Source organism: Gordionus sp. m RMFG-2023, chromosome 2 (genome assembly GCF_954871325.1).
Source record: "Gordionus sp. m RMFG-2023 chromosome 2, tfGorSpeb1-WG-v2, whole genome shotgun sequence".
NCBI classification, from domain to species: domain Eukaryota; kingdom Metazoa; phylum Nematomorpha; class Gordioida; order Chordodea; family Parachordodidae; genus Gordionus; species Gordionus sp. m RMFG-2023.
In genome coordinates, this window is record NC_088776.1 from 5,983,051 (window position 1) to 6,127,229 (window position 144,179).

General features: G+C 28.1%; 7 protein-coding genes across 10 annotated transcripts; 2 read left to right on the plus strand and 5 right to left on the minus strand.

Annotated features, from left to right (window-relative positions):
- The first annotated feature begins 1,010 nt into the window (after positions 1-1,010).
- LOC135923442 (uncharacterized) lies at positions 1,011-31,715 on the plus strand. Its single transcript, XM_065458181.1, has 30 exons — positions 1,011-1,027; positions 1,071-1,224; positions 1,265-1,522; positions 1,755-1,871; positions 2,164-2,473; positions 5,473-5,566; positions 6,190-6,274; positions 7,165-7,214; positions 10,679-10,969; positions 11,818-11,942; positions 12,667-12,817; positions 14,842-14,942; positions 15,088-15,256; positions 15,614-15,723; positions 18,866-19,036; positions 19,303-19,558; positions 20,404-20,512; positions 20,698-20,910; positions 21,142-21,318; positions 21,655-21,803; positions 23,340-23,399; positions 23,539-23,770; positions 24,270-24,400; positions 24,737-25,202; positions 26,088-26,274; positions 27,296-27,425; positions 28,088-28,190; positions 28,345-28,413; positions 28,637-28,806; positions 30,839-31,715. Exons 1-30 carry the CDS (start codon positions 1,025-1,027, stop codon positions 31,487-31,489), a joined length of 5,292 nt encoding a protein of 1,763 aa, XP_065314253.1. The 5' UTR covers positions 1,011-1,024; the 3' UTR covers positions 31,490-31,715.
- A 3,750-nt stretch (positions 31,716-35,465) lies between these two features.
- LOC135924018 (uncharacterized) lies at positions 35,466-36,233 on the minus strand. The gene has a single exon (XM_065459066.1). The coding sequence runs from the start codon at positions 36,231-36,233 to the stop codon at positions 35,466-35,468; it is 768 nt and encodes a 255-aa protein (XP_065315138.1).
- Positions 36,234-43,364: 7,131 nt separating this feature from the next.
- Positions 43,365-72,635, minus strand: LOC135923489 (ubiquitin carboxyl-terminal hydrolase calypso-like). Of its 4 annotated transcripts, XR_010571231.1 has the most exons (17): positions 72,524-72,635; positions 72,453-72,482; positions 72,354-72,411; positions 72,104-72,293; positions 71,943-72,062; positions 71,638-71,699; positions 71,112-71,284; positions 70,674-71,045; positions 69,667-69,739; positions 67,003-67,186; positions 61,311-61,412; positions 59,863-60,015; positions 54,819-54,911; positions 53,976-54,093; positions 45,211-45,242; positions 43,589-43,683; positions 43,473-43,538 (listed from the first exon to the last, which is right to left on the minus strand). XR_010571231.1 is itself a non-coding variant. In XM_065458266.1 (15 exons), exons 1-15 carry the CDS (start codon positions 72,570-72,572, stop codon positions 43,480-43,482), a joined length of 1,836 nt encoding a protein of 611 aa, XP_065314338.1. In that variant the 5' UTR covers positions 72,573-72,635; the 3' UTR covers positions 43,365-43,479. The 4 variants fall into 4 exon arrangements, 2 of the variants coding, with proteins under 2 accessions (XP_065314338.1, XP_065314339.1); XR_010571232.1 differs by lacking the exon at positions 72,453-72,482 and having other exon boundaries at positions 72,524-72,619; XM_065458266.1 differs by lacking the exons at positions 43,589-43,683; positions 45,211-45,242 and having other exon boundaries at positions 43,365-43,538.
- A 14,745-nt stretch (positions 72,636-87,380) lies between these two features.
- Positions 87,381-88,867, minus strand: LOC135924019 (uncharacterized). The gene is made up of 2 exons (XM_065459067.1): positions 87,810-88,867; positions 87,381-87,705 (listed from the first exon to the last, which is right to left on the minus strand). The coding sequence occupies exons 1-2, from the start codon at positions 88,865-88,867 to the stop codon at positions 87,381-87,383; spliced, it is 1,383 nt and encodes a 460-aa protein (XP_065315139.1).
- Positions 88,868-114,101: 25,234 nt separating this feature from the next.
- LOC135925372 (death-associated protein 1-like) lies at positions 114,102-114,892 on the plus strand. The gene is made up of 4 exons (XM_065460652.1): positions 114,102-114,261; positions 114,304-114,391; positions 114,435-114,480; positions 114,524-114,892. The coding sequence occupies exons 1-4, from the start codon at positions 114,207-114,209 to the stop codon at positions 114,656-114,658; spliced, it is 324 nt and encodes a 107-aa protein (XP_065316724.1). The 5' UTR covers positions 114,102-114,206; the 3' UTR covers positions 114,659-114,892.
- On the minus strand, positions 114,874-116,206 carry LOC135925371 (uncharacterized). Its single transcript, XM_065460651.1, has 2 exons — positions 116,113-116,206; positions 114,874-115,964 (listed from the first exon to the last, which is right to left on the minus strand). The coding sequence occupies exon 2, from the start codon at positions 115,953-115,955 to the stop codon at positions 115,092-115,094; it is 864 nt and encodes a 287-aa protein (XP_065316723.1). The 5' UTR covers positions 115,956-115,964; positions 116,113-116,206; the 3' UTR covers positions 114,874-115,091.
- Positions 116,207-124,017: 7,811 nt separating this feature from the next.
- Positions 124,018-125,080, minus strand: LOC135924020 (probable ATP-dependent RNA helicase ddx42). The gene is made up of 3 exons (XM_065459068.1): positions 124,853-125,080; positions 124,470-124,717; positions 124,018-124,414 (listed from the first exon to the last, which is right to left on the minus strand). Exons 1-3 carry the CDS (start codon positions 125,078-125,080, stop codon positions 124,018-124,020), a joined length of 873 nt encoding a protein of 290 aa, XP_065315140.1.
- Positions 125,081-144,179: the final 19,099 nt, after the last annotated feature.

The window sequence follows — 144,179 nt, forward strand, 5'->3', positions numbered from 1 at the left end:
TTGTGGATATTAGTAAGATAGTCCAAGCGTAGCTCTGCTGTTTCATATAGCGATAAAGGGCAATTGCGCTTATTATGACGTATGACGTATGTTACTAGCAAACAGCTCAATTTTTAAAAAAGGTTAACACAATATTTTAAAAAATATTAAGCAAACCTGGAGATTTTATTCATAGATGGCAGAAAGGTTTGAGCAACTATTAACAAAAGCTCGAAGCTTACATAATATTTTTTACCTAAAATATTGGGTTAGCCATTTTTAAAAATCAAGCTTTTTAACAACACTATATGTGAGAAAGCACTCATACATTAAAGTTAGTGAATAAATTACAAAATTTTATAGTGAAGCAGGTGGGGAGGGGAGTATATTTGTCAAATGTTACCTGTTTGATATATCTGCCTCCTATAGACTGTGGATAGAAGACTTAAAATAATTGGAATAAATGAAATGTCCTTAAATTATTTTCTGGTATATTATATTTAACTTTTAAGAATTCCCCCCCCCCTCTCTCTGCGTTGATTTTAGTCGCCTGTGATTGAACAAAATAAAAATAAGTTATTGTAACTATATTTTTAGATTTTGGAAAAGATCAAGCTATTACTGATTAAAATTGTTTTACCATAGTTTGTAACAACACTTGAAGGGTGGGGAAGGGGGGGGGGGAGGCTGGGGCTCGAGCCCCCTAATTTACGAGTCCCAAAAAAAAATCAATAATGATCTTTTTACAATACCATGTTAGATAAAAAAAAAAGAGATCATTTAGAAAAAAATTTTGAGCCCCTGAGAATGTACTGACTAATGAGTATAGATGTCGTAAAAGTTGGCCGTTTGAAAATAAATCCAACAAACAGAATAATTATCGTTAAACAATTTTTAAAGGGCTAGACAGAAACAATCATTTTTACTCTATCATTAATTAAACTTAAAACAATCTAATTTATTTATTCCTTATTCATTTTTTGAGAAATGTTTTTCTGACAAATTATTTTCTAACAAAAGCTAACTAATTTTTAGTTTTGTTGAAATGGTAAAATAAAAAAAAAATATAATTTAAACTTTAATTTTTAAAGGCTAAGTGTGATAGTACAGCTAGAGATTTTGTGTTATCTGTATTTTCAAGTAATATAGCCATTCTATGTACACATGATGTCGAAATACTATCTCAAAAAAATAAATTAACCTTTGTAGAAATGTTACAAAAATTTAGTCAGTTACCATTAGAAGGTTTGCATTAATGATAAATCTATTGTTTATTATGAAATAGCTCAAATAAAAGATCCAAATGGAAATGTTTTAAATATTCAAAATTTTTATATGAAATTCATTGAAATGAAAAATCAATGTATTCAACCACTTATTGCTAAAAAGCTTTTAAATGAAGCTGTTTCAAAATATATTACCAATGTTAATGCAGATGACACAATTTCAATTGAATCTATTATGCAGAAAGACACAAATATTACTGAATTTTCAAATGCCCCATTTATTGAAAAAACCATTTTATCACAGAATAAAATCAATTGTATAATTTTTTTTTTTTCAAATTACTACATATATTAGTTTTATTTTAATGAATAAATCTATTTATTACATTTTTTATAAGATTAGTTATATTTTATTATAATTTTTTAATTCTATAATTTAAGTATTATAATTATGGCAATTACTTTGGTGAATATTGACAAAAACAAACTTATTGAAATATATTTAATATTATCTTTTTCTTTTTATAAATATTTTCCCTTATTTATAAGGTGGCATATATAAAATTATGTATCCATTATGCACCCCTTGGTTTGATGATTACAGAAATACCTTTTTCCATGTGATGCTTTGTAGTGAGCATGAATACCTAAGACATTTTATAGCCTGTAATCAATATAAATTGTATATAAATTTTTTTCACAATAGACTAAAAATTAAATATTTGAAAATATAATAAGTTGAGATAATACTAGTGTTATAGAATTCGTTTTGAATTTTGATATTATGTTTGTACTAAGAAAACATTATAATTAACTTTTTTTGAGCTTCATATTATCTTTTGACTCCATGCTTAAAATTTTGATCTCTTGTTTAATGGTATTTTCTTATATTATTTTTTTTAGCTGCTGCCTACATCACATTATCCATATATCTTTAATATAAAAAACCATATAAAAGGTATATTTGTAGTGAGTTCAAATAGCACAGATCCATTGGCTGATTTGGATAACCTTGTAAAGCAGCAATTAGAACACCAGGGTAACCGCAATCTTCCTCCTTATTCTCCTCCCACTAATACACAATCATCCAATCGACCCAATACAATCGATTACAACAAAATCAATAATCCACCTTTCCCACTCAATAGCAGTGTATCAACATCCTCTATAAGTACAACCATGCATCATGGGAACTATAAATGGTTCTGCCCCAATGTTTTTCACTTTCATGTTATACTGCATGACCCTAGTGAGGCTGATGATTCAAAGTTTGTTTTCAAATTTATTATTTAATTTTATTTTTAGGGGGAATGATGGTATTTTTGAAGAGTTTCTAAAAAAAATTATTATTAGCAATATTATTTCCATTTTATTTTTGTAACTTGTTAGGTAATAAAATTCTTTTTCTTTGTTAGAATTAGCAAATCTTCTCAAAATGGAGACTTGGTATATTCCAAAAAAATGTGCCTCAATTAGATTATACATTAATTATAAAAAAAATTTCAAAAATACTTGGTAGTATTACTGCATTCAAAATTGTATTTATGATATGGAATTGTTTAAATTCCCTATTATATATATTTTTTTAGTTTTTATCGTGTTTTTGTTTGATCACAGGAGAGTGCATTTATTTTTATTTGATATTTAATCTTTTTTTTAATCAATCAATGAAAGATCGTCAGAAAACTTGATAGTACTGAAAAACAGTAAGTGGGTAGATTGTAATAGCTCAGAAATTTTTGAAAAGGTTTTTCACTGGGGCACATTATTATTTTTGTCCAGTTTATCTCGTTAAATAATTTTATGCAATTTTTCTGGCATGGTCCATAATAATATTTTATGAAGGAAATAAAAATAATTAATCTAATTCTAAGCTTTAAAAAAAATTTAGACATAAAAATATTTAGCAATATTTGCAGTCCCGCACAATAATTTTTTTGAGAATGTAAGTCACGTGATTAAAAAAAATTAATTTGATGTACTCAACAATGTTAGCATCGAATTTTATTTTACCTAAATTAAATATGGGATAAGGCTTGATGTGGGCTAAGGCTAATTTACATAAATTAACCATGTTTAAATTTAATTTATCATATAAATTAGTAGTGCTGTAAACATTTTTAAAAAAATCGAACGCGTTCAACGTTCATTGACAAAAATTGAACGCGTTTACGTTCAAATTCAAAAAAAGGAACGCGTTCAAGTTCATGAACGCGTTCATGCGTTCAAAATTTTATGATAAATTTTTTTTTAAATTTAATTTAATATAAATAAATGCCTTATATTTTTCAACACAATATATTAGCCATGATAAAAAAATAATAGTTTTATTTTGATAATATAATTATAAATACAATATAATAGAGCGATAAAAAAATTAATTTATAAAAATTTTTTCTTAAATACTAATATTAAAATGCCTTATTATTATAATTAACTATATATATTATGTAATTATTTTTACTTAGAACAATTAAAATAAATTATTAACTGGTTATATAGTTATACATATTATATAATATAAAATAATTAATGTTACAATCAGATGTCTTTTTAAATTGGAGCTTGAAGATGTTGACAATGATATAATACTTTTTGGACACATTTTACATTTGGTAACTATTGAATTACCTTTTGATTTTAACAGTGAAATATTTTTGATATTTGAGCCATGGTAATTCTAATTCATCTAATATTGAATTTTGATTTTCAGAATCTGATGATGAAATATTTATATCCATGCAAATGCTAATCTATTAAATTAAAATATAAAATATTCAAATTAATAAACTTTAATCTTATCTTCTCTAGCAGTAGCACGTTATGGTACGTTAATTGCAATATGAAAGAGGAAAAAGTAAAAACAGCTGATTAAAAAATATAAGACTTTTTTGTTAAAAAATTGGATTAAATATTAATTTTTCAAATAAATAAAAATATAAGATTTTTTGTTAAAAAATGCGGATTAATACTAATTTTTCAAATAAATAAAAATAAAAAGTGTTTTTAAAATTGAACGAACGTAAAATTGAACGCGTTCATCAAAGAAAAGGAACGCGTTCACGTTCAAAGTTCGTCAAAAAAAAAAGGAACGCCGTTCATCACCTTTTTTCAAAAAAACGAACTTCGTTCACTAACGCGTTCATTTTGAACGCGTTCGTTTACGATACTATAAATTAGTGATATGCATAGGGCCTAATTTTTCAAACCCAACCTTCCAAAATTTTTTTGAAAAAGTTTCTGCCAGTCCGACTCGAACCCGAAACTTTTTTTAAAAAAATAGGCCCGAATCTTTCCGGCCTGGTATCTCTTATATGAATTGATGTGTATTAAATTGTTATTTTTTGTAAAATGTTTATTATTATTATTATATATTTTGAGATTAATTTGAGTAAAAAAGGCTGATTTTGATTTTTTTTACATTTACAAAATAAAAGAATAAGAAAAACTCGTTTATTATTAAAATACAATACATGAATCATAGTCTAACTACTTACAAAAATCCTATTTTATTCCTCGTAATTAACTGTTTAATTCATCCAGTAAATGTTGATTGTTTGAGAAAATTAATCCCTCGAGAACATTTGATGGATTAAATAAGGCGGGTTCATTTATTTATGAGTATGGACTTAAATTATAAACTGTTATATCTTGATCGTCAATTTTTACTTTGAGTCATGATATTTATTAAATATTTTTTTTAAAAAAAAATACATTAATCTATCTATTTAATCTGATAATTATACAACCTTCATTCATTAAAAAAAATTTGATAAATGTTTGAAATTATTCCCAAAATTATTTTGACATAAAATGAATAATAATTTTTTTTTTATCATTAATAAACAAAACCAAAAATTCCAATTTATAATTGAAATTTTTTTTGAACCGATAAAAATTGATTTTAAAAAAATCCTTATTATCTCAAAAATAGCGCTCATCAATAAATAAACGAAATTTTTGCGTGTATATAATTTAGCCGAAGTTATTAAGATACTGCAGGCTGTCACATTTTAAACGAAAACATTTTTTTAAAAAATACTAAAATAATCGGTAATGAACCGAATAGTCCTCAAGGGTTAATAAAATGGAGGATATTTTTTATGGACCTAACCCATATCCCAAATTCTTTATTTAGTTTAAGCTAGTGCAGGCCGTCATATTTTAAAAAAAAATCCTTATTGAACCCAACTGATGGTCCTCGAGGGTTAAAAAAAATGGAGGATTATTTTTATTGACCTAAACCTGTATTATTATTATTTTTTAGAACTCAAACTTTATACGAAAATATGAAAAATATGTACGGAAATCACTCGTGCCATTTGTTGAGAATCAATGATTATAAGAATTCCTTGTTAACGGTAACAAATTTTTTTTTGTTAAATTATATATCTGCTTAAATTTTGATTATCCATTTTCTTTGTTAAAATTCTGGGGAAAAAAACGATACAATATAAAAGGAAAAGTAGGAAGCGTTAAATAATTGAAAGGTATCTATGAAAAGGTTGCGCCAAATCCTATCATTATGATTGGTCCTTTTTTGAATTAGTGTGGAACCGAGGATCTTTCACTTTAATAATGTTTCTTTTTTTAAACCCATTATGAATTATACTGGTTTGAAATAAAAGGCTTTCACAATTTTTTGATCCTATTTTTTTTACTCCACAAGGTCCGTAATAAATAATTTTGTTACAAATTGTCTGACCCGACCTAAATTTTTTTTTCTAAGACGAAAAAATGCGTAAATTTATCTAATTCGAATCTTTAAAAATAAATGCAAACTCCTAGCCTGGTCCATAAGAATATTTTTCCAAAAGTTGTACAGCTCTCTACTTCGGTCGATTATTTTTTTTAAAAAAAGTGCGCTGCTAGTGACTGATCTCTCTCCCCGGCGCTCGGATTTAAATCAAGTCCATAGGTGCCAGTGAGGAAAATAATGACATATTTGTTTTTTTCATGACACGATTATCTATTTTATAAACAGAAAAGGGTCGATAAACGCGAGAATCCAATTTTGAATGGAGGAACAGATATTCAACTCAAATCTTTGGAAGAAGCCTTGCTCGAAGGTTGATTATTTATTCAGGGCTTGCATGTTAGATATTTATAGATAACAGGGTTTACGACTTTCAATGACCATATAGAAAACTTTAAGAGATGAAACATTGAAAGTTTTTATGTTTAATTTTTTTAGAATATTAGAATTTTATTAAGTTGTTTTTTTATGGTTTTTAGTTAACCCTATATATATAAGGTTTAAAGTTGATGCCGATAAATTTCATATTGGCGCACAAAGAGAGCATTTATTTAGTCAACCTAGTAAATAAATGTTTTCGTTCCCTAATAGTCTCATTATCAAATCCATCATCATTCATTCCCGACCTATTTAATTTTTAATGAAATTTTTATATACGTGACCAAACATGATTGCGGATTTAACATTTTTTTATCGTGTTTTTTATATAAAACTATTACAAAAATTTAATTGCATCGGGTTATTTACTCATATAATATTTGTAATCTAATGTTGTGTTATATAGGTATATCTTGCCAGACTAGACAAAAATATTATTTTAAATTTTTCAAGATTGTCTTAATTATCCATTTCATTTTATATAAAAGTGACAAGAATGTATATTTAAAAAGTTACTTCTTATTTATTACTAAAGTAGTATTTCTATTGCCTCTGCTTACAATTTCTATTTTATTTTTAAGAAAAGTTCGCCTTTATAATGGATAGAATATTATGTACGATTATTTTACGTGTAAATATAAAATTTATACCAAAAAAATTCATTAATATAACCATTTTTTTTTGTTTGATTTTGTCTACCTAAACAATAAAGTCATTATTTTTTTTTAAGATAGAAAACATAAAATGTAAATAGAACATTAATCGAACAACATATTATTATAAATATAAAATATTTTATACCTTATATTGAAAAAAAATAAATAGCAACAAGTCACCCACTGCAATTTAGTGATCCATTGTCCTCACAACCTCAGGTTTAAAAACACAATATATATATAGCTCGGTTTAAGGATTTAGAAGGGGAGCGAGCGATAGGGTGCAAGGGACAGGAAGCTGATGGGGAGTCAACTTGAGCCTATACTATGGAGTATTGGGATCAGGGTTTTTTTAGGACAATTGTGATCATATCTTTTTACATTATTTGCATCTAAATACGAACTAAAAGCAACAAAAATATACGCATTTTTAAAAAAGTTAACACATAGATAATATATCGTGTTATAAAAATATTTTTTAACAAAGGGTAAAATTAAAGGGTCATCATATCTAAGACAAAATAAATTTTGCAATTTAGGGGTAGGGGGTATAAATGAATTTTACCAAAAAATATCATGTCATCAAAATATGTAGATAAGCAATTAGTGGTTAGAAATAACTCGTGCCTATTAAAAAAATTTATATAAATGTAAAACAGAGCACAAATTACTAAAAGATGATTGCTTATTATTTGTATCAGGCCAATTAACTATATTTTATCGCAAAACACTTTTTCGCACATTTTTTTATCGCGAAAGAGCATTGCCGCAATCGTATTTCCTCGAATTCATTATTTTAAAGACATTAATGCAAAATAGTGAATATATTGTGATGGCCCTTGTTAATACAAAAACAACATGTTAAATAATAATTTATCATTATAAGTTCATAATAATAAGCGCGAAAATGTTTTAACGGGTATTTTGTTACTTTAAGTAAGAGTTTGTCTAAAATGCAAGCTTTTCCTGATGTGATGAAAAATTAACCTAACAATTTCTCTTCCTGATCTCTCTCAATAGGGGATATTTTGGGCCAAGTTTTCTTTACCCCGTTAAATTTTTTACACTCTACCATCCAACATAAATTTTGCAATGTAATAGATGCGCTTTATCCATTTAGAGGGTAAATTTTAGAAAATATTTCATTATATATTCTAGATTTTATGATTATAATATGGCAGATATTCCTTTAAAAGAATTTATCTCGAGTGTTTATTATATTTATATACCTTAAATTATCTGTGCACACTTTTGTTAAGAAAATTTCGACTCTAGGAGGGTTGGGCCTGTAAAATTTTTTTTAAATATAATAGTTTAATATAGGTATCAATATTATAAAAAAGCTAATAAAGAATATGTGCTATGTTGCAGCTTTTCTCGGGGGGGGGGGCTTATTTTATTTGGTTTTTTTATGTTATTTTTTTATATTAATATTGGATTGGTTTTTTTTCTGATTGGTTAATTTTTTATTTTATTTTTAAATTAATATATCTTTTTTTATTTATGATATTTTTAAATAATTTTTTTTTAAATTTGTTTACAGCGTTTATATATGGGAAGGGGTGGGGTAGGGGGTAGGAGAATTTTGTCTACAAATTATTTAAAGGGGGTAGGCTAGGGGTAAGGTAAATTTGGTAAATGAAACTTTGTATTTTAAATTTTTTTTGGTGATAATACTATAATTAAAGGAAGTTCCTTTAAATAAATAGAAATTCGGCAACTTTAGGAAAATTAGCCAAACTTTTTTCTATAAATAAATGATAATTCTATAATTTTATATTTATTAGGGGTAAAATAGACCCCACCTTTGAAGTTTAAGTGATTTTTTTTAACCTTTGTAGTGAAGGGTCGAAATATAGTATTAAATGACGCAATTAAATATAGTATTAAAGTTTGTACAGGAAATATAGTATTAAATAACGCAATTTTATTCATTAAATTGAAAAATATTATTGAAATTTATACAGTAATTTATATAATGAATAAAAATATCAAACGATTTAACAATCGATATTTTCTAAAATATCTATATTCTAGTAGATATTCAGGAATGCTCTCCCTATCCCCATGTCTTTTATAGTTAGCTTTTAGATCCCCCCACAGCCTTTCGACTTTTTGGGTGTGGATCGATCTGTCATTTGGATCAACAAAATTTGGCGAATGATTGATCCGATAGTGGAAATAATTTGTTCGTTCTAGACGATTATATCTAAGATAAATAGATTAAATATATTACCACTTTAGATTTTTATGAAAAATATATTTACATACCCTATCCACGAGTCGTCCATTATCGCCGAATCTTGCATTACATTATCTTTAACCACAACTCAGTGTGGTATCTTGATCCCAAGATCTGGGGGCCCTGCCGCGTTATCGAAATTGATGAAACTAATGTGTGGAAGCGTAAATATAATCGTGATCTGCATTTGATCTCCGAGGCTATATTGATTATCGGTGGCATGTGTCGGGAGACAGATGAAATATTTCTAAGTGCCACAACAACAAGGGATCAAGATACCACACTGCATGTGGTTAAAGATAATGTCATGCAAGATTCAATGATAATGACTGACTCCTGCTTAGGGTATGTAAATATATTTTTCATATAAATCTAAAGTGGTAATATATTTAAATCTATTTATCTTAGATATAATCGGCTAGAACGAACAAATTATTTCCACTATCGGATCAATCATTCGCGGAATTTTGTTGATCCAAATGACAGATCGATCCACACCTAAAAAGTCGAAAGGCTGTGGCGGGATCTAAAGGCAAACTATAAAAGACATGGGAATTGGGATAACATTCATGAATATCTTCTTGAATATAGATATTTTCGAAAATATGGATTATTAAATCGTTTTGATATTTTATTCAATTTATTAATTATTGTATTTAGATTTAACCCTTCACTACAAATGTTAAAAAGTCACTTAAACTACGAAGGTGAGGTCTATTTTACCTCTAATTAATACAAAATTTTAGATTATTATTTATTTCCAGAAAAAAGTTATGCTAATTTTCCTAAAGTTGCTGAATTTTTATTTATTTATGAGATCTTCCTTTAATTATTGTATTATCACCAAAAAAATTAAAATGCAAAGTTTCATCTACCAAAAATTTACCTTACCCCTAGCCTACCCTCTTTAAAAAATTTGTAGGCTAAATGCTATTAACACCTTTCCCCCCCCCCTTTCCATAAAAAATTAACCAATCAGAAAATAACTATCCAATCAATATAAAAAAAATAACATTAAAAAAATCAAAAAATAAACCCCCCCGAGAGATACAGCAACCGAGTGCTATTTATCATCACTGTAATTTCTCATGTCCAGGTCATAAGAAACAGGTGGGGGTGTTGGATTCCCTAATATTGTAATATATGATTCATCAAATACTATTCGCTTCTATTGGCTTCTCAATTTGGGTGTCGCAATAATGACTCTTCGCTATAAAAAATTTTTTAGCGATTATTGATCGGCGATAAAAGTTTTGCTATCATGTATTCACTCTAAAGAGTTCGCGATGATGGGTTCACTATAATAAAAAATATGCAAAAAATCAATTTTACCATAATGAAAATAAGTGCTAGTAAGAGAACGACTCTGTGATAGGTTCCTAATATTTAATATTTTTTTGCGGAGGATACTATTTAAATCTAAAAAATTTTTCTCCTAAAGGAATCCCTAAAATCTCAACTAAACATATCTTCTACCATGGACTTCAATAATACCGATTTCAATAATCAATCAAATATTGATATTCCTAAATCATCGAACATTGCCAATGTAAATGAATCAATCGGCGTTAAGAATGAAGGAGTGATCGATACAGAACGATTAGAGAACACGGATGCTATGGACAGTAAAAACGATTACAACCAATTGGCCGTGAAGAATCTTTTGACAGAATTCTGTTTGAAGGGATTATTCCCTTGGGCCGAACGGCAGATGAGGCTATGGAATGAACAAGTTAGTCTTTTTTTAAAAATTTTTAAAAAAAAATATCTGGTAGTGGTGGGGTTAGTATGATACATACAATATTGCATACTATGATTTTAATTGTATACAAATGATGTAGCTTACCTATTTTTATTTGTTAAAAAGGCAAATTACAAAAGGGTGACCTTAATGGCAGCACAGGGACGGCAGTTAGCCGTGTCTTTCTATGGGGTAGCTTGGGCCAATTAAACATGGCTTCTACTACCCAAACTTTATTAATTTTTAAAAATATTTAAAACTAATTTTCAATTTAAAAACAAAAATTTAACTTACCACAAATCTGCATAATTTATTTGACACAACAATGTTCCCTATAAAATTGCACGTTTATATATATCACGTGCTTAGGTATGACCCTTTCTGGGAACACCCCTATTGATTATGATTGAAAAATATTTAATTAATAACTTTATAAGTTAGTGAAAATACTAAAAGACTCATAAGTATATGTAACTGTAACTGTATAAGTAGTGATAATATAATGTTATAAAATATTAAGTCCCTCCATTTGAGGAGCCGATTTTAAAAAACCACTGACTCACTATTTTATCCAGTTGGGCACAAAGGTTTCGACATTTATTAACGGAATTTCGGGTCATAGGCAAAAAAATTTTGGCTAAAATTCTAATGGAGTGATTTTGAATGTTCACCATGTGGAGTAGTTTTAAAACGGGGACACTTAAATGAAAATAAAATTGGGTTTTCTGTATCATCTGTCAAGGAGAATGTTTATATTACCCAAATCCGATTGCACATATTATACTATGCATGACATGAATAAATAAATCCTTTAATTTCTCTCATTTTTTTTTATACAGATTCAATCACGAAGGGGCTTACATAAATCATTTATCTCGGCCACCAAAAAGTGGTTTTCCGTGGGCAAAAATCCCGCCACTAATACCAGTTACCCAAGTCAACAAAATGCATCCACATCTGTCTTGTAAGTTCATTCTGACTTGTGTTGGATATTGGATAGAAGGGATCTTATGGACGATATTATTAATCTTTTTAAGAAGTCAAAACTTACTTAATTCTTTTTCGTTTATCTAACGGTGAGAATTGTCTTAATGTATAAAAAAAAATACCAAAAAGTCAATTTTTGACCCTGAAGAAGCCAAATGATTCCGGGGACATAGCCTAAATAGTTGATTAGTAAGGCTGCATTCATAATGAAAGTTATTTAACAACTGGCCGGGTTTCCAAATTTTTTTTATATAGTTCACCTTCCCAGTAATATTTCATAATTACAAATAAAACGATATTATGACTTGTTTTTTTTTAAAAAAGAGTTGATACTTGATTCGGGAGGGGGGGAGATCAGCTTAAAAATCATTTTAATGAAATTTTCAAAAATTTAATTTATAAAAATATACATTTAAAAGGGTTTTACTCAATTTAACATGAGTCATTATATTTTTCATAAGAAGTGTATTGGTAATAATAAGAAAATATTTGTGTTTATTTCTCCCAAAAAACTGGTTCTTAAAAACTATTTCTTTAAATTCTTAACTATATATATATCATTTTATCTTGAGAAATAGCATCCTAAACTTGTTATTGCTTCAAATTTGTAAGGTATAATGTTTGTTAAACTTGAGGTAAAAGTTTTTTTTTAAAAAGGTTTAATGGGTAATAACACTTATATTATAATATCACACATAAAGGTATAATTTTGATTCACTCGAGCTTCAAACGCGGCAGCTAGCTGACCTGTCCTTCTTGTTCCAATGTTTCCAAACTGCTTACAGCCTTTATCACACTGCCAAAAAGGATTTTCAATCTGACCAGGCCTGGATATATTACGCTGGGGCTGTTGTAGGACTATCATTATTTTATAAATATTATTATTTTAGGATGGTGTTGCTAAAATAACCGCCTCCATTTTCGCCGGTTTTTGAAAACGGCTAAATCAAGATTTTTTGCCGCTAGATGTCCGAACTCTGCCATCTATGGACAAAATTTTCAAGTTTGGATATAATTTTAGTTTTGGCCAAAAATCTTGAGTTGACCGTTTTTAGAAAAACCGGATTAACGAACCGCTTACTTTATAATTATTTTATACCGATTTTTAAAAACCGGTAGAGTTTCGTCAAAGTGAATTTAAAAAAATTGCTAAATAAAATATATTTAGTTATTGAAATGGAAGATTCAAAAAAAAATCATTGGTTTATTTTTTCAAGAAACAAATGACTTAAGCGTTTTGTAGGTTCCTCGGTATAAATGTTATTATTTTGTTATACATTTGATTCGGCCATTCATTCATTCTTATTTTGTGCCATTCTGGTTTTTTAGAAATTAATTGGGGTGGGGGGGGGGGGGTAATACTTAGAGGTTTTGGGGGTATCCTCGGCATCTATAACTATGTTGAGGGGAGGTAGAAACTGAGGGCAAGGAAAATATTAGGGGGAATTTGGGTGCTCAACGAAAGACGGTGTTTTGGCATAGCTGTATCTAGGCTTTCTCTTCATTTTGAAGCCGGTAAGATACATGTCCAAAGGCCATAAATTTATATTTAAAACAAAATACAAACCCAGGCTCGGCCTAAAAAAAAAGATTTTTTTCCGCTAATCCCAATCAGGGACCAATAATTTAAAAGCTGAACTTTTAAATTTTATCAATTTAATGATGAGGATGGAAAATATTTAGAAAATTTCCATTTGGAACATTTACAAAATATAGTAGTTGTTGTTAAATAGCACACTTTTTAAAAATGGCTAACCCAATATTTTCGCCAAAATATTATAGCACAAGCCTCGATAGATGTCAAAATCTTTCTGCCATCCATGAGCAAGATCTTCGGGGCTTGATTGAGCCCTTTTATAACCTTGAATTCATATTGGCGCGATAATTTCAATTCATAATAATAATAATCTAAGAAATGATGATTTTACCAAAAACTGTCAGCTGTTAAATCGTGATCGCAATCGCGCCGCCATGAATTCAAGGTTAAACAACACTAGAAAATAAGGGTTGAGGTCATTTGAATGATCAAAATTTAGCGAGAGCTACTGGGCTTAGAAAATCGAAAATAATTTATTTAATACTTTCGAATATTTTACTAAAAAAAATTAAAAATTTGCGAAATTCGTTTGCACGTGATTTTAATCAAAATCACACATCGATATTTATCTTTACATTATTTTTGGGGAGGATAGAAATAAAATGACTCCTCTTTTAGCTTATAGTCCAATCTCAGACTTACTTGTTGGGCTTTAGAAAGGGTAGCTTTCTTCTTTGCCTTGATGCACGTACGGAGTATGTTTTGGGAACATTGGGATTGTTGGGTGTTTTGTTGGCAAGCTTGATATAGGTGTCAGGGTTCGAATTAAATCATGGGTAGATATAAAACCGAGTTAGAGCACCCTTTAATATTGGGGTTGTCTATTTTCTTAGAGATCATATGGCCTTAAGCTCACCAGATGATAAAGAGGAGCAATGTTCAGAAATAGGAAGTAAGTTTGATAGAGTTAAGGAAAACGTCCAAGAACCAATCTTGCCAGGAGGAGGCATATTTTTTCTGGCCGAGAAACAGGATAGCCTTGGGAATAGGCATGAATATGGACACTTATCAAAAATGAGCTGGAATATACCTAATATGAACCTTAACTTCAAAATTTTTTGAACACAATTCCTATAAATCTCATCAATTCCAATCCTCTAAAACCCTAGTAACACACAACAGTTGCTCCAGATCTTCGCAATCATTACTTATAATATTAATAATTTGATCAGTTCCAGCCTAACGAAATGTCACCTTATTCAAAGATAAATTACGCTTAAATAAATGACCATGCTTTTAAAAGTTATAAAAATTATTTATTTTTTGCGCATGCGCATAGGAAATGGCCGGTATATCCTCCTATATGTTGGGCACCATCGCCACTCAATTTCCGTTTCATTATCTTGATTCCGCCATCAATACATACTTATCCGTTTGCAAGTTTAATTTCAAAAAAACAAAAAAAAATCAAAATATTTTTTTTTATAATCTAAGGAATATTTTTTTTTAATGTGCTCTTTGACACCTGTCGAATAATTATTATTCTAAGATTATTCAAAAACACATGCATTCCCTAAAAAAAAAGTCTGCCAATTTTCGCTACCCGCGCTACCCTATTTAGTACGGAAATTTTGAAATCTTTTGGGTTTTACACAGAAGCAGCCATGAATTTTCTCAAGCTCACATCGGAGGAGTCTGATCTTCGGAGCGCGTTATTTCTCGAACAGTCGGCCTTATGCTTTTTGAAGATTAAGGTAGACATATTTTTTTTAGATTATGAATGATAATGTATTATCTAATATGAACATATGTTTTGCATTTAAATTTCTGGACTAAATTTTATGATATATATTTAAAAAATAGGAAATATAATTATTTACAATTTAGTTTGGTTTTTTTTCTTCTTCTAACTTTCTTCAATTTAAGACTGGCGTATATAATTGACTTGTCCAAATTAAAGCCTGTTATTTAATATCTATGTCGAGCGGCGTACTAGCGAATTTGGCAAAGTGCTCAATATCCTTCCAAATTTGATTTTTTTTCTTCTTTCTATACTTTTCTTTTTTTCTTTCTATACTTTTCTTCTTTTCTTGCCTTTTAAATTACTAAAGAATAACCACAATCGTAACCCTATGATACGTAAATACGGGTTTCATTTGATTTTGGCGGGAAATAAATATTTCAAAATTTCGGACGAAAACTCGAACTCCACTTACCAGAAGTATTTTCCTGTTCATTTTACTTTTCTTTAAAAACAAAATAATAATAATATAATGTATTTCCTATTTAGCCTCACATAATAATAAATGATTTAATAACAAGGAAAACTCATGTTGACCCCTTAGATATCCTACCTCCATTTCATTATTTTTGAAACATGTTATTGGTTAACGGTCGTATATCTACAACAATCTATAGTGTATCATAATAAGAGTTCTTCTTTTTTATGGTAGTTTTAATTTTTAAATTTTTTTTTATACAAATAATTTTTATTAAAATCTTGAATTACAATAATATAATATTCATTATTATTATATATATTAGTAATAAGGAGAAAAAAAAACAAAAAGTGAGGAAGGGGAATGTAAAAAGTGTTGTAAAAGAAAAATGAATAAAAGAGATTTATTATTCAGATTAAGTAAAGTTCAAGATTTTAAGTTTGTTGTTTAAACACTATGTAAATGAATAGTATAGAAAAGTATATATAACGGGAATATTTTACTTGTAAAATGATTATTATTATGAATTTGCAAACATAATTTTTAATCTTTTAAATATAATTTATATTAATTTTATTTTTCTTTTATTTTGATTATGTTTTCACTTTATAGTATTTAATAAATTCTCAACTACAACTTTTGTTACCGAAACATTATGTTCTATGGACATATTCAGGCTAATTAACTTTTCTTATTTACAACGGTTCTAATCTCCCAATCTTAAATTCTACTAACTGTGACAATAAAGTATTGAGGTTAAACCAAATCATCTTGTGGGATGAGACTGCCTATGAAGCTAATATAATTTGCCTTGTGTATCGCTATGGCGAGTCTTTGTCTTAAGAAGAAGCCATCGCGAGGTTCACCAGTTAGTTGACGAATGTGAGAGCCAAGTTCCTTGAAAAAAGATAAGGTACATTTCCCAAAAGTTGTAAGGGTTGTGGAAATGATGGGAATGAAAATGTATTCTTGAGATAGAATATTTAGCTATTTTAACTGACTCCTTTTTCTCAAGAATATAAAATGTTTGGTTTGATGGTGCAAGTGGATCAATACACGAGTAATCCCAGACCAAGAATTGACCGCGCTTCCAAGGAATTTTAGAAATCCCATCAGGCCGTTTCCCATCAGATCTGAAAAGACCGGAAGGTTCAAGAATAGAGGGGATTTGAGCAGATCTCAAGGCTCTAAGGATGATTGAATTGCATTGATTATGTCTAACGATACGACCTTTACACGAACGACAGTGAAAACTATGTCTACCATTACCCAAAATGGCAGACCTGCAACCTGAACATGTGTGGGGTTGGGTAATTAGACAATTTAACCGAATGCCGATCGCGTGAGCGAGCTCGTTTTGGTTCAGTTGTAATTGCAAATTAACAGTAGGAATCGCTTCAAAGAACTCATGGCATGAACCATTAAGCAGTGAGGAGAATAAGGGGTGGTCAGATAATTGCATTTTGGAAATGAGTGATTCAATGCAGAATGCAATAATATGCCTATCACCATCCTTCTGCTTATTCGTTTTAGGAATAGGGTGATCAGCAATAATTCGTGCCTTCCATTCGATGATTGTATCATTATAAGAAAAGTCGGGTTTTAATGAAAGAGAATTTACTATATTTTTAGTTAAAAGACAACTGGATATGAAGGCTGTTAAGGCGAAATCAGACGGAGATCTGAAACCAAGACCTCCCATCTTGGTAGGTAAAGAGGCTTGTGTCCATGCAATTTCATCGAATTTAAGGTTTAGAATATTTTCGATGAGGACTTTGATCCCATTTTCATAAACTCCAAGGGGAACGGGGAATTTGAATATGGCTGTTGAACGAAGTGCATAAAGAATACGGGGAATATTGAAAAAAAATTTCACGAGGAAAAAGGCTTTATGGGAGGGAAGTAGGGAGAATAAATCGGCCAACTCAAAAAGAGCTTCTAATGTGGACTGAAGGAAGGAAGATATAGCAGAGTTACCACCAACAGGGGCACCCAAGTGATGAAGTCCATCAAGGGTAGTTAGTTTGAATTTATTTGAATTAGGTTCGATAGAATTGATATTTGCAATTACAACTTAACCAAAACGAGCTCGCTCGCACGATCGGCATTCGGTTAAATTGTCTAATTACCCAACCCCACACATGTTCAGGTTGCAGTTCTGCCGTTTTGGGGAATGGTAGACATAGTCTTCACTGTCGTTCGTGTTAAGGTCGTATCGTTAGACATAATCAATGCAATTCAATCATCCTTAGAGCCTTGAGATCTGCTCAAATCCTCTCTATTCTTGAACCTTCCGGTCTTTTCAGATCTGATAGGAAACGGCCTGATGTGATTTCTCAAATTCCTTGGAAGCGCGGTCAATTCTTGGTCTGGGATTACTCGTGTATTGATCCACTTGCACCATCAAACCAAACATTTAATATAGTTGAGAAAAAGGAGTCACTTAAAATAGCTAAATATTCTGAAATTTCTCAAGAATACATTTTCATTCCCATCATTTCCACAACCCTTAAAACTTTTAGGAAATGTGCCTTCTCTTTTTTCATGGAACTTGGCTCTCACATTCGTTAACTAACTGGTGAACCTCGCGAAGGCTTTTTCTTCTTAAGACAAAGACTCGCCATAGCGATACACAAGACAAATTATATTAGCTTCATAGGCAGTCTCATCCCACAAGATGATTTGTTTTAACCTTTTCTCCTTATTACTAGTATATATAATAATAATAATAATAATGATTATTATATTATTGTAATTCAAGTAAAAAAAATTTTAAAGGAAAGTTTTTTTTTTATAATAGTTCATTCAGACTAGACCTCCAAACGAATATAGAAATTTATTCACTTTCCTATTTCGTTTTTTTTAGCAAATACCAAAATAAATAGGCATGTGGCAAACATTATTGTCTATTAGAAAATGACACAATGCCAACAACATTTCATATAAAAATGTCCATTCATAAATTTTATGTTGTATCTAAACTTGTTTGTTGACACTTTTAGGATTAGCGATTTGACAATTCTTTTAACTCGTTCATTCTTTTTACACGTTTCAAAATTAAACTATGAAGCACGTATGCGCCTCTTGATAAAAAAACAGCTACGTTTCTTACTATTTCTATGTTTTTTATATTTCTTCGCAAAGCCATCAGAACAGGCACCTAATCGCTTTCAAATATCACGGCCTTCGGTGTTACAACCTAGCGCGAAACATTTTCAAGGATACTCAAGGGTGGATCTTCCTGAATGATCACATTACGTTTACTTTAGCCAAGCATTTATGGACTAGACGACCCCTCGCAAGCTTATCCGATGAGTAATTTTTGTTTGATATGTATAATAAAAATTTTTGAAGATAAAGAAATTGGATGGAAAGATTGAAATGCTAAACTTGATAATATAAAATAAGTAAGAGCAAAAGTCCTGTAAAATGAATGTCAATCTTTATACGAGATGAGACCTTACGACTTTTATGGTGGAATAATGCTTACGCTTAATGATTGTGACGATTAAGCGAGAGCTAATAATTTATCTCCAATCGATTTTAACGAATAAATTTTTTTAACAAAATCAATATTTAAGTCCCACGTCCATCAAAAACGACGCCCAGTCGAATTTCGACACCCTGACGAAGAGCGAAAAGTATTTGGCGAGCCTATTCAAACTTAATCGCGTTTATTACGAAAGTAGTTGTCATGACAATAATGGCATAAACTGCGAAACCTTGAGTAACTTTTTCGGTTGCCACAAACCATTTGTGGGTATTGATTCGGACGTCAAATCGCATAGCGTTAGCACTCAAACAAAATATTTTAAGGAGTTGATAGCTCTATACAACGTAATATATATTTTTTTTAAAATGTATTATTACTTGCCTTTTTTTTGCTAATAATAGCGGGATACAACTTAATATACATAATTTTTTGGTATAATTTCTTGTCTTTTATTTCTGTTAGGTATAGCGGGGATTTTTCTCCATAGTGAGCAATATTTTTTTAAAGGAATATATCTCATCACATCTAGTGTTGTTAAAAGGCCCGATTTAGCCAATTTTAAAATTGGAATGCCAAAATAATATTATGTATGCCTCGAGATTTCGCTAATGGATTTCCCAAACCCTCTCTGCCATCTAGAATTCTCCAGGCCTGCTTAATGTTTTTGGCTAAAATCTTGGGTTTGCCGTTTAACAACACTAATATTGCCCTTTGGAGTTTTATCACTGATATTTAATATTTTGAGACCATTTTTTGCAATTTCTTATTTGAATTTTTAAAAGTTTGGAATGAATCGCGACAAAAGGGATATATGAAAAATATATTTTTATTTATTTGTTTAATTTTGTGCGGCAGCGATTTTGTAAATAAAATTTAAAAAAATAAATTGTTTAACAAATCCGATCTTTTTAGTTTCCCCTGGACATGATTAGAAGATGAATACATCTCATGCATGTTAATTGGCATATTATTATATTCCTGTTAGAGGTAAAAGCTTTGTAAAAAGGGGGGAGGGCTTATAAATAAATTGATTTTGTCCAAATTCCTATTGGACATTTTAATATAATTTCTTTAAAAGATTGTTGCAAAGGCTAAAATATCTGAATTTACAAATATCCAAATTATATAAATTTTAAAAATAATCCTAGCTAAGAACAGTGCCTTAATAAAAAAAATTTTGATATTTCAGGAACTCAGAAATACGAACTCTATGTACGATATTGATATACCGGTGCCAATCATCGATTGCCCAAACATTAAAATTTCCTTGCCAGACGTTCTTTACGAAAATTATCCTGGTACTGGTATTACCAGTTTATTTATTTTATTAATCAAAAAATTTAAGATCATAAAACTTTATAACATCTTAGGTTCTATTGTGAGTAGTGATAAATCCTTTTTATCTTTATTTTACATTGCGAGAATATTTTCTTTTATTGCCTCCCACATATTCTTTTATATTAATAAATTTTTTTAAATCAAGAAAACGCCGCCTCCCAAACCTGCCCCACTAACTTAGCCAACAGCTTGGAACGGTTTTGTTACAAATCGGCCAGCGACTCTTTACTCAAAGACATCACTAATAACGACACGAATTTAAATTCCAACACCCCCGTTCCTACTAATCTTAGGCACTTCTCATCCCATTACGATAACTCGACTTGTAACCAGGAGCCATGTATCGTTTTCGCTAACGGTACTTTTCTTTTGTCAAATTTTAACTACCAGCCCACGCATTCATTAGGTTTGCGTCCCGAAATTAGTCATTATTGGAAGACTAATCCTACCCCGCCCTTTTTTGTATTCCTCACTAAATAGACTTATTTCTTATAAACACTTTCCTTATATGTGGCCAAATAGAAAGCTTTTTTATTAATGATCCACCCTTATGAAAGGCTAACCGTTATATATATTTTTTTTAATAAAGAATCCTTTAGAATAGACGTACCTATCCAAAACACCTATAAGCTACCTCTCGTCCTTTCCGGCCTTCAGTTAACGGGCCACTTCAGCGATAACGCTTCCTTCATCATTCAATCTAACAAAATTACGACCCGCACCTTCGAAGATATCGGTGACTCCGAGCTATGCGGAAATGAATCAAGTTATATTCATTGTTTAACCCTCCATTTCATAGTTATCACAAAGTCTTGGCGAAGTATACAAAATACGCTCTATTTTTGTGCATTTTAAAATACTTCCCTCGCGCGCTAACTGTAAATGCATGATGATACTTTTTTTAGAAGAAGCTGGCTATATCGCACAGCCTCGTTATCTAATATTTTTTCGATGATTTTTTTTTTGTTGTTTCGTAATTTATCGGGAGTTTCTCTTTCATGTAAAACACTATTGGCCCGATTTCGACACTGATTTACGTTTATATCTATAATTTATTTTTTTTAAAAAGAATAGATGTTTTATACGTAATTACTTTTTTTAGGCAACACCTCTTCTACTAACATTCCCAAATCTTATAACGAAGATAGGAAAATCGTGGAGCTGAATTCGGTTATACAACGCGAAATTTCCGCCTTAAAAGAAAACATAATCAAGCCCTACCTTCAAAATAAAGATTATGATAATATACAGGTTGTGTAAAACTGTTTTTTTTTTTAAAAAATCAAACAGAGATTTAATGGATAATAACATAAGGGTGGTGGCGGTCTTTCGTGACAAATCGACTTGAAAACGAATTTGTTTTTTGACCAACCATGCCTGAAAATAAATGAAACTTTGGTATTAGGGTTTATATCAATGACGTATAATAATACCTAGACTGACGATGCATTCATTAAAAGTGTACATCGATGAAAAACAGCTGGGATCGCCATCTTGGTTACCCATATTATTAAAAATTTTAAACGATAGGCCAATTTATTGCCGTGTATGACGCAAGCTTTACTAAAGAATTGCCTGATCATCGAGATAATAAAGAAGCAAGATATCAATTTAACAGTAGTTTTTAACATGAAAACAATTACTATAGGGGGTTACCAAAATGGCGGGTCCAGCTGATTTGCATTCAACGACACTTTCAAATGCATTATTATGAATGCATCATCAGTCTAGGTATTATTATATGACATTGGTTTATAGAGAGTCCCAACCTAAATAATTGTTAAAATGTTAAAAGCTCTAACTCAAATGGATCCTAAAATCTATAAATTATATCAAATTCTAAATCGTATTTTTCTGTAAAATGACAAAAAAATGATTTATTTGTGAGCTAGTCCAACTTTAGGAGGACGAAACTCTTCACACATGTTTATAACTAATATATTTAAATAAAAATTAGAATAGAGGAAATTGAAATTTAAAAATTATTTCGTTTTTTTTTATAATTTTGGAATAAAAAAATGAAGAGATGATTATTCCTTCTTATTCTAAGAAATAAAGTTTAAATATTATAAATACTGTTAAATATAGCTTAGATCTGCAGAGCTAGACATTTTGAGCTCGATCTGGCCCTGATTTAAGTATTCTTTTTTCTCTTCCCCGGTTAGACTTAGATTCATAAATAATAAAAAAAAAATTCCTCCTATCTTGGACCAATAATTGATAAAACCGGGATCGCACCCATACCTGGTAAAACTCTGAATATATATTTGAGCTTTAAAGTTTTGCGACGTATATGACCAAAGTACCAAGTTTCGTCAATTTTATTTAAAAATAGGTAGGGCAAATCAGGTCGATTTGACGTGGAATCACTTATTTTAAAGTTATGCAAAGATCTTGGCGCGCTTTTATTTAAATCGTTATTCTATAACGCGAGATACGTATCTCGTGTAAATAAGAGACGATTAGTTTTTTGTTTTATATTTTTCACTGAGATTTAATAATACCTGGACTGGCAATGCATTCATAATTATGCATTTGAAAGCGTCGCTGAATGCAAATCAGCTGGATCCCCCATTTTGGTAACTCATAATATAGTAATTATTCTCATGTTAAAAACTATTATTAAATTGATAACTTGCTGCCTTTTCATCTCGATGATCAGGCAATTCTTTAATAATGATATGGGTGACCAAAATGGCGTCACCAGCTGTTTTCTTTGATGTACACTTTTAACAATTATATGTCATTGATATTTTTACTCATTTCAATAATGATTAAATTTTTCAGCAATGGGTCCAGGTAGAACCTATGGGCGATATATTAGTTCCGGCTCAACAAACCAAATTGGTAAACATTTTATTTGTCAACATTGCTTTTGATTTTATAATACATATTTTTATGTTCGCCTCATGGATTAGTTTTTTTTGGGATGGGGGGGGGGGGGGGTCAGGATGTCAAAATATTATAAAATCGTTTAATTTTTAAGATATCCCTCTATCTCACGCCCGGAAAAATCGGTTATTTCAGGATCGACGGATTTAAATATCGACTCGTGTTCCCCTTCCCGGCATCGGTCGGATCTAAACCGCCTTCTACAAATTTTAACCAAACCGTTTCCCCGCTAAAATCCGAATCCGTTTTTACTCGCAATTCTTACGACGAATCGTCCAATAATCCGGAAAATAGTTCGACCGGTTACACCTCCGCAAAACCGTTCAGTAATATGACTATCAGTTTTAAAAAAGATATAAAGGCTATGTCCTAAATATCAAATGAAAATTCACAAAATTTTCGAAACTTTATTAAATAAATATAAAAATTAAAACATGTCTAAAACATAATTTTAGAAAATTTTTAAAATTTACGAAAAGTATTTAAAACTTTTTCTAATTTTTAAAAAAAAAAAAAGATTTTGGACATAGCCTAAAAATCACAAGATAGAAAAAAAATATATATAACTCATTATTCTGACGAGAGTGAATTGGAAAAAACTTAGAGATTTAAAATTGAGGTTTAAGACATTTTTATTTTAAAATAGTTAATCCAAATTTTATTTAAATTTTCTACTTGATTTTGCCCCCATTTATCTCCTGTTAATTTATGTTAAAGTTCCAAAAAAAAACCACTACAAAATTTACGCGTTCAAAAAAAGACACTGATTATTATTTTTTTTTATAGCGTAATGAGAACTAAGAACATTTTTTATTACGCTTTAAGTTACCGTCAAAAGATGTGTAATGTGTCCCGGCAAACGACTAAACGCTACAAATCATCAGAAGAAAACGCTAACTTATTCCATCGACAAAAGACTGGAATTTTATGTTAGACCGCCTATCCCTTTCCTCAAAGTATTTTTTTTCCTTTTATAAATTGATATTTTTTAAAAAAATAATAATATTCTGACCCATTGCTCTTCCATTCATTTGATAACAGGGTCATAAATTTTGCAAGGATTACTTTTGCCCCATAATCCTGCCTTGATATGCTAGACATGATTAATTAAAACAGTTAGTCTTTAGCTTATTCAAGCTTGACTCACATAAAATTTAGTAATAATTCCGGAGGGGGGGGGGAGAGACTTATGAAAATATAAAAAAAGGCTATATCGTTTCAAGCAAAATGAATAATTTTAGTTTCATCATTGAATATGAGAACATTAATCTTCTTTTATTTTGTACAAAAAGGGGGAATTGAAAGGTCTCCCGTCCATCATCTATGACGGTCAACTGATAGAAGACTGCTATCTGGAAATAGCGTCCGATATTAGGCAGTCAGCTCCGACCAACATTTTGTTTCCAAACAATTTAAACGGGATAAATTTGTCTCCGCCATCTTTACCCATCCATGTTATAGTAGCCAGCGATAACAAATTGGCTCATTCATACGCCGCGACTGTCACGGACTGCAGAAAATTTCCCAGAATTCCTACCATTCTTCACGCGTACACGTCCGATAATACTACGTTCAATCAAGTCAAGGCCAAAAACGATCGTATCGAAGTGGACGGGGGCGACAATTATGATCAGAGCCGTTACATCGTGAGTAAAGATTGCGATAAAATTTACTTCCCGATCTCTTTGTACAATAATCTTATGGCTAGAGCTTCTGGCATAGTTCAAGAAGATGATAATCCTCAAATCTTTGAAGAAGGTAAGGTCATATCTATTTTATAATTTTTTCTATACATTTTATTACTAATAATACATTCATAGATTCTATGAACCATTCATTCTTTACAATAATCAGTAAAATTGGGTATTGGCTATATTTTTCGCTGGCTAAAAGGCAATATTGAGTTTTTTACCCCAAAATTATCGCCTCGGTCTTGGGCTATTTTTAAAAATACAGCTCGACTTTGAAGAAAGCAGAAATAAATTATTATGTACCTCAATGCTTAGCAACTTTTTTTTCGATAACGCGTCTGTAGAAGTAGCTAGCCTATTTTTAACCAATACCCAACTAACTATAATAATCAGTCATAAACTTACGCTATTGACCGATAACTTTTACAGAAGTTTTTCGCGCGATTTTCTTTTAAATTGTGTGCCTGCGCGTTTAATTATCTTCTTATGGTTATCGTGATAGTTAATGGTAAGCCGGCTAGTTTTTTTAAAAATTAATTTCGATTTCAGGCTGGATCATGCATGTTAAAATATATGGGACCGTATTAGGCTTAAATTTTTAAAAATATGATATCATTACATTTTGTCAAAATAAATTGATATATTTTAAAACAAGATGCTAATATTTTTTTTTTACAATAGAAAATATATTAATTTTTTCTATATTTAAATAAATTCGGGCAGGGCCGGCAGTCTAATAATTTTTATTTTGGGTTGGGCTTTTTGGGACAAAAAAAAATTTGTTTGAGATCGGGTTGGACCGGACAAATTTTTTTGGAAAAATTTTGGATTGAGCCAGACCGGGCATATTTTTTTTATAAAAAATTTCGGGCAGGGTTTGGGAAATAATGCTCGATGCGAGATCACTTTTAAAAAAGTTTATATTTTTTTAATTAAAACTTGTTTTTATTAGAGGAAGATCACTGTATTAATAAAGCGAATCAGAATTTTTTAGCGGACCGTAACAAGCTCACCTCTACTACCAATTCTAATCAACACATTTTAAAAGAGGAAGACGAGATACGCTGTGACCTTATTATTTTTAATTATTCTCAGTATGAAGCCAATAACAATGTCATTAACGATGATCATCTCATCAAGTATAACACAGAATATAATATATTTTTTTCTTAGAAATAAGCGGAGGTTCCCATTCAAAAAAAAAATCCCATGTTTTCAATTAAAAACTTCTTACATTTAATAGATAGAGACAAGAGCTTATAGATTAGATTCATAATCTTCAGTAGTGATCAGAGTTGTTAAAAGATACTTTTTAAATGGATCTAGATACCGATACATCGTCTAAAATAATATATAGATACAGATATTTTTATCAAAAATCTATCTAGATACAGATACCACATTTTTATATCTAGATACAGGATCTAGATCCTTTAACAACTCTGGTAGTGATGCAAAATCTCCATATTTGAACCGACTTTTTAAAACGGCTAACTAACAATATTTTAACCGGAAAAATATTGCCTTAAGTCTTGAAATTTTGCTAATAGATTCCCAAACCCTTGTGCCATCTATGAGCAAAGTCTTCAGCCTTACGTAATATTTTTTCTGAATAAAATACTGAGTTAGCCGTTTTAAAAAATCGGCACAAATGGAGCTATTGGAACGTATATAATTTGTTTTTTTAATGGAAAAAAAATTTAGCGTAGCTAATTGAACCTTTGTGGGGTTAAGGTGAAGGTAATATTTAAGAGAGTTTTTAATAAAAATCAGGCCCGCTAGAAAATATAATTAAACTCATAACCCGCCCTTTGAATGTCTGTCCCGGCTACTAGGGTTTAGATTGAAAGATCATTTAGAGAACAGTATTAGGACGATGATATTTTTATTATAATTTTATATACGAATAAAATTGTTAACTTTAAAGATGTGTTTTATTTTGTTGTTGTTCCCCTTATAGTAATCATAAAATAAGATACAAGATTATTTATAGAGCTATATACATATGTGATTACTCTATTTCAAAATAATAAAATAATGCCTACTTGAAACTTTTTTGAACCGAACCTATATATATCAAAAGTGTTTGCACTCTGATAATTTTTTATATAGCAAAGATTGGAATTTAACATTTGATTGATTTTTTTAAAAATAAAACAGTTATAGAGCCTTTTCCATACCAATTCGCGTTAAGTCCTACCCTTCCATAAGCATTAAGACCCAAATTGTCGTGAGCCAATTGGACATCAGAGATGTTAACGTGTTTCTGGATATGCAAAACATGACCAAAGTTTTTCGACTTTATTTTTAATATAAAAAATAAATTAATTTTTTTTATAAATATAAGAATTTATATTTTATTGATATTAAAAACTTTTTTTTACAAAAATTAAAACATGAACATTTATATTATATACTCTATTGAAATTAAAAACAATATATATATTTTAAAAAAAAAACAAATAAGGATATATTAAAAATTTATAGTAATAAAATCATCCTTCGAAATTTAAAATTTTTATAAAAAAAAAGAAAGATGTTTTTATAAGCTTAAAATTACATGATAATATATAATATATCTCTTAATGCAAATATTGTTATGCAAAACAAACTGGAATCTGAAATTAAAGGGAGAGAAAGGCGTATATATTTGTATACTATATTCTATAATTATGTAAATTAGATTAAAATTTTCATACTATGTTTCGGAAAGTTGCCGAAATCTTGAGAATCTTCCCAAAATAACCGTTTCGGCTCCGATAGCGTTTCATATTTTTACCCCCCCCCCCATGTTTCACTTTCGGAATGTTCGGTTCCACCTAAAATTATTTTTCCTTGTGGAGAAGAAAGAAATTAATTTTATCAAAGCTCACATATCTTGGGTCGAGCCCACAGCTCTTTACATTCATTTATTTATTATTAAACATCTGTTTTATGCGGGGTAAAATAAAGGAAACGGACGATAAAATTATGGAGATAAGTGTGCACAAAATTATACTAGTCAGTTCGTCGTACAAATTTTTATCCATCAACAGTAATTCACAAGGCATGAACGGTATTTTATATATTACAAATTTAAATTTCCAATCTCAATATCTCATGACCGACCGACCACCAAACTTAAGACATTTAATATTTGGATAAATATATATTTATTTTCTCTAATTTGATGATACGTATATGTTTATAAAAAACTTTTTGATTTTAAGATTTCAAGATCAAACCATGTGAACATATGAGAATATGCATTAAAGGCAAACATTTAGAAGACAATAAAGGTAAAAGTTCGTTTTTTTTTATAGCTTATGCTGTGTCCAAAATCATTTTAAAAAATTTGAAAAGTTTTAAAACTTTAAAATAATTTAATTATTTATTTTTTTTTAGAAAACGCTCTTTTAAAAAAAAAATTATTTTATGTTTAGGAAAAAAGAATTGTGCAAGATTTAACTTAATTCCAATATATATATATCCTTTTTTTTTCATAAAAATAAATAATCCCAGCTATTTTATTCTCCGACATAACGTCGAATATTATAACCACCCAATCGGGTAAACTCTTATCGAACTGTGATAATATATCCCCAAAATTTACCAGAATGTTAAACAAATGCAACCAATTCCTTAGATTGTCAACCAAAGGGCGTGCCATCTCATTGTATATACACTGGACGGTAAATAGACATTTTAAAAAAAAAATCAAACTATTCCATAATATAATACTACTACTGCATGTTAAGACTTGACAAATTTAAGTTTATAATTTTGAAATTTAGCTCCGTAACTTATCCCACTTTATTTTATTTTTTTAAATATTGTTGTGCATATTATAAATTATGCCACTTCAAAATTAATCAATTGTGGCTCTAACTACAGTGAAGAAACGAGTGTTAAATCAACTTACAATAAAAGGAGGTAAATATAATAAGATTTTAATTTAATACATATTGAAATTAAATGTGAACAAGCAATTAATTATAATCGTTAAAAGGAAATGTGTTGGAAATTTAATTAAACATTAATAAAATTGTGTTTGTAGTAAAATATTTATTAATTTGTTAAATTTTTCTTAAATAATAAATAAAAAAAAATGTTTAATATAGAATCTTTATTAGCTAATACTAATTTTTCCAATTTAAATGAAAACTTTAATCTTCGTCGAAAATTCAAAGACCAAGAAGAATACACAAATATTGGAATAAAGAAAAAATATATATAGTTACTAAAATGTTATCAATGCCCGAAAAACAACAGATAAAAATTAAAGACATCGCAAAATACGACGAAGTGTCTACAGCATCGATCCATAAAGTTAGACGGGACACATTATCAGATATAAATGGAGATCCTTTAAAAGAATACAGTATTCAAAAAAGAGGAAGTAAGAAAAAAGATACTTATGTAATTGAAAGACACATCATAAGCATATTAATGGAAAATAATACTCTTACTATCCAGCAAGGAGCCTGATAAAAAAAATACTCCTGGGGCAATTAATATTCGTCAAATCTATTGTGTAAAGATCTTAAATACCCCAAGAGAAAAATTATATTTCTTAGATGAAACTAAAATAAACTTGCATACCAATCTACGCCTGGGCACCATACAATGTCCGTCCAATAATAAAAATCCCATCCTCTAAAGGTAAAATGTAAGCATACTTTGTACAATTGTAATTGGAGGGGGTAATCCATTATAAAATAATCTAAGGAGCTTATAATGGGTTATTATTCCATGATTTTATGACAGAGCTTATCAGGGTCTTACCACCAGATGCAATTATTGTAATGGATAATGCATCTATCCATAGAAGCTATCTTATCCATGCTTATAAAGATAGGATTGAATACCTACCACCATATTCACCTCAGCTAAATCCCATTGAAAATTTTTTTGGAGTCTTGAAATGAATATCGAGCAATCAATCCCCGCCCTAATTCGAAATTATTGGGAATATTATTCAGCTCTTACACAGATGTATTCCTTATGATTTTACAATCACATGCAAAGCTATTTGGAGTTGGGTTATCGCGGGCAACTGATTAATTAAGTGATCCTTATAGTTAATTTGTAATAATAATTATAATATTAACTCTTAATTTCTAATAAGCTACCATCATCAAATTCGTGGAACAATGGAACATTTTGATAAATTATAATTATATTTTTAATGTGTCTATTATTTTATCGAAGTTATTATAAAAATTTATAGTATTATCATATTTTTATCGAAATAAATGGATACAAAATTACAAAATATATAACATTTTAAGAAATTCTAAAATATTTATATCAAAAAGACTTTTTATAAAAAAATGATTTAGAATTGGATAAAATTTAATCAAAAATCTTACTTGAGTTCTCAAAGAAGATCGAAAAAATTTCCCATTGCTCATCACAAATTATATATTTACAACATAATTTCTTTTTATTATTTAAAAACGATTAATCTTGTTAACTAATTGCTTGTCCATATTTAATTTCAATATGTATTAAATTAAATCTTATTATGTTTACCACCTTTTATTGTAAATTGATTATTAACACTCGTTTCACTGTGTTATAAAGGACCTTACTCCAATTTTGCTCGAAAATGATGTAGGGTCTAAAAAACGGATCTTTAAGTACCTCTATTTTCTTTTACGTTAACATTCCTCCCTCATTAATTCAAAAGAGCCTTGAAATAATTTCTTCAATTTTTTTAAGGGCTTGATGGTAGATGAAAACGGTGCTCGTAATGACGTACACGGCGTACATTCTTTTCAAGATATATTACCCCCTTGCCTTTATAGATTACCTACACTCCCACCTTTCTTCAAGGAAATCGCAAATCATTCCAACGCCAACACTCCCGTGATAGATAAAATTTTCGCTTACTCCCTAAGGTTTCCTACCTTGTCTATATCAAATGATGTCGTCAAAAATTTCCGGCTAGAACTACACCTTTCAAATTTATCTCAGACAGTTTCCCTTTACATCGATATAAGCGTATCAGAGCCTAACCCAAATCTATCCAACGGTTCCTTCCTTTACACCTGGGTAGGCAAGACCCGTCACGAAAATATTCATCTACCTCCATTGGCGATCGTCGATATCCCTTTACGCGCTGCCCTGATAATTAGAGAGTATTCATCAATCTCACAATTTTCTACCTCGTGGAGGAATACCTTAAAAATCGAAAATATTCACCTTGACCTGAAGGCTTTCGACGCCAATAACAAAGGCGGGAGGATTGTAAACATCGGAAAAATTTCCGTTGGAGAAGTGGCTATTGACGCGTCCTCCGGAATGGGAGAAGCTAATAACGTCGAGAGCGAGTACTCTCTGTGCAATTCGTGCTTTGTGCAAATTGAGTAGCAATTTTTGTCGAAATTTGTCTTTGTTTAAAATCCGAGCGAGTTACAAAAGTGAGAGAAAGGAAGAAAAACGCGCATAGAAAATCGTTTATTTATACAAAATTACACCATAATTTATTTGTGTAAGGATAACGCGCCAAAAATTTTAATAAACGAGAAAATTATAATTATTGAACATTTTGCATTCCCATTTATTTATACGTTTAATTTATTGGTCCGAAATAAAATATCATGTGAAATTTTTTTTTTTAAAACTCAATAAAACATTTTTAAAAAGAAAATAGGATTATCTCATGAAACTCTATTTTAATATGAATTTTTAAAGTCTTATTTGTACATTTAAATTTTTAACCTTTACGGAACAAGGTCAAGGGAGGAAGATAATATTTTTTGAGTTAAATCTTTTTTTTCTAATGATATATCCCTTTCACTATCTAAAATATTACCCATCTAGACTGCGGGTGAATTCGACCTTTCTTGCCATTTTTTGGAAAACGATTAATTAATATTTTGCCAAGTGGTTCTCCTTTTGGGGAAGCTTATAAGGGCATTTTAACGTTCCTGCTCCATTTCGGCCAAAAAAAAATATGTTCCATTCCATGTGTTATTCCTAAAATAAATATCTATTTTATTTTTAAAATATACAAATTTTATTCACTGATTTTTATTAAATCAATTAAAATCTAAGCATTTATTTGATATAATCTTTCAAAATTATCATAAAAATTTGAGGGTTAAAAACACCTTTCAACTAGTTTTGTTAAAAAAGCCGGATTTGGGTCGATTTTTAAAACGGCCCCATTAAGATTTTACAGTTTTGCTAAAAAATAACTGTAACTAGTTTTATTTTAAACAGAATTGTTAACGCTCCTTTTTAAATGCAGCTAGCTCCCGCTCTTGCTCCTACCTTCTCCAAAGAGGTTAGCTCCCACTCCCGCTACTACATTTTTAAAAGGAGCTAGCTCCCGCTCCAAGTAATATAGTGCCGCTCCTTTGATTTTCATTTTTTTTAGAAGGTATACAAAACAAAATCATATTTTTATAATATTAAATGATATATCAAAATATTTGTAACTTTTATTAGCTTTTAAAAGTAATAAATTTTCTAAATTAGAATCTTACAAACATCCACGCCTCTCCCCTAAGACCTGTTTTGCAATGGTAAATAGGCACTCCACAGGAGCACTAGGGGGAAGCGGGGTATTGTATTTTATAAAGATATTTTTTTAATTCAGGGAATTTATCAAAAATAGTAATTTTGGTATCAATATTTAAAAAATATTTGTCCAATATATTATCTTCCTGATGATCAATTTCATGGAATCCAAAAAAAATTTCCAAATCAATTTGTATTTAAGAGAAAGATTTTTTACTTTTAAGTGCTTTTTTAGATTGAAGCTGCTCACTTTTGAAAATTATATATTATTTAAACACAAAAGACATTTTGCCCTTAAATTTGTTTGATCATTTGGATCAACATCTTTTAGAAGTTTAAAATATTTTTTGTATGATGGAAATGGAAATTCGATTTATTCATCTATGATCTCTAAATCCATAATATAAAACTATTTTTTAATTATATATCTATAAAATGAATATTAATTAATTTGACTTTCCGAAAAATTTTCAATATAAAAAGGAAATGTTTAATATTTAAAATGATTAGATGAGTAACCAATATAAAACTCGGCTAAACATTTAATAATGGATAAATTTAAATTAAATAAAATTTCATTTTTGTTGAATTTTAATTAATAAATATTGTTAATATTTAAAAAATAATTCAATTTATACATTTAATTTAAAGGAGAGGTGGAGTGGCGCTCCTCCACTCCAGCCCTAAAAGGAGCTATTCCCGCTCCCACTCCCCAATTTTGAAAAAATGTGGTGGCGCTCCAGGAGCGCTGCTCCTTAACAACTCTGATTTTAAAAATTACTAGTTATATTTTTGAAATGTAACTGCCAAAAGTAACTAATTACTTTTAAAAATATGTATGTATAAATCTAAATAATATATTCAAATAATTAATTTTATTTTTAATATGTTATAAATTAAATTTATTAATTTAAAATTTTGTTTAGGCTGCGTCCAAAATCTTAAAAATATAAATAAATAAATTTTGAAGAAAAAAATAACATAAGCTATTTTTAATGTAAAATAAAATGATGTCCAATTTCATTTTTCGGTATTTATAAAAATTTATTTTTTTAAAAAAATAATAATAAAAAATAAATTCGAATAAAAATTTATTTTTGAAATTTTTATAAAAAAATTAGTAAGTACAATTTTTAATGCTGTTAATTTTTATTAATCCAAACGATTTTAACCTTTTATATTAATATATTTTTTAGTATCAGAATATAATTTTATGGAAAGCATAAGAATGCACAGGAACCTCTGGTACAAAAATGACTTAAAATTCAGAGATTTTGTAGAAAATAGGAAAATTTGGGAGGAAATTGGAAAAACATCTAACATTATGATCACTATGTTCAGTCCCTTCAAATATTATATAATAAATAACTAATAATTGAATCATATCAAGCATTTAAAATATTTTTATTTTTTAAAACTTAAATGTGTCCAAAGTGTTTTGTTATTAATTTGCAAAAATTTTAGAATTTTAAGGATTTTTTAAAAACATTTTTGATACAGCCTTAAGTATCTGATTGTGTTCGCAAAGGATATTCAACAAGTAATATAATTTCCTGTCCAAATAGATTTTCGTTTCTTAAATTATTACATTGCTGGGTTTCATAATTTTGTAACCAATTTCAAGTAATAAACCTATTTTTTAATATTATATTTCTTTACAAATTTAGCACAATGTATTCCATATTTTTTGCCCTCAAGTTGCTGGCAATATAACATGTATTATTTTTATATTTTATTAAATTAGATCATAAAACTTAGAAGGAAAGATAAAGACTTAGATTATTTCAGAATTAAATAATTTTTGTATAAAATACTAAATTAGTAATCATTACTTACTAACAAGGAAAGACAAAGACTATGAAAGAAAAACAAAATAGATATCAAATATCATTTCCTTCAACAAGAGATTAATCAAATACCCTTCATTCTATAAGCTAATATGTTTTTAAAAAATGGGGAATTATCTAGAGTACTTTTGTCCTGGTCCTCTTGTCAAGGATTTTTTTGCCTTCTAAAAAAATAGGTAAATTCTATGATCTAAAGTGTTTTTCAAATTATACACTAGGATACATATATAATTAAATAAGAAATAATTTTTTCTAATACCCTTACTCTCATTATCACAATTTTTTTGATAAAAAAGACTCCAAAATTATACAGAAATATTTGCAACAACTGCATAAATATATATTATATTTGCAAATATTTGAGTTAAAAAAACATTAATTCTTAATACAAATCATAACCTCAAGTAGGGCTGGGAACCAATAGTAAAAACCCAATATTAACAAAATATTGTATTGGTATTGGAATTGGGTGTAAAATATTGGTATTGGTTTAAACAATATTTTCTATTTCTTGTATTGGTATTGCTATTGGTATTAGTTTATATTGGTAACTATTGGTTTATATTGGTATTGGTTTAAATTCAAATTACAAATTAAAAAAATAGAAATAGTGATTATAAAACCCTTAATTTCTAATTTTAAATAAACATGGGGAAAAAAATAATGATACCATAAAATCAGGGCTAAGAACCAACTCTTAAAATTTTACTGAATTCAAATTCTTTTTTTAAATTAGGAATTTATTAGACGATGTGAATATAAAAAATTTTGATTTAATCATGTATTTTTTGTATCAACAATAATAAACGTTTTGATTTTGAACCATTTTATTTATCACAAAGAACATAGCAAAATAAGTAAACTAAAAATGTAACATAACTGTCTATTTATACAAAATATAATGCAAAAGAATGATATAATTTTAATATAAGGGAAATAATTTTATGTATTTAAGAAGAATCTTGCATGCGCATTCAACATTTTAGGCACAGGCAAGCTTGTATAGTATGCTCATCTAGTGAACAACGTTGGTCTGTTATAACATACAATCCTTCTGAAAAAGCCCTTTCAGAGCTAGATGAGGTGGCCGGAATTGCTAGATAATCTCTGGCAAATTTTGATAATACTGGATATCTATTTTTATTTAATTTCCACCAATCTAATGGATTTGTATCATTGGAAATTATGGCTTCATCTACGTATTTACTTATTTCTAAGTTGTTATTATTATGAGGTTTCACCTGATAAATTTTGTCATAAAAGGACAATTTTTTGTTATTTTGTGCTTCATTTGTAAGTTCCGCTGAATTGTTATTATTTATTTTATAAATATTGTATTCATTAGTAAGATATCCAATAAGAGTTTCCATATTATTATGCTTTAATAAATGACTTGATAGTTTAAATCTTGGGTCAATCATTGTTGAAATAATAAAGAGGTGTTTATTAAAATTAAGTTTTGAGGCAGCTAAAGAAGCTGTCTTTAAAATAGCATTAGGATTATTATTATAACTCTCCACATGCTCAAAAATACTGGAATATAAAGGACTAATTGTTGAAATTGATGGAGTATTAGCACATGAGGACATTTCTGTAGCAAAATTAAATGGTTCCAGAAATTCTCGGTATATTTCTATATTATTCCATGCTAAGGCACTAATATAATTTTCTTGATTGGTATTTTGTAAATGATTAGTATATGTTGTCCAATAGGGTTTGAGCAATATTGCTCTTTCAAGCATTTGGTATGTTGAATATTAACGTGTTGGTATATCCAAAATTGGGTGAGGAAATTTTAAGTGTGGATTTTTTTCAAGATATATTTTTTCGAGTTTATTAAATTTAGATATAGAAAGTTTAAAAAATTTTTAAAAATTTCTTATTTTTTTTAAGTTGTATTTAAGGGTTCCAATGCAGCCACCAGCCAAATGTATAATATGGCAAAAGCATTTGCACACATTATCAAAATTATCTTTGTTTTAAAATTTTTAGAAATGCTAAATTATTACTTGCATTGTCTAATGTAATGCAAAAAAAATCAATTTCAAATTTTACTTTTAATACAGAATTAAAAATATTAATAGAATTATGTGCTGATTTAAAAGTAAAAAAATCTAATAAATGATTATTTAATTTAAAATCATTATCAATATAATGAATTGTTATTCCCATAAAGGGTATTTTATTTGGAGAGGACCAAATGTCCATTGTTAAGGAAAATTTAGATGTAATGTTAGAAAGTACAGAATTTAAATTGATAAAAGAACTGATAATGTTTCATAATTTATATTTTTAGTGTTTTTCTAGTAACTAATGTTAGTGAAGGGTTACAATATGCTAGTAAATTTTTAAAAGTGATATCCCTATTGAAAAGGCTAAATTATTTTGAATGAAAAAGTTTATAATTAAATTATTTAATTAGCTTTATTATTTATATTATTAAGTAAAAATGATTTTATTGTCTTAATTTTTTTACAGCCAATATTTATTTGCTCACATTTCTTATATAATGTTGGGTGGATATTTTTAAGATGTGTCCATAATCCTGAGGTTCCAAAATTGGGAAGTGATATTTTTTTTTACATTTATTACAAATTGCCTTTTATTATTATCACAAGTAGTATAAAATTCCCAGATTTTTGCTGAATTTCGTCTTTTATTAGATATTGATAATTCTTCTTGTTCATTATCGCTATTATTATTAGTACCAACAGCATCTATATTTATTAACTCTATTTGGTCTTCATTGATTATAATATCCTAAATAAATAGATAAAATTGATAGGTATCATGTAAAAAATTTACTTCCATAATAAACTATAATTATAAATAACAGAAATATTGATATCATAGTAGTATTTGGAAGAAATAACAGATGTAATCAGTTTTTGCAATGAAAGTAAAAAAAATACCACAATATAATTATCCGCGATAAACCCAAATAATTATGTTATTTTTAATATTGGTATTGGTTAAAATTGTATTTAAACAATATATCAAAACCAATATATTTAGGTAATTGGTATTGGTTGTAAAAGCAATACCAATATTTAAATATATTATGGTTTATAATGGTATTGGTATTGTAAACCAATATTATATTGGTATTGGTCCCACCCCTAACCTCAAGCCCATTTTAGAATTAATAGACCATTTTAAAATTTATAAGAATTAGAAACTAACTAATAACTAGTTACTTTTGAAATATAATTGTAACTACTTATGTTTCAAAAGTAACTTTTAACAACACTAGATTTTAGACAAAATAATAATGTAAGCTTGATGATTTTGCTCATAGTTGGCAGAAAGGCTTGGGCTTCTACTTGCCAAATATTGAGGCTTACACAATATTATTTTTGAATTTTTAAAAATGTTATTAATATAAAATAATGATAAATTTATTTGTTATGTGAAGCAAACTAGAATTAAAGAATAAAAAGAATATTTAATGACAGACCGAATAGAGTGTTTACGTTTCGTTATGTAAAGCGCAAAGAATGTATCTTAAATGCTATCATGCAAATTGATAACAATGTATAAACCTTAATAAAAACATAAACTGATTTTTTTTTCGAAAACACCATTTAGGTCGCACTATTATGAATTATAAATATTATTTTTATAAAAATGTGCAATAATTGGTAATTTCGGAAATTTTCCAGTCACCAATCTCGTTCTATAATTTTGCTCGTCATTCCCAGAACGTGTTCCAAACGTTTCATTCATAAAATACTACTATAGTTGATACATTTCAATGTGAAGTAAAATCGAGTTTATAAGGTGTTTTCTTTTCGGACCATTTCACTACCTCATATAATCAATATTCATATAAAATTGCATTTTATTTAATTTGTATATATATATATATTATTTAATCAGTTATAATACAAACGAATGTAAAAATTATTATGATTATATAAAAATAATTTACATAATTTATGTCAAAAAAGATGATATAATTGTTAATATGAAAAAATATAATAAATTCTAATTGACATTTTTGTGAAACAAATGATGTTTGTATTTTTAATATTTATTGAGTCAACACATCTTACAGCTCGACCTGATGCTTGGGCCCAGTCAAGCTTCAGGCAGCTTGTGCAGGTAACTAGCCTCTGGTTCCTATATTAGTTGCATATTATTTAATTTGGCCATTATCATATATTAGATTTATAAAATTTTCTAGAATTATGTTTTAGAAATGTTTTTATATTTAAAACATTATATTTATTTTCATTATAGTTTCAAAAGTTTGAATTTAATTTTTTTGATATTTTGGACAGATATTGTAAATAAAAAAATCAAGAAATAAAATATTAACTAAGCAATCAAAGTATGTATAAACATCATAGTAGTTTTATTAATGATAATATATTAACTACTATAAACATAATTCAATTCCGTTTTTTTAAATTTAATAATTGTGTGGTAAAATATATTCCTAATTCTAAGTTATAGATAATGTTGCTTCCATTTTGTATAAATTTCAGATTTTGAGATCTGGGGTTTTGTCCAATAATGCTCTTTGAAAGGATATACATCATAATATGGATCATATAATAAAATTTTATCTTCTTCATTGATGTTATGTATATTGTTTTGTAAACATAAACTATCTTCCATATTATTTACTATTAGGTTATCAATATCATGAAATTTTTCTTGGTCTGTATAATCAATTTTATTATTAACAGCATTATCCTTTTTTATATTTTCTATTGATTTCTTGTTTTTAATATGTGTGTTTGATAAAAATTCACAATAGTTTTGCAAAATATTTAAGGTATATTGAATGTTTAAATTATTTTTTTCTAAATTTATATCTTTGGTCAACAATTTTTCATTAAAATGTATGTCAAGTTTTCTAATGTTATAAATAAAGGCATAAAAATTAATTGCAGTATTTATAATAAAATCATTTTAAATTATTTGTGTCAATATTAGGTTTGATTCAAAAAGAAAATGCAATTTACTTTGAAGCTATTGATAATGCCAAGGTATAATAAATGGCAGGTACAGAATTTTTCTGATTTTTTTCATCTAAAAGATATCTGATAATTTGTTAAAAATCAAATCATAGTAAATTATTGAATTATACTTATTTATAATATTTTGGGCTAATATACAGGCATCTGTGCATTCATATTTAACAGAAAGTTTTTGCAGTAAATTTTGATCCCACTTTTCAAATGTAGCAGTGTGCTTCAATATATCAGTCTTATTAATTATTGCTGTAAATGTATTGAGTGATTTATTAAAATTGTTTTTTGATAATCCTGATGTTTTTATTGCTAAATTCTAAATATTATGTCATATATTCTCTTTCAACCAATAATATTTACTTTATCCAATGAGGATGATTTAATTGAAGATGCTATATATAGACTGATTATAAAGTTAATAGGTGATTTTGGGGTTAGGCTTTGTGAATCATATACTCTAAGAATCTCTTCTGCTTTTCTAATTATGTAAGGTAATTTAATAGACATTATATATTGATGATAATGATAATCAAGTTTACAAAATATCAAATATACTTGATAATATCTGATGATACGTTAAACTTTTCTCCATAATATTGAAGCATTTCATATTCTTTGGAAATTTGAATATTCATTTTCCCACCGATTTTTAAAAATAGATATGTTAATGTAATATGTTACCTATCATATAATCTGTCAGCTGACAATTTTAGGTCAGATGGCAGATTATATCTAAAAATATTAAAAATCACATTAGCTTATGTTAACAATATGATGTCAACAAACTCATAGATGTTAGTAAAGTTGTCTTAATGACGTGTAATAAATAATTATTCTAAAAAAATAAAAACTGGAAGAAATTAGTGATACATCCACAATTTTTTAATTAATATTCATTATTATATCTTAAAATATATATTGATAAAGATATAATATTATGTGCTTTTTATCGATGTTTCCTCTTTATAATCAAAACAATTTTAAAGATATCAAATAATTAAAATTAATTCCTTTATAAAAATAAAATTTTTAAAAATTAATATTTTGATAATTAAAAAAACTAAACTTAACATATTCTTATGCATAATTTGAAATTATAATTTTGTATTAGCTTCATTTTGAATTATTTAAAACGAATAGAATATTCAATTCGTTTTCAAATGAAAATTCAAACGCCTGCTAAAGTATTTTTAAAAAATATTACTGTATTATTATTATTGATTTATATTTTATAATAATCATTCCTATCTCTTATCGCATATATATTCCAATTTAAGTATTTACATTCAAAGCAGAAAATTATTTGTTATTAATTTTTTCTATGAATTGATATCGATTTCGAATTTTTGACATTATATATTACCATTATATTTCTCAGCAAACGATATGAATCCTTTTAATTGTAAACCTAATGTAAAATATTTACATTGATTTGATTGAGACTGAGAATAGCTAAAAACATTATATTGAAACTTAAGGAAGTAAGGGCAAATGCTGATGATGAATTTCTTAAATTATATGCCATTGTTGAATAAAAAGAAAAGCTATATAAATTTATTTATCTACCTAAGCTCATCGTTCCATTCTTAAGATGTGGTCAATTTAAAAATACTATAAAATAAATTTATTAGCTCCCTTCATTTATAACTAAAATGAATAGAAGGTTCTTGATTAATCAAGCAGTACATACAAATCTACAAATATGCCATGCAGAATTTTTCCGAAACTATTTTAAATCTTGATACAAAAAAATTTAACTATTTGGCAGATTTTATTTTTGTGAAGATGTTAAACTTAAAGTATCTCACGATGCATTATTAGCTGAATGAAAACTGTAGTATAAAAGGTTAAATAAGGTTGTTAATGTTCCGAAAATTTTATAGATGCTTCGCATAAGTTCAAATACATTTAGATCATTTTCCTAAAATATTCTTCTCCTTATAAGTCATGATAATTCCAAAATTAGTTGGGGTCTATAAAACGCGTCCTATCCTCTCATATGGTATGGCTCGGCTTTTGACCACATAAACAACAAATCCTTACAGATTTGAGAAACACAAGTCAGTTGGTTCGTAACTACAAGATCGAGAACTAGTTGCGCCAGTCCTTAACATGAATATATTAAAATTATTATATATTTTAGCAACTTTACTTATTATTAATTGTACTAATGGATATGGAAGAACATTTCTTAAGAATAAAAATCGAGACTTCGCTAATAGATGTCCAAACCTTTATGTAATTGTGCATAATCTTCATGCTGTATCAATTTTCTGGACATAATATTGACTTAATTTAAAAAATAGGTTCAATTGAGCCATTTAATCACACTAGTGAGAAGTAATACCACTTAAATAAAGCGAATGGGTTAGCTCTTTTAATACATAGTTTACATTTTTCCGCATTATTTGTCAACATTTCTTTTTCAAATTTATTTGTAATAAATATTTTAATTCTTAAAAAATTTATATTTTTTACATAGTTTTTTTCGATACATATATTTTAAAGTGATCCATATGCCGATTATATACATCTAATATATTATCATTAATTTATATTGAATTTATGTATTATAAATTGCCAATAGTTTATGATCACTGTCATAATAAATTTCTGATACTTAAGATTTTCTTAAACTCCTAGAATAATTTTTTAATTATTCCTTTCCCCTCGGGAATTCCTGCGTAGGCAACTAATTGTAATTTATATTCTTAAAAGCTTACTTATTTATTGTACACTAGTAAAATGTATTCACACATGTAAATGTGAATTTAATTTTTAAATATTCGTATCTTATATAAAGCCCTGCATGAGTAGTGTTGTTAAAAAGCCCGATGCGGGTTGATTTTCAAAACCGGCCCTATTAAGATTAATTATAACCATAATAACATTATGTAATCCTAAAGATTTTACTCATAACTGGCAGATATGCTTGGACATCTTTTTTCCAAATCTTGATGCTTACATAATATTATTTTAGCTGAAATCTTCATCGGAAAGTTTTGAAATAGACCCAAATCGGGCTTTTTAACAACACTAGGCACGAGCTATAGGCCTGATACTTCTGGGTAGGGATCAGACATTTAAGACTTTTTCTTAGACTCGGGTCAATCCGAGATCCCCACAAACCACCACCCCCCCCCCCCTCCGGAAAATTTAGAAATATTCTCATCAATCATTTTATTTCTGCGAAATGTCAATCAGAACCACATGATATTTTTAATCCTTACATGTTATGCATTTATTTGCATTATTTCCAATTCACAATATTATATAAGCCTAAAAATTTTGCTAATAGATGTCCAACTCCAAACCTTTGTGCTATAAAGAACCAAAATATACAGGCTTGCGTAATTTTCTTTTGGTTAAAATATTAAGTTATTCGTTTTTAAAAATCGGCTCAAATCGAACGGTTTAACAACATTAGTTGTGATTATTCATATTCATTTCTATTCGATATTTTCACATAAGTTATATATAGAAGTTCAAAATATCAAAAATATGATTCGCCAACTTTTGAAACTTTATAGAAAATTTCAATATAAAAATATGTCCAAAATATATTTTTAGAAAATTTCAAAAAATTAAACATATGATTTCTTTAAAATTTCAAAAAAAATTACTGAGATTTTGGTCTAGCCTTAAAGAAAATAAAAATTAAAAAAAAAATATGAGAAATCTTCACCAGCCTCTCTCCCATTCTGTCACTTAAAAGTTAAGCCATTTTTTTTGAGAGAAGAATTAATTTTTCGTATTAAAATTAGAGAAATTTTTTTCGCTTTCTCTCTTTTCTTATCACAATCTAAAACTACCAATGAAAATGAATACAACCAGATTGTTTTTAAATAACAATTTTAAAATCAAAAATCAACATTTTGTTTCGCATAAATATATTTTAATAAATATTCAATATTTATTAAAAAAATTTAAAAAAATGTTACATATAAATAATTATATTAAATAAATTATCAAATTCGTATAAATTAGAGGATAATAATCATAATAATCATTTTTTGGAGCCTTTGCCTTTTCGGGTGACGATTCTTCTGGCATAATATTTGGATGCTAAAAAAATAAAATTTAATCGATAAAACAGGTGGTTAATTCAAATTTACTTATTAAAATGGGCTCGAGGAAGACTCAAACGTGGATAAAAATGAATAACGGATTACATGACAAAAAATGGATCTCGCAAAGAGTGATGCCGGGCATCGCTCTTAGATCCATTGAGGATATTAGATGGGAGAACAGGTTTGATACAACTTAAAAAACAGCCAACAGGGAAGAAGATAAAATGGCGATGAGGATGGGGATTCGAACCCACGTGGAAATTATTTATAATTTTTTTTAAAGTAAAATTCAGGGTTTCGGAGGCTTAAAAAAGGTGGACCATTTCCGGTACTTAATATTTTATTTTTAAAAAAGTGGTTTTTATTCTGTTTCCTTTAAAAAAAGAGGTTCCGAGTATTGGAGCGGCTCTGAAGATCCAAAATTGTGATAAAAAAACAAAAACCCTCTAACCAATGTGAGTAAATCAAGATATTTCAGCCAATCCATGTTATTTACTATTTTAGTAATATAGATAAGTGACCTACCCCGACCCAGGCTAAAAAAAAGGAAGATTTTTAAAATCCGGGATGTTAACAGATAAATTGCAAATCATATCAATTAATTAGTTTAGAAAAATGATTATAACGAAAACGTTTAATGAGTCAATAACTGCTCATATTTTCATTTAAGCTCTTAATAGTTTTTTTTTCTAACTTCTTAATAATAAAGGTTCCTATTATTATATATAATACCTGTCTGGGCCTTAAAAAAACTCGAAAGTTCATGACAAAATTGTCAAAAATTTGACAATAACCCAAAATGTATGACTTTCAAAAGAGATTTTTGATTGGATGAAATATATTTAAGGTTAAACAAGAATGTCGGATTGAAGGTTTGAGGGCAGTGGCGTAGCTACGAGGCTGGTTTTCGGGTTTGGACCCCTCCTAGAGCAAATTTTTTTTAGATTATACGTTCAAAAGACTAAGTGACTTTGTATCAAATGCCATTAATATTAATATTTTTCAGGTTTTGATGTTTGTGGAAGGATATTATATTACTATTGAAATTATTCTGGGTAGTATTATTATAAAGTCATTGAGAATAATCTACTAAATTATAATAACATATTATTCATGCATTAAAAAAAATATTTATTATATATTGTCGAAGATGTGGTTATGATTTTTAAGATAAACCTGGCCGAATGCAGGGTAAAAGGGCCGAAGGCCCGTTAAAGGGGGTCTGGGGGCGAATCCCCCAGGATTTTATATGTATGGACCCCCTCTAAGGAAAATTCCTAGCTACGCCACTGTTTGAGAGATAAGGGTTAGGATTAAAGATATATTAAAAATGGTTTTTAACCAAAATTTAAATCGTAATTTATTAATAATTTAGACTGCATTCATAGTGGAGACGCATGCGATTTTTCGTCAAAACATCTAATTTGACGGCGTCCGACAAGGCTTTCATAGTGATTTTTTTTAACGTTTCGACTTAAAACAGATTAGACATGATTTTATTTTTTAAAATGAACCAATATTCTTTACTTAAATTATATATGATATATGATCTCGAAAGAAAAAAATATAGTTAATTCGAAAAGAAGATAGGAGGGAGCATATTTTACTTTGCTGCCAAAATTACTTAAAGATGACCTGAAGTTTTATAATTACATGCGTATGAAAAAAGTGAGTATATTTTTATATATAGTATTTTCACCTTAAAAAATAGGAAAACGTTTTATTACATATTAGATGTTATTAATGTTAAAATTACAAAAAAGAAAACGAATTTTATCAAGAATCTAATTACACCAGATGAAAAATTGATTATTAATTACCCTGAGGTAAATATTTTTAGTTTTTTTTATAACTTTATCTTATAAATATATATAAATTTATTAAAATTAGTTTATTATATATATATTAAAATAATTTTATAATTAATATTGAGATATAACCCTTATATTTATATTAATAAAAGTTGAAACACTTATTAATTATTATTTATCAGTCACACAGAGTTGGGCAGGTCCTCTTGAAAAGGAATCTAGATACAGATACACAATTTAATTAGAATAGCTTATAATATACAGTTTTTATTATTTTGTAAAGAAGATAACATACACATAAAATAATAATGAATATTTACAATAGTTAATATAACATTTAATAATAAGTTAATTATAATAATTAGGTATTTTAAATTCATTTTTATGCTTATTTCATGATATCTAGCAGCTGGTAATTCATATGTCACCATGTCATATTCTCATTAACTAAGTATCAACTATAAAGCTAATAATAGGAGAAACAACAAAAGCTTTATGGGATATTATGCAACCCATCCATATGAAGGTCCCAACATTGGAGATGTTTGAGGAAGTTGCTAAGGGCTTTGATGAAATGTGGAACTTCCCGTATAGGTTTTAATTTTATTTAAATCAGCAAAAGATAATTATATTTTTGATTTTATTATTTCATACTATATAATTAATTTAATATTTTATTAGGTGCCATTATTGGGAAACATTGTAAAACAAAAAAGCCTCCACATTCTGGAACCCAATTTTTTAATTACAAGCATGGATTCTCATTGATCCTTCAAGCATTTATTGATCACATTGGGAAATTTATGGTTATAGATGTTGGTAGCTATGGGAGCCAAAGTGATGGTGGTGTATTTTCCAACTCACTTTTATCAAAAAGAATTGAAAATGGTAAACTCCCAATTCCACCTCCTAAGCTATTACCCAATTTTAATATAATGGTCACTCATGTTATTTTAGGGGATGGGGCTTATCCTCTAAAAAGATTTTTAATGAAGCCATATAAAAATAATGATGATAACTCTAAAATATTTAACTAACACCTATCTTCGTGCAAAGCGAATAGTTGAATGCAGTTTTGGAATTTTAACATCCAAATGGAGAATTCTATTAAAAGAGGTAGAGGTGAGCCTTCCTGTCTTTGAAGACATTATCAAGGCTTGTTGTGTTTTACACAATATTATTTTGGAAAAAGAAAAATTAAACATCACAAATTATGAATTGGGAGATACAATTTCTAAAATATGGAACCAACAAAGAAAGCATCAAGAATACTTCAAATCAAAACAAAAATATTAGAAATTTATTATCTTATTGTTAATATTTTGCCTTAGCAAAATAATATATTAAACTAATATTTATATATTCAATATTTTGTATTATAAAATTTATATGTATCAAATTCCTGTATACTTTATTAGTATATATTCTATTTTAATAAAAAAATATCATAAGTCATCCAATAACTTGCTTATAAAATCATTATTTGGTACCAATTAACCATGTTTTTGATTATATAAATAAATATTGTCTGCTATTGTATTCAAATTAAATACTTGGTGAATGGGTAATAATAAGATTTATTAGAAATTGATACTCTGATTTTTTAATGTGTCATATATTAAACTGAAATGGTACTTAAAATGATATAATTATATAGCAAACATAAAATTCATAATGGTGCTTAAAATGATATAATTATAAAGCAAATATAAAATTCATAATGGTACTTTAAAATGATATAATTTTAAAGCAGATATAAAATTCATTTAGCAATTATAATAAATTTATTTAAAAATTAAAATATATTATTTTTTTATTTGACTTTATATAAAAAAAGCATTTGTATTCATTTTGACCTTATCCTTGTGGTCTTCTGATAAAGTTGATATTTCATCATCTATAAATTTGGCAAAAGAGGATGTCTCTTTTTTATCCTCCTCAATTTGTATAATTTTCTCAAATATTTTTTCTTCTATTATTCAAAGTTGTTATATTTTCACTGATGTAATATCATATAATGGGGTTGAATTAGATATAATTATATTTGATTGTTGTATCCGAGGTGTTAAACTTTTATTTAAAAATGATAATGTTTGATAATAAGGCCATGTTGATTTATATGGAGGCCCAGCTGAACCACTTGGACTAATTAATTTTTTGTATTCTTTATTGTGATAATCTCTTAAATTATTCCATTTAGCTTCTAAATCGTCACCTAAAAAATATATAATAGATTAAATATCTATCTACATAATTATTTCAAATGTTAGTTTAATTAAAAAATTAAGATTTACCTGATTGACCTAATTGCAATCCTAAATTTTTCCAATATTCCGTTTTTTTATGTGCATCTTTGTAATTTTCATCTGTTTTGTCGTAAATAAATCTTGAATCTTTAATATTATCAATTAAATGATATATATTCATATTCATTTTCAAAAAATTGCAAGTAACGTTAACAAATGTAAAAAACTGATCCGTCTCCACTGAATGCAGCCTGAAATCGGATTCGGCAAATTTTGAAGTCAAAACATTTTGAATTTTTGATCCGGCAAATATTTTAAAGCGTTATAACGTTACTTATAATTTTTTAAAAATGAATATGAATATATATGATTTTATTGATAATATAAAAGATTCAAGATTTATTTACGACAAAACAAATGAAAATTACAAAGATGTACATAAAAAAACAGAATTTTGGAAAAATTAAGGATTGCAATATGGTTAATCAGGTAAATCTTAATTTTTTTTATTTAAACTAACATTTGAAATAATTAAGTAGATAGATATTTAATCTATTATATATTTTTAGGTGACGATTTAAAAGCTAAATGGAATATTAGTCCAAGTGGTTCAGCTGGGCCTCCATATAAATTAACATAGTCTTATAATTAAACATTATCATTTTTAAATAAAAGTTTATCACCTCGGATACAACAATCAAATATAATTATATCTAATTCAACCCCATTATATGATATTACATCAGATGAAAATATAACAACTTTGAATAAAAGAAGAAAAAATTTTTGAGAAAATTCTCCAAATTGAGGATGACAAAAAAGAGGTATCATCTTTTGCCAAATTTATTGATGATGAAATTTCAACTTTATCAGAAGAACATAAGGATAAGGTTAAAATGAATATTATTCAAATGCTTTTTTTATATAAAAGTTAAATAAAAAAAATAATATATTATTATTTTTAAATTTATTATAATTGCCAAATGAATTTTATATTTGCTTAATAAATATATCATTTTAAAGTACCATTATGAATTTTATATTTGCTTTATAATTATATTATTTTAAGTACCATTATGAATTTTATATTTGCTTTATAATTATATCATTTTAAGTACCATTTCAGTTTAATAAATGACACATTAAAAAATCAGAGTATCAATTTCTAATAAATCTTATTATTACCCATTCACTAAGTATTTAATTTAAATATAATAGCAGACAATATTTATTTATATGTATAAATTTATTTTAAGAATTTCAGGCAAAAGCTTTTCTTATACAAACTAATTTTTAAAAAATGACACATTAAAAAATCTGAGTAGCAATTTCTAATAAATCTTATTTTTACCCATTCACCAAGTATTTAATTTGAATACAATAGCAGACAATATTTATTTATATAATCAAAAACATGGTTAATTGGTACCAAATAATGATTTTATAAACAAGTTATTGGATGAATAATGTTATTTTTTTATTAAAATAATATATATACCAATAAAGTATAGAGGAATTTAATACATATAAATTTTATAATACAAAATATTGAATAAATAAATATTAGTTTTAAAAAATATCAATATTATTAAAATAATTAATTATATTTTTGAGATCATATATAATATATAATTTATTTAAAGAATATTGGTTCATTTTAAAAAATAATAATGTCTAATCTGTTTTAAGTCGAAACGTTAAAAAAAATCACTATGAAAGCCTTGTCGGAAGCCGTCAAATTAGATGTTTTGACATGAAATGGGATCCGTCTCCACTATGAATGCAGCCTTATGAAAATCTGACAGGTCACATGATAAAAAATTTATTTCTTGCATATTTGGATCTAATCAAATCTCCAATTTTTTGTTTTATAAAAAACACGCCCTAATTATTTTGTTAATATTACCGTCTGTCTTTTTTAATTTTATTAGTCATATTTATAGTAAAACCTGTCTAATTTGGGCACAGTTGAGACAAACATTTTTGCCCAACTTAAACAGTTGCCCAATTTATCAAGACTTTCTTTTAAACTTTCTACTAGAAGTTTAACCCTGAATTCATAGTGGCGCGATTGCGATTTAGCCGCGATAAATACAAAATACAGTAAATATCATATCCAAATCATAGTTACCCATGGCGCGATTTGAATAGCGAAAGAAAATCTTGCGATTTTTTAAAAACACGAATCATTTTGTATTTATCACGTGATTTCGAAATAATGCTTCGTTTTAATTACAGATTTTAGTGAATTTAGCTCAAAATTTTAGATTTAGCGCTAATTTTAAATTATTTGAAATGAATTCGATGGCTACCTTTTTTGATGATATAAAAGCAATAATCAAGTTAAAATTATGATTTAAGTTTAAATTTTTTTTTATTAAATAGCTAAAATTGCTTTCATAGTTTCAGTTAAAGAATACGAATTCTTATATAATAAGCATAATAATTTATATAAAAATAATATAAAAAGAAAATATGGGGTTTATTAGTTCAGGAGTATAATATGCCTAATAATTGTGCATATATATTATATTTATATACCTTTTTAGATTCCTCTCTTAAAACTCTCTTGAAAAATTTGAGAGATTGTTTTATAAAAGAGAGACACAAGCTTAACAAACTGAAAAGTGGGTCAGAGGCTGGCCATCACATCTCATGGCCATTCTATCAGGATATGCTATTCCTGGTAGATACTGTAACACCAAGGTTACAGAAGTCCTCTTTAGATAAAGAGGAATGTACTCTATGTTAATGAGATATAAAATGAAAGAACGGGGAGATAAATGAATGTAAGATATGTCATTTGAATTGGTAATGCTAATCTCATTGATAAAGACTTTATATTGGATAATGTAATGGTTCCCAAAGGTCCTACACTGAGTCTGGTCTGGTAATCAATAATATCTAAATAAATATATTATTTATATTGAAGAATCTATAACTTCTATTGAATCTCCAATTTCATGTTATAAATATCCTAAAAGAAAGTCTACTGACATTGGTAATTTATATTTATTATTTGTTTTATAGAAAAATTTAAAATATAAATTAAATTTTATCATATTTTGCAAATATTTTATCTTGTATTTATTATATATTTTAACAAAAATAAATTTTCTTTTAATAAAGTCTAAATTCATTATAAATTTATGTAGAAATATAACACTAAAAAGGCTAATAGTATATAATTTTATTTTAAAAAAATCAAATATATATTAATGACAATACATTTTATTAGAAATAATATAAATATATGCAAAATATTTATAATAATAATATAATTATTAAAGAGTAAAGTTGCGTATAAGATCAAGAACTTGATCTGTTAAATCATCTCTCTGTTTTTCTGTACATCTTTCCAATTCTTCTCTCAACATGATATATATGCGAAATAGGTTTTTTATTCTTTAAAATTTCTATGAATAGCATCTTTTCCTCTTTTTCTAATTTTAATAGTCTTCTAAATTGATCGAGATTTAATTGAAGTTATAGATTCTTCAATATAAATAATATATTTATTTATATATTATTAATTACCAGACTAAGTAATAGATTCAATAAAAGGACCTTTGGGAACCATTACATTATCCAATATAAAGTTTTTATCAATGAGATCAGCCAAATAATAAATATATTACCAATTCAAATGGAATATTTTACATCCATTTATCTCTCCCATTATTTCATTTAATATCTCATTATTATCTGTAGGAGTAAATTCCTGTTTATCTAAAGAGAACTTCTGTAACCTTGGTGTTACAGTTTCTACCAGGAATAGCATATCCAGATAGAATGGCCATGATATGCGATGGCCAGTCTCTGACCCACTTTTCAGTTTGTTAAGCTTGTGTCTCTTTTATGAAACAATCTATCATTTTTTTCCAGAAAGTTTTAAATAAATACTAGTAATAGCCTGGCAAAAATGACTAGGAATGAGAATTTTCTTTTTACTTTTATGCTAGATGTTACTTGTTATTTGAAAATAATATCCAATTTTTATTCTTTTTACCCCCCCCCCCTTCAGGCCACGTTTAATCCATTAAAACTAAGTATAAATACTATGGTTTGAGTAAAAATAATTTTAAAACATTTACTTGATAATACCAATATTATTTGTTAAATAATACTGATTACTTATACCTAATATTTAATATTAAAAAAAATTCCCAGGCAAAGTCTAAAGCCATAATAATTTTGAAAAATTCTTCCAAGCCCAATAAGATCATAATAATTTTGATAGTTGAGAACTGAAATAAAATATATAAAAAGTCACAATGCATTTAAAAATACAATCAGAATATGAAAGTTGCAAGGGCCTTGGTTTTTGATCAGGCCTTGCCATGTCTTCAAAAAAATTTCAGGCCAATTTCTAGCCCTTATTTAAAATTAAAAATTTTACAGGAATCTAAGACTATAATAATTATGAAAAATGTTTCTCAAGCTATGTCCAAGTCCATATTAATGGTGAAAAATATTTACCAAGCCCAGGAAAACGTAAGGGGTTTATAAGAATTAAATCTGTCTAATTTCAAAATTATCATCAAATGAAGGGTAAAAATCTGATTTACCTATGACTGGTTAGCTTCTGGTGTTTATATGAAATTCATGAATACATATTAAAGTACCATGCTGAAAATATGCTCATCCTAATTTAAATTTTAAACAAATCAAATGATTTATTACTTAGTTACAAAATATAAAATTAAATTTAAGACATTGTTATTAAATTACAATAGAAAAATATGTCTAAGTTAACAAATAATAGGAAGTTACATATATAAGTAAAAAAAAGGTTATACATTTAATCAAAAATGTTATAATAAGTTATGAATAACACACATTCTAGAATTATAAAGTTATAAGAAAATATACAAAATTTTTCTATCTGAGGTGTTATTTAAAAATTTATATTTATTTTGAGGTTATTCCAAAATTTCCCATTATTTTTATAAAATCTGTTAATGGTATATTTAGGAATTTAAATTTTATTGTTATTTATTTGTATTTGTAATTTATAATCTAAAATTCTAAATTATATATAAATTCAAGAATTAAAATAGTATTTAAATAAATCTCTTATTACTATTGAATTGGTACTTGAACTATTTAAAGTTCTACCTTATTCCTATTGAATTGGTACTTGATGCATTTAAAGTTCTACTTACCCCTAAATATTCAGGAATATGTATAATATTAGGTGTGTATTTCCATATTCGTCTTATCTTTTCTGAAACCCCAATTTAATGGTATAAAATCCTAAATTATACATAAATTCAAGAATTAAAATAGCATTTAAATAAATCTCTTATTACTATTGAATTGGTACTTGATCCATTTAAAGTTCTACCTTATTTCTATTGAATTGATGCATTTAAAGTTCTACTCACCTCTAAATATTCAGGAATATGTATAATAGTAGGTGTGTATTCAGTGATTCAATGCACAGGTAAAATTAAAAATGTCATCTATTAATTAATATATATATATAATTAATTTTAAATTTAATTATGTTCAAGTTGGTGCATGCGTAAAGCATACGCCTTTGAAATGGAAGGTTTATGGTTTGACTCTCGTAGGGAACAAAAAATTAACATTACACTATATAGTCTCCTTAAATTTTAAATACATTAGTGAGATACGGATATTATATATATTAGATAATATATATGCACAATTATTATCAGGCATGTTATACTCCTGAGCTAATAAACCCCATATTTTGTTTTTATATATAGTATATGCTTATTATATAGGCTTTCGTATTCTTTAACTGAAAGAATAAAAACAATTTTATCTATCTACTAAAAAAAAATTAAACTTAAATCATAATTTTAACTTGATTCTTTGGTTTTATATCATGAAAAAAGGTAGCCATTGAATTCATTTCAAATAATTTAAAATTAGCGCTAATTCTAAAATTTTGGGCTAAATTCACCAAATATGAAGTTGCTCGAATTATCAAGGTCACGAAACCAGATTAGAACCAGGTGATTTCAGCCCGTGTTCTCATATAAATACTAATCACGTGAGTTCTGTACCAACTTGCTAAATGATTGAATGATTTATTTTTCTAATTCCCAACTGTAAATAATTTATTTAGCGCGTTTTAAAAAAATAAAATAAAAACTCTGATTTTTGCCCGGAAATGTATTCCAGCATGTGTAAAATGTCCTACCCTCTGATTAACTTACTTTGGCGGTAACGTATAAAAATTACGCGCACTTTTATCAAAACCGCTCTAAATTGTAAAAAATGGGTTTCGATTTCCTTTAAAAAAAATTTTAGAGAGGCTTTCAGAATTTTGGTTCCTGGATTTGTCGCGTTCCCAGTATTCTGACAAATCCTCTATAAAAAAAAATATTTATAATTTTTTACTTCTGTAACTCGTCATATTATTTTCGATTAATTCGCCCAAAATTTTATGTTCAGACAGGGCTTTTAAAAAGGCGTTAATAAATGGAGTGTAATCGTGTGTTCTTCTAGCGTCTTCCACCTTATAATCCATAAAAAATGGGAGGGGAAAGGGGTAAATATTAATCTTTAAAAAAAATTCTATTGTAATCACTTTCTCATTCTTATCTCTTAGTTTCCCAGCCTGGCCCGTGATTTAAATAATTAATATATTGTGTTGGCATTGCGTTTTCTCCGACAATGTGTTAATTTATTATTCTCATCTTTAAATTATTTTAATAAGTTTTTTACAAAAAACTTCCATTTTTGCCGGAAATATGTGGGAAGTGGTAGGATACCTAGAGTTGTTAAAAAGTCCGATTTCGGGTCGATTTTTAAAGATCCCAATACGTAAGCTTGAAGATTTTATTCGTAGGTGGCAGAAAGGTGGACATCTATTTTCCAAATCTCGAGGCTTACACGATATTATTTTGGCTAAAATCTTAGTTGAGTCTTTTTAAAGAATCGACCCAAATAGGACTTTTTAACAACCCAAAGAATACCATGATTTAAGCTAATTCTGTTAATTGCTATGAAATTTTGAGCCGTTTTTTAATTAATATAAAAAACAATTTCAAATATTCAAGGGTTTGAAATTCATGCGAAAAGGTATTCTACCACCATGTTGGATAGGATAGATTTCCAACAAAATCAGGTATAAAAGTATGATTTAAAGTAAAAAAAATATAGCACCCTTCCCGGAGAAAATCTATTGAATACTAAAAAAAACCTATATATAAGCAGGTTATATGCAACCTTATATTATACCTTATATCTAGCCCATTTTTCGTTTTCCTTGCTCAGTTTTTCGTGACATTCATTTATCTCGTCTTGTAAATGGTATAAAAAGGTTATGAAATCCTAAAAAAATAAATCAGAATTAGATTTTTATTATATATGATTACTGTGCTATATATTTATTTGTTATTAGATAATTAATTTGTATTAGAATTGTTTTTTTTTATAATTATTTTTTTTTATAATTATTTTTTTTTAATAATTATTTTATGTTGTAAAAAAAAGAGAAACATTTATATATAGAAGAAAAAAAAGGATTATTATATGATTCATTCGTTTAAAAGAAAAGTTTTTATTAGAACTGATATTTTTAATTTAGTTAAATTATTATTTTTTTTTGTTATTTATTATTATGCATTAATTAAATAGATATATAGGGAGAAAAAAAGAAATAAAATTAATTATTGCGCTTTAATTTTTATTTTTTTTGAAAAAGAAATAAAATATTATCATTTATTTTTAATTTGCTTTTCTTTTTATTTGGTTTTGAACGAAAAAGAAAATATGTAAAGTACAAACTTGTTATTCTAAAAGATTAGATAGGAGAATTTTATTAGTGGTGGCATAAAACAATTATTCGACACTTGCGACCTTCGGACTGTTATCAGCACGACGCTCGTGTTATTATCAAGTTTCGGATTCCAGGGATTAATCAAAGGCCATAAGGGCAGGTTTGCATCAGAGCAAATTCCAGGGATTAATCAAAGGCCATAAGGGTAGGTTTGCATCAGAGCAAATTCCAGGGATTAATCAAAGGCCATAAGGGTAGGTTTGCATCAGAGCAAATTCGAGGAATTTAGTACCCGAAAGGCCAAGTACACGGAAGTGCTGCCCAAATTTGTACGAATATAAACCCGTTAGAAATTCGTTCAAATTTTTATTGAAAAAGCCAGTTACACGGAAGTGCTGCCCAAATTTTTGCGGATACGAATCTATTAGAAGAATTCGCCTGAATTTTTATTGAAGAGGCCAGTTATACGGAAGTGCTGCCCAAATTGCGGATACGAATCTATTAGACGAAATCGCTCAAATTTTTATTGAAAAACCTAGTACACGGAAGTGCTGCCCAAATTTTTGCACATATAAATCAATTGGACGTAATTGTTGCGCATTTTGAGGTATATTATATAACATAAAGGCGTGGACTATACAATCTCGTATTGAAAAGGTTAATTTATATTTTTAAAATTGTCGATGTATATGTACATCATTGGCTTATTTATGTTACTTATTATATCTTACTTGTTGACATTGCAAATATATTTTGAAATGATTTATAATATTTTTATAACGTTGATATGAAGAGTTTAAAATTTGTTAAATAGTGGGAGATACAATACAATATTTTTGGTGCGCTAGTTATACTATTAATATGGGTATGTAGTTTAGTTTGGGGCAGGAGAATGAGAAGAAGTCGCAGCGCAAGAATAAAAGGACAAACATTGACCATTGAAGGACATAATGGAGAGGATGATATGATGGGTAAAGTAACCTGGTTACCTGTTCAGGAGTTAATTAAGGGGTGGGCGGATAGTGATGTAATTAAAAATTTACATAGTTCGGATAAACAAAATTTCGAAGATAATACAAATTAATTATCTAATAAAAATAAAAATATAGCACAAGTCCACCCCTAAAAAAATTATCTTCTTCCTTGACCAAGAATTCCATCATATCCTCCCAACTCTTTCATTCAACGACTCCTGGATTGTTGACTCCTCCACTCCCTCCTCATTGCTTTGTTCATCCTCAGCTCCATCTTGAGCCTCTTTCCGTCCTTCAATTCCACATCCGAGTCTGGCTGGTATCGACATTCCCCCGTTCTTGAGTAGCTTCCACAATTCCAACCGCAGGATAGGGATCTCCCCATCTTCCTGTGTCCGGATCATACTCCCATCATTCGTATCCCCTAATCGGTTCCACTGGCCTATATTCTCCCAGCTCCACGGACACCATCGTTAAAGATGTCCCAGCTCTCCACAGTTAATTAAATATTTATAAATTACCTAAAATCAGAATGCCTTTCGGAAGAAGCTGGATATATGAAGACATACAGATAGAACTAATTTTGAGCCCTAGATAGAGGTTATTCCCAGGGAATGAATTACGAGCGTCCGTGAATACAAGAATAGGAGGAAGAGGATTAGGGACGGAATATCGGCTATGCTAAAACTGTGGGGAGCGGGGACATCTTCAACGATGGTGTCCGTGGAGCGGGGAGAATCATAGGCCAGTAGAACCGATTAGGGGATAAGAACGATGGGAGTATAATCCGGACACAAGAAGATGGGGATTGGAATTGTGGAAGCGACTCAAGAACAAGGGAATGACGACAGCCAGCCAGGGTAGGATGTGCAATTGATGAGGACGGAAAATCACCTGGAGGCTCGAGATGGAGCTGTGGATGAACAAAACAATGAGGAGGGATTGGAGGAGTCAACAATCCAGGAGTCGTTGATTGTGGAGGAGGATGGAGAGGAGTGGAGAAAGAGTTGGGAGGATATAATGGAATTCTTGGTCAAGGAAGAATGGACCTGTGCTATATTTTTATTCGTTATTAGATAATTAATTTGTATTAGAATTTTTTTTTATAATTATTTTTTTTTAATAATTATGTTTTAGTTGTAAAAAAAAGAGAAATATTTATATATAGAAAAAAACGATTATTATATGATTCATTCGTTTAAAAGAAAAGTTTTTATTAGAACTGATATTTTTAATTTAGTTAAATTATTATTTTTTTTTGTTGTTTATTATTATGCATTAATTAAATAGATATACAAATTCAGGAGAAGTATCTTGCGAAGGAAAAGAAACTCTATTATGCGTTTGTTGATTTGGAGAAAGCATTTGATAGGGTGCCGCGTGAGATTACAAGATGGGCCTTGAGAAAATCCGGTGTGGAGGAATGGTTAGTTACCGCAGTGATGGCAATGTATGTTGGAGCACAAACAGCAGTACGGACGGATTATGGTGATAGTGACAGCTTTGAGGTGAAGGTAGGACTTCATCAAGGATCCGTGCTGAGTCCATTATTATTTATCTTAGTAATGGATGTGGTGGCTAGAGAAATGCGTGAAGGACTTCCCTGGGAAATATTATATGCAGATGACCTTGTATTAATGGCAAACAGTGAGGGAGAATTGAGGGATAAAGTTAGTAAATGGAAGATGACTATGGAAGCAAAGGGCCTGAAAATGAATGCATCAAAAACAAAGGTGATGATTGGTGGGGAAAATCTAAAGATAGAAGAATCAAGTAAGTGGCCTTGTGGTGTATGTGGGAAAGGAGTTGCTAGAAATTCTATCCAATGCACCAGATGCCAGAAATGGGTACATAAAAGATGTAGTGGGAAAAAAGGCAGTTTGATGTTAGAAAGAATGACCTTTATTTGTAAAACATGCATGAAAGGGATACATAATAATGATAACCTAAAAAATGGTGGTCTGGATATTGGCAATGGCTTAACCCTAGAAAAAGTGGATAAGTTTTGTTATTTAGGTGATATGCTAAACGCAGATGGTGGTGTAGATTCTGCTGTTGTTGCAAGGATCAGACAAGCTTGGAAGAAGTTCAGAGAGATGTCGTCTATACTTACAAATAAAAAAGTTTCTCTGAAGTTAAAGGGGAAAGTTTACGTAAGCTGTGTGAGGAGTTGTTTAGTTTATGGCGGTGAAACATGGGCAATGAAAGCAATTCACGAAGCCAAATTAGAAAGAACAGAGATGAGGATGGTTAGATGGATGTGTGGGGTATCTCTGAGAGAGAGAAAAACTAGCAAGGAATTGCGAGCAAGATTAGGTATAGAAATGATTGGTATGGTAATGCGACGAAATAGACTAAGATGGTTTGGGCATGTGGAACGTATGACAAGAGATGACTGGGTAAAGAGATGCACAATGATGGAAGTAGGAGGATCAAGACCTAGAGGAAGACCCAAGATGACGTGGACAAATGTGATAGCAGCGGATATGAGAAGCTTGAATCTTACAAGTATTGATGCTCAGGACCGTCAAAAATGGAAAAGAAAAATCAGAGGGAAAACTGGCCTACCCGGGTAAACCTGGAAATCGCCATAAAACGGAGAAGAAGAAGAAGAAGAATATATATATATATATATATAGAGAGAGAGAGAGAGAAAAAAGAAATAAAATAAATTATTGCGTTTTAATATTTTTTTTTGAAAAAGAAATAAAATATTATCATTTTTTTTTAATTTCCTTTTCTTTTTATTTGGTTTAGAACGAAAAAGAAAATATATAAAGTACAAACTTGTTATTCTAAAATAATAGATAGGAGAATTTTATTAATTACTATATAAGTATCCTAAATAAACATAACCTCAATCACAAAAGATAGTTAAATTAATTGTTTTGGCTGTGTCCCACAGTTCGACTCATTTACAGATGACTTAGACTAAACAGCCTAAAAGGTAATATAAATAAATAGAAGAAAAGAAAAGAAATTAAAACGCCAAATAATTAAAACAAACCAAAATAGGGTATCCTAGTTCAAAAGCTATTTGACCTATGCTAAACAGAAATAAGTGTCAAAAATAAGTCGAACCGGGACACACACCTAATCTTTTTTTAATGGATCAGGAACAGTTAAGCCCTTCTTATAGGGACGCAAAACGGAAGTGCCCGTGTTTAGTATCCCTAAAATAAACGCAACTTGCGATGTTTCAAATAAAATTATGCTGTGGCGTGTAATTAAAAAAATTGCACATCAAAGCTGGCCATTACACAAAAAAAATGAAATAAAAATAATAAATTGTTAATACGCTTTTATAGTTTATAATAGCTTTCCTCGTTTCGGTATACATTTAATCAAGCTCATGACTATAAACTTAAGACCGGCATGGTGCGACCTGGCCTAAACGCCCGGCCCGATAACTTGAACGAGTTATATTTGACGGACGGGGCATAAATGATCACGAACCGGGTCAAAACCGATAAAAAATTTCCAAAGGTGATTATAAATATAAAATTAAATGTATATAAACGTACTAAACTTTAAAATCGGGAGTTACGGCATCGTGCGATACAAGCTCGTTAGGCGTCAAACTATGCAAAGATTTAAATTTTTTGACATGGTGCACAAATTTCTTTTTCACCCTATCGGGTAAGGTCACTAACATATCTCCCAATAATTTCGGCTTCTCGATCTTGTTAGATTTGTTATTGTTTGGAATATCAAAAAAAAAATTTTAATAATGTAAAATAAAATAAAATAAAATGGAGTCCTGAGTCGAGCGTGATTTTTGTGGTAGTCAGCAGCCCCAGGAGTCTACATAAAAAATTAATTCATATTTCCTTCCTTACACTTATTCATTGGGCAAGACCAAATCTTGATTGTCTAATTATGATATAGTTCCTCGCATTATGCAAAGAGCTTTCGCAAATATAATATTTAAAATTTGTAAACGCAACTCAAATTAATATCAATTTTTTAAGGAAAATAAAAATAATTAGCTAAAATTCTTCCACGTCAGAAATATAATTTGTATCTTAAAATCATCTAATAAATACTAACCCAGGTTAGGCCTACTTAACAAATACGAAGAGTTATTTGATATTCGATTTGTTTTAACGTTTAATTTAAACAAACCCTTTTTGATCAAAATGGTGGCAAATGTACATTATGGAGAAAAAACAACTAATTATTCATTTTAAATCAAATTATAATCCTTTGTTTGTGGAAAATAAAAATAAAAAAAATAATCAGCTGGAGGCATCCGACTGAGAAAAGACCTTTCAAATAATTTTTAAAAATATATGGCCAAAATTTTAAGAATTCGTGTTAGGTCAAAGCGGTTTGATATAATATGTTAGCGGCAATAAATCATTTTTTGAGCGCGTTTTTTTTTCAAATTTAAAAATCTGATTTTACCGGAGATGTATTCCAACATGTTTTAGAATACCTATCCCATTAATTGTAGACAACATTTCCCTATAGCTCTGAGTCAGCGAATATAAATTATATTAAGTCTAAAAGTTCATAGCAAAATTGTCTAGAAATTCTTAGGTTAGGTATTCAAAACATGATGTAATATATTTTCCGGTAAAAAAAGTGCTTAAAAATATGAATTTTAAAAGTTGAAAAAAAATAACATATTGACGCTAACATATATATAAAGACACCGAATTTCATTTCTAACAAATCAAAATAATTTACAAAAATTAAATGATTGTTCTTCTAAAATTATTCGAATTTCAGTCGTCAAATTATTGTAAAATTTGAAAATTTGGTCAAAATAATTTTTCGAAAAAACCAATTCAAACAAAAATCAAAATCATTTGCGGCCATCTTTATATTGAACCCAGTACCACCATTTTTTCGACATATGTTTTTTAAATCTAATTTTCCAATTCATTTTTTCGAAAAGAAGTTTTGGGAATTCGCAAGCAGCCTTAAGAAATCTTAGTATAAATTAATTGTTAAAATATAAGTTATACTTACTTCTTTAACATTTTCGTGCATATTTATGGGCATGATATGAGTAGGATCGTTTTCTATGTTCAGAAATTTCTTGTAACACCCGATATCAACCTTTTTGAGAGCCTGCCAATCATATATATATGATTTATAAATCATTCTTATTTTAAAAAAAAGAGTAAAAAAATGTAAAAAGTAATTTTTCGAATATCGGCCTTAGACCATTTCCAAACAGAAGGTTTTTTCAAAGCGGTTTTTGAGTCATGTTTCCGTTTCCAAAACTAGGAATAATATAGTTTGTCGAAATTATTTTTTTTTATATAATATATTATTTTTTAAAAAAGTAAGGATTAAAGATTCCAAACTTTAGACGACATTTTATTGTTACTATGAAAAAACGTTCAGTTTGGATACGGCCTTATAGTGAGAACAAATTGAGCGTTTCAAACACTGCGTTGCAAGCGCCAATAATGCCTTTCTAATAACCTCGTGCAAATTGATAAAATTACCGTTTGGCGTTAGCAACAATTCTAAAAAACGTCAACAGGTTTGTTTTTTCAATACTTTTTTATTCTTTGTTTTGTAACACCTATAATATATATAAAAGTTTTGTCACAAAAATAGCGTTACGCTCTCGTGTCACACTTTTCATGTCCCACTTTATAATATATATTCAAAAAATTTGTTAATTTTAAAAAGTGCTGTGGCCCAATCGGGCAAGAACTTTGCTTACAAATCTAGATGGATTATTGGACTTGGGTTCGAATCCCGGCAAATATTTTTTTCCTTAATCTGGTAAAATATATTTTTTTAATCTGATAAAATTAATCAAATAGATACGATTCAAAGAGTACGCGATTTATTTAAATACTTTTTTTAATTATATGGGGAATCAGAATTTTCTCTTTTATTCAATGAGGGATGAATCTGAAATTTTCCTATCTTATGAGGTGTAATTTAAAAATTTATATTTATTTAGGGTTATTCTAAAATTTTCATTATTTTTATAAAATCTATTATAATAAAAGGCTTGTCACAACTGTGACATTATATAGTCAATTATTTTACCTGATAATAGTCAATTATAATTTTGTTAATATATTATGTAATATTCAACTTCTTTATTAATTATTGGACGTTTGTCCTACTTAAATAGGGAGTGATTCTTAATAATATTTAATTAATATTAACAAATTCGGAAGTATTTAAGTTATGTTAAATTGTAGTTTTAATCTCCATGATATTTAGCGCCATCTATAATATTATATTATTTTTTAAATAGCATTATATTTCTAAGTTGAAATGTAAATATTTTGTCTTAATTGATGTCAATATATTGTTCTTTCTATATATCTATAATTTATCTATCTATCTATCATAGCAATTTTAAGCCAATTTAGATCATATTAGCAAAATGGAAAGCATTTCAGAAGTATTTTGAGGCAATAGGCAGGAAGGAACATTAGTATGAAAAAAATGTTTGCAGATAATCCTACAAGAGCTAAGGAATTCAAATCTATAATATATATATTCAATAAAAATCATCATAGCTTAAACATATCAAACACGCATTCATAAACCAAATCGAACCGCCATTTTCAAAAAAAGAATTTCAATACAAAAAACAATTAACAAAACATATAATAATATAATAATTGATATTTTTTTTAACAGACACCACATCGAGCAAAACCTTCAATCATCATCAGTAAATAATATTTTTTAACAGACACCACATCGAGCAAAACCATCAACCATCATCATCAGTAAATTTTATTTTATACTTTCAATTTACACATCTTATTTCCAGTTATTTACGGCAAGTTACGAGCAAGGAAAACATCAAAAAAACGACACCACATCATCAGTAAATTTTATTTTATACTTTTATTATTATTACAATTAAAAAATAGTATTGACGTATAATTGTAAATAATATTGTTGCTTTTAAACATATATATATCTTTACTTTTAGATGAATTTATCAGTTATTGAGATTGGCTTAAGTGGTATTAGTTTTATATTTTGGTTTGTATTGGTATTAGTTTTGTAACCCAATAAAATATTGAATATTGTTGTCTGTCTTAGAATTTTATTGGTTTATTTATTTGAATGGGTTAATAAAATATATTATCAAGAGGTAATGACGTATAATTGTAAATAATATTGACATTGCTTTTAAACATGTATATATCTTTACTTTTAGATGAATTTATCAGTTATTAAGATTGGCTTAAGTGGTATTAGTTTTATATTTTGGTTATCTTTTAAATGTGAGCAAGGTGTATATTTGTGTCCTTTATTGACAATAAAGAAAATGTCTCAAGCACCGGGATGTCTCGACTATATTTAAGAACCTGGGAGCCCTAATATCTATCATCCTTTCATAGATTGAGTTTTTAAAGATATAAAAATAGTTATAAAGGAGAAAATTCTAATTCCCCGTCATACTTGACGGGTTATTAGCTAGTATTTAATAAAATATATATTTCGTAATTTTAATTTGTGTACAATTAAAAAGTCTTTTAAAATAAATTTTTTCATTTGTATTTTATGATCTAAAAATTTATTCTTGCAGATGAGAGTTTTATGTTAAAACCCTTAAGAAGGATCCATTCCACATTGAATTTTATACAACTTTATATCTCTTAATTAGGTAAGTTTTATGCATAAGTAAATATTTAATCTTTTCTGAAACTGGCCTTTCTACATGCATTCCATAGTTTTGTTTATCATAACTTCATAATTTAATTGTAGAAAGTATATTTTTCATAACTTATTTTAACATTTTTGATTAAATGTATAACTTTTTTGTTTAACTTATATATAATTTGACTATGATTAAAGTTAACCTCCTATTATTTGTTAACTTAAAATATCTTTTTATTTTTTCTATTGTAATTTAATAACAATGTCTTAAATTTAAATTTATATCTTGTAACTGAGTAACAAATCATTTGTAAGGGTGGTGGTTTGTTTAAAATTTAAATTAGAATGAACATATTTTTAGCATGGTACTTTAATATGTATTCATGATTTTCATATAAATACCAGGCAGGAGCTAACCAGTAGAATGATAGGTAAATCAGATATTTCCCCTTCATTTGATGCTAATTTTAAAAAATTTTCCCAATAATATAAATGGCAAAAAAAATATATATATATTAGACAGATCTAATTCTTATAAACCCCGACATCACACCTTTTTCTGGATCCAAAATAAAAAAAATTATTCTGGGTTTTCCTGGGTTTGGGAAATATTTTTCACAATTAATATGGACTTGGAAGTAGCTTGGTAAACATTTTTTAAAATTAATATAGTCTTAGATTCCTGAAAATTTTTTAATTTTAAATATGGGTTAGAAATTGGCCTGAAAATTTCTTTTGGAGACAGGGCCAGGCCTGATCAAATACCAAGGCCCATGCAACTTTCATATTCTGATTGTATTTTTAAATGCATTGTGACTTTTTATATATTTTATTTCAGTTCTCAACTATCAAAATTATTATGGTCTTTTTGAGAAAATTTTCTCAAGTGCGTGAACCTGGCTTGTGAATTTTTTTAATATTAGGCATAGGTGTAATATTTAACACAGAATACTTATATGGCCCTCAGGTAAAAGCTAATTTAAATATATTTTTATAAAAATAATATTCATTCTCAGTCTTAATGGGTTGGCCTTTGTCTGAAGTAGGGGTGAGCTGGGTTAAAATAGAATAAAAAATAGATATGGTTTTTAGAGATTTACCTATCTCCCGGGTTGGGAAAAAATTATGAAAATTACTATGGGTTGGCCAGGCTTGGGAAAAATTTTTTTATAAAATTTTTATAGGTTTGGCTGGGTTTGAAAAATATTTTTATAAACAATATTAGGCTGGGCTTGGAGAAAATTTTTCAAAAATATTATGAGTTAGAACTATGAGTCAAACATTGGCCTAAAAAAATTTTATGCAGGTCTGGGCTTGGACTGATCAAAAAACCTAGGCCCATGCTGATTTTGATTGTATTTTTAACATTATGATTATTTAAATATTTTATTTCAGTTCTCAACAACCAAAATTATTATATTCACTGGGCTTGGAAGAATTTTTCAAAATTATTATGGCTTTGTACTTTGCCTGGGAATTTTTTTAATATTAAATATTAGGTATAAATGATCAGTAATATTTATCAAATAATATTGGTATTATCAAGTAAAAGCTTTAAATAATTTTACCAAACCATAGTATTTACACTTAGTTTTAATGGATTAAACCTGGCATAAAGGAGGGGAGGAGGGATTAAAAGAATAATAGTTGGATATTATTTTCAAATAAGAGGTAACAACTATCATAAAAGTAAGAAGAAAACTCTCATTCCCCGTCATTTTTGACGGGCTATCTTCTAGTATTATATAAAAATGTAATATAAATAACTTACTCATATCCTAAAAAGGAATATTTAGAAATTAAAGAAATAAGAACGCAGACGATAATATAATTTTCAAAGACAGATCCTTTTTTAGACCTTATTTAATTTGTGATCGGCGGATATTAATAAAAAAAGACAATCTCAATTTAAACAAGGGACGCGTTAAGTTTTTTTATTTAAAAATTGCGGCAAAAGGTAAGCGCTCAATTTGTGGGCACTATTAGATTACGCGTATTATAAGAAAAAAAATGGGGAGAAAAAGTTGATAGTTGTACCCATGAAAGGTGACAAAAAGTCGAGAATAGTGTTGTTAAAAAGCACGATCGGGTCGATTTTTACATATGGTCGTAACCAGGATAATATTATGTGAGCCAAGAGATTTTGCTCATAGATGACCGAAAAATTTGGACATCTATCCGCCAAATCTCAAGGCTTACTAATTTTGGCTAAAACCGTAATCGGTTCGATTTTAAAAACCGACCCAAATCGGGCTTTTTAACAACGGTAGTCGTGAAAAAAAAAGAGTTATTATAATAGCTTACTTCAATTAAGTTTAAAATTTATATTAATATATAATCGAACATTGAAGGTAGATATGATTAAACATTATTTCAGCGCAACCGATAATTTGGCTCGGCGATAATTGGACGCTAGTCAAATGCTTGACAAATCGTCCAAGCAACAATTGGGCGTAAATCCTTCGAGGTATATCTGTGTATGCCCAATTGTCGCTGAGCGGATTCGATAGGTGACTGAGTAGACATGGGCTGAATTGACACATGCACTGAATTTTTTTTAAATTATTATATAGCTGTAAGATTTTTGATAATTTAAATGCCCCCCTCCCCTTTAAATTTATGCTTATTTTTATAAAATAGATTTTCAATATTTAGAACTTCGGAATCGGCCCCGAAGGGTTGCGGATTCTTACTTAAACCTGATAAATTTTCCGTGGATATATATCTACCTTACATTCACAGTTGGCGCCAAAAATGCTGTATTTTTTTGTATTCTTCGAGGCGCATACTTTATAAGTCACCGCGAATTCGCGCTAAGTTTTTTTCTACGTTTTAATCATATTATACTTCTTTTTCCCCCAAAGATTTTCTCCCGCATAATTTTAAGTCAATTTTTAATCTAACAATATTTTTTTTCTCGATATATATCGGTCGTTATTACAAGCTACTGTTTTAGCAGAACGATCTGCTGGAGGCGTCTCGAGCCTTGAGATCGAGTCAAAAAAAGTCACATCTAGACTGAAAGACATAGCTTTTTATCAATTTTTAACATTGTAAATCTACTCACTTCCGGTATAAACTCCAAGGAGGTAAATAACTGAGACTTCCTAGCTAACAACTTCTTCCTTATAACCATACGCTTATCCACGCACACTGCCATGAGGTTGTACCTAATTTCGCGAGAATTATTTAACGTCTCTTGGTTATCCTTGACAGGATTGGATGATTCGTTGACATCGTTATTCGAGTCTCTAACAAAGATATTTTTTAAAAAAAAGACGTATACATATATGTAGTATCGGTTGGCGCAACCGAAAACACGGAGGTTTTTAGAAAAATATTTTTTCAGCCCGGTAAATAAATTGTGTACAAGTTGTCTGACCCGGTCGGTAAAAATTATTTATGAAGAAAAAAATAGATGCATTCGTCTAATTCTAAGTTTGTTTTTTTTGATTGGCGAAATTCGGGCCCAGCTGGTATTTCAAAACAAAAAGGGTTGGCAAGTCGGTCAATTGACCGGTCAAATTCAGTCAATCAACCGATCAAATTCGGTCAACTGACCGGAGGTATATTTGACCTAATCAAATACGGTCAAATACTCTAAAAAATATGTTTGAAAAAAGAAAAAAAAACGATATAAAATGTGATCACAATGCTGCTTATTTATTGGGTCCTCAATATTAAGGGGAGCATCTTACTAGTAGTGAATTTAATGAAGTATGCGATACAATACAAGAATTAGGCATTTTACAATGTAGTGATACTCATAATATATTGAGTGATATCATAAATTTCAGAAGTAAAATGAGGCATGCTTAATAGCAAATTATGTGAAAACCAGTATTCCATAAGAAGTGATCAGTTTCAAGTCTCAAGTTAGTCTAATGGGCTTTGATCACCATGCCCATTAATAGAGGTGGCATTTTACTAACAATTCCTAGTTCTACTTCTCCTTCTTTAAAAAGAAATTGGTCGATTTGGGTTTTAATATTCTTACTAAAACAGAAATCGATTGAAGATCTCGACAACAGGAAAATTGATTTAAAAAAATATTTTAAAAAAATTGATAATGTAGAATATGAATCAGGACAAGATTTGCCATGGAGAGCGAAACATTAGCTTTTGAATGACAATGAATTTTTTAAATAATATTATATAATATCATAGATTCATTTTACTATTATAAACAAAAATAAAGAAAATATCTTTATTTGTTTGAATTCATATTTGATCTGCCTTTATAATAATAAATAAAATTTAAATATAAATCATATGATAATATTTAAAAAAAGCCAATAATTTTACACATTTTATTCTAACGCGTTCTCATCATCACGGCTGTAAGGTTATTAAATAAAAGTACCTTTTATTGATAAAATTTAATCGAGGGATTGCGAAAAATTATAAACTGCTTCCAAGAAAGAACAGAAGTTGTATTTGGGTTGGAGGATAGATCAGAAACATTTCCTAAACATAATAGGTCTAACATCCGACGTTGAATCTTGACGAAATTTTGTTCTTGATAGTACCTATCCTCAACCCCGATAACCGTTTTCCAATTGGCGATTCCAGTGATGGTATTCACAATATATAATTATACTCAAATGAAGACGTTTACAATTAAATATCCCAACCAGATGGTACCACAGTATTATTATTTAAGCTTGTAGATATTTTCCGGAGCTAATAAAGATCGGCTTAATAATGTTGTATAAAGAATTTGGAATAAACATTATCTTAAGACTTTATGCATTGGATCTAGCGAAGTTTTATTAACAAAATTCTTCCAAAAAAAGGAAACTGCTAGTATTGTAAATTTTATGAATTTTTATTATATCTGTCCATCAATAAAATGCTTTTTGTTGATTGGTAGGAGATAAAACAAAGTTTTATAATATAATAAATAAAAAAAATAATTATTATAATTTTTATTTATATTTTGATAATATATTATTTATTGTAAGGAATTGTATTGAAAAATAAAAGTTTTTAAAAATTAAAGATTTTAATTTATATTTTATTTATTTTTAATTAATTTTTATAAGAAAATTGAGGTTTAAGTTGAGGTCTATCTAAGAAAATATAAGAAAATTGAGATCAAGTTTAAGTCTGTTAAAGAAACATCGTTTTTTTTTCATCACAAAGGTTTATCTTGAAGTCGGCAAGAAACCCCATGCTAACTTTAAGAATGGCTGACAATATTTTAGCCGCAAAGCATCAAGCAAGCCTAAAGATATTTGCTCATAGGTGATAAAAAAAAAGTTTGAACCATCTCGCGGCTTGCGTAATATTATTTTTTGGCAAAAATCTTAATCTATAATTGGCTAAATAGACCCGTTTAACAACCAGTACATACAGAGTTTGGAAGAGAAAAAAACGATTTTTTATATAAATTTGTGATTTCATTTTGAATATCTTTAATACATAAAATTACATTATATAAAATTATTGTTTTTTTGGCATAATCTTTCTCTTTAAAAAACAAAAATTTCAAAAATGAGTTAAAACTAATAAATTTTGATTTTTTATAAATATTCGTCAATTTTTTATTAAATAAAAACGAATTTTTAATATTATTTAATCTTTTTAGTTAAAACCGGTGTCAAGAACTGCTAATTCTTTTTTTTTAAAACAGCGCCAAATATAATGATCGATAATCTGTACTCAAACCCGTGCAAATCTAAATATTACACGAATAAATTAACAGATATTAGATATTTATATCATTCACCTTCGCACGTTTATCCGCTCTACAATGATGTCCTTGAATTTATCGGTCCAATTTTCCGTTTCCGACCAACTACCTATAAATGATTTTTTTTTTAAAAAATATAAGGCCTCATTTATAAGTAACCACGATGTCGCTCAGAAAGCGATGCGTAAATTTGACTAAAAAAAACCTAATACTTAAATCATAGAGCTATGCTATCAACGATTAGTTACACGTCAAAGAGCGATACACCCTAGCCCTAACTCCTTTTAAGATTTCCAAATAAATTTTAGGGTTCATGGTAGTGGTCATTGCTGTACATAATCGGCCTATTCAAAACTGAATAAGATCGTATAACTGACTATTCGCACTTTGTTCTTATTGAACAAATTTTTACTTTTCGTTTCTTACGAATAATGAAATATACTATTTTATAATTCGATTTGGAATAATTATGAATGGTAATTCATTCTTCGTTATGGAAAGAATCGAATGCGAATAATTCGATTTGTATAGGCTAGTGTTGTTAAAAAGCCTGTCCCGATTAAGATCATAAGCCTAAAGATTTTGCTCATAGCTGGCAGGGATGCTTGGACATCTATTTGGGGAACTCGATACTTACATTATACTATTTCTAAAATCTTAATCGGGCCGTTTGGAAAAATCTACCCAAATCGGGCTTTTTAACAAGACTAGTACAGGCAGAGTAGGTATGTATATAAAAAAATTGTTATATTTTTATTCACTCCTCCCTACCTCAATACAAAATATGATTTCCAGCTTTTGTTTGCTTAAGTTTTTAGATTCAATTAAGATTTTAGAAATGAAATCCAAATAATTTGTGACTTAAAACAAACCATTTAAACGTATCAGCAAAATTTATCTTTTCTCTCATTTATTTTTCCCTATTTTTTTTTCTTCGTAACAATCATATTATTATTTTTCTTTGAAAAAAAAAGGAATATTTATTACTACATTGAAGAAAAAAAAATATAATAAAATAAACTATTCTCCATATTAAAAAAAACCGTGATTTATAGGGAACGGCTTCAAACCGTCCAGTTCAAAGAGTTCACCATCTATCGGTACGAAGCTAACGTAATGAAAACAATCGTTGTTGTTCTTGGGAGATGCAGATTTATTGTAACTTTCTGTCATGCAATTTTCGTTCAATAAGTTGTTTTTAATGGCTTTCTCCTGAGACTCGGTATTTTTAGTGGCACTTTTGCAATCAGGGTTGTTATGATTTGAAGCAATCTCGTTGGATAATATTGTAGTTTTTTGGATAAACTCTTTAGTTAAAGTGAGTTCATTACTGCCCTTAATCGTTTCTTCAATGATTTTGTTAATGGGAAGGTCATTGGCTTTAATGTGAGATGATGGAGCCCTCATTTTGTCGGCTTAGCAGACCAAATAGTTGGTTATTTTTTAAATATTAAAACAATTATACTATAAATAAAAATTACCATTATCAATAGTTTCTTTAGAGGCTTCAATTTTACCCATTGAAGAGTTTGTCATTTTATTATGGCCATCAATATGATTAGTCAAAATGTCATTCATACATCTTTTTTCTGCATTGCTACTTTGTGATTCTTTTTGCTGCTTAAGAGGTGGATCCTTTTTGTCACATTCATTCCTTGGGTGGTTTATAAAAATTAGAATATATAATTTGCTTTAAAAGAACAATAGAGATAGATGATATCACTATTCTCATTAAAAATGTAAAAACTAGAGATGCAAAAATTATAGATCCCATATCCCAGATGTTCAATTACTAGCATAAATCTTCTCTTTTGATTCTGGCTAATTTGGTTAATAGTAAAATTTTTTTCTTATATATATATATATATATTAGCAGTGTATTTAAAAAAAAGAAGTGAATAATTTTTCTTAAATTATCTAATATTAAGAAATAAATTGGAATCCTGGTACTGGAAAAATATATCGAATCCAGTGCATCTATAGGAAAAAAACCATAAATTAAATTACCTTGCAAATTTATTATGAGAATTGGCTAGCACTTTCATGTTTGCTATGGCATGTCCCTTATTCTTTTCAAAACATAGTTTATAATTATATAAAAAGAATTGAATTCAATTATTAATTAAATTTAGTTATGCATTTATACAAAGGATAAAGCAATACTTAAATTATAATAACCATTCCATTGTTTAGTGATAATGATGATTGTAAGATTTAACCCTCATTGTGCTTACAATAAATAATTACCTAAAATTTTACTATTCATTACTGACTAAAAATGATAGCATAAATAATATATTAGCATTTCATACTTCTGGTGTGTATAGATGTGTGTATTGTTTAAAATTAGACAAATTTTCACCTATATCAATATCATGTCTATTTAATATAACGCTCAATAAAGCATGTGTGGCACAAGAGTTTGGCACAACCTAATATATTAAATTTATATATTCATATAATTTAAATTCACTTGTTTAGCAAAAAACATTTTATTTATTAAATTTGAATCATTTAAATAATGAGATAAATATATTTTTAGTTTATTGGTTCCAATATCAATAGATTTCTGAGATTGATCTTGACTATATTTCCTTCTGGAATAATTATACCGCCTGTTATCGTCAACCCATTTGAACAAGAATATAAATCCAAAGATCAAGCTATATGATAATAAAGTAATAAAAATGATTTAGTATTTTATATAAATTTTAGATAGTTACTCTTCATTAAAAGTATCATTTAAATCATATACTTCTTCCACTTCAACACCTTTCACACCTAATATATTCAAATAACGTATATAAATAATTATAATATACCAATATCCTCCAAAAGTAGAGAAAATAAACCTTTAAAAATAATTATACAAAACTTTTAAACTAATTATTACCTGGATCACTCTCAAGTTCTGACCAACTTTGTATATTATCTTTTGTCATAACATTTTAAACTTTGATAACCGTTCTCTTAGAGAGGTAAAAAAAAAATATAAAAAAAAAAAATTGACAGTTTTTTATTGTGCAGTTCTTCATATAAATTTAGTTAAGTGTCAAATTTTTATTTATATTAGTGTTGTAAATTAAAATCGTTACAAGCAGCGATACATTTTTTGAGAAAAAGAAACGCCATTCGTCTTGTTTCAAAGGGTAACTAACGCTATTCCATTTTCTGGGTAACAATTATGTAAAATGTAACTCGTTACTTTAAATTTTTGTCAAAAATTCTAAATCTTTAGTTAAAGCCCAGTTATAAATTCAGATCCTAATTTTGTTATTCTTATTTTATTTATTAAATTTCATTGTTGAATTTTATACAGTCTTGTTAATCTAATTAATATTAAATCGATCAAGGTATCGTCAGCCTATAATTAGGCAATATAATATAATTAAAATTTATGACTTAGGTAAATTTTAATTGATCAAGATTTAAAAGTATTGATTATTAACCATGTTAGAGCAGCGTCATAGACGTAGCCAGGTGGTGGACAAAGGGAAATCCCCCCCCCAAATCACTTTTTGTGAATATCATTTTAGCTAATATAAAATATCCCCCATAGTCCTCCCCCCTCTCTATGATCCCCAAAAATGTAATCTTAAAATATAAATTGAAAGAAAGAATGTAAAAGTTGATATTTTTAAACTAAAAATACATTTTTGGAAAAAATCATTTACATATAAAAATGAACGAAAAATGTTTATTAAGAAATGGAATATAAGTCAAAGATAAGTCTTAAGACATAAGTGAAATTTATTATAATTATTAATAATAGATCTATAAAATTGTTAAATAATATAATATATCAAATATAATTTTTTATAAAGTGAGTAATTTTAATTTATATATCTTAATAAAAGTAATATAATTATAAAACTATTGATAAAATTAAATCATGAAAAATAAAAAAAAATTAAACAGTGGAATATTATATGTCGTAGATTTACAGTATATCTAATTTTATCAATTATCATATGACTATCAAATAAGTTTTACCAATAGCGAATTATATATTTTACAGAAAACTATAAAATATTGATAAGGACATCAGAAAATATCTTTTAAAGACATTGTGGGATGAATAATATGTAGATTAAATTTTAATAACATTTTTTATTTAAATTAAATAGATGGCGTTAAATAATTGAATGCAAAATGTTGCTATATTTATTATCAAGATAATTGATTAGTAAAATTTGTTAAAATATTAACTGTAATATATTCTCTAACTGTCAAATATATCTGTAAAAATGGAATTTTATCAAGTATTTTGTAACCAATTCTATATAATAGAGGAATATCAAACTATATGTCTACTTACTTTTTATAAATAAATTTCTTATTTTTGGTTGGAATAAATTATTACCATGCTTTTATATTATTGTATATAAAAGTAATTTATTATATTTTATATAAAATAATAAAAATATATTTCATATATGTTCCAGGCTTATTTTTTTTATTAAAATAAACCTACCTTCTTACTTTTAAAAATATTTTATGACTATATACTAACTAGGAAAACCCGGCCTAATGGTAAAAGCGGGCCGAAAGCCCGTGCCAAAAAATTTTAATTCCCCCCTTCCTCCCCATAGGAAAATCCAGCTACGCCTATGAGCACCGTCAATTAGGATATTTTCGTAATTTTTCTATTACCCTTTTTATTTGTTTTATGATCCCATTTTGTGTACATTTTTAAATTTTAAAGAAAATTACTACAAAATATGTATGGAAAAACCATTTTCACTTAAATATTGGCATAATATTTTAATTCAGCTGTATTATTATTTCTATAAATAATCTATATTATAATTTTCCGATGTACTCACTAGTCACTACCATCTCTACGTATTTATTTATTTTTTTTTATATTTTTTTTTGTGGGAATCATCTGCTTTTATGAAACGATACAATATTTTGTGAAGAAATTTCTTACAAACACAAAACTAATACATCCACCATCAACAGCCAAGAAAGCACGATACAAATGAAAATGAAAAATGAGGTAATCTGTTTAACAATTGTAACGCGCATTCATTAAATTAATTCTGATATATTTAACTTATTCATTTTATGCAAATTATACTTTTATTTTTAGTTTTGCTTTTCATTTTATAACTTAACCTTTTGATTTTATATTCTAATTTTAGTATGTAAAAAATATATAAATACAAGATTAAAAATGTAATAAAGGGAGATGAATTATATTTAGAAAAACCATTTTTCCTATCTTTTCATGGTGCCTCGCTGAGGATCGGGAAACCATATTTTGAGAAAGAATTTCTTCAGGTCTTCTTTACCTGGGAATAAACCATATGGTAATGATAGATAATATTGATATGATTTTAAAAATAATTCTATCCCATTTATGAAACAAACTTTAAATATGCAACTCAATGTGATGACCAATGACCAATATCTAACTCAATGTGATGACCCAGGCGCGTACGCAGCGGGGGGGGCAGGGGGACCACCCCCCCCCTTCCCAATACAAAAAATACAGATGTCGGATAAATTTTTCTAAAATATTTTTGTTTATGTTAAGTTGTATTTTATAATATATATTCCATTCTCTTTCTTTTTATTATTTATTACATTCATTTACTAAGTTATTTTAACAATTAATTTTGATTTCAATTTTTCTTGACGTAATAATATTTATCATTATTTTCAAATTTCTAGTCAAATAATATTTATGGACATAAGAAATTTTTTTAAACTTATTTATGATGATGATGAAAATCCTAATCATCTTACAAAAAAGCAAAAAAGTACAAATAATTTTATAACATTTTATAATTAGCCTAGAAGTAAGACAAGCTTCTTAAAAGGGTATTAAAGATACCTATGATAAATATTTTATTTAATAATAGATTTATATTCCACCCCTCAAATTTCAATATCCACAAACTTCATATGCTAATTGAAAGTTAAAATTTTAAAACAGCTATTTTACTAGATGGTTATGGCTAGAATTCCCTATCCGAGACAATAGAGCTTATTGCAAGATATGGTCCTGTTAGTTAAGTCAACAAGACAAAGATGCTGGAAAAATCTTTGACAATCGTCAAAAAACAAATCATCACATACGCGGTGAACCTATTATTTTATCAAATTAATTATGGGGAAATAATTCCCATTTTATCACATATTAACAAAAATATGATTAAAATAGCAAAAGAAAATAGATGTAAGATCAAGCGAACTTTTGAGGCCTCTATATTGTGGATTTAAGGGTCTAGAATTACTGGCCATTTGGATCCAGGAATTGAATTTCAATAATAATGATAATGAAGGTAATTTTTGTGGTCTTATAAAATTTAAAGCATTAGGAGATTCTGTAAACAGAATTATTTCTGAAACTCCTTGTCCAACAAGGAGAAAGACATTGCAAAAAGCTTGTCTAACGAGATGGAGTCTTTGCCATCAAGCAGTAACAGCTTTTATAGAGTTAGAAGAGTCGATTATTAATGCTCTTACTGAAATATCACAATTGCCTGAGGGAGATATATCCTCAGAAGCAAGCAAATCATTGGATTCAATACTTATACTTTTTTTTCTCATTAGAATATATATTATACAACTATTTTATGTATTTTCAAAAACATAACTGACTTAATTGAGACGATGAAAATAGCGGGTATCATTTTATTAGAACTCAGGGAAATTAAGGCTAATGTTGTTGAAGAATTTCATATGTTATTTTTGGATCAAAAGCAGAGCTATACGAGTTTAACATTTTTTCCCTCGACTTGCAGCGAGGCAAGCTCATCTTAACATTAATATAGGGTCAGTAGATGAGTATTATGAAATAAATGTCTTTTCTCTTAGATACATTTATAACCCAAATAGAACGGGTCAGGCAGCACTAAGCAGTCTGCAGATATTACATCCACAAAAGTCTTTCCAACCTTTTTCAGATAGTAATAGAAAAAAAAATAAAATATTTATCAGATTTTTTTCATGAAGATGTTAAAGTATCTTATTATGCTTTATTAGCTGAATGCCAACTATAGTATAAAGGATTAACTATGGGTGATATAGTCCCAAAAAATGCTATGGATGCTTTGCATCATTTTAAACATCTTTAAGATTATTTTCCCAATGTATTAAAATTATTATATATATTAGCAACTTTTCACATTAGTACTGCAACTAATGAGAGAACATTCCCTTCTTTAAGAAGAATAAAAACATACCTAAGGAGTACAACTTCTGACAATATATTGAATGGTTTAACCCTTTTGAATATTTATAGGCATTTGACGCCTGTCTATGGGGAACAAATACATAAAAAGAAAATTTATAAATAATATTTAGTAATTCTTAAGTAACGAGTACCCCATTACTTTTTTTGAAAGTTAATAACGCGTTCCTTTTTTCACAAGGTAACTTAAGTGTTTCATTTTCCAAGCGTAATGAGTAACGAGTAACGCGTTTTTGTTTTAAGGTATGGTTTGCAACACTAATTTATAATATACTTCAATTATGACATAACCAGCGTCTACATGACAAAATTTTTACTGGATGCAAACCCCCTTCAAAAACCTTTGCCTACCCCCCTAAAAATCTCATCGCCCTCGGCGGCGGTGTCTCTCTATTATTATTTTCACCTTTTTAATTTATTGATACTCTTTTCAGAGAATTAATAAAGGATAACTTAAATTAATCTATCTCTACTACCAACAATCGATATTTTGTGAATTTAAAGAATTTATTTTTAGATAATAAATTCAATTAAAACCTCCATTATTTACAATGAATTAATTATTATGGCATTATGAGCTTGCTGAAATATCTGAACCTTTTAAATTACATTACAAAGGATAGCAGAAAGTTTTATTTGGAAAACAATGTGTATGATTGTTTGCAATATAAAGATTTGGTCGAATTATTGTATTATAATAATAAAAGCATTAATTTTTACAGCAATTTTTGTCCTATTTGATCTCAAAATTTATTAGATAACCCCCCCCCCACCCCCACCCCCCCCTATAAAATATATCATACCCCCATTCCTCAAAAAAATAGGATGCAAACTGTTCCTACCCCTCCCGCTCATGTAGACGCTGGACATAACAATAGATTAATTTCATCAAAATATCTTAACCAATCTGCCCTATAATTTGTGATTTATGGTAATAATTAGTTCATATAATTAACAATATAATATTCCTTGAAAAACTTAGAAGATAGAGTCACTTCATTTTACACTTCAATCATTAATAATTTGTGGCCTTTTGAACGTACTTTAACTAATACATTACTATATGATATTTACGCGAACAAGTACTTACTGTTTCGCAGGTAGCGGTTCTATAAATAACTACCATATCTACGCCTTCCTTCTACCATTGCTAGCCGATTGCATATAAGTATCCCTTTCTATAATAAAACGGTTATTGGATCTTTATTAGTTAAAATACGTCATGCAGGCTTCCGTTCCTTTATGGCGCGGTAAAATTACATTTTCATGAAATGGCATAATGTTGAATAAATATATGATTTAAAAACAATTGTTTAGCCCATAAAACCAAATTATTTTTTTTTAACAATGTTTAAATTTCATTAATTCAATATTATATATATAACATATTCCTGTTTTAAAGATTTTTTTGAAGATCGCTTCATTCAATTTTTTTTTAAAAGGTACGATTAATATAGGCGAAAATATAATATTTTAACACGCAAATAAATAAAAAATACCTTAACCCTGCGTTCACAATTAGCGGGAATTCGCGGCTTAGAATATAAAATATGCTGTGTTTTATACTTCGCCCGCGAAATCTAACCGTAATTTAGGGTTATAATAATCCATATGAAAAATATATCGAAAAGAAATTAACAATAATAACCTTTTTGCTAAATCTTTCATGTCAGACGCATATCTATGTTGGAAAATATAAAGTGGCGTTTTACTTATACGTTATATAACTTGTGTGATACCTATTCTTTTTTGATTTTCATTTGCTTAATTTCTACCCCCCCCCTTCCGATAATTTTAAATTGGACACTGACCTGATTAATTTATGTTAGACTACAATCAAACGTATGATATACACAATGATGTGTGTATACACAAGATTGGCCATTCATTAAATACATTTAAAATTATCTATATATACAGAAGTCCGCTGTAAGCGCAATTAAAAAAATGCAGTTACAGTTGACTCCTAAGTAAAGACACTTAATAAATTAATCGACAATCTATATATACATATATATAAATCTATATATACATATATATATATATATACATCATTGGATATACATAGCATTAAGAATGGGGCAATGAAAAATAGATTATATTGTAAATCATTTTATTTTGCCCGTATATAATACATGTTAATCGTAATGTAGAATATGGCAGTGAAGAGGCTTTTGTAGAAGCAAGAGAAACGTTTATTCCCTCCTAACTTTTTTTAATTTCTCAGATAATATTAAAATCATTTTTACACTACATTAAAAATTAATACATTTTTAAATATGTTTAAAAAAATATATATATAAACTCTGGAAACAAAAGGATAATTAGTTTTTTTTTTTAAAAAATGCAAGAAAATAAATTGGCAATGATAAATATTTTTCCATAGTTTTTGTTTGTGTTTGATAGATTTTGAAAACCATTGTAGAAGATTTAAAAAAACATAGTTGAATCTAGTGTTGTTAAAGGGTTCGTTTTGAGCAGATTTTTAAAAACGGCTAACTCAATGTTATAGACAGAATAATATTGTCTAAGCTCGAGATTTCGCTAATTGATGTCAGAACCTTTGTGCCATCTATGATCAAAATCTTCAGCAAATAATGATAGATTGAATAATGAAGGGTACGAAGAATTGAAACAAAATAATATAATTTCTGTTATTATCCTTTTATTCATCTCAATAAAGTTAAAAAAATATAATAATAATAACTTTATAAAAAGATTATAGAAATTAAAAATTAAAAAGAATAATAATAAAAATAAAGTACACGATAATTCTTTCCAAAAATTGAAAAGCATAATCATTATTTTGCGATAAATATAACGAATATTATATATTTGTTATATATGTTAGCGTCAATGTGTGTTTTTCCGGCAATGTATTAATTTTTCAACTAAATCATTTTTTGAGCGCGTTTTTAATAATTTCAAATCTGATTTTAATGGAAATGTATTCTATCATGTTTGGAATACCTACCCTATAAATTTCAGACAATTTTTTTATAAACTTATAAACTTTTAACCTTAAATATAATTTATATAAGATTTTCCTTATATTTTTTATAAAAAGAGCTCAAAAATGATTTAAAGTTAACACATTGACGCAAGCATATATAAATATATTTTGGTTTTATACCTTATTGTATGAGTTAAATTATTTTAGTTTTTTTTATATTTTATCTTAGATAAACATTTTACCTAACTTGATGATGTATCGATTAACAAATAGAGATATATATAGATAACATTTTTGTAATAGGACATTCATTTTAGCTTCAATCTATCTATTATAATAATCCTCAAAAAACGTCAATCAAATTTAGCCAATAGTGTTCTTTTAAAATATATTTGTACAATAAAAATGATTATAGCATAATCGGTCCAATAGTAATCAGTAATTACCTTACAAACTAAAAATTCATACACTTACCATTTCATTCACTTCACATAGCAAAGCAATGGTATCCATATGGCACTTTCAGGTAGTTTATATCAAAGTAAATTTTTAATATTAATAAATAATTTTAAATTATTTTAGAGTTAGAAAATCAAACATTTTTTATTCCTTCTCCTAAATCTATGCATAGAAATATCAGTCCAAAAGAACAACAATGTGCATTGAATGCACTGAAGCCTAATATATATACATATTCCTGAATATTTAGGGATCAGTAGAACTTTAAATGCATCAAGTAACAATTCAATAGGAATAAGAGATTTATTTAAATACTATTTTAATTCTTGAATTTATGTATAATTTAGAATTTTATACCATTATATTGGGGTTTCAGAAAGATAAGAGAGATGCAAATATTTACTTATGAATAAAAATTATCTAATTGAAAGATTTATAGTTTTATAAAATTCAAATATTTAATAGATTATGGAAGACCCTTCTTTAACGGCTTTTAATAACGGAAGGCACAAAACACACCTTGGCACAAAACTCTCATCTAGCAGGAATAAATAGATTATAAATTACAAATACAAATGAATAACACATAAATAATTATTAAATATATACATCATTAACATATTTTATAAAAATAATGGAAAATTTTAAAATAACCCCAAATAAATATAAATTTTTAAATAACACCTCATAAGATAGGAAAATTTTGTATATTTTCTCATAACTTCAAAATTGTAGAATGTATGTTATTTATAACTTATTATAATATTTTTGATTTAATGTAAAACCTTTTTAAATCATTTGGAAGGGTGGTGGTTTGTTTAAAATTTAAATTAAGATGAACATTTTTTCAGCATGGACTTATTACCAGGAGCTAACCAGTAGAATAGGTTAATCAGATATTTACCCTTCATTTGATGATAATTTTTCAAAGTTTTCCATTTAAAATGGCAAAAAAATTGTACATATTAGACAGATTTAATTCTTATAAACCCCTTACATCTGACCTATTTTTCTGGATCCATGGAAAAAATAAATTATTTTGGGTTTTCCTGGACTTGGGAAATATTTACCATTATTATGGACTTGGACATAGCTTAAGAAACATTTTTCATAAATATTATGGTTAATGATGCTTACTACCAAGTGAATGTATGGAAATATTCTAAATACCAACATAATTTGCTAAATACCGACCAAAATTTATTAAAATGTAATAAGACTTATTATTTAATATATTAATATGGAATCACGTGGTCGAGTCCGGCCTTATATATAACATACCCCCAAGGATGGAACCACCAAGTTAGAATAAGAAAAAAAACATAATTATTATCGGGATTCGAACCCGTGACCATGGGATGAGTAAGCGAAGCTCTAACCGACTAGGTCTTAGAGGCTTTCCAAAAATTACGATTTTTCAAATATATATTATAAATATATTTGGTAGTGCCTATCCAAATGAAAATAAACAAAATTCAAATTTGATAGATGGTACCTTAAGGTACCAAGCATCATTAACCAAATATTATAGTCTTAGATTCCTGTAAATTTTTAAATTTTAAATAGGCTAGAAATTGGCCTAAAATTTTTTTTTGAAGACATGGCAAGGCCTGATCAAAAACCAAGGCCCATACTTACATATTCTGATTGTATTTTTAAATGCATTGTGACTTTTTATATATATTTTATTTCAGTTCTCAACTATCAAAATTATTATGGTCTTTTACGAGTTTGAGAAAATTTTCCAAGTGCGAAGGCCTGGCTTGGGAATTTTTTTAATATTAGGCATAGGTGTAATATTTAACACAGAATATTTATATGGCCTTCAGGTGAAAGCTAATTTAAATATATTTTTATTCAAAAAAATAGTATTCACTCTTAGTCTTAATGGGTTGGCCTTGGTCGGGTGAGCTGGGTTAAAATAGAATAAAAATAAGTTATGGTTTTTAGAGATTTAGAAAAAATTTTTATAAAATTATTATGGGTTGGGCTGGGCTTGGAAAATATTTTTATATTGGGCGGGGCTTTTCAAAATTATTATGAGCTAGGACGCTTGATAATATTTTTATTATTAATTATGGGTCAGACATTGGCCTAAAACAATTTTTTTGCAGGCCTGGGCTTGACCTGATCAAAAAAAAAGGCCCATGAAAATCTGATTTTGATTGTATTTTTAAATTCATTATGATTATTTAAATATTTTATTTCAGTTCTCAACTACCAAAGTTATTATGATTTTTCATTGGGCTTGAAAGAATTTTTCAAAATTATAATGACTTTGTACTTTGCCTGGGAAATTTTTTAATATTAAATATTAGGTATAAGTGATCAGTAATATTTAACAAATAAAATTGGTATTATCAAGTAAAAGCTTTAAATTTATTCTTACTCATACCATAGTATTAAGACTTAGTATTAATGAATTGAACCTACAATTTTTAAAATATTTTTTTTTAACCCTCCTTCCCACTCCCCCTAATATTAGTTTACATATTTATTAATATATATATTTATTTTTTTTCTTTTTTAATATATTTATTTTTAGATAAAAAATGTTTTTAAATTTGAAAAATTATAGACAAATTGTAAAATGAATCAAAATAAAAAAAAACAAATAAAGAAAAAATATATAAGTCATAGTAAGCGCATAGCCTTTTATGGATATTATGAAATTGCAGAGCTTAGCTTGGGCTATTTCATCCTATCTAATTGGATAGAAATTTGGGGGGTAGCCTATGACATGACCATCCACAATTGTTGATCAGGTCTGCGCGCGCAAGAGACAAAGCCACTTACTTTAATGCGGGAAGTAAGAATGGGGGGAAACCCCCCTCTCGTAAATATATATAAATTTTAAAAATGTACATATTCATCCTTGGGACAAAAAAATAAAATGTATAAATATTTCTACTATATAAGTTATGATATTTTTTTAATATATTATATATATGGTGAATTCCATGACAAATCAACATGAGTTTCAACCCGACCCTCTCAAATTTTTCTGAAATTCTCATATATTATAACTAATAGAAAAATAATATAATTTTAACCTTCAACTCCAAACAACGACTGAGATACGGGTCTCGAAAGGTCAAAAAAAATATTGCATCAACAAAATCTTTAATTTTTAAATATCTTTGGAAATAATTGAGCTAGAAGCGTTATTTAAATTTCTTTATATAGCTATATGATTAAACCCTTTAAAGTTTTATAAATGTTAAAATATTTTAATGATGTCAAAAAAACCAGAAATAGAAAAAACCTGGAAATAATCATAAAAAATCAAAATTAGCATTATTTTTTTTTCTCTTCATATTTTTTTTTATATACATATATGGATAATATAGTTAAATAATGAATGCTCAAAATTTTAAGTTGGATCGAGCTCGGGTTTAGGAGATATTAGGCTACATAAATATTTGATAAATCATTAATTGAAATCTTTTTAATATTTTATGTATTTAAATCAGAGACCTGCTGAGGTACCATTCGCATAACCCGACCCGGTTTTTTTTAAAAAAATTTTTTGGTCCGGCCTGAGTTTTATATTATTCGGTTCCGAACTGGACCGGATTTTAAAAAATAAAACTTCGGCCCGATGTAGGATTGTGAAATCCCATTGTAACTTCAATACCGTAATTGGTATTTAGCGATTTTAGAATCAATACCGTATTGATATTTAAGAAGTGTATTCATGGCTTCAAATATATTGGCGGCCATTACAATTTGTAAAATACTTATTTATTATATTATTTTTTTCGTCGCTTCAAATATATTGGCGGCCATTAGAATATTGTAAAATATTTATTCAATTTTTTCATCGCCTCAAATATATTGGCGGCCATTTTCGATTTGTAAAAAAAAATTATTTTTAAATATATTCGAATGATTATAAAAATGATTAAAATTTTTATGGAACTAGCTCAATTATATTTAAAGAATTTAAAATTTAATGGAGCCCAAAATACCCCAAGACCCATTACTCAGCTGTTGTTTGGAGTTTGGGGCTAAAACAAATTTTTTAGTTATAATGTTGTGCAAACTAATAAAAAAAAATTTAGAAAAATCTGAAGGGGTCGGGTCGAAATTCATGTTGATTTGTCATGGATTTTTACTTTTTTTAATATATATTTCTTTTGTAATAAATTATTTATTTTTTAAAAAAAAGACGTTCTGAATATAATATAAAAATGATATCAAAATAAAATATATTAAATAAACACACGTATATTAAAAATTATATGAAAAAATATATAAATCATACGTCATAAGTAAACACAATGGCCCTTTATCGTTATATGAAATAGCAGAGCTACTCTTGACCTATTTCATCCCATCTAATTGGTTTAAGAAATTTGGGAGGTAGCCTATGAGATTAGCCCATTCCACAACTGTTAGGCAGAATAACCTACGCGCAAGAGGCAAAGCAAAATGATAAAATAAAATTAATAAACAAACAATTTTCAATTTTGACACGAACTTTAGAACATTTGATTCCGAATTCCCACGGATTCCATATCCCAATACGACATATATATATGATTTTTTAAATTATGTTATTATTTAAAATCGAAAATAAAATTAATTTATATAAAAAAATAAAAAGGAAAACGAATGAGTTCGTGGAATTTTACGTTTTAGAAACATGGTGTGGCTTAAGAAAATTTTAAAAATGACAAACAAAACTTTAAGATTTTTTAAATGGTCTATCGAGGAACTTAATTGAAATATAAATTCAATAAATATACTTATATAACGCTATACTATATAATCGAGTTTATGGTTATATTGTTGCGAAACTATTGATTCCCTGAAAAATCTCTCGGACCATGACCAGATTCGACTCATTTTTGAACTTATTTCTTATTTTAGACCAATATCTATTTCGATTTTAAACTAGAATACCTTATTTTTTTAAAATGTGCGCTAAATCTTAACAGTCCCTTTCTTTCTATTTTGTTTAGAGGAAACTTCATAAACGGCCAAACAGATTTTTGTTTAGAAATAAGACTAGTCAGGACCAGGTTTCCAGGTCTCCCCCTAGAAATTTTTCCTTAGATAAGTATGCACCTCCTACCAAAAAACTCCTGCAATTAAAATTTCCCGCAAAATCTCCCGCAATTTTAAAATTTTTTTGCATTCAAATTTTTAGCATTTTAACGTTCTCAATTGATTCTAGTAGTATGATCTAAAATGGTGTGAGTCGTTTGGCTACGCCATTATTAGATTGTTAACAATAATACCAGCCATTGATAGAAATTTTCAAATTTATCATCCTTTAAGAAAATATTTTTTTAAATAATAATTATAAAAGTTGTCCAATTTTCTTTAAAAATAAAAAAAAAATTAAAAAATGAATTGGCGGGTGTATATTATAGACAGCTTAAATAGAGATAATAAATTTTATGGCGATTGCTAAAAACGCGATTTCAAAAAATTGTGGGTTTTTTAAAACGAAGCAGATATCTCTATTAAAACAATTATACAATATTGACAATAAAAATATGAATTTATTAATACTATTTATAAATTTATTAATACTATTTATAAATGTATTAATATTATATTCCCGGATTTTGCGATTCAATAATTATGCTAAATAGATACATATCTTGTATGAAAAAATCGCTATACTCTCCTTTTCTTATGATTCTCAGTAACTAAAAACATATTAATTAATTATGCTTTTGGCAACCCTGGTAAGGTGACAAACTTAAGGCTTATTTTATTTTATTAAAAGCGAGAGTTTTTAAGGATATTTTTTGTCTGGGATCCTTGATATGAACTTGAGAATTAATTACCTTATGATTGAGAGGATCAAATCCATCTTTTTCAATACTTGGTATTTTTCTGTGATCTCAGCTCAACATGTCATAGAGACATAGAAGGGTCTAGTGAAAGGAACACTTTAACTAAATTCAAATTTAATAAATTAATAGGTAAAACCTTATTTTATTTCAATAATTTAAATGTTAAAATAACAATATTTTGCTTTTTTAATATAAGTCAAGATTTTTTTTGTTTAAGTTGCAATTTTTAAATTAATAGCAGAAATTATAAAAAAAATATTTAGTAATTAGATAAACAAATTCCTTATTTATTTTTCACCTTTTTTTTATACAAAATAAAATCAATTTTTTATTAAATTTTTCTAATCAAAATTATTCAAATCATTTTAAAAGGATTTAATTTCTAATGGATATCTGATTTTTTAAAAAAAATTATATTTAATAAATTAAAAATGTCATCCATTTTTTCATTGCTACCCTAAAATATTAGTGTTTTGTGAGCTATATATTAAAAGGATTAAACTATTTTTTAAAAAAAAAAAGTTTTACTGAGATAAATGCTGGTTTAAAATGCTTTGTTTAATTATTTCGTGTACAATTATTTTTTTGTCTCCCGAAGTTATTTTACTTTTAAAATAAACGCTCAGACACAATGCGCAAATAACGTTGTTAAAATAAATTATCTTGTGGTTTTTTGGAATATAATAAGTAAAATAACGAATTTACTTTGCTTTAAAATATGAAGCATAGATATAGCAAGTGCAAAATTTTGCATTAATTTATTATATATATTATATATCCAAATGCGGGGCCCTCCAACACCAAAAGGTGTTGGAGGACCCCGTGGTCTCGCCGGACCAATCTTTTTATTGTTTTATATATATTTCTTATAACTATTATGTAATATATATCTCTAATATTGTTAATATTTATAATTGTAATCATCGCGCATTGATATAAAAATGGCGGATATATAATGGCGAAATTGGTGTATAAGATGTATTATGACCCTGGAAAATTTCTGGGATAGGAACGGCGTAATGATCGCAGAATAATAAATTAGCAAGATAATATTTTATATTCCCAATCGTCGTATATATATATGCGCGGGACTTTATTTCTGGCCGCATATCCCAGAGTTTTCCAGGGTTAAAAAGAAAGAAATATATATTTAATGGGGGGGGGGAGAGATTATGATGCAATATGTTGATTAAAATATCTACATTTATTAGAAAAAAGGAATTTAAAATAAAGGTATTTCATATCGCGGGGGTATTTATGTATCATTGGTAAGATAAAACAATTTGCGATTTATTGAAAAGAACATATATGCAAAATAAGCTTATTGGGAGGGGTGGTGTTCCTCGGGGAAAGAAGATTCTTCCTCGTATGCGGTGTTTATTGATAAATCCAGAGTTCTTTCGAACATACCCGGGTCAAAGTCTCGCTCCATGTTTGCTAAGTTGTTTGCAAACTCGCTGGCGTCGGCTTCGTCCGTAGTGTAGAGCGGGGTTGAGGCATAGGGGATGCGTCCGATAGTTTCTTCCATACTCGGTAGGCCTGCCGTGTCTAACCCGTGCAAGATAGCGTGTGCCTCGTCGCTGGGGATCCAAGTTCGGCTAGGCGAGTCCGCTAGATTGTTTTCCGAGGGTATCCAGGTCAGATTTCTTGATAAGTGTACAAAGTTATAGAAACCGAGGGATAGGATGATCCTTGTGACCAAGTGTTCGCATGCGGGGGATCTGGATCCTCCTTTTTAATGATAGTATACGCTACTTGGCTATCTGTCACTATAGCTGGGATGGTTTTAAACTTATTAAGTGAGTATTTGCATCCCACCCATATCGCTAGGAGCTCTTTTTGGTTGATGTGAGGTGTTACCATCTCTGGGACTCCCAGGGCCTGTTTCGCTTCGTCGAAGGTGAAAGAATATCCTGTGGTGAAGGTATCGGACACCCCTATATGGGTTGAGGACGCGTCGACGTGCAATATTGTATTGATGATGAAGGTGAACGGAAAGGGCTTCATTAATGCATCTATTGCTGCTACTGCCTTCGGATACGCCTTGAGGTAATCGATGGATGGCGGGTCCTCCGGGTTGAGCATAGTGTCGTAGTAAGGTGCGAATACTCTTGATAGTCCGGTGATCGAGTATGTGTAGTGGTTGAGAATTCCTAAGACTTCCAAGGCGACGTTGCGTTCTATTGCCATTGATTGTAACGAGTGTTTGTATAGTATCAATTGGCAAAATTTCAGGCGGGATTGATTATCTTTATCCACACTTGCCGTCTTGTTTGTGAAGTTTATGTTTATGCCTAGGTAGGAGATTTTGTTGGTGGGCGAAAGGACTGACTTGGAATCGTTGATTCTGAGTCCCCATGCCGATATCATATCGAGGAGGGCAATAGTGTCGTTGAAGACATATTGTTCGTCCGCATGGAAGATGATGATATCATCGAGATATACCGAGAAGTTAGCCTTTTTTACCGATTTGGCACATAGGTCTAACACGATATTTTGCAGCGCATATGGCGAGAATCCCGCTCCCATTGGGAGGGTCTTATACCGGAATTTCGAATTAACGGTCCCGAAGCCGAAGAACCTCCTCCTGCTCTGGGCCAGTGGGATCGAATAAAAAGCCGATTTAAGGTCAATTTTTGTCGCCACTGTTGCTGACGCTAGCATCGGAGCAATCATGGGTATGGTTTTCAGCTTGAAAGGGTACTTGATGAAGTTGCGCGACACGTTTGAAAAGTCCGATATGATCCTCGGCGTCCCATCGCTCTTCGGAATAAGGAAGAGGGGCGAGCAAAAGGTATCGTCGGTCATCTCGATCACCGATGCCTCGACTAGTTGGGCCGCGATGGAGGTATTTGTTCGCTAATCTAATAAAACGATTTTTGAAGTATCCTCTATTGTCCTCGATGGCTTGGTTATCTAGTTTTGGGCAAAATCCCCTGAGGGCAATTCTCTTGGTGAACGGTGACTGGCTGGGGTGGGGCTTTAGGATGGATGATGCAAGGTTGAGGCGTGCTGACAAGTTTACGTCCAGATTGTCTGTGGTATCGTACCATCAATCTTAACAGGTTGTGGAATTTACCGATCGAGCCGCTACCGACCGCTGGCGCTGGCGGGGGCATGATAGCGTGGTCGCGGGGCGATACCCTATTCGCGAAGAGGTTGGCCATAAGAATGGGGTCGCCTCCAACATCGAATTGTTGGACGTCTGGTAAGTAATCGTTGTCGTTCTCATCGTCGTTCGATGGCTCGTCGTCCTCGTCTTCTACATCCATGGTCTTGTCCTTTGCTCCATTTCCAGGTGAAAACTTCTGCCACCTAAAGTCGCGAATCCATAGCCGAAGTTCATCTCGTCCTATGGTCGTTATCCAGGTATCCACCCATGGAGCCAAGACCTCCCCTACTCCCAAGTCCAGCGCGGATGGAGGGAGTGATTCCAGGAAATCACCGACCCGCAGGAGGTTTCTTTCCTCGTTTGGCGTCTTTGGGTTTTGGGATGTACTCCATTTGGTAATTTCCATGGTTGGTAATTGTTGGTTCATCCTGCTGGGGTTGCTGTTGTTGTTGCTGGGCGACGTGGGGTTGGTTGAACCCAGTCCTGCGCCCGATTCCGGCTGGGTTCCTGAGAAAGGGCTGCTCTGTGATGGCAGGTGGGGGTCCTAAGAATTTGAATACCTGTGATTGGGATTCCCATTTCGTTTGTTCCCAACCCCAGGCGATGGCTTTCGCATATACTTGGGCCTTGGACGCTATGTCACGCAAGAATTTGTGTGACATGTCTTCCTTGAGTTCTTCTACGGCTATTTTTAATGAAGGAAATTCGTGGGCGTCCCTGCCTTTGGCCTGGAAACCTGCCGTGACCTCGGCTACGTGCATTGCGTTTACATAGGGTTTGGCCACTCGGATAAGCTTGCGTTTGTCTGTTTCCGTCGGGATGCTCAGGTTCTTGATCTCATCCTCCGTTAGTAAACATTCCATCGATTCTGTTGTAAGGTCAACCAGTGGGATTTGTGGCAATACTAATGTGGGGAAGATTAGTGGCGTGTGCTTATTTTGGGGGCTCGGGCCTATTAAGTTATTCAAGCCCGATGAGCTAGCTTTGTCCTCTTTGTCTCCCGACATTTTTTGGAGGGCTTTCAAAATCATTTCCATCTTGGTTTCCATAAGATCCATTTTTCCACTCGACTCCGTGGCTATGGTTTCCAGACGTACTTTGACTGCATCCAGGTCGGTTTTTAGTTGAATTCTCGCTGATTCGGACATTGCTCTAGTATTATCTGACGGTGCAGAGTTATTTCTGAGGCGTCCTTTATTATGATTTTCAATCTTTAGGCTTGCGTTCGTTGTTTCCTCAAAAATTTCTGGGATAGGAACGGCGTAATGATCGCAGAATAATAAATTAGCAAGATATTAATTTATATTCCCGATCGCCGTATATATATATGCGCGTGTTGGGCAAAATTTTTAAGAAAATTATATTCGAATATAAATACATATATACAATTCTGAAAAAACGATATTTGAATAGAAATACGTTTTAAGAAAAAATATTCTAAGTCGATTTCTATAATAGTATGCCATTATAATTTTTATTATTAAAACCATTTTCAAAAATTCTAATAAATCATTTTTTTTTCCAATTGGTTGTGTCGATTACATTAATATTTATGATAATAATTATTCACTTTTCTTTAGGGACTACTCTACACTGTTTTTTTTGGTTTTATTTTCTAAGACGAAATATTATTTTAAAAGATAAAAATAAATGATAATGATAATTTTTTGACAATTTTTAACCTTTTTATACGGTAAATGCAAATAAATAATAATACAATATTTTCAATCATAAGTTGATGGCACATATGATGTTTCGAAATCAGAAGCAATCGCTTTGATAGTAAGATATGTTGAAAATAGTGAGACGCCTAATCCCGTTGAAAGACTGTACGGGAAATACAACTGGTTCTGATACTAAAAAGAATATAATATCCAAACTTGGCTCCATGAATTTACTCTTTGAATTCCTGATATATAATGCTTCAAAATAATATAACAAGACTCCACCAATGAGTTCGTCTTTATAATGAATATAATCAAATTATGGCTCATTATTACAAAACAAAATTATCGCGCGTAAACAAAAATATAATAAAGATTTTTTTTAAAAAAAAAGAGGTCACTCATGAAAATCTTATGGAAAATGTTCCAATTATATTTTATCAGTAGCGAGACAAACATTAAAAATAATATATTTATTGCAGCAGTATACTGGAGAATCTGCAATATCTGGCGCACTTAATAGTGAATTAATTTTTTTATTCTACTAATTTTGTTAAACGAAATATATTTTATTTTGCTTATAGTTTTATTTTAATGATTAAATTATGATCATTGATAAATACGATTTCCTTTTCCTACATTTTATGTTTATTGATAAAAACTAACTCCTCATCTTTATTGGCTATTTTTCCACAAGATGCAAGATATATTTTTGGATTTTTAGAAAAAACACGGGGGGGGGGCTAAACTTTAGTAAAAAAAATTGGAGCCGGACCGGGCCAAAACTATATCCCAGGCCAGACCTAAAAATGTTGTCATTTGCAGACCTCGCCTACATCTAAAGACATATTTTCTCAATATATGCTAACCATCTATTTTTATAAATAAGGAAAAAAGTATTTGTATATAGTATTTTAAATTCTAATAGGTATTCGTGTTACTACCCAACCTCGAATATAATAAGGGAGATATGAAAGATCTGATCCTTGATTTTTAATATGGATCTAATAAATTATTCGTATTTTGAAGGTTAGTAAAAGTTTTAAATACCATCTAGATATCTCCAACTACCATCTGCTACCAAATTTTTAAAAAAATTAGCAAAAAAAATAGTAATTAAAAATGCCCCTCCAATTTTATTCAAATAGGCGATAACGCCATCATAAGTCATAACTACCCCCCCCCCCACCCCAGAAGCTTTACTCACATTTTACTCTCAATTTAATATAATTTTTGCTTGTAAGATTTATTTCTCAGTAAAGTCATTCGTACCATTCATTACTATCATATTAAAATAATTGGTATTCATTCTAAAATGTAACGGTTTAAAATTATTTATTTTTTTAAATATAAAAATAGGAGTAGACTCCCAGATTAGATTTTGGCACCTCAGAAGGTCTCTGAAACCTTTTAAGAGTGATTGTTTATAGTGATCTGCATCGGGCCTAATTTTTCTAGCCCGGCCCAGCCCGATTTTATTTTAAATATAGAAATTAATTTTTATAATTACTCAAAATAAAAGCCTTATCCTTATGTTATAATGGCGTCTATTTCTATAAATAAAATCAAGTATTTTTATTTTAACATAAAAAATAAGATATAAAATTGATAAATCGAAATAAATTTAAATTTCCAAGGCCCGACCCGGCCCGAATTTTTTTTCAAAAATATGAGGCCCGAGCCCGGCCCGGCCCGGCCTACTTTTGCAGATCTCTAATTGTTTATATTATTTACCCATTTTTATTCTAAAATCGCACTTTTAGCAACCTTTTTTGTTATTTAAAAAAAATATGTATATATATATATATAATATCAGCCTTCAATATTACCATTTCCAAAAATTATTTACTCATTTTTTATTTTAAAATCGCACTTTTAGCAACTTTTTTTGTTATTTAAAAAAAAATATGTATATATTCATTATTACCATTTCCAAAAATTATTTACTCATTTTTTATTTTAAAATCGCATTTTTTTTTTGCAACCCTTTTTGTTTATTTTTTTTTTTAAAAAAAATAAAAATATAATATCAGCCATCACTATTAGGGGGTGGTGTTGTTAAAAGACTCGATTAGAGCCGATTTTAAAAAACGGATTAACTCAATATTTTACTCAACCCGGAAGATTTTGCTCATGGATGTTACAAAAGATTTGGAACATTTATTAGCGAAATTTCGAGGTTTTCGGCTAAAATATTCGGTTAGCCGTTTTAAAAATCGGCTCAAAGTTAGCCATATAACAAGACTATTGAGGGGAAGAGAGAGGGTATAATATTTTTCATTATTTTTCATTATTTTTCATTATTTTTTTAAAATTTTAAATATTTAGTAGAATATAAGGCCAACTCATTTATGAAAAAGACTAATTTATGTAAAATTGTTTCAAATCTCAGGGGAGTGTTCAATTTCTTTTTTTTTAAAAAGAAAAATATCAGGGAATCGATTAATCAATAATTTATTTGACTTCTTTTTTTTCTACCGACGCCAATGGAAGCAGTGATACGGGTACCTAAAAGGATCTTCAGATATGGGATGTGTCAGCTACTTTTACACACCTCTCTTCATCCAATCCAATGACGATATTCACCCTCCCTCGAGAATCCCCTCATCCCCTTTAAAATTTTACCCTTACTCTCACTTACCATTTTAAAACTAACCCCTGCCCCTCTCCACTCTGACTATTACAACGTCATAACTACCTACCCCCCACCCCACACCCCTCTTCCAATTTTAGTGGACGATTTGGCCTCATATTAGAGTAGGGGCTTGATGGTTCGTCTCAATGGTCCTTTTTTATTGTGGGCCTTACCAAATTGCTTTCATAGCTTTTAAATTTAAATTGACTGCTATCTAATACTTTTCATAATAATTCACTGCCATTTTAATCTTAAAAGAAAAATATTTCTGTTCTTAAGATTATGGCTAAAATAAGCTTAATTACATAAAAAACCGGAAAAAGGAAAATTTTTTTTAAATTTACCATTCCCTCAGTCAGTAACTTATATTATATCCCATTTTTATATTTTTGTGCTCGAATTCCCCACCAACCATTTGTGGTTCATCATTTATCAATCGTTATTCACCAATATTTTTTATTTCTCATTCACCGTCATTTGTGATTCCTAGTCTCCACCCAACCTGGCCGGAGGCGAAGGTTTAGTCAAGGAGTTGGAATTCCTTTTTCGGAAATTTGTTTTTTCGTCTGATTATCATTTTAAGCTAAAATCGTATTGAATGAAACAATATCTTGAGAGGTAATCGTTATATGAAGATGGGGATTTGTATTTGTAGTAATTAAAGTTTGGACATATAAAATTTGATCAATGTTATTGGATAATAAAATATGCAAATTGGTTTATTACTTAACAGGTTGTTTTTGGACAATCGCTCATATTGGATGAAACTAAAAAATTGTGAGGGATTCGTCATAGGAATATTGAATAAAGTGCCAAAATAATACATATGAAGAGCATTAGCTAGTTGGGTAATAATAATAAGTTAGACTGTAGGGGATAATTATGACTTATCGTAGACATATCTCTAAAAATAGATAGGTGTTTAGACAAATATTAATGTTATCCAGCTGATAACTGACGTCTAAAATCAATCTAGTATGATGAGGACATCAGGGGTTACGGTCCGCGATTACTATTATTAAAAAATAAAAAAGCAAATAAGATTACTATCAAAATGGCCCCTATAAGTTTGAAGCGAGAGATTTAAAAATATTAAAAAATTTAACTTTTACAGATTAGACAGATTTTACCTAATTATAACTAAAAAATAGTAAAGGCGGTACGACACGGACATCAGGATGAGAGAACAAAATAATGGAATGGGGTTCTGCTGGAGTAGCGACAATAGACCGGCAAGGCATAAAATAGATTTTTAGAAATAATATTATAATGTACGGATTAGTTATCACTGTGGGGGTAAGTGGCAAAACTAAATGTATTGGGTCATGATAATAACTAGACTGACGATTTATTCATTGTAAGTGTACATCAATGCAAATCAGCTGGAGACGCCATCTTGGTTACACTAATCATTATTAAAATTAACGAGAGCCTAATTTATCCTATATCTGATGCAAACTTTATTAAAGAACTACCGGATCATCGAGATAATAAGGAAGCAAGTTATCAATTTAATAGTAGTTTTTAACATAAGAATAATTACTATATGTGTTACCAAAATGGCGGATCCAGCTGATTTGCCTTTAACGACGCTTAAAAATGTATTTTAATGAATGAATAGTCAGTCTAGGTATTATATCTGTCATTGGTCATGAGGGATATAATTATGGATAGATTATGATTTGGGAGTCTGTATTAACAACTATAGTCCTACCTATGTGCTATATTAGTTATAATGATGGGATTTTTTGAATGGTCAATACTAATCTGCCTAGGACCGCAAAGATATGACATTATGGATTCAAAATTAGAAATGAAGGTGTGAAACAGGAGGTGACCTGAGGCCGTGCAATCGATAATGGACTCTTTAACGCCCTTTCAACGTTAAACGTGAAGCCGTCCAAGGATCATGATCTCAGATAAGAAAACAATATGAGACGATTTAAAAGACGAAGATGAATATGAAATGTCTTCATGACAAGGAGTTGAAGTAAAGGAAGTTAAGGAGATAACGATTGGCTTCCTTATTCGAGAATTCTCGGATGTTGTTCTATGAATAGGATTTAAATTATAAAAATGGAATAATTTAATTATTGTTATCAATCTTTTACGTCGCAATGTTATCCCCCCCCCATGTTTATAGCAACTATTTTTCTAATATTTATAACATGTTTCAACGTGATATTTATTTATTATATCTAATTCAGAGACTTAAAACGGAACGCGAACGCCTACGGATCTGGGGACGGTTCCTAAACATTCCCATGAATCATGATCCTCTGATGATCTGACCATTGAAATGAACCCGGAGCTTAATTTTTTTAAGGAACCGCAATAGAAAATATTAAATATTTCAACTCCCCTGGGAAAGGGTGATCAATGCACTTGAGAGCAGTTGCAGTTTTATCCCCCCCCCCCCAATTACATATCAAAGATAAATTTTATTTTCTAAATTCAAAATAAGTAAAATTTCAAAAACAAAGTTTACATTAATTGAAAATCAAAAAAAAATAGGCTTCAATAATCTAAAAAAAAATTAATTTTCGCCTAAATAATATTATGCAAGGCCTTGAGATTACTTTGATAGGTGTCCATACTATTCTGCCATGTATGAGCATTTCATATTTTGTTTGGTTAACAGCTTCGGAAAATCTAGCCGTTTTACAACACTATATATAAATGAAACCACCCATTCCACCCTACTCCCTGCCTGATATTGACCTTTTCTACCCACTATCAAATAAAAACTAGTTTAAAAAAAGAAAAACCAGATAGAACCTAAACACTCAACTCATACCCTTCTACAGTTTTAATAAAGTGGCCTGATAGGTGGTAATAAAAACCTTTTCTTTCGCATTTTATAAAAAATTTACTTTTTAATGGTAAAAAAATCAATTATTAGAATGTATAATAAATATACAATATAAAAAATAAATATAGCAATAATATAGATTACAGAAAAATACACATTTTCGGGGAAAAATTAAAATAATTTAAACCGTTAGCGATTTTAGAATATTCTAGAAAACCCCCCTTGAAATCTCATTCAGATTCCGGGTTTCCTTTACTTTGTTATTTACTAAGAATGAATATATCTTATTGGCGTTTAGATTAAATATTTATATTATAATATAATCATATACGTAAAAGCTCAAAAATGTGGCATCTAAATTATCGCTATCAAATCTTCTAAATCTTAGAACTATGTTATTCGAACTCAAATCTTGCCAAATGCCAATTTTAACAAATACGTATACCATTTTGTTATCTATAATGAATATTTAACGAAAAATCTCTTTCAACCTGTTTCCTAGAAAATAGCGCAATTCGAGTTAAAAACGTGTTAAGTTAGTTTACTAAGTGGTCAAAGCAAACTATTTTTATCATTTTTTGCTTTAACAAGTTCTTTTTTTAAAAAAATAAATAAAATCGCCTAAAATATCAATTGCTTGTTAAAGCGTGAGGCTTAGTGGGAATAAAATAGCATGATTTTGATTGCTTGCTAAAGCATAGCCTTAATGTCGTCCAAGCCAAATCAATTTTTGCTGCTTCTTATAACAATCTCAATAAAGGGATTACTAAGGGCAGCTATGGTAGCAAGCAACTATGTCTAAGCAGAAAATAACGCTTCATAAACGTTTGTATGAATATTTTATTGTATAAATTAGCGCATGCGCTTTAACGTTTGTTATGAATATTTGATTGTATAAATTAGCGCATGCGCTGTAATTGGGATATAGAGTATACATTGGGATTGGGAATCTCTCAATTTTAAATCTTACAGCGGGAAATTTTTGAAAGTTCGAATTTGTAAGGAAGTATATTCCTATATCACCCGCAATATGAATTTTAGATAATTTTGCTGTGGACCTTTGAATTAATGCTATTTCTTTTTTCTAAATCCGTTTACAATGAATTTTTCTATAAATTTTAAAAGAAATACACCCAGTGCTGTAGTCCTAAAATTGGCGAGGGGGCACTCCCCTAAAAAAATAGGTAGGTGCATGTTAACATGGGCAAAAAAAAGAAGAAGATTTTTTTTTAAATAGTTTATATAGAAGTAATCCATATAAAATGCATTATATATTATATAAAATACGCCATTGCAGAAAATTAGTGTTATAAAAAAGTTACACTCTTGAAAGGCAACTTGTTACCGTTATTTCAAAAGTATAACCAGATGATTTTTATTTATTATATATACAAAATTTTTTAAAATTTTAATCAAAGGAATTTAAATAAAAATAATGATTTAATTAAAAGAAATAAATTGCACTTATACCACATAATTATTTGTATTTTTAAAAAAAATCATCATATTATAATAAATATTTGCACCGAAAAAAAAATATATATAAATAACACAGTAATAATATTTAATTATATTCATAAAAATTTGAATCTTAACAATTTTTTTTTAATTTGATTTTAGACAGTGAGCAACTTTAGAAATTTGTGAATAAAGGCGTGCTATTCTATAAATTAAGCCTAAGAAGGTACGCAGGGAAGTTGATAAACAAATAATTTTATTTAATTTTCAAATTTAACAGCTAACTACCTATGAATTTAAACATCTTTATATACATTTTCAGATGAATTATTTAATAGGTTAATACAAAATAAATTGATCGAATTTTGAAATATAATTGATAAGTTAAATGTATGAATGAAAATTGTAATTTATGCTATACAACACCTTAGTTTAAATCAAATAATTTTATATGTAAATCAACAGGCCCATTGGGAAACAAATTTGAATCGAATAGCGTATTATTCATATTTCGTATTCTTACGAATAAATAAATGTATATCATTTGTATTCGATTCGGAAAATATGTTTTTTTTTAAAAAATATAAAATAATTGCGAAAATTTACTGTCAGAATATTTTAATTGCAAACTATATTTTTAAACAGAAAAAATTATTGTAATTAATTTGATGATAAAGAACATGCGATTAAGTTATTAACGAAATAATTAAAATGCATTTTAATTATATTTATAATGCCAAACTTTTAATTGTTTATTTCTTTTTAAGACATGCCATTTTTTGAAAATATTCATTTTTGAACAAGCCCACTCGAAATATAAGTTTCTCTAGAACAAACGTTCTACCTACAGGAGTATTTTATGTATTTATATTTAATAAAAAGTAATTCCGAATTTGTGAAATTATTCATATAAAGATAATAAGAGATATAATATTATTATTTAACATATTATTAAAATTAACTGAAAAGTAACGATTTACTTTTGTAGTTACATCTTAATTATTTTTTTATTATAAAAATTTAACTAATTACTTTAACAACACTACAAAAAAATATATATTGCCAGTTGCACAAAGAATGAGATAATTTTTTAAAATGCAATGAAAATAATTCAATTCAATATGCAAAGCAGAAGAGATCAACATTAAAAAATGGCAAACGTCGTTATTTGCTTTTTTTTAGAACTAACATAATACAAATAAAGTAACGAATGATTAAATAAAAGAACCAACATAATATTCGCAATAGCGTATCTTTTTTAATATTTTTAATAACCGTGTAACCTTTCCCTGATTGGTTATTGGGAAGCCCTTTGACTAGTTCTCAATTTTTAATCTGTAAAGAAGAATTTTACTGACTGAGAAATGGCATCATTAACGATTATCATCATTAAACTGGAAATAGGTCTTATAATAAGATTTACAAACAAATATCGTCATTACGACATTCATTGGGAGTTTTTAAGGAATTGTGTTGCACGGGAGTATTTATTCGCAAAGCAAATAGCTTTAGACTGAAATGAAGTCGTTTACTTTTCCCCATAACAATATGATGGTCTGATTTCCACTTATCATTTTCTAAATATTATATATCAGATAAGATAGCGAAATAGATTAAATAGCATAATTTTAGATTATTGGTATTGGCATCTAATAAGCTCATTTACATAGTGTTCATTAGGACAGTAATAAATTAATTTCTGTTGATGTTAGAGTCTTTTGTTTTTCTTACAATATTGCTAATCCAAATTTATTAATTTATTTCCTTAGAGTCCTGAGCGATTTTCATATGTTCTCAATTTAGAAATATTAAATAAATATTAATTTAGAAATTATAAAAAAGATTTAGAACTTATTGAATATATCCTTAAACGATTACTGACTTTTCAGCTTTAGGCAAGCTAATCATTCTTCTCTGAACCTTAAAGATAGATTGGATAGTTCAAATGAAACCTCCTACATCAAGAAAAGAAGTGATCAGAATTCATAACCTTCTAATCGGGTGGACAGCCCATTAAATCTCGATGTTGTTAGATTCTGTTGAATTTTTGAAATGCGTATAAATTGCCTCATAATTATTCCAAATTGTCTATATATTAGAAAGAATAAACATCTATCGAACATCTAGTACCATTCTATTCTCTGTCAACTGAATACTTAATTCGGCCACTATTTTATCCAATGTCTTTTGATTTTTTGTTAGATTGACTATATGAACACTATATCGTGTCAATAGAGGACTTAACGTCGGGCGCCGCTAATTTTAAACAACGATTTAAACAATAACAGATGTAATCGTTATAAAGTTAACAAGGACGCTTTATTGTTACCACATTAGGCCATCGCTAAAGAGAGAAAAAGAAATCGGCGGATTTAAGAAGATTCAGAAGTATGAACTATCCACTTTGCATCTATCGATCCCAGCTCAATTAGGTTCTAGGAATATAAAAATAGGATCAACATTATAAGAGGACCCCAATACCGATATATAAAGATATATGATTATATTAAAGATTATTTACCTGCTCTTTTCGTTGATCCTGTTCTGCTCATTGAACATGGCTAGTCAAAACTAATAAAATGTGATTACCCGGTTATATATTAGATCCTCTGTTTTTGAAGAACCAATTAAGGGAAGTTTTTGGCGTTATAGGGGCATTACTATTACACATCTTATTTATAAGATATTTTATGATATTAATAATAATATGCTAAAATACAATTATAAAAAAAAAATTTCAAATTTTTTGGAAGGGGTACATTGGGAAAGTATGGCGAACTATTTTTTAAATTGGGAGGGACCCTGCGTTCACCGATTCCTACCCTCTCCCGACTACAACCCTGAATACAATATAGTTAAATGATAAAGATTTCCCAAAATTTATAGACTATATAGGTACTCCTCACGTGTTTAAATCCATTTCCGGGAAATCAAATTTTCAAATTTAAAAAAAAATTCAAAATTGAGAGACAAATAATAAAAAACGTTTTCAAAGTTTTTCTTAAAATAGACGCTTTTGTTAGAATGTATTTGTGATTATAATTTTATCCATAAAAAATATAGGCTTCCTCAGGCTCCGATAGATGATGGAAAATAGTATTCTACAAATATTCCTTAAAAACGGGTTATATTTATCAGGGAAACGATCGGAATAAGATATATAATTCTTAACCTGCATTAATGTTACTACACATCTTACTTCATTTTATAAAAACCTAATTACTATATTTCTTGTAAATGATTACATTCCTAATTAGTATATAATAACATAAATGAAATGGGAAAGCTTGTATTAAATTTTTTTACATGATTTAAATTATGTGGTAATTTCTATTGACTATAATAAAATATATTTTTTTTTAGAAAACACTAAAAAATATATCAATACGTTGAAAATGTGGGGAATAAAATATTGGACTAAATTAACAAAATTTTATGTTGAATATACTGGTAATATCTTCGAGAGTATAATGATAAATTTGCTTACAAAAAATAGATTTTACCAAATTTCAATATAAAAATGATAAATTAAAAAATATTATATCAAAGTGGCAAAGTTAATACATATATTTCTTTAATTTTAAAAAAAAAAATTATAAACAAGAAAAGTAAATAGATATAGAAATAGAAATAGAAGGGAAAATGTCTAAGTCATTTGCCATGCTGCTCCGGAAATGAATCCACGGAGCGAATAAAATTAGATTTTATAATCTGAATTTCAATGAGTTGACGTCAGTATATTCCTTCTTTTTGGATCTCTTGATTTGCCACTTCGGGTTTTAACAAGTTTTTTTTTTCAATTAGATTAAGCGCCTGGTTTTCAAAGAATGTCAAGATTGCAGGTAAAAATATTCTAATAAGATAGATTAAAATTAGAAGCAAATTATCTGAAAATTAATAATTTATTTTTATTATACTAAAATAATTCAAAAAAATAGATTGTTTAAGACACAACATATTTTAACGAAAATAAAGGGAGGAAGGTACTTATCTTCTTGAGATATAGTTGTTACAATTTTGAATAAATTAGTTGGCTTTATAGGGAGTTAAAAAAAAACCTAGACCTGGATCGTATTAAAATATTTTACACTTTCATGCTAGGTCCAGCTCAGATTTTTTATGAAATGGCCTGACTCGAATTTTATCATTTTAGAGAATATTTGGAAATTATTTTAAAGGAAAACTAAAAATATGACCATCAAATGAATGTTAAGTGGACCCCCCCCCCAATGCCAAAAGGCATTGGAGGATCCCAGGGTCTCGCCGGACCTTTTATTTTTTAACTTTATTGTCAAGTATTCATTATAACCATAAAAAATGTACATATTAATCGCGGCTAACAAAATAAATTATAGCTATTGCATAAACATATTTAGAGTAAGTCTATTAAACATAGTAAAATCAATTAGCGCGGATTATACTATCAGCGGCCGGCACTATGTTTAAAAATCTATTGGATGATTAGCTTATCCTTAATCATTAACGGTGGCGTAAATGCTAATCGAAAAATTATTTTAAAAATAAAGTATACCCAATGAATCTGTATCTGTTTTACATTTTTATACCGAAACATAATGGAGTTTTTGATCATTCCACAAACAAATAAAAAAAATATTGGCGCATTTGTTTCTTGCATAATTTTTTTTTTAAAAAAGATGTAAATTTAATCCCGACCTTGATTTCCGCAGATCTCTAAGATATACATAGAAATTCTATATTTTATTCTTTATTATAAAAACTAGTATTACTAAAAACATTGATTTAGCCTATTTTTAAAGAGAGAAGATTTATTTTAATCTAACAAACATTATCTAAGCCTTAGAGACTTTGCCAAAGAGGGCCAAATTTTTTTTTGACATCTTTTGGGTAAATCTGGACGCTTAAATCATACTTGTATTTTCTAAAATTTTGAGATATCACTAATAGGGATGTAAATTTCACGGGAACCTATAATTGAGAGAAATTTAGGGGGGAAAAGGGGGAAAATAGAAAAAACAACGGGAAAAAATGGAAAATTTCCTTTAAGAAATTATTTTACAGGTCAATATTGATTTTTTCTTTTTGTTTTAAATATGTTTTTAAACAAATATGATATAATTTCCAATTGTTGTCATTTTCGTTTGAAACGATTCCGGTTCTCTAAAATCGAGTGATTTCATCTAAATATAGGTATTCAAAAAATCGGTTTATAACATCTAATCCTTTATCAACAAATTTGTTATCTTTAAAAGAAAAACTGAAATATCTTGGGTTAAATGGGTAATGTATGTCTCAGCTACAAAAAAAAATTCAGATTTTTTTAGATAAATTGTTCGATCTATCTAATTTCATGTTATGAGAGATTTCACTGATATAAATAAATGCTTGAGGAACGTTAGATAAAGTTTATTTTTTCCGCTTCAATTTTCCTCTATTTGTGTGGAAATGATTTTTAAAATATTGTATAGATGTGCAAGATCATTAAAAAAAAACTTCATTATCTTAGTCTTTGGTGTAGCCCGGAGCTTATTCAGGAGGGGAGTTGGTTAGAAGTTCTATGTAATTAGTTTGCCCTTATTTAGTGTCTTATATTTATTAATTTTTATTTCGAAAATGTAACCTAATTATAAGTAAAATAAAAAAAAATATCAAAGTATAAAGTTAGGCAAACTTCTGGACGCCTTAATTCTGAAACTTTTAATAATAATCATAGTTGAGGAGAACCGGAGTAAAGTGATTAACGGATTAAGTAACAATTGTTAATAAATTTTTAAACCTTAATGGTGCTTCTTGTATTGACCTCCCATCATATTAGAGACTTCCCATATAAATTTTTAAACCTTATGCTTCTTGTATTGACCTCCCATCATATTAGAGACTTCCCATAAGTCATAGTGTTGAGAACCACCTGATGACTAAATTATAAAAGAATTCAATTATAAAATTGGCATCGACCTTTCTTAATCCTCCTTTAAATTTCAATGACGCATTTATAGTAGACCCCTACTCCACAACGTGTTATCGCAGCGAATTCGCGCTAACTGTGAATGCTGGGTTTAGAAGGTCCTGTCCCCCGGGGAAAGGTTAAATAAGTGTTTGAATTCGAATTTTAAAAATCGCAATGAAAATATTATTTAGCATACCACATAGATATTCATATAAAATATAATGTATATCTTATTTTAAATAGTATAAAACTAATTGATATTACACTTTAAAAGAAATAATTAGGTTCTGATTCATTTAGAACTTTGAAATAGGGGTTAAGAGCTGGATTTTTTTAAAAAAAAGCATTTAAGAACCTAGAGGTTTAGAACAGGGTTTTTAACTGAACTTCAGGAGTCTGACTAAAATAAAAATATTGATTAGAAGTTAGGAAGCTATAAATTATTCTAAGTTGTTTATCAATAAAAAAAAAGAAAATTTCCAAATGTTGTAAGATTAAGATTAAAGGTACTTTGTATAAAATTGTAAAGGTTAAAAGTTCATTATTTGTAATTTTATTTTATTTGTTTTTTTAAACTTTATAAATTTTAATTAAAGTTCAAAATAATATTTTCGTAGAATGAAAGGACCTTTTCAAAGACCTGAACTGGTTGGTAATAAATAAAATAATTAGCTATAAACATTAAACCAACCTGTACCAGTCTCTCTATCGATTTGGTCGTCATCTCATAAATTGATTTCAAGATTTCTAATCTGGCCCTGGAGAAACTTGGATTTAGGGGAAAATTTTTTTCTTAAAAAACTATTTTGTTCTTTTCTCCGCGAAATAATCATAATTTTAAAAATCTAAACCGGGCTTGAAAATAAACATCTTTTTTTACATAAATTTTTTCGAGTCCAGCCTAAATATTCGTCATCTGCAGGTCTCATTTTTTTTTTAAAAAAAAAGAAGGATCTTAAATGTAGGAATTTTTTGTGTTTATAATTTATATTTTATAATTTATACTTTCATTTTGTTTTAGTGACATTGATAGCTTTTCCTTAAATTAAAAACGAAATTCTTATCTAAAATTTTACAAGATTTTATTTTTAAGTGTCTAACAATTTTACTGCCTATTTTTAGGTGCAAATATCATATACAGGTATATATTATTAGGTATGAAAATAAATTGGTAACCATAGCAGCCAATAAAAGAAGAAAAACTGAATGAAGCATAAATTATTTTTCTTATTATTCTTATTTTTTAAAACTACCAGGTTATTTACCAATCAAATTAATAAATTTACTTTTATTGTACTACAAAGACGTCTTGTATTAATTTCCTAATTCAATTTAAACAGTAACGAAACATATATAGAATTAAATTAATATTATTTGAACCAAATATAAAATTGCTTCTTTTTGGATAAATAAAGAAAACCCCGTACAAATTGTAATTGTTTTACTTTTCATTGGGGAAGCAAAAAAAACACCTATTTTTTTAAGAAATAGAAATATACCGTTTAAAACACTGATAATCACAGGGTTTCTAACCAAACCAGGAAAAAACTCGGGTTTAAAATAAAATTCTGAACAGAACCCTGAACCATTTTTAAAATTTTTTTTATAAAAACTCGAACCGAACCAGTAAACTTTTTGAAACCCGGGCTTAATTGGGTTCCTCGGATTTAAATAATTAAAATCATATATTAAGAGTTTTGTATAATTGCAAATACAAATATTATTAACTTAAATTAGATTTTGAAATATTTTTAAATTTCTTGAATTCTTAAAAAATTCAATTCATTTACGTTATTTACGTATGAAAGTGAACAAGTCAAAGTAAAAATCAATAGACATAATTCTTCATATTTATAAATTAATACACTGAATTTAAGTTAAATATGAATCAAAATTATTGTCAATTTAAAAAATGCTCAAAATCTAATTTCAAAATTTGTTAATAAAATTGTTCTTCATATGATATTTTGGTTATGAAATTTACCCAAATTCTATAGTAAGATATACAATTTAAAAATTATAGTTACCTAATAATTATATTTATTGCTAATAAAATATCCGCTAGATGGGGTAATATATTTTAAATTTAGTATTTAATTTTTACAATAGAAAATGAATTATATAATCTTAATTATAGTAAATTTTTTGTAGATACTAACACATAAAATCATAAAATGCAAAAAATCTAGGATTTCCACCATTTCTTTAGAAATTATACCGAAAATAAAAGTTAAATTCTCAGTTTAATCATTTTTAAAAAAAAATGTAAATATTTAAACTTTTTATATAATATTTACTACCTTATATAAACTTAAAGAGCAAAAAATTTATTTAAAAATTATACCTAAAATCAATTCTCAGTTTAGTCATTTTATATAAAAATTTAAAAATTTTATTTTTTTAAATTAATTTCGCATGCTAACTTATATAATCATAAATCGCAAAAAAAATTGAGGTTTTCAACATATCTTTAAAAATAATACTGAAAAATTTTGAAATATTATATGTATTTATATTTTCCACTAATTTTGTAGTACTAACTTATATAATCATAAAATGGCAAAAAATCCTGGGTTTCCAAGTGCGTGCGCAGGAATTTAATCTGAGGAGGGGGGGGGGGGGAATAAAATTTTTTAAGAAATATTATTGTTTTTTATAAATATCACGCATAAATTTATTAGGATTAATAACTATTTCTAATATGCAATTTTAAATTAATGTGAATTATAAAAAAAAATTATATGGAAGGAATCACTTAATAGACCCAAAATAGAAATTTGAATTTTTTAGCCTTTAAAATTTATATGTAAAGTACAAAAAATTTAAATGTTGGAAATAAAAATTAAACACAAAAAGTTTCTTAGGAATAATTGTATTTTGTATGTTATATATTTACAATGTAAAATCCAATCTTCGTTGGGATTGAGCTAATTTTTAAATTATCTCATCCTTGCATGTCTTCAAATGCCTATGAACTTTCAAAAGATCCAAACGGACCATATTTTAATTTATTTAAATATACCCGAGCGGGGCCCGAAATTTTTTTAAAAAAACACCCAGGACGGACCTGAAAATTTTTAAAAATAAAAAAATCCGGGCCGGGCTGTATACTTTAAAACAGCCTATATTTAAAATCGTTATAAAGCTATAAAAATCAAAAATAAATATAATTTATTTTAAAAAAATCCGGGTAGGACCTGATAATTTTATTTTAAAAAAAGCCGGGCCTGGCCTGAAAATTTTTTTAAAAAAAGTCTGGCCGGGTGAAAAATTTTTTAAAAAACCCGGGCCGGGCTGTAAAAAATTTTAAAATAAATCCGGGCAGTGCCCTGCAAAGGTATCTCTGCAGGCTCTGTTATTCTTCTTAAAAATGAGAATGTTCTCATTAGTTTACTATGGGAAGAGTTGCTAATATATATAAACTCTTTTAATACATTGGGAATATAATCTATAATGTGTTTAAAATAATGCAGAGCATCATAGCATTTTTTGGGACTATATCAACCATAGTTAATCTTATAAAAATTTATTCAGCTAATAAGACATCATAAAATACTTTAACATCTTCATGATAAAAATCCAACAAATATTTCTTTTGCTATCACCATCTGAAAAAGGTTGGGAAGGCTTTTGTGGAAATAATATTTGCAGATTGGTAAGGGCTGCTTGGTGAATTAAAAACCATTCATTTATTTGGGTTATAAATGTATTATCTAAGATATAGGGGAGACCGGGGTAAAGCGATTGACGGGGTAACAATGTTAACGCAAATAACTTTTTAACCCTTGAGCACTAAGATTTTAAATTTGGTGGAAGATGTATTTTTATATCTAATTTCTTACATATGGTCATCTTTTAAAAAACTTACCTGGTTTTATGTATTTTGTCAAAAAACTGTTTTTTATCCAAAAAATATAAAAATCGTTCTCTAGTATATTTTGCTTTTAGTAAAATATACATATCCTCAGGATTCAAAATTTGACGCACATGTTCCTTAATGTATTAGATATAAAATAAAATTTATCTGGCATCTATAGCTATACTAGAAGTTACATAATAAGGGTTTTTATAATATATGTCACCTTGGAGTAAAGATGTTATGGGTAAAACGGTTAAAATATATAATTATTCACATTAAATTTTTCATTCATTTATTATAATTTTTATTGTATCAATCAAATAATGAGAAATTATAAAAGAAAAACAATATTCAGAGATGTAAGTATAATAGATGAAGCCAAAGAGTATAAAATAACAAATAATACTACATTGAATTTGTCTGCTAAAAAATTTAACATACCTTATCCAACGTTGAGAAGAAGATATAAAAATGGTATTAAAAGTTCAGATCATCATAAATAAATATTTACAAATTAAGATAATCTAGATTGTGTAACTACGTATTAGAAGCAACTAGGTCATTTATGGGATTAATGCCTAAACAAGTAGTTAAATTATATTGTTTGTATTTGAATTGACAATGTGCCTTGAATGGTCGCATTCTAAATGTGAATTACTTTACATGTCCTTATTGTATTGATTAGTTTGTAAATAAAAATCATAAATATTTCTTAAATTTGTAATATTTGTTAAATAAAACAATAAATATATGTCAAATATTATTTTAACCACTTTACCCCAGTGCTTATCCATTATACCCTGTACCCAGGTAAAATGGCGAAAATGAATAGTTTGACATAACTAAATAGCTCCTAAAATATTATAGGTATGGCTACACTTTTTTTATCTTGTAGATGAGGGATGGGGCTACACATTGATCTTTAAATTGTTGTGTTTGACTCTTGTTTAAAATATTTATGGTAAATATGCAAAATGCCTATCTTTTTACCCCGGTCTCCCCTACTCTTCTAATAATCCTATATTATTGTTTTAACTATGAGTTTTGCCTTGCTACAAGTCGAGGGAGACAAATATTAAACACGTATAGATCTGCTTTTGACTTAACAATAACATATAGAATTTCGTCAACATTAGCCCTAATTTCCTTGAATTCTAATAAAATATTCTCATCTTCTTAATCAAGTCAATATCATGTTTTTGAAAATACATATAGTTGTATAATTAGATAATACATTCTAATGAGAAAAAAAAATTGGAATAAGCATTGAATCCAATAATTTTCTTTCTTCTGAGAAAATATTTCTTTCAGGCCATTGTGATATCAGTAATAGCAAATAATCGGCTCTTCTAGCTCCATAAAAGCTGCTACTGCTTGATGGTGGAGACTCTATCTTGTTGGACAAGGTTACAATTTCTTTCTCCCTGTTGGCATTTTCAGAAATAATTATTATATGACAAGAAATTTGAAAATGGTAGATAAATATTACGCCACTAAAAATTTAAAAATAATAAGTAAATATTAGGTCGGAAAACTTGAAATCGAAATTAATTGATGAAATAACTTGTTTATGAATGTGATAATAAATGTTTAAATATATATTTAATATGAGATAGGAATAAATATTAACAAATATAAACAATAATATTTTTGAAAAATATCAGTCATCTCCATTTTTTGGCTTGGGGGGGGGGGCCCACACCCTGCTTACGCGCCTGTGGGTTTCCATCATTTCTTTAAGAATTTCAAAAATAAAAAACAATTATTCATTTATTTGAAAATTTTTTAATAGTATTTTGTTTTTTGAAATTTTCTAGATATTAACTTATATAATTATAAAAAATAAAATGCTAGCGAATTAACCGTTATTCCGCATCTTTTATGTAAGGTATAGATACGTCTAAACCTAGCCTGATTTTCAAAGCATATCTTAATTACTTATTTGTCTAAAGATATTTATTTAATATCCTCTCCCACTTAAAAATCAATGTTATAGCCGAGATTGATAAAGGAAGACTGATTATGAAAGTCATTATCTTAACGACATCACCCCAAATATCTCCTTCCCTATATCAGACAGCTACGAGCTCCCGTCTATCAAGCTCATGGATCAAATATTGTCCTCCACAAGTTCCCTAACCCTGATAAGAGATGTGGTTTTAAGAGCTCAAAAATGCGCCATGGAATCTGGAGCCAGTTAGGATATCAGGTGAAATCAATAATTTTTCCCTCAGGAGGAGCACTGCCTCAACCCATCAAGAAGAAACCCTTTCGAGTAGCCATTGCTTACTATGGCTTAAGATATGGAGCGTCCCTATCCAAACCTCAGCCCTACGCTTAACAATATGATGAACCTCTCGGCTCCCCATATATGTCATTGAACAGCACCAAAATACCAACGACCCAAGCCAAAAGCTTATACCCCAAGAAAGTCCAAGCCTACTAATTCTATATAAAAAGAGATAGATTTCCTATATTCACACTAGATATCAACGTGCATCAAATACTGATATCATGAGCAGAATATTGAATTGATTCGATCGATGATCGCTCCGACTCATCATTGCAAAACTCCGACAATGAAGACTAACCAGGTGGAAATCTTTCAGATACCAACAAGCACCTCCATCCCAAGTGGATGTGGGAGGTTACCCTATAATCACACATATTTTTTCCAGGTAGGTCAGCCCCTATAACCTATCTGTCACGCTCCTATTAGTACCTATAGTCGATAGTTTGCTACTACTGGAAATTTTTACCTCAAGCATAAGAGAATGTATATGAACGACGTCTCCGTTATCAGCCTCACGCACGCCTTGGCCTCTTATCCTCTATCCTCAAGTTATATCCCTCTCAATCCGCTTTCGCCAAAAGGATAGCCACAAGGGGCTTCTGTCCAAAATTTTTGACGATACTCTCAATAAAACAATTGATTTTACTGCCACCCCCACAGACAATTCCCCACTCCATAGTAATATACCCCCTAATTCTAGTCCAATGCACCCCCACTAAGCTAGTTATAATAATTATAACTACATTCGATTTTTTTTAAATTATATTTCGCTCGCTTCTCGCAGTTGGCTTTTATAAATTTTGTTTCCTACTTAGGCATTTACAGGGAATCAGTTGATCCTTACCCTCTTTGTTTCGATTATTATATATTATATCAATAATAAACTTTAGCCATTTGGCAACATTACTAGATTCCAACATATAATCGAAAAATTTATCACGAACCCCAGAAAAAATGTCCCGCATATTAATTTAAAAAATAGAAAAGACTTAATGGAGAATTTACTTTAATTTTGTTTAAATTCTACCAGGATCTTTTTGCATTTTATGGTATATAAGTTGGTATCTATAACATTTAAAAAATTAAATTTAAATGAATAAACTGAGAATTGACTTTTATTTTCGGTGTAATTCTTAAAAAAATGATGGAAACCTTTATATTTTTTGCATTTTATAAATATACCTTAGGATTATATAAATTCTATCAAAGAATTTTATACTTATAATTTAATATTTATCTAAAAAAAAATTTTATCCAAATATGTCCACTAACTAAAATAGATTATCCTTTCATTTTATGAAACTATTATTATATTTATATTTTTATATGTATTATTATGTATAAAATAATTTTATAATTATTTACTATTTTATTTATTTAGATAAATTTTAATTAGGATTAATTTGAGTTATATAACAGAACCATTTTAATTCTAATTTTAAATTATTGATTGACAATAAACTAAAATCAGTACCTGTTTATTTTCAGGTTAGTTACACCGCTATTAACTATTATTATTTACAGAACCCAAACAAAACTGGAACCGTAAGTATTTGTCACACGAACCTGGACCGAACGAATCTCTAGTAAAGCCCTTGATCCAGGTATAACCTTTGATTTTAAATAATTAATTTTTATCCATAAAAGTATCGATAACTATTTTTCATAAATTAATTTTCGATATTTTTATATAATGTTATTTGATGATGCCAGTTAACGGAATTAGAAGCATAGACGTTTTCTCAAACATGGAGTTTATTCTACTTCCTATAGATATAACATGGTATGAAAGAATCTCAAAAATATTTAAATTATATGCGATTCAAAATTATATTTTCGGGAATAGTGATAAAATTTTACAAAATGGGACTTTTTTACAAGGGGTACCCCCCCCCCCTATTCTTTTAAATAAATGCAGATCATAAATTATTTTTATAAAATATAATAGGTTTTCATGTATTGAATTGCAAAATATTCTATTTTAAATAGGTTATAATCTATTTTAAATTTTGTAAAGTTTAAATTAATTTAAATATTTTTATTGGGTATTGGTATTTTTTTCCCACATAAATTTAAAGTATATTTTTTTTAAATTTTTAACTCTTGAATACTAATACTTATAAAAAAATTTATCAACCAAAAAAACAAAGTAATAATTTAATAAAAATATAATTTAATTTGATCAAACCCAATTAATAGTTTTTGAAATAATAACTGATTCATCGTCATAATCTGATGCACCTAACAATTGCAAATACAACTATTAAGTAAAATGAAGAATATATAAAGATGGAAAAGGATGTAACAAGGTTATCAGGAAATACTATTTATATTACAATATTATCATAAAAGGACTCTATCTAATTTACAAATTCCATTACTTAGAACTTCTGAGGAATATTAGATCTTGATATTGAAAAAATCATATTTAGCTCATCTTTATTCAGAGTATTTAAAATTGACGCCTATTAATTTCCGAATTTGAATCTTGGTATGAAAAGTTAATTTTCGTAGATAATCCTCCAAGAACATTATTGATGCATTGCATACTTTAAAATATTCTGAAGTTTTTCCCCAATTCTATCAAAATATGTATATATTTTGACAACAATACCAATTAATATAAGCAAAAATGAAAGATGTATTTTCATTACAAAGAATCAGCAGTACAATATTAGAAAATTAAGCATGGATTAGATCTACTAAATATACAAAGAGATTCGAACCCTAATACAGATATTTATTTTAAAAAATTGGCCCAATTGCAAAGAAGATTAAAATTCCATATATGAACGACATTTTTCTTAACTTTTAAAATATCATATAATGTTTATTCTATATTTTATGGTGATTTACATACCGGTTTATGTATCTATTATATTTTTTAACAATTATATACGCTCTTATGTAACAATTGCAATATAAATATTTCTTTTATTTTTAATAACTTTTACCTTTGTAAATGCTAAAGTTTAACAATTAGTCATTACAATATTTCCCTGATTTATTTATATATGAGAATTTGATTAATTTCTATAAATTTTGTTATTAATTTTGTAATCATAACGCTATGAGCATTTTATAGTCAATATAAATTTTTTTAAAAAGCATTTTCTTAATTTTTAAATTTACATAAAACCTAATTAAAAAAATTATAATTTATAAATTTATAATTATATAATTAAAAATAAAATTCTATAATTGAGTCCTTGAAAAAGGAACCATAATTGTGTCTAAAAATTTCTATTGTAAAAACTTTAGTATTGAGGAAATTTTGCCATCTGCTGGTTATTTAAGGATTTTTTAATGGGTATGAGGGTAGAGCATTTGAATTAGACACAGCATTTGTGTTAAATATTATATTATTCAGCGAATTCATTTATATTGTTAATTGTAATAGAATATATAAATCTATAGACATAAACGGGAATGGCGAATCTACAGCCTGCTATATGGCTCATAAATTACATATAATAAGAGTTAAAAAAATATTTTAAAAAAATTATCACCAAATATAAACTGGTTAATTTTTAAGAATATTAAAATAAATTTTAAGATAAAATTAGTAAATATTTAATATATTATTTATTAAACATATTTTTAGAAGACTGTGCAATACATTCAAATATTTTAAAAAAATTGTAAGATTACAATTATTAAAAATATCAATATTTTCTACTTTAAATGAAATTAACTAACTTTCATGGAGGACTAAGTGTATATTTTCTATAAAATTTAATAGTCTCATTTAAAATAATTTTAATGTTTATAGCTAACTATAATATTGCAAAACAGCTATATTTAGCCTTTTATAAAAAGGGCTAATTTAAGATTTAGGACAAATTAATACTACCTAAGTTCAAACTTTCTTCCATCTGTGGGCAATAAGGTAAAGTAATTTACTTTTATCCAAAATTGTTAAGCGTTTTTTAAATTGCCTAAATTGAGCCGTTTAACAAAACTATCTGAATATGACATGTTATAAGAGACCTTTACTTGTTGCAATAATGTAACAAAAAGTTTTTACTATTTTTTAAACGTTACAATAATTGTATTTTAGTCCTTTCATAAATTTTTAGAAATTATTTATAGCATAAAAAAATTATATAACTATATAAACAAAATACAATCATAAAATAACAAAAATAATAGAAAAGAGTAATTTAACGTTGTTAAATTGTGCACTCTATTTATTGTAACTAAAATAAATATTTCTTAATGAATAATATTAATCAACTTATATATAAATTCTTATTGCATTTTATCATTTAAAAAAATTAAAATTTTGTCCTTGAAAAGGGTTTCAATTTTAATTCATTCGTTATAATTAAACAAACAAAAAGTTGGCCATAGTTTTATAATTTATAACGTGAATTTTAAAATTAACAATGACTGAAGAAGGTAGCGAGCATATTGATTTAAAAGGTGGACATTTGCCTGCAGGTAATTTTTTTAAAGATATTGAAATATAAAATAATGATTTAGTAAAAGTTGGTGGAATGAGAATATCTCAAAATCTTCCACCAAATATAGATAAGGAGGAAAAAGAAAAAGAAGATACTGAAAATAAAATGTAATTATATTGTGTTTCTTGCATATAAAGCTTTATTTTAAAGTGCTCAAAAAGATAAGAATATCAACTTATCAGGATATCTTTCCAAAGTAATACTTTTGTACAATTTTACCTTATTAAAAAGAACCATAGGGGAATTTAGATTTTACTACTGAAGCAGTCAAAGCATTTCATGATAAACCACCATTTGCAAGCAAGGATGCACCACGATCAACAAATTATTTTCACAATGAGAAAAGTTTTCCTATTCAACAGCCAAGAAAATAGAAACTTAGATTTTTTTTAAATATAATGATATTTTAAATTATTGTTATATATATTTCATAATTATAATGAAATTATTTGGTGTTAAAAGCTCAGATCATGATTAACTCTATTTTATTTATACTTACTATTGGAATTATAATTATAAATAATCAAGCAAATAACTATTTAACACATCATTTATTTTATTCGCTATTATATATATATAATTATAAATAATAAAGTATGGGACACAAATTATTAAATTTAACACTATTTTTCTAATAAATTAAAAGGCATATCTAATCAAGTATAATAAATTGTGAAACTAATTTCCAAATAAATTAATATATATGAAATATGTATAAGATAAAATTCTTCAAATTTTTTGCACTATTTTAAAATGAACAAATTATTTAATGTAAACATTTTTTGAACAAGCAATTTTGATAGAAATTTATTTATTGGATAAGGATTCACTAACTTTCTGTGCAGCATATTCAACATTTTGAGCAACATCTATGATCCCACCTTCTACATAATTTGCTGATCTAAGACTATTATCTATTTTCTTACCAGTTGCTTTTAAGCCATCCCCTATTTTTTCTCCAGTTTGACTAAGCCCATGATCAATTTTTCTTCCATTTGCCTTAAATTGATCTTCTATTGCATCTCCAGCACTTCGAAAAGTATCCTCTATTTTATGGCCAGCCTTCTTTAATCCATACTCAATCTTCTCTATTCCACTCTCAATTTTATGACCTGTAGTTTTGATGCCACTTTCAACTTTTTTGCCTGCAGATATAAATTTGTCCTCAACTGTATCAATAGCTGACTTAATTTCATGTCCCCATTGATCAAATTTTTTTTCACCCTTATGAATAATCTTATTTGTTGAATTTTTATAGTAATTTGGATCATATTCATCCTCAACAACCTCTAAATATCTTCTGTCTTTACGTTCCACACCACCATGCCTCAATTTGTAGCCTCCAAAATCCCACCATCTATTGTGATTTACATCATAATAACCATCCATGGTACCATAATATGGAGAATTTTTATCCAATGAGGCTATGAATCTCTGCCTAGATAGTTCATGCCTACAATTAGATATGGCCATTCCCAATCCTGAACCAAACCCAAGAGCTACTGGCCAAGGTCTCCTTCCAAATGCAACAAGTGAAAATAATATACCCATACCAGTTCCTGTGGCAGTTTTTAATAAAGCATCTGATAAGCATAGATCCCATTTAAGAGCTAATCTGTCTTCTGGATAAATAGTTTTAGTCTTTATATGAATTTTGTCATCCTGAGTCATTGTGAATATCTAAATCATAAAAATAACTTAATTTTAATAAACTATTTTTTAAAATAAAATAGTAGTTATAAATTATTTATTGCCCTTTAACAAATATCCAATTAGTTTATTAAAATTTATAATAGTTGTACAATAATGTAATAAAAAGATAATATACCTCAATATATAAAACTTAACTTCATATAATATTTCGATCAAATTTATATAACACTAGGAAAATAAATAGTTTTTAAATATTTTTAATTTTAAATTATATAAATTATTTGGATAGGAGCGTAAATAGATATTAGATAACTCTATTGTATATTAAAACAATAGACAAGTATATTTTATCATTTTCATATATATTTATCTACTATATTTCACATTATATTAATATTGAAAAATTGCAAAAAAATTTATAAGATTGGTTTAGTATTCCTGTAAAAAATATATTAACTAAATATCTGACAAAGACAATTTATGATTCATTCGAGCAGTTTTCAGATTAACTCTAAGAAGGAAAATTATATAATTTGAAATTATTGATTATCTTATATTGTAAACCATATTCATATAAAGTGTATATAAATTTAAGTGCATATAAACTTAATTAAATTCATATAAAGTCAGCTTATAGATCCACCATGTAGAATAGATCCCTTAGTTATTCTTTTGCTCCTATACGTTACGATGATCTAATATCCCTCTTCCCCAATAAATATTGTCCTATCCTATTCATGGCGAAATTAGTCTATCATAAACCCTCTATTGCATTGATTCCTAGTAATTTTTGTTGTGCATCCTAATATATTATAATTACACATATTTAATATTTATATTATATTTTTAATAATATTCTAAAACACTTTATATTTAATCTTACGCAATTCTTTTTATCTATCATTTTAAAAATTTTCTTTGTCAAATAACTATTAAACTAATTTCCATATTGATTATCTTACATTAATATTCCATACATCCAGTAATTCCTAAAATAAACCAAATCTCCATAATTATATTCTAATGCCATAAAAGATATCTTATATATTCAATATCTTATCCTTTTTCCAATATTATATTAATCTCCAAATTTCCATATTTATTTTCCGATAATATTTCCAGTAATTCAAGTTACATGTATCCAAGATCAACAGATGTGTTGCGAAGGGAGCTATGCCCCCCCCCGCTTAATTTACAATTTTTTTAAAAGTATTAAATTAAATCATTTTTTTACAAAATCTTTTTCATATTTTTTTTATCCACGTAGAAAATAATGAAGCAAAAAGTTTTATTTTTTAATCATTTATTTAAAAATTTACATCAGCACCGCTTCCGCTATTTTAAAGTATAGAAAATTCATCATCAGCAAATGTTGGTGATAAATAACTACATTTTCGCAGGTTTTTTATATTTCGCTTGAGGTTAAAACTTAAAGTATAGTTCAATCTTGAAAAATAAATAATCTTACCTCAAGGCTTAGCGATAATCTTTTAGATGCTTAAATGGGAATTAGAAATTTTCAAATAGGTAGAATATTAGTTATTAAAATTAATCAATTTACTTTGGAAGAATTTAAATTTTTGGGTCCTGTTACCAATGATACATTTTTGTTTGATTAATATTTGAAAAAAATAAACTATTAGGAACATGTTGACGATAATGAAATATGATGTAGGCAAAGTTTACAAGACAGAAAATTATTGATAGCAAACCCCTTCCAAGATCAACATTTACCCCCTTAAATAAATTAAACGGCCTTTATATTTCCCCACACATTATTCTATAGCAACCCTCTGGTATTAATAATAAAAGTCTTATAATGAGCCTACATTAATAACCTTCATATAATTCTGATTATACTCTCTCAGGCCTCGTGATTATTTAGGCATGGAAGAACTGTTGGTGGTAATCAATTAGTTGTTGGTAACCGTACTCTATTTTTAATGTGAATGAATGAGAAATAAATATCAGTTATTTTTATCGTTTTTATAAATATTATTCATTTTCCTATCATCGCTCCTATCCAAAAATTCATGTAAGCGTTATGTTTGTAAATTTATAGATATCGCTAATTCAAAATTTAAACTTTTATTTAAGATTATACCATTAAAAAAATTAAACATAAGATTAAAAAAAATAATTTATATTTACTCTAGAAAATACACTAATAGATAATTTTGAAAACGAGGGTAATTAATCAAATTATTTTTTTTTATTTTCGATATTCTTACCGATATATTCTTTATTCAAAATGGCCCTAAGAATTTAGATGTGCATTTTAGACGAAAAGTTAATAGAGAATCTACCAAAGATTCAAAATAAATGAATATGAAACGATTGCTGAGACAATATATCGATAAAGATATTAAAAAATTCCTTAACTCTGGGAATACTTTATCCTGCAGTATTTGCTGGTGAAAGGGGGCTTTCATTCTTATGATTTTGATCATGGTAAATAATTGAGAAAGTTTAAGAATAAATAATTTGTCAAATTTAATATTCATAAATATTAAAGGACCTCGATATCAGAAAGAATTTCAGTTCCATGTATTAAAATATGTAAAATAAATCATAGTGGGAGAATTAAATCTTTTCATAGATAAATGTAGCCCAAGAAAAATAAAGAATTTATTCATATTCGTAATAAAAAAAAGTAATTTAAAATATACCATATTTTTCGATAATATATAAATAAAAATCATAGCCCCCCCCCCTCCCGTCAAATTTTTAAACAGTACACCAATATACCACTGACCAGCATAAATTTTCCTATTTACTTCATCCATATTAATTTTTATTTTTCCAAAAAAAATATTATCCATATACATGTCTAGATCCCTCACAAATATTCCTATTTGCTTCATTCATATTCTACTTAATTATATATCAAATTTTCACCTTCATAATAAACTACGAAAGTAACTTGATACTTTTTTAGGTAAATTTTAAAAATATGTAGAGTAATATATATCTCTCTTATTTTCTTTATATGAGAATAGTAGAAAGGATTCGAAGTTATAATATAAAATCAAATAAATAATATTTATCAAATGGAAGTTAATTTTTAAGCCTTTTGGTTTTGTAAACTTTTATCTTTTAAGTAAAGTTGAAATATTAAATGTATCATTGCAATCTATTGATTAAGGTATTAGAAATTAGATATTGATTTTTTAAAAAATATTCTTCTTGTTCTGGGAGATATTTTTCAAATTCTTTCTCTTAAAACATTGTGATTTCCTTAATTTTCTCGATTAATTCTTTAATTAAAAATGGCAATTAAATTAATTTATTACATATGGCATAAAAAAAAATTTACTGTAGTCATATAAAAATCATGTAAATTATTTATTATATAATTGGCAAAAAGAGGTATTATTGTGATATTTTCTTATACATAACAACATTTATTGTTTTTATTGAAATATAGCGAATCGGTTTTACTCGCTTAAAGTCTTACACTTCTATCCTTCCAATTTGCTTTCACTTCTTGTCATTAAATTTATCATTACTTAATTATTTAAAAATTGGCACCTAATATGTTTACAAATTTCGTTATAATTATAATATTTTTTGTAAGTTTTAATTCACTATTTTTTCCACGATTTTCTCCTATCCTTTTCCCATATTTATAGAGCAACGGATATATTTCGTCAATATCCATAATAGTGTTGTAAAACGGCTCTATTTGAGCCGATTTTTAAAAACGGCTGACTCAATATTTTATCCAGAAAAATATTATGCAGGACTAAAGGTTTTTTTTCATAGATGGCACATAGGATTGAACATCTATTGGCGAAATTTTGACGCTTGGGCAATATTTTCTTGGCTATAATGTTGAGTTAGCCGTTTTTAATCGGCTCAAATCTAGCGATTTAACAACACTTATTCATAATTATATATTATTTATAATCCAAATATGAACTTACTACTTAATTAATATGTATATAAATTTCATTATTATCAAAATATTTTTTATAGATTTTAATTCCCTATTTCCCCCCCCCCCTGATTTTCTCCTGCCCCTATTCCCAATGTTTCTAGAATATTCGAATATATATCGTCAATATCTTTATTATAATATTATACCATAAATTTATATTTCAGTCTTCACTGCCGAACAAATTATATTTTAACAACAATATTATATCTTATGGTAAAATAATTATGATTTATAATTATGTATCTATAAAATGAATTTATTAATTAATATGATTAATAAAAAAATTACAAAATTTTAAAAAAGAATATATATTAAATTATTTTACAAAAATATAGAAAATAATACTTTAAAAAAATAGGGGTTTGACTAAACTGCGAATGCTAAGGTAAACTGCGAATGCTTAGGTAAAATTTTTTATATATTATCTTTTATTTGTAGTGAGATCCATTTCCCTATGATATAAATAACTTATAAAAAATTCAAAAATGAAGGAAACAAGTTATTTTTTGAGTTTTAAATCAATTTTATTTCTTCTTTTAAAAAATCAAATAATAATAATATGTATAACAATCAACTGGTATATATAATAAAACATTTCAATAGATATTCAAATTAATACCCAATTAACATTAAAATAAATTATTTCAACTGATCAAAAATTTAAATTAACATTACAATAAATTATGTTAATTGAACACAATTTACATTCCCCTCTTCGACAAAGTATCAAGTTGCTGCTCGGTGAGCGCATAAGTCTATGTTTGAGTTGCGTGAGTCCATACGTTTTCGTAGGTTTGATAAAATTGTTGTACGTTATCATTATCATAAGGAATAATTGATTAAATTTGAATATATGGAATACGGAATAAAATTTTAAATTTGGAAAAAAAGAATTTGGAATAAAAATTTTGAAATATGGAATGATATATATGTAGAATTCCGTAAGAATGATAAATCAAAAAGATTATTATATAATATTTTGCGATTTGGAATAAAAATTTTGGAATATGGAATGATAAATATGTAGAATTCCGTAAGAATGATAAATCAAAAAAGATTATTATATAATATTTCGCGTTTTTTCAAATTTTGCGTTTTATATATTTTATTTTAATAATTTAAGTTGCGTTTTAATATTTTATTTTAATAATTTAAGTTATAAAATCTTTTAAATAAGAAGGTTTTTGTTTAATTCTTGATGGTCTGAAAGGTATCTTACTATATTTACTTATGTCTACACTTCCCTCTTTACAATTCTTAGGGTCACTTTCATAATATTTAAACCTATTATAACATTCCCTTTTTCATAACTGGTATATAAGTCTCCTTAATACACCTTTATCCGTATTAACTTGGAACATGGTGTCACTCTCTTTGTGCGTGATGTTGCCTTTGCACCACGTGTCATAACTCTGTTTCTTGTACCAAACGAAGTCTCCTATATTAAAGGTTCGATTTCTCGGTAGCGATATTGACTTTATCAATTTTATCCTCCAATGGTTTAAATAAGTCCCGACATTATTCTAATATCGTGGTTAAACACTCTTTTGGATGGTGTGACACCTGTAGTATCATTCGGTGTGTTTCTGTAGTTAAACAAGAATCTGTCCAGTGCAGTTTCTAAGTCAATTTTTATGTTTCTTTTCATGTGAGCTTTGAATGTTCTCACCATACGTTCAGCTTGTCCATTAGATTGCTTATGGTAGGCGGATGTTAGTACATGTTTTATTCAATAGTTACTACAAAATATCTCAAAGTCCTTGCTTGTAAAGTTGGTACCGTTATCTGTAACAATGGTTTCAGGTATGCCAAATAGTGAAATAGTTTTATAAATTTCTTTCATCGTGAATTCAGTCGTGATGTTTTTTACAGGAACTATAATTGGAAATTTATTATAGGCATCGACGATTATTAACCTATTTTTTGTAAAAAATGGACCCGCATAGTCTATGTGAATCCTTTCAAAAGGTATAGTCGCCAATACCCATGGATTTTGTATTTTCTTTGGATTGTCGTGAAAAATATTACAATCGTCGCAACTTCTAACTTCCAAATCAATGTCGTTGACCATACCAGACCACCACATGCAATCTTTGGCTAAGGATTTAATTTTACCTGCTCCCATGTGACCTTCATGTAATGCCTTTAATATGTTCTTTCTCAGACTTGTTGGAATTATTATTTTGTTGCTTTTGTACAGACAATTTTTAATAATACTAAGTTCATATTCAATATTTTCATAAATTTTGTTTTTAATAGGCACATTTTTCTTATATCATTAATAACATGAGATAATTCAAAATCTTTGGACGTTTCATCACGTATTCGGTCAAAACTAAGAGATATATCGCCAAAGTCATTTATAATTGCGATATCATCAATAACGTCTCGTCTCATCAATTACTTGTGGTAATCTTGAGAGGCAATCAGGAACAACATTGTATTTACCAGCTTTATATCTGATGTTAAAGTCGTAACCCCCCCCCCCAAATTATATTCAACTTCTGTAATCTTAAGGACATGGTACTATTATCTTTGAGCCCTTTGGTGAATATATGGATTAACGGCTTGTGGTCCGTTACAATAGTGAACTTAGTCCCTATCAAGTATTCTTGAAATCTCTTGATAGCAAACATAATGGCCAGAGCTTCACGCTCAATATTGGTATAATTTATCTCGGACTTTGCTAAAGTTCTCGACGCAAAGGCTATTGGTTTTTCTTTGCTATCTTTTTCGGTGTGAAACAAAACAGCTCCTAAACCTCTTTTAGATGCATCAGTCGCAATTCCGATAGGTAATTCAGGATTAAAGTACCTCAAAGCTGGAGGAAGACTAATCAACGTCTTAAGATCATCAAAACTTTTGGAGTGTTCTAAATTCCACTCCCATTTTTCCTTGTTGACAATCTTGTATAAAGGATCGCCTATTTCAGCAAAGTTGTTCAAAAATTTTCTGTAGTGCCATACCCAGAAACGTTGACAATTCAGCAGCTGATTTTGGTTCCGGAATTCTAACGATCGCCTCGATCTTGTCATGGTTGGCGTGGATCCCATTGGCGTCGATATCGTGTCCTAAGAACCTCAAACTTTTTTTTGAAGAATAAGCTTTTTGCAAAATTAGGCACTAAGCTATAAGATAATATTCTTTCAAAAACTCTTTTTATGTTGTTGAAATGAGCTTCGTCACTACTTCCCGTTATTAATAGGTCATCAATATAAAAGATGACATCCATGTCACCGAAAATTTGATCCATAATATGTTGAAAAACTGCAGAAGAAGTCTTTAACCCAAAAGGAAGTCTAGTAAACCAGTAGTATCCCCTGTGTGTAGATATGGTTAATAAGTTTCTGCAGTTTATATCGATGGGAATTTGTAAGAACGCGTCTTTGAAATCGATCTTGCTGAATTTCTTCCCCTCCTTGAGCTAGCGCAAACCGTAACGCTCCCATTTTCTTTGTAGACAGCGGTTATAGGACTTGCCCATCGAACATCCGTCACCGGCTCAATGACTCCCTCGTCTATCCATCTCATAAGTTCTTTAGTTACAGCATCTATTTTTGAATAAGGTATACGCCTTGGTAGTATTATCTTAGGTTTGGCATCATTTCGTAAATGTATCTTGACGTTAACTTTGTTGATTGGTTTGGTAGTCAGTTTAAATTCGCAATCTTTTATTAATTTATTTATTCCATCTTCATAATTGATATCGATGTTTGCTATAAACTTGTTCAAAATATTCGTCCCAATAATGCATTTTTATTAGACTTTACGATCACTGCTTGCAAGTGTTTGGCGATACCATCGTAGCTTACTTTAACTTGAGTTACGCCGATAATTTCAATTAAGTTTCCATCATAAGCTGAGAGTTGTAGAGTGGACTTTTTAAGATCTTTAATACCTATTTGTTTAGCCATTTCATGAGGTATAATCGTAAATTTAGATCCCGTATCGACTTGCATAGTAACGGTAACATCATTTACTTTTAAAGAAGTCATAAATGCATTGTCATTAAGTTTATGCTCGGTTAAATTGTTGACATTAAAATCACTATCATTATTATTTTTATAGCGTCATTTTTATTTTCCACAATCTCTTTAATGTTTATATTGCAATTGTTGCTATTACTTTGGCTCTAGTTTTTCATGTATTGTTTCCTCCATCACTATTATTGTTATAATTGTAGGATTCATATCGGTTACCATTTCGATCATCATCTTGATTCTGATTTCTTTGGTTGTTGTAAGACCAGGAGATGTTTCTCCCAAAGTTATTATTGTTTTGCCAGGCATTGTTTCTATCATAATTGTTTGCATTATTGTTATTGTGCCACATGGAGTTTCTTCCATTATAGTTTGAATTGTTGTTCGAAGATTGGTTATTACGAAAATTTCTAGAGTTACCCACACTGTCTCGAAAATTATTGTTTTGATAGTTTCGGCTAGCATTATCATTAGGCCTAAAATCATTATAATTCCTCTTCTTAAAATCAAAATTTTCCCTACGAGTGTTACGTCCATTACAATTAAAATTATTTTCTCTAAAATTATTACGTTCTTTATCATTAGAATTATTCTCATTATTACTAAAAGTACTTTTGCAGTATTTTATCAATATTTGAATTAGAAATTTTTTTATTTTTATCCAATTTTTTATCATTGTCTACATAATTTGTATCGCTAACGTCTGGTTTAATATTGCTACCATCTAACTCAACTCCTAATTTCATCATCTCTTCTACAGTCCAGTCCTTATGCTTATTCAACTTCCATCTGATATGATCGTTTAAAGTAGACGTTATCAATTTCTCCTTAATTCTACTGTCATCTAGGAAATTGCACTTCTTATGTAATTTATGTATTCTATAGAAAAATGTATAAAAAGACTGGTCGTCACGTTGTACCGTTAAGTTAAAATTTTTTATACTTAAATTTATATCTTCCCTCGGAATTAATAATTTGAGTTTATTAAAAACAACCTTATAATCTTTTAATTGTGCCTTTGAACACACGGATGTAATTTTGTCATAAATGTCAATTGATAAGTTACCTAATAAGGTCCTAGCCTTAGATGCGTCAGATGCAATGTAATCCTCAAAGTATGTCTTAACCATATCAAGGTATGTGTCCGTCATCTCTCCAATAAGTTTTGTAAATCTGAGATACGGATCGCATATAGCAGTAAGTTTATTGTTCATAATTAGCATTAAGTTTATTGTCCATAATTAGCATTAAGTTTATTGTCCATAATAAAAATTTTACTTTAAGAAAATACTATATGTTTTAAGTTATGAATTTCATATCGAACAAAAAAATTATGTTCATCGTCAAACGGAATTAAATAATTATATGTCTTTAAATTTTAAGCAAATCAAAAAAAATCCTATGCTTTAATTTTGAGTCATCAAAGGAAATTAGATAATTCAATCTCATTGAATTTAAGTCGTCAAAGGAAATTGGATAATTCTTTAAATTTAAGTTTTTAAAGAAAACTAGATTATTCTAAATCTCTAATTTTAAGTTATAAAAGAAAATCAGATAATATTATGTCTTTATATTTAAATTATCAAAATAGATCAGAAATGAATATAACTTGAAAAAATGTGTAATTCGTATTCAATTTATATACTATAATTTGTAGCATAATAAGCGTATCAAAATATAAATTGGCGTAAAATTGTAAGTTTTAACATTTTGTGATCACGCAAACTATGAACATAAAGTTCTTATCTTGAATAATATGCGGTCTCCCATTCATTAACATATAATTGCGTAGCATCACAACCACACATATCACGAGCATATGTGCGATGAAAATAGTGTCCGGCAAATTAATCGCCTTAAATTTAAACATTAAAAAAAAAATTTTTTTTTTACCTTTTGTATATGTATATATCAGAATAATATTTGACTATTTTTTTTTAAAAAAAAAAAAGACAAGTCATATCCTTCGAATTTAATTTTTACTTTTTTTTAATTTAAGGCAAATTTTATATATTTAATTTTATTTTTACAAAAACGTGCCGGGGCACCATGAAGGAAACAAGTTATTTTTTTGAGTTTTAAATCAAATTTATTTCTTCTTTTAAAAAATCAAATAATAATAATAATAATATGTATAACAATCAACTGGTATATATAATAAAATATTTCAATAGATATTCAAATTAATACTCAATTAACATTAAAATAAATTATTTCAACTGATCAATAATTTAAATTAACATTACAATAAATTATGTTAATTGAACACAATTAACAAAAAATAATTCTTGTTTTATTTAGTTCTTAATTAAACAATGTTTCTACAACATGAAGTCTGCAATAAAATACAATAATATTCATTTACTAAAATAAAATATATAACTTTGACTATAAGATTACACTAATTCGAAAAATTAAGAATCGAATTCGCTAAGTAGTCTAAAGACTCCAGAAATATACATTAATAGTTGAATTATCTTTTATCTCATAATAAATCGTTTAAATCTTTTAATCAATGACATTAATACTATAGACTGCCGATTAATATATTTGAAGTGGCAAAAATTGAAGTGACTGGTAGCCATTTTGTGTTTGTATCTTTTATGAAAGAACCATATGATAATTTCATAAATTTCAGGTATATTTTTATTATGCTTATATTTATAATAAATATAATCTAATTACACCAATTTATTATTTACCTTATATATTATAGTATATATGAATCAAATAAAGGTCACTACTGAATATGAAGAAAAGAAAGTTAGATGTGATATCTGTTTACATTCCCTAATCGATATTTAATATAATTATATTAAAAAATATTAATAATTAAATTTATTTCAATAATATTAAATCCGCAAGATGGCGTATTATTATTTTATAAAAAAATTTAAAATTATTTTTTGTTTTATTATATTCTAATATTGTATTATTACTTAAAAAGTAAGCTAAATTCCATATATTATCTATCATTCGAAAAATTGCAAGAACAAATATAGGTTTTTATAAATTACATATGATCACATTTTAATGGTTAAAGTAAGATAAATTAATTTTTTAAAATAATTTTTGCATACTTGATATTGATCTTTTTTATAAATAGCCACTTTGTTTTTATTGTCATTATTACAATATTACCATATTACTATATTACCATACAATAATATCATTCTAATAAATAAGATATCACAGAAAATTTTTTTATAAAAGATTATTTTACACCTAGCATAAAAATGTATATAATGTATAAAGATTTACCATTTTTAGGGGAAATATTAGATAAGGGATTCCGATAATTTTATAAATGTCGTTATATTTTATTTGTAAAATGATATATTTGTTTTAAGTAAAGAATGGAGAGGGGGGGGATTTGTGTATTTGCTCGAATTTTCAGTTGATTTCGAAAGACTTTGATTTGCTATTCTGAGATATAATAACTTGGGGGTTTAACGTCGGCTAATATCTAATGAGAATTGTTGGTGGGTTAAGCGTCCATGTATTTCTTTTTATACAAATTTTGTTTTGTTAAGTTAATCGTTAAAGTAATATAATTTGATTGTTTAAATGACCATGAAAAGGGTCTTCGGATTTTGTAGCGAACTTTTGGTTGAGTGGCCCTAAAAAGGGCCTTTGAGTGTTATGGCCCTAAAAAGGGCCTTTGGATAAATTAATTCTGAAATAAATTAGTGCTTATTGGTTAATTTTTATGTAGGAACTATAATAACTAGGCTCTAGTTCTATCTGATCTAGACCTTTTAGATTGACACGGTTTTTTAGATCCTGTAGGTTGAATTAATGTCAATCCATCACATGTCGAGGTAATTTTTTTTCGTTTATTTGTACTATGTGATTTAAGCACATTTAATATTATTTTTTTATGTTGATCGTCACTTATCTGGTCCCATTCATGACGAATTTTTGTCACATCATACTTTTTTGTTAAATAATAATTTCCCATACCAAGAAGGGCTCTTTCAAAATCTTTTTCTTGTGCTAAACTTAATTCATAAATTTTATTGACCATCATATGCACAGGTGTTGTAGAATCTCGGTTAAACTTTATTTTTAACACATTATTTAAAGATTCGCAGTTATTGTTAGTATAAAGATACGATATTACCTTATTTTTCAAAGGTAAATATACATATAAAAATAAATTATTTTTTCAACTGGCATCTATATGTTTCAATAATTTAACAAACTGTTTATCTCTACAATAATCTCGCAGATTTTGAACCTTTTCTCCAAAGATTTTATCGCTTAATGAAAATACAAGTCCTTCTTTGCCAAAAATTTTAGTTACAATATCATCCCTTGTCCTTGATTTTAATTTTCTTGGCAAAAGATACATATACTTTTTAATATTCATATTTAAAATTTTACATATCACAGCATATATCTTATTTTCTTCAAGAATATTTATTAATTTCCTTATTCTTTTTCGCCATATTTTAAATATATCGACGACCAAAATTAACTAAAAATTTACAACTTATATTAAGATAAATGGATATAAAATAACCCAAACGAAATTAGTAAAGATTACATTTTATATATAAATGCAGGGATCTAAACTGAACTATAAGCGTTATTTTTAATTGAACCTGAACCTTTATATTTATCCGAACCGTTAACCGAACCGATATTCTTTTCGATGTTGGACTCGACAGAATATCATTACCAATTTTATGTAATATATTTTAATTTGCAGGATGGTAGTGAAGAAGAAGGTTGTGAAATTTAAGTTATGGAAATAAGTTCCCATGAATCAAATCCTAATCTTAAAATTTTAAATGGAAATTTTTTTAAATAAAAGTTAAAAAGACTGGATATAAAATCTGTATAAACATAAAAATGATAAAGGGTTAAACACAAATTTTGTTAAACACATTTAAAATATATTATTTATATGTGGCTATAAGGAGCATAGGTTTTCTTAAAAATTCATGCTTAAGATGGTATGGACAAAATTTAAGAAAATATTTTCCAATAATTTGAATATAATGAGGCTTTTTTTTGATATGAATATTACATCAATATTTTAAGATATGTATTAAAGAATACTTTCAAAATATATTAATAAAAGAAGCCCTAAATGTAGTATAGTATCATAGTATATAATCTAAACTATTACATCAATAGATTTAATATCTAATAAAGAAAATATTTTTTTTGGTGAAACAAGTGTTGCTGAGTTTAATAATACAAATAACATTATTTTATAAATATAATACTGTAATATCTTCATCAACTTCAATTGAAAGGTTATTTGGTTTCGGTACAATGCTATGTATGCCAAAATGGCAAAGGTCTAATACTATATTATTTGAAAATTTTGATTATCTTATAAAATAATAAATCTATTTTAAATACTCTTTTACAAATTAATATTTCAACTCCCATTAAAAATACTAGTCTCCCTTCCCTATCTATAAGAATGGGCTATTACTGATATTAAAATGCCTGATATATTAACTCATCATTAAATATTTTATTAATTATTGTAAATATTCATTCTTATTAAATATATGTTATGTTCTTCACAAATAAATAGTTAAAACTATATTTTATAAACTATTCTAATTTTATTTTGATATTTTGAAAAAAATACTAGTATCTGTATCTAAGATTAGTTTTTTCACATCTGTATCTAGATTCTTAAGGACCTACCCATGTAATATAATATTTTCTTACGTGATTATCCATTTCTGATTGAATATATTAGATATATGACGACTAGAAAAAAATCTATTGTTATTGAGGTAAAAAAAGGTAAATGAATGAATGGCATCATGTGAAATATTTATATAAATATGATTCTAATTATATAAATATAAATTAATCATTTACTATAATATTTAGATAAATCAAGATAAATAATATTTAAATTATTTTATTTAAATAGTAACTTGGTATTATTAAATATCATTTGACACAAAATAATATTTTATATAGTAATATTAACAATATACTTTACCGGCTTGATTTTGTTTTAAATATTATACATAGCCCTCCACCATGCGTATTATGATATCAGCTTATTAAAATGAATCTTTAATGTTTTAGGAGTAAATTCTGATATATAACATTTTTAAATGATTATATTTTTTTATAATAGTATTTAATATACACGCCAACTTGCGGATATAATATTATTGGAATTTAAAATTTAATTTTTAATATAATTATATTAATAGATTAAAACGATTTATTATGAGATAAAAGATAATTCAACTATTAATGTATATTTCTTTATTATTGAATATATCTAAAAATTTAATTTTTTATAAGTTATTTATATCATAAGAAAATGGATCTCACTACAAATCAGAGTTGTACATTTGCTCAAAATAAAAAGATCAAGATCAATTTGAAGATCTTTTATTTATAAAAAAATTTGAGCAACGATCTTAAAAGATCTAGATTTATTTTTTAAAAATTTTGTGTAGATCTTTGAAGATCGCTGCGATCAACGATCTTCAAAGATCTTCATGATATTTATTTTTTTGCTAGGGGTCCAGACGATATTCCAATAGAAAGCCTTAAAGCGCTAGGAGATGATGGAATACATCTCCTCACAAATCTGTACAATAAAATACTTGGAAATGAAGAGGTCCCCCAAAAATGGAGGCAGAGCTATCTAGTTCCTATCTTCAAAAATAAAGGGGATCCACACAATTGTCAAAATTACAGGGGCATAAAACTAATGTCACACTGTCTAAAACTATACGAAAAAATAATAGAAAAAAGATTAAGAGATATAATCGAAATAGGAGAGACACAGTTTGGCTTTATGCCTGGAAGATCAACAACCGATGCTATCCATGCAATTAGGCAAATGAGTGAAAAATACAGGGAAAAGAACAAAAAGCTACACATGGCCTTTCTCGATCTAGAAAAGGCCTTCGATAGAATCCCAAGAAAACTTATCTGGTGGGCGCTACGCCACAAAAAAGTTCCCGAAAAATATATAAGAATAATAGAGGATATGTATATGGGACATACAACAATGGTCCGTAGCACAACAGGTACTTCAGCAGGCTTCACAATAGCCGAAGGAGTTCATCAAGGGTCGGCTCTCAGCCCACTTCTCTTCATTACAGTAATAGATGTATTAGCACAGTCTATACCTCAAACAGTCCCGTGGAATATGATATTTGCAGATGATATTGTAATACTTGCCGAATCCAAGGATGAAATGAAAGAAAGGTTAGTGAATTGGATAAATATCCTAGAAACGCACGGATTAAAAGTAAATAGAGAAAAGACGGAGTATATGGTGATAGGAGGAGATGAAACGGAGAGTATTGATATAAATGATTGGCAGATATCCGCAATTGAAAGCTGCAAATATTTGGGCTCCGCTATACAAACAAACGGCACAATAGAAAAAGAGATAAAGAATAAGATTAATCAAGGGTGGTTAAAGTGGAGATCTTTATCTGGAGTGCTATTTGACAAAAGAATCCCACACAAATTAAAGGGAAAAATTTACAGTTCCATAGTACAACCAACTATTCTATATAGTTCGGAAACATGGCCAACCAAAGAATCAGACGAGAGAAGTCTACAAACTATGGAGATGAGAATGCTGAGGATGATTGCTGGGGTAACAAGAAAGGATAAGGTGCGCAGTACAAGAATACTAAATAGTTTAAAGGTAGTGCCCATTAAGACTAAGTTAATGGTAAACAGACTTAGGTGGTATGGGCACACAATGAGAAGGCCTATGAACTACATAGGAAATAAAGTTGAAAGATTGGAAGTGATGGGCAAACGTAAAAGAGGAAGGCCAAAACTTCAATGGGGCCATAAAGTTAGAGCCAATATAAAGAAGTATAAAATAGATAAAAGAGATTGTACGAATAACATAAAGTGGAGAGAGATGTTGAAGGAGCTTACCACCAGAAAAGGTGAAAGCTAAAAAGAAAAAAAAAAATTAAAAGCCCAGATGTTTTTCAATTTTATTAATATAATATTTCTTTTATGTTTTATACCTCTCCTCCTGCCTTGATGAAAGAAAAAAATATTGACACAGCATGTTTCTAAAATTTTTGATGGCTTTATTATTAGATTGCAAAATATTAAAAAAAGAGTGCCTTCTAATCCCTATAATTTTAGCGATTTTTAATATTAAGTAAAAGTCATGCTTTTACTATATACAACGATATAAAATAGCAAGTTGCGATTTTAAAAATAAAAGTAAAACAAAATTAACACTTCCCCAAGATGTCTAGGAAATGTCATAAAAACCACCAATAAAATCAGAATGATATGATATATTTGTCATATTATATACCCTTAAAATAAGCTAAATTTGAATAAAAAAATTAATCCCAAGCCCGGCCCAAGTCATATTGCATAAAATTTCCAAAGAACCCAAACCTAGGCCCGCTAGAAAATATATATTTAGGTCTATACCCTATCCATGTTTCTGATATAATTATGGGTTGTTAAATTCTAGACTCAACTAATTAAAATGGGTCAATTCAATTTTTTTTATTCTGAAAATATTTTAATTTTACTCTACCAACTCGAGTCGCGAAATGCAGTTGTAATTATGAATCTTTATTTTAAACTTAGGGAAATAGTTCAATATTAACATCAAATATTCTCTTTAGTATCTCTCCTTTTAAAATTCAACTCATACTTCTTTAAACATTCATCCCAATATATTAAACTTTTACACAAATTTCAAATACCTCTTTGTCTCTGATTTTACAATTCATCTCAATATAATTATAATAAATTCTTGCGCATATACCTTTTTTGTACCTCATCTTTTATAATTCAACCCACGTATATATATTTCAATTCAAATCAATCCTTGATTCTCCCAAATATATCCCCCTTTATTAAAAGCCCAGATGGTTTTCAATTTTTATATATTATTTCTTTTATACCTTCCCTGCCCTGCCTTGATGAAAGAAAAAACAAATTATTTCGTTTCGTTTTTTTATTTTACTCTTTCAAAAAATATTAACATTTTTATTTATTTATATGCACAAAATCCGTAATTTATGTTATGGTATTATCTTTACACAAAATTGTTTTTATTTTATTTAGTTATTTTTTAAAATAGTTTACCAAAGAATTTTTTCTTCTAAGAGTTATATTTCAAAATTTATGAATAATTTACCTCTTATTTGATAATTATTTTTTTTTACTTTATATACTCTAACTCTATTTAATATAAAGCATTTTTAAATCTTTCTATTTTTTCTCTTAAAAATATCAGAGACCTGCAGGCCCGGCCCTAAACCCGGCCGTATTTTAAATTTTTTAAATATACCCGGGCCGGGCCTAAAAATAATTTTTTTAAACATATCCGGGCCGGGCCTAAAATATATGTTTTTAAATATATCCGGGCCGGGCCTTAATATTTTTTATAAAAATTTTTACATTATGAGTTAATGGCTATAAGATTATATTATATTATAGTTATGATTAATATAATATTGGGTGATGGTTAACACTACCTAACACCCACAGATCGATTTAATTATTAATTTCCTGCAAATTTATTCAAAGTATTAATACATTTTTTTTATAATTCATATCTAATTTTTTACAACATATACCAAAACAATCAAATAAAGGAATATCTTAAATAAGCCCCAATATTCAAGTATTATTAATATATTTTTTTATAATTCATATCTAAATTTTTAGAATATATTTTACCAAAACAATCAAATAAAGGAATATCACATTTGAAGTTTGTAATACCTTTCAAAGCGAAAAGGGAGAAATAAAATTGATTTTACTTAATATAAAGCATTTTTTAATTGAAAAATTTATCATTTTATTTCTCTTTTTCTATGTCCCAAATTCAAGCAATTAAGTATGTTGTCAGGGACAGATCGCAAGATGACGGAAAACTATATAAAAGATAATATTAAATTACAAGAGGCTCAGGAAGTAAATGAAATACCATCGACCAGTCAAATTACGACTGTTGTTAAACAAACTGAATCGTTTTATTACAAATGGGGCGATGGTAATTCTGGTAATATATCAATACCCGATGATGAGTATTATAATTACATAAATAAAAAAATAGATGAAACATTTAAGGTGGATAATTTGTTAGAGTGGTGGGCGGCTCATCAAAGCGAATTTTTTGCAATATAAAATATAGTATATGCTCAAAATATCCATTTTTATAAATAACAGTTTTATAATTTTTATAAATTCAATATAATATTCTCAAAATATTAGCTTTTTACATGTATTTTTTAAATAATAAGCGATAATACTCGCTGAAAAATATGGCAAAATACCTCATAGGTGAATTTTTGTATATACCAGGTCGAATATAATTTCAAAAAATTCCGAGCCGGGCCTGAAATTTTTTTTTTAAATATCCGGACCGGGCCGTAAAATTTTTAAAAAATATATGGGCCGGGCCTTAAATTTTTAAATCCGGGCCGGGCCGTAAAAATTAAAACCGGGCCGGGCCGTGCAAATGGTGCCTCTGCAGGTCTCTGAAAAATATTTTAAAAACGGCAAATCCAGTCAATTATATAGATGGCACAAAAGTTTGGACATCTATCAGCGAATTGGCGAGGTTTAGGTCATATTAATAATAGCATGCCGAACCAAAGTGTTTATCAAATTCGTATATACTATAATTATATTTTTTGTGTATTATATTTTGATGTTTATAAAATGAGATTATTGTACATTTTTAAAAAATTTTAATAAAATTTGAATATTAGATTGAAGAAATAATTTAAATATTTTTTATAAGCATTTCTAATTCTAAAAATCGGACGTTTATTGGCCAATTTGTTTGGATAACTTTATATGAAATCACTAGGTTTTATTTCGTTTATTTTCTGTAAATTGTTATATGCTAATGAAAATTAGTTTCCTTAAAAGTGTCATCTTGAAACATTATATCTGTTTATAATTTTTTTTGCAAAAAATTATATATTTTTTTTATAAGCTTTAGAAAAAATTTCAAATTGAATCGAAACGAATAATGATTTTATTATTCGTACGAATACTAATAACGCAATTATTCGATTCGTATTTTCGAATCGAATACGAATAATAGTATTATTCGATTCTATTTGTTTTTTTGTAGGCCTACTTAAAACAAGTATGTTTCTAAAGTAAAATTAATTTTGATTTTTTTCAGTATTTCAAAAGTTTTGGTAAAGCCTTACATCCTATATATATAAATATTTTATTTTGTGTTTCAATTAATTGTCATTTTAAAATTAGTATCCCTTCACCTTGTAAAAATTTCATTAAAATGATTTTTTTTATTTATTCAAATAACAAATAAGACATGATATAATATTTTTAATTACAAATATTCAAATAAATATTTTATATAAATAAAAATCAAAATATAACGTTGTTTAATAAATTTTTATTAAGCTTGATTAATAAAATATCGTTTAAAGTAGATTTGTCCAATCTGGTTCGTAAAGGCGTTACGATCAATCCTAGGGCACTGAAGGATCTTTCAACCGACACTTGAGAACAAGGAGCAGCTAGAACTACTCGAGAGAGGGTATACAATTCAGGATCTTGATATTTTATGGATTGCCAATACTGCAAAATATTTTGATCAGATGGCAATTTTTGGCCATATATTAAACCATTTATTTTGGTCTTCATATCGATACTTTCAATATTTTGGTACATTGGAGCATTCGCGCTTTCTCGCTCCAAATATAAATCCAGCCTGGTTTTTTTAGAACTGATAGGAATAATAGGAGAGCCAATCAGAGATTGATTGTTTGGCTTATTAAAGATTTGAATTTGTCTTCACGACATCAGATGGTCCTAAAATAAAATTTTTTATATTTAATTTAAAGTCAAACATTATAAATTTACCCTAGCCTGTAATTTATCGTATTCAGATGGATAGATTCCATTTTGATAATTAAATCTGGGATTCATGTAGATCCCACTTCTAAATACATTATTATCGAATAAATATTTCTGACGGTTATCCAAACATTTTATCAAATCATTAGAGAATTAGTTATTGATTTCCTCTAAATCTAATTTGCATTCCAGCCAGAATTTAAAAAAATCCCCTATGGTACAAGATTTTTCTTGTAATTTTATTGTACATGTATTAGCCGGCGATAATACTGTGAGATATGTTTGAATTCTATCCCACAGTCGCGAATTAATAAATGTTATAGAATATATTTGCCCCATTTTAATGTAAAAAATTATATTATCATTCAGATTTTTTAGCATTCTATAGGTGCTATTCCACTTAGTGACAGTGTCCAACACTGGTTTATTAATTTTTTCTAGTGTATATAAATTTTTATATTTTTGTGATTTAAATAATTTAAGAATCGATCTTATTTCATCTAGGTCCTCCTTAATAAATTTTTTTATAAAATCATTAACCCCTAATTGAATTGTATGGGCACAACAACGCACACAAATCAGCCCAAATGATTTTCTTAGATCATTTATTAAATTTTCCAAGTCATCATTTATTTCATCTTCATCATCGTGTTGAAGATCATCTTGATTTTGATTATGTATAATATACTCCTCAGACGAATCACTATCATTTTTATTTGAAATAGGTCTGTCATTTGCCTGGGCGATCTCTTTATCATTTAGAGAATCGTTAATTATTTGCGATGAAGACTCATCATTCATTTGGGACAAATTTTCTGAGATGGCATCTTCATAAAGATCAATATGAGTAATTAGCTGTTCTTCGGCTATCATTTCAACGATTTTAACCATATTAGCACCATTGTCAACTGTTATACTGTATATTTGGCTCAAACATATATTATACTGTTTTAATAAATTATCTATTTCTTCCTTTAAATTAGACGCCGTGTGTGCCATTACAATTTCTAACATACCCAAAGTTTCGAATTTCGATCTTATCATCCATAATAAATTGGGCATTAACCCCCAACACTGATTTTTGAAATCTTGTGGCAGTATCTATCTTCAAAGAAATGAGCTTATTTTTTAGTTGTTGCATTATCTGGCATCTTATTTCTGACGCAGCATATTTTATTTTATCAATTACGATATGTTTGTTTATAGTCATATTCAACGATTGGACTATTGGATCTAATAATAGCCTGAATGATTCATATGTTACTAAATTAATTGGCAAGTTGTTAATGGCAATTAATCCCACAACCGATTCGTAAACCTAATTTATTTTTTAAAAAAATAATAAGATATTTAAAATTAATAATTATTTTAGAACCCTGCAAAATTCAACTTTCAGGTCAAATCAGATTCAAAAATACCTTTTATATTTTATTTGGTAATCAATCAGATAGATTTTTATAGAATAGATGAAAATTATAGTTTTAATTCAATTTAAAATTGAAAAAAAAAAAGTAAAAACAAATTTTTTCCTAGAAAGAGGGATATTATATCCATAATCTACTTTTTATCTAGATTTCAATAATTAATATTAATTAACCATATTATATTTACCAGAGACCTGCAGGCCCGGCCCTAAGCTTGGGCCGTATTTTAATTTTTTTAAATATACCCGGGCCGGGCCTGAAATTTTTTTTTTAAAAAAAAACCCAAATATATGAAATCGCCATTATTAGCCATAAAAATCAAAAATAAATAGAATATATTTTTAAAAAATAAGGACCGGGCCTGAAAATTTTTTTTTAAACAAAGCCGGTCCAGGCCGGGTCTCAAAATATAAAATCCGGGCCGGGCCATGCCGAAAATAATTTCTGAAAAAAAATCCAGGCCGGGCCGAAAATTTTTTTGAAATAAAATCCGGGACCTGGCCGTACAAATGGCACCTCTGCAGGTCTCTAATATTTACCATGAAGAGGGGGGTATTTCCAACCTAAACGCCACTAAGGTAAAAATGATTTATATAACATTAAATAAGAATAACAGAATACTATTCGGTTCCGTACGTTTATATCAGTCTGAATCCCGGTTAAAAATAACAAAATGGATGTTTTTTATGTTAATTTAATATAATACTATTGATTTTAAAATTTATATCTGATTATAAATTTTTAAAAAAGTATATATCCAAAAATCAATGATTACAAGGGCTTATTTTAAAAATGGTTTTTTTTTCAGGGGATTTTTTTTACTATTTTGTTAATTTTCTAAAAATAATTTAATATTATATAGGGATCAAAAAATATGGATACTATTTTCCGGGAAATTATTTTCTGTGGGATTTTTTTTTCAGGGAAATTATTTTCATAGGGAATTTTTTTCAGGGGAGTAATCTTCCGGGGATTTTTCTTCACGAGGAATTATTTTCCTAGATTCCTTAAAAATAAATTAAACCCGAGTTAAAAATTATTTTAAAAAATTAAATTCTACGATTTAACAACAAAAATTTGATTATATTATAGTGATTTATTGTAAAATATGTCTTTTAAGATTAGCTGTAAAATACAAATATATTTGAATTATAAGGTTATTAAATCATTTTTAAACTAGGTAGGCTGTGTAAAAATAAAACAATTGGAGGTTGTTATAAAAGTATATATATTCGGATTTGGGAGAATCAAGGAATGATTTGAATTGAAATATATATACGTGGGTTGAATTATAAAAGATGAGGTACAATAAAGGTATATGCGCAAGAATTTATTATATTGAGATGAAATGTAAAATCAGAGATACAAAGAGGTATTTGAAATTTGCGTAAAAGTTTAATATATTGGGATGAATGTTTAAAGAAGTATGAGTTGAATTTTAAAAGGAGAAATACTAAAGAGAATATAAGATAATTAATTTGATGATTGAACTATTTCCCTAAGTTTAAAATAAAGATTCATAATTACGACTGCATTTCGCGACTCGAGTTGGTAGAGTAAAATTAAAATATATAAAATATTTTCAGAATAAAAAAAACTGAATTGACCCATTTTAATTAGTTGGATCTAGAATTTAACAACCCATAATTATATCAGAAACATGGATAGGGTATAGACCTAAATATATATTTTCTAGCGGGCCTAGGCCGGGTTTGGGTTCTTTGGAAATTTTATGCAATTTAATTTTTTTATTCAAATTTAGCTTATTTTAAGGATATATAATATGACAAATATATCATATCATTCTGATTTTATTGGTGGTTTTTATGACATTTCCTAGACATCATGGGAAAGTGTTAATTTTGTTTTACTTTTATTTTTAAAATCGCAATTTGCTATTTTATATCGTTGTAAATAGTAAAAGCATGACTTTTACTTAATATTAAAAATCGCTAAAATTATATAGATTAGAAGGCACTCTTTTTTTAATATTTTGCAATCTAATAATAAAGCCATCAAAAATTTTAGAAACATGCTGTGTCAATAATTTTTTTTAAAAAAAATTTATTTTTTTCTTTCATCAAGGCAGGAGGAGAGGTATAAAACATAAAAGAAATATTATATTAATAAAATTGAAAATCATCTGGGCTTTTAATCGTGATACGTGATATATAGCGCTTATGCCCTCTAGTGTTGAAATGCAACAGAGCTACGCTAGGTTTTCCTCATTTCCATCTTATTGCAACAATTTAATTTGGGTATAAAAGTCAAAATATGAGGAGCCCTCCACACGTTTGTGGGCAAGCCACACGTACTTGTAGGTGCAACATTCTTAAAAATATTACTTAAACCTCTATAGGCTTATTTAAAAGAGAGTGGGACAAAAAAGAGCCTATACCCAAGAACTACAATGAAAGTTAATTACATTATGGTGGGTTGAGGACAATTTTACATTAAAAATCTTTACTATATTAGATCAACTATTAGTACGGAAATACAAAAGCATACTTACAAGAGGATTTGAGTGTTTGTTGGTATTGGAAATATTTGATAATAATGAGTTAAATTTTTGAAATATATTACGATAGGAATTATAAGATAGGGATTATTGGGTAATGATAGTAAATCTTGAATTTTGAGATGTATTTTTATACGTATTAGAGGTAACTTTTCTTGATACGAAACAGCTTTTTAATGGATCTTTTATTATTATTCAGTTTAATGAATTGTTTCATATTCACATTTAGGTACATTATATCTTATTGTTTTATACCATGATGTTTTGTATTTCGTATATTGTTTTCCATTATATGAGTACGATAATTCGTATCTTAAAAAATCACTATTCGAATTTATTGGCTTGTTTCAAAATTAATAATAAAATCTCTCCCTTTTTCAGGATTAAAAAGGGGTAAAACAAGGCTGTACCCTCTCACCTCTCCTGTTTAACATAATTATCAATAAAATAATAAAAGAAGTATTGGAAGCTGCGGATCTAGTAGATATAGGATCTAATGAGAAGATTTATTTTGTAAATAGGATAATATCCTATGCAGATGATATTGTAGTGATCTCGAAAAGTATTGAAGAGACCAAAAATCTACTTTATCTAATTGAGACAGTAAGCTATAGAGTTGGATTTAGGATAAACTTTAACAAAACTGTTATTCTTCCCTCCCCAAACGCGCCTTCAATTCAAAATTTTACAGTTGGAGTGAATACAGTAAAAAATTGTAGAGAAAGTAATATACTTAGGGTAATCTTAGATAACAAAGGAAGTTGTAAAGATGAGATGAAGATGAGAATAAAGAAAGCTAGAGGTGCGTTCTATAGATATATGAAAATATGGAAAGCGAGTGAAATTTCAGTATTTACTAGATTGAGGATATTCAATTCGTTGATTGTTCCAATTGCATTATATGGTGGAGATATGGGAGGCAAATAAAACAGAGATAAGGCGTCTTCAATCTTTTATAAATAATTGTCTTCGTACTATACACGGGATTTTCTATCCAAGAGTTATTTCTAACTCAAATCTTTGGAGGAAGTCAACTCACACACCAATAAATATTACTCTCAAAAAACGACGGATTCAGTTTTTAGGCCACATAATAAGAAACTCTGATAATAACTTAGTCCATGACGCCATTACATGACTGTACTCATATCTGGGTTTCAATACCACATTCTACAAGCGTTTCCCACAGAGCTTCATGGTTAACATTATCAAATGCTCTACTGAAATCAATAAATGTGTAGAATGACGGAATCTTATATTTATGACACTTTTGCATTATTATCTTCAGAGATAATATAGGTTCCAGTATGTATATTTTTATTTGGCCTGTAAGCACAAATATGTTTAGAAAAAAGATTAGGCGTCGATTGAACAATTTTATTCTTTATAAGTACCATAAATATCTTACAAGATGTTAGAGCGCACGCACGATAATCAGTAAATTTTTGGGGATTTACAGTTTTGGGAAAATTACATAAAAGGGACTTGTTCCATTCTGTAGGGGTACTTCCACTTTCCCATATTTTATTGAAGAGGGCCAGTAGGAAAGAAGATGTCGTTCTAGGTGCTATCTTTAGATACTCCGCCGTAATGTTGTCAAGCCCTGGAGCTTTACTGTTACGTAATTTCTTTATTACATTCATAATTTCCATTACAGAGAACCCAGACTGGGGTGAAGCAATATTTATGTTTAAACTAGTTGGTCTAGTTACTTTACGTCCATCAAAAACCGTAATATAATAATCGAGCCACAGCGCCATTTGTTCATCTTGATCAATTATTACTTTACCATTATTTAATACTATTGAGGGTAACTTCTGAAAACTGTAAAGTTTACAAAAATATTTTAATTTCTTATATGCATCGTATAGTCTATTTTCTCTTACATCCTTATCAATATCAAAAGCTTTCTTCGTGCTATAAACCCGTCTATCTCTCCGAAGTAATCTCTGTATCATCTTCCAAAGATCCTTATTAGAGCTATTCACTGTTCTTAATTGGTTTATTTTCTCCAGAGTATCATTCGCCATCCACTCCTTCCTAGGGATAAGACTTACATCTGGCAGTACTTTATATGTATCAACAAGAACATCTTTAAAAAGATTCCAACTTTTCTCAACACTTACAAGCCTAATTGTATTCAAGTAGTTGGCTTCTTTCCCACTTAATATTTGATCAAAATATCTTGCATCATCCAATGTTCTTATTTTATTCAGTTTACGAGTTATTCCATTACACGAGGGAGAGCGCTAGATCTAGTTGAAGATTGTCTGTTTCCATTATGATACCCCCATAAATTTTTAACCATAATAATTGCTCTATGCAGTCTATGATCTGACAAGTTTATATTAGTTAGGGCTTTAACATCAACGAACCAACGATGAATATTCGAGATGAAGAAGTCAATTTGTGATTGCTGCTGAGCTCCTATGACTAAAAAAAGTGTTTTCAATTTTAAAACCTTTATTACAACAGAAATCAAGCAATTTCTTACTGTATTCGCTATTCCTCTGTATTAAGGTAGCGTGCCCAGTGACATTTCTATTCATATATTCCACTTCTCTGCCTATATCTAAAGGGGTAAAAAAATAAATATCATGAAGATCTTTGAAGATCGTTACACGAAATTTTTTAAAAATAAAAGATCTTCAAATTTTACGATCTTCAAAGATCTTGCTCAAATTTGAGCAAGATCTTGCTCAAAAATCTTCAAAGAAGATCTTTTGTACAACTCTGCTACAAATAAAAGATAATATATAAAAAAATTTACCTAAGCATTCACAGATTACCTTAGCATTCGCAGTTTAGTCAAACCAAAAAAATAGTGCATCTTGGTAGAATAAGGCAAGATTGATTTAACATTCATAAATATTTTTTACGTGATACGAGCGCTGCTGTCCTCTATCGTTAAAGAGGGGCCCAACGTTTGTGGGCAAGCCGCACGTACTTGTATGCACATAAGTCCGAGAACTGTTATTCAAACATCTATATGTTAAGAAAAGAAGATTTGGCCAAAACAAAAGCCTCTCGAGAACTCCAGTATAATTTAATATTTTAAGGATGGGAGGTGTCTGATTTTAAGTTTAAATTCCTTAGTGTAAATCTAAAATGATTACTATCGATATTGAGAGGTTTAATGTTTATTTCATATGAATTTTGATTTATCCTAAAATAACAAAATTTAATATATATTATTTAACTTCTTGTGAAATAAGATGTTCAATTTTAATATTCTAGTTCAATTAAGATGGCTGAAAGGTTCTGTATTTTAATCTTCATATTCTATTATTTGCATTTTATAGCATCCACTTGCAACGGAAAATCGAACCTTAGGAAAAATCTAATATTTTTTTCATTTTTAATGATAAAATTTATAAATATTAAAAGACATCATCTAGCGTATAGAATATTATTTTTTTTTACTTATATAAATAAATAAAAAGTTATGAGTAAATGTTATTTTATATAAATGATTTTCGTAACCTCTTCTATTTTATGTTGAGATATTAATATTCTCTTAGTCTCATTTTTTTTCATAGTAGGAATTGCTTAATTTTATTTCTTCCTTATTTTTTCTTCTTATTATTATTGGCCGTGATTCACGTGTACCAATTTTTTCCTTTAAAATTTCAAAAGCAATCTGCTGTACATCCTTCCACTCATAATGAACTTTGCTAAGCTTTTCGTCCGTGCTTAGAGCTTGTTTAAAAATAAAAAATAAAATCACTTAATTTTAAATTCAATTTTAATATCAGTTGAATAATTTTTATACAAAAAATGCCTTATGCAAATTAGAAGAATTATTACCATATTATATGTAACGTTGGTTAATTTTAATTTATAGACTATTTAAATTTTAATTTTTATAAGGACGTTATTATTTTTTGGAGATTACGATTATTAATTTTTTTTCTTCTACGTTTACACTATTTTTAGGGTATGACTAAATACTGCATTGCTAAAATGCAATTAATCATAATCAATCTGTTTATACTAATGTATTGCATAAATTGCAATTTATTTCATTCATACATGTTCGATCTAGTGTTGTTAGGTGCCTGAGCCAAGCCGGCTAAGCCAAAAACTCAGCCAGTTTTTGAGCCAAAAATTCAGCTCATGCTCAAGCCGATTATTGAGGGGAAATTTATTTATTTGAGATTAGTGTTAGTGTTGCTAAACGGCTGAGCCAAGCCAGTTCTAAACTCAGCCAGTTTTTGAGTCGAAAATTGACTAAGGGTCAAGCCTCCTCATTGAGCCATTTTAATTGGCTGGTACAAGTCTGTTCAAGCCGGCTAAGGAGTTGCCTCAAGCCGTCTTTTAAGCCAAAATTTATTTATTTGAGATTAGTGTTGTTAAACGGCTGAGCCAAGCCGGCTAAGTTCTAAACTCATCTAGTTTTTGAATCGAAAATTGGCTCAAGCCTACTTTTGAGCCGAAAATTTTTAAACGTCTGAGCCAAGCCGGCTTAGCCCTAAATTCAGCTTGTTTTTTAGTCAAAAATTGACTGAGACTCAAGTCAAAAGGAAGATT

Excerpts from the sequence above, each read along its gene's own strand:
- LOC135923442 (XM_065458181.1), top strand. Across the intron at positions 5,567-6,189 it reads ATAAGAATTCCTTGTTAACG|AAAAGGGTCGATAAACGCGA; the intron begins GTAACAAATTTT and ends TTTTATAAACAG. Across the intron at positions 20,513-20,697 it reads TCTTTACGAAAATTATCCTG|AAAACGCCGCCTCCCAAACC; the intron begins GTACTGGTATTA and ends TTTTAAATCAAG.
- LOC135924018 (XM_065459066.1), bottom strand. The coding sequence starts at position 36,233 with ATGCTTGAAAGAGCAATATTGCTCAAACCCTATTGGACAACATATACT.
- LOC135923489 (XM_065458266.1), bottom strand. The coding sequence starts at position 72,572 with ATGACAAAAGATAATATACAAAGTTGGTCAGAACTTGAGAGTGATCCA. Across the intron at positions 60,016-61,310 it reads TGCACGAAAATGTTAAAGAA|ATCGAGAAGCCGAAATTATT; the intron begins GTAAGTATAACT and ends AAATCTAACAAG. Across the intron at positions 54,912-59,862 it reads CCGTAACTCCCGATTTTAAA|GATTTCATAACCTTTTTATA; the intron begins GTTTAGTACGTT and ends TTATTTTTTTAG.
- LOC135924019 (XM_065459067.1), bottom strand. The coding sequence starts at position 88,867 with ATGACCGACGATACCTTTTGCTCGCCCCTCTTCCTTATTCCGAAGAGC. Across the intron at positions 87,706-87,809 it reads GTGACAGATAGCCAAGTAGC|AAATCTGACCTGGATACCCT; the intron begins GTATACTATCAT and ends ACACTTATCAAG.
- LOC135925372 (XM_065460652.1), top strand. The coding sequence starts at position 114,207 with ATGACTGAAGAAGGTAGCGAGCATATTGATTTAAAAGGTGGACATTTG. Across the intron at positions 114,262-114,303 it reads AGGTGGACATTTGCCTGCAG|TAAAAGTTGGTGGAATGAGA; the intron begins GTAATTTTTTTA and ends ATAATGATTTAG. Across the intron at positions 114,392-114,434 it reads GAAGATACTGAAAATAAAAT|TGCTCAAAAAGATAAGAATA; the intron begins GTAATTATATTG and ends TTTATTTTAAAG.
- LOC135925371 (XM_065460651.1), bottom strand. The coding sequence starts at position 115,955 with ATGACTCAGGATGACAAAATTCATATAAAGACTAAAACTATTTATCCA.
- LOC135924020 (XM_065459068.1), bottom strand. The coding sequence starts at position 125,080 with ATGCTAATTATGAACAATAAACTTACTGCTATATGCGATCCGTATCTC. Across the intron at positions 124,718-124,852 it reads CACAATTAAAAGATTATAAG|AAGTGCAATTTCCTAGATGA; the intron begins GTTGTTTTTAAT and ends AAATTACATAAG. Across the intron at positions 124,415-124,469 it reads ATTGATAAAATACTGCAAAA|AGAAAATAATTTTAATTGTA; the intron begins GTACTTTTAGTA and ends TAATAATTTTAG.